Genomic DNA, 139,242 nt, shown 5'->3' with positions numbered 1-139,242 from the left:
GCCAGGCACTGATTACCGATTCATCAGGAGCTGTGCTGTTTGGAATAAAAGTACAGCAAGCAGACCCAAACATCTGGCAAACGCCACTTTTCTCTGCTAATCATATCTAATGCCATTCTGTTCTCAAGCTCATTAAACTAGTCTTCGCCAGCTGTGCATGCAGTCCTGATATGGCATCCCTGGTGAAGTTTACAAAACGCTGTTGGTTATAGTAAATGTAGTTGATCCAATCGACATTTTATTAATTGTTACCCTTTGAGAGAAAACAGATTCTAAATCTGCTGCTATTTGATTTCTAGCTTGAAAGTCGTTAGACACCCCCCTTGGCACCCTTATGACATCTATGTACACTTGGTCATCAAAAGCTCCCTTTGGGCTGTCGGCACCTCTTTTGGTTCTTCATACTTATGCTGCACCTCCTTTGAACATAAGAGTGAGTTACATTTTCATAGGTGAGTGTCTTCAGAGAAGCCTCTCTACGTGGTCGGGGATCGGTTTGATTAGCTACTGAGGCTAAATGTCGAATCTCGATGTAGTCATGCATATGTTCTGGTTCCTGTCTGTGTTTAATTCCCCATACTAAGAGGGAAACTGCTGAAATCAGGAAGAAAATAATTACAGACTTCCATATCCCACTGAAGCTAGAGTCTCCTAATGGACGCCATCGCTTAAACTGTGGGGGAAACGTCATTGTCAGTACTGTCTAACCCCTCTATTGAGGTGTCTTCCGCTTCAAATTTTGCCTGTTTGATGTTCAATCCTGTCTCTGCGAGTGTCTTACTCGTTACCTTCGCTGCTGCACAGTGAGTGAGGTGGTGCATAGTTGCTCCTGGTTTATCTTTTACCTTTACTGCATGTGAGGTTGCCAATACTACCTCCCATGGACCGGTCCACCTTGGTTCACTCCACTTGCGCTTGTGGACTCTTATCCACACCAGACTGCCTGGTGACACGTCAGCCTGCTTCCTTTCGTCAGCTGCTGCTTTTGCGTTTGTCACCTGAGAAAACAAAACTCGGCTCATGTTAGTTAGAGCTCTCGTATATTTCTCATTTTATAGAGTTAGCAAGTCTAGACTAGGACCTATCACTGAGTTAGTAGACTTGGATTGTGCTGTATTTAAATTCAAAAGTTGTGGTTTATCATGACGTTATTAAATCTCAAAAATTGTGAGTAGCACCTTTACTGAAAACTGTTCTAAATGTGGATCTACAAAAAATGTTTTACACCTTACCATATCCCCCCTTCACCACGATATCTCTGCTGTAAGAGATCACGTGGTAATCATATGTATCTTGGCTGTACACTGAACCTCCCCATGGTCGTGACAGCATGTGCATCTGTTGATGTCTCATGGGAGGAGGTCCAGATGGACCTGGTCGTAGGTACTGCTGATGTTGTGGTGCTGCACTGAACGGTCCTCCTGCTCTTTTATGAGGGCAATCTCTCACCCAATGACCTTCTCTCCCACATACGTAGCACACTCCTCTACTTACAAGAACTTCATGCCCCCCTTTATCGTTACCTCTCCCTCTGTTGGATGCACCACCTCTGCATCGTGGTGGAGGCTGATGGTACACCACCGTGGGGGCTGGTACTGCTGGATTTTGTTGCTGCAGGGCTTCTGCTGCTATCATCTGTTTCTTGGCCTGAAATGTTCTACTTATTTCTCTGTCGGCCTCTGCTATTTGAAGTTTCAGCAGCCGCCGCTGCATTCTCTTTATATCCTCGTCTTCTTTACTTTCTGCTCGTCTTTCCTCTATCTGCTGTTGCAAATCTTTTCTGATGCGTTCTACTTCTCTTATTTCACATTTTAGTCTTCCCACCAGTTCTCCTACTTCCCTTCTCTGCCTCTTTAATGTAAACATTATGCAGCCTAGGAGTGTTCAAATGTGTGTATTAAATGTGCACGCTTGTCATCACATGTACCAAAGTCAACTCACCCTCTGTGCTGTATTGTGTGCGGTCGTTGACTCCAAAACTGGGATCCACTGCTCCACTTCCCAGATCTGGATCCACTCAACCACGCACCTTGACTAAAACAAACACAAACCTGCCCAAAGTTCAGCAGTAAATGTTAGCATACATCTGTAGTGTATGAGAGGTCAACGATCTCTCAACTATTTTAGCGCTGTCCGTGTCAAAATTGATTCTTCGGAACTACGTAAAATAGTAAATGTACCAAAATTTGTCAATACTGGATAGGTTAAGAAATCTTGAGCCAAAATTGAAGTTAGAACTCTTAAATCAATTTCTTACAGTTGGGAGTGAGGGATGAGGAGGTAAGGAAACATGAGAACACCAGGGTAGGGAGTAAGGGATGAGGAGGTAAGGAAACATGAGAACACCAGGGTAGGGAGTGAGGGATGAGGAGGTAAGGAAACATGAGAACACCAGGGTAGGGAGTGAGGGATGAGGAGGTAAGGAAACATGAGAACACCAGGGTAGGGAGTGAGGGATGAGGAGGTAAGGAAACATGAGAACACCAGGGTAGGGGGTGAGGGATGAGGAGGTAAGGAAACATGAGAACACCAGGGTAGGGAGTGAGGGATGAGGAGGTAAGGAAACATGAGAACACCAGGGTAGGGAGTAAGGGATGAGGAGGTAAGGAAACATGAGAACACCAGGACACACATGAGAACTCTGTCAAGCTACATATTAGACAAAGTGAACATCTTTTCTTCTACATAGTTGTCCACAGTCTCATCTGCTTAACTTGGTCATGGAGGCATCAACATGTAATAGAGATGTTAAATTAACAGTGAAAACTCATCATAGCTTAATTTAACATCAGTATTCATAATTACACTTCATGTTTACTTCTCCTGATCTTTACCTCCTATAACAAGGTCCATAGGGGCATCTCAATAAATGAACATGTTATATTATATTATATAAGTGTTATTCACTGATTGTTTTCGTGTTGGAATAAATGTTAAATATTTAACTGCAAAGTAGAAATGCGTGTTTGATACTTCAATTTTTTCGCATTAAATCATACTGGGATGTTTGTTGATATTGATAGGATGGCTCTAGAAACTTTTCCACCATCCGCCACTGCAACGTGCCCTTTTCTGTTGCGAGAGCCAACACTCCCCCATGCGTTTGCATTCCTTTGGCCTGACAACCTGACACTGGGATTTCCTACAAGCAAGTGTAGTGTGTGGGCTGCTTTGGTGAGCTGAGATGTGCAGGGTCATGTGTGGATGCGTGGGTGGAGATGTACAGTATCGGGTTCTAAGTATATTCACTGGTACACACTGTGAACGAAAAGAAGTGTTGGCAGCCAAATCAACTTATCAAAGGAAGAAATTATCACTCACCATGATGCACTACTCACTGCAAATGCAAACATGTCTACATGCCTTTAAACTGCATCTCTTATAGTCCTGAAATCAGGGGTTCTCTACCTAACACAGGGAATAGTTCTGCCTCAGACAAACAGCGTGATCTGTCTCTGCCATCTAGTGGATTAATATGTCTGGTTCACAGAAGAAGACCAATTCCTATAAATCTGCCTAATGTTAATTGGGCAATCATACCAAAAGTCAAATAGCGACGTATTGTTATTTACAAGCCTTCTGTTCATCTTGTTTGATGAATTTTTTGAGATATCAATTTTTTCTCGTCACAAAAAAAATCAATCAATCAATCAAATCAATGAAAGGCTTCCCAATGTTTAAAATGTCAATCATTGTTAGAACAAGTATAAAAATGACAACTACAGACATTTAAATGCATAAAAGTTACGAAACTCGGGTGAGTAAGAATCGAGTGACACGAGGAGTGATAACAGGTATTCCTGTCGACGAGGACATTGAAAAACTCAAACGGAGTATTTGTGGGGGGAAAGTGAGCAGAATGAAGAGGTAACAGTTGATGGAGAAAGGGTTTTATAGCCTATCTGTGCTGATTGAGTTTCAGGATTCCGTACTTCCTGAAAGAGTCTAAATCGGGTGTATGAGTTTGAGGCCCTATGTCCCGCACCCGCTTCGCTGCTAATGCCAGAGATATGGACATATAGCAGCAGTTTGCAAAGGGAAACAGAGATGTGCCAGTAATCACCATGTCTTTCATCATCATCATGTCTTATGAAAGTCATGTCTGCAATGCTTTATAAGCACAATCATAACACATTATAATGTACCTATAAAGCCTTATAACAAGGCGTCCGATGGGATAATCTCATTGCTGGTCATCAAGGCATCACATGTATCACCTGCATTAACTTGTCACCTTTTTTTTCTGGCTGGTTTCAGTAAAGATTCTCAATATTTTGCTGGTCTTGTTGTAAGAACAATCAGTCTGTCGAGGAGGAAACTCGTTTGTTTGGAACTTGTTTTTGTGTTTAAGATCCACTGATTGTGTATCAAAGTCTCTTGCAATCATTCACAATCTGTAGTTGTCTTGATGGAAGACTTTCTTTCAGTGGTCTTGGATTAAAACTGCTTGCAGTCATCAGAGTGTTCCTGTCAGTGGGTTTAGTGGGAATACTTGGTAGTTTTTCCACCATTTTATATTAATTTAACATCTAAAAAGTTGATTTGAAATTTGTGTCAAAAGGGAGAGTTGGAGTCAAACTGTTCAAATACATTTTAAATTCTTCCAGCTTTTCTAACTCACGAGACAAGAGGTCCAGCAGCAGCACAAGTTTGATGAGGTTGAGTTGTTTCTTTGTTTGAAATTCAGGAGGCTTCATGAAACTCTTTCAAACACACACACACACACACACACACACACACACACACACACACACACACACACACACACACACACACACACACACTCGCACACAAAGTGTTCCTATGCAGGCAGATTGACCATATTCAGCACGGGGCTGCGAGTGCTGACTTAAGGGTTATAAAAAGGGTACATAAAAATATAGTTTTCTGTAGGACTGATACATTTCAGTTGATAGACTGAGACTAAATCTAAATTTGTTTTTAAAAAAATGACAAACCAGTGAGTGAGCAGCACCGTACTGTCTCTAAAAAGATGCTGCTCAGCCATTCGTCAGAGTGGCGTTCGGTTTACTACACATCCCAGAGATCACCTGGTGTGAGTGACAGGTGATCAGGTAGGTTGGTTTGCAGTGTCGGTGGGAGACGGGAGACACGCTTTAAATGAATATAAAAGATGACCGTTTAGAGTTTGAGTATTTGTTTAGGTGCCGTCTTGTTCTTTGACTGTTCCGTGGTGTCTACGTCTTCTTCTTACAGAAACTGAAATATGAAATCACTTCCTGTTCACGAAGGATTCATTTCCTTCGTGTTGAGAACAGCCGGTGAGTAACACTTCAGTCATGAACTGTTGGGAAGTGGAGTCACTGCTGTTTTTAACACAGGAGCAGCAAAAAGGGACATCGAGTTCCAGATCATCAACTATCCGTCGCCTCTGAACCGGAGTCAGACGGAGGCCCACTGTGGATGACCCACTGCGCACAAGCGGGTTAGGAAGACACCCTTCTATTAATGCTGGTTTATATGTTGCTGGTTCCAGCAAGAACACGTCTGCTTTAGCTTTTAAGATGAGCTTCTGCTGCACGAGCTGTGAGGTGTGAAAACCCTAAAGTTGCTCAGTTATTCTCATCTGACCAGTCAGTTCCTCTTATACGGTGTGTGTGTGTGTGTGTGTCCGCTTCTTCTCTGCATCATTTTGTCATTTCTTTAAAGCAATAAACGGCACACTTTGGCCCACCCAGAGCTAACATCCACTACGGGGACCAACACTTGGAGAGAAATTGAGGAGGATTCCTGGCTTGTTTGTCAGATGATTTTTGTGAATCATACAAATAAATCACGAGTAGATTACTAGTACCAACTTTAATTCAAAAAAGAGATCAGCTGTACAGTGTAAAGAGGCTTTGGTGGATGAACTGAAAACACAGTCAAAGAAACGCAGTGCAATGTGAGCATTAAGGGACAGATATACAGTACCTCCTGTTTCACAGAAGCTCATTGCAGAACATCCACAGCTCTTCAGTAGAGAACGATCCATTTAAACATGTGGTTTGGGTGCTGCCTGTAGTTCTCTGAAGCCATAACCTATTCTAGTTTTAGTTCTGCTGGTGTGAAAATGACCAAATCGACATAAACGATCTACTCCTAGTCATCACAGTGAGTGGATGTGATGCCCCGTACATGGTTCCACATTTTATTCTCTCTCTCTCTGGCTCAGTGGGAAAAGGAATGTTAAGTTACATGACAGAAAGTTAACAGTGATTCAATCAGAGATCATGTGATCACAGGAAAGCATAACATTGCAAAAACACACTCAGATATTAAGAAGAAAAGACTGCTGTGTCCCGTCTGCACACTTCAACAGCAGCAGAACACAGTTCTCAGATCAGTTTCCTCTTCACACACACGTGGCTCATTTCAGTGAGTGTCTTCTCACACACACACACACAAAGAAGTGCAATCAGTGTACTTCCGATTCAGACTAATCGATGTGAAGCACTACGTGATGGGACAAAATAAAGGATATCTTTTTAATATATATATATATATATATATATATATATATTAATATATTAATATTAATGATGTATACGGCTTGGGAGAGCAGCTTTGGAAGTTTACACCAGATTCATCTTGTTCTCATCCAGACTCACTCAATCTCAACTCATCATAACTATGATTGATCATTTAGTTCAGAGTAACTGCTTTGGATTTCACACCAGATTAAAGAAGAAAAAAAAAACACACTTAAAAAGGATTTGTCTCCCGAACACCAAAATGCCAGCAACCAATCAGAAACCAGTGGTGGTACATGAAGTGAGAGATTGTCTCCCGTTATGTTCCACCGATGTTGTATATTCCGCTCTTATTCCCTGTATTTCAGAGCAATAGTCCACATTAAGTTTGATGACTTAGCTTTACCCTAGCGGTTCGGATGTGTGACGTATAACACACATACTCCGATCGACAATAACCAACATACTGATGAATGCAGCTTCTTAAATAAGAGAATTTCTATATCTTCCCATATTTTCCAGGCCGTTGTAGGAACACTGGAAGTACGATGAACATCATCATCAACCAGCTGATGAGAACAACTGGGCGTTTAGGAGCGGCCCGTCTATGAGAAAGGCCGGTGTAGATCAGCTATTTGCTGAAATAATCACAGATAATTCTATTGTAAATATTGTAGGGATGCATAAAGACCTGCTGACCTTAATAATCCATTATACGTAGACGTCTGAGGTGAGGATGTCATGGTACCTGGCAATGATGTCGCTGTGCTGTTGTTTTTGACATGTAAAAAAAAAAAATCTTTTCATAAAATCTAAGTGAAGAAGAAAGAAAGAAAAACTGTAGTTTAAAAACCGGATGTGCCACGACGGACCAATGAAGGGGAGTCATTGTGTGTGTGTGTGCTAATTATGTATCTACGAGCTCGACAGCGGTTTCAGCCGTTTTGAACGTAAATGAATGTCTCATTGGTGCCCTAGTTGTTGGTCTATACAAATATCAGAAAATGCACATTACAGTTACGCAGTTCTTTCGACAGGTCCCACACTGGTGCTGCGGGTGCTTTCTCCTCAGAGAGCATGCACTGACGGCGCTGCTGCTCGACGGCATGCTGGGTACTCGGGCGTAGACCGCTGTCACGCAAACAGCGAGGTCCACTGATTTGTCAAAAATAATTTGGTCTAATATTCATTCCTTTTATATGGAAATCAGTTTCTTTTTTTGACATCATCCAACAACTTAATTAAACTGAAGGGCAGAGCTGAAACTAAGGCGAGAGACTGGAGGCTGAGCCGGATTCTTCTGCAGTTTGCTTGGTGATGCTTGATGATACGGTGTGAGATGCTAACTGATCTCTTTCAGTCACAATGCATGAATGGTCGGCTATTATGGCAAATGAAGGCACTGGAAATAAAAAACAGTATTTGAATAGAATCGCCACACTACATGGTACTGTAGTGTGGCGATTCGCAACCTTTCCCCCGCAGCATCAGTCTCACATAACGGAAGAGCAACTACGTACATTTCCTTTTCATGAGGCAAAGAAAAACAAGCTGGTGAGCTTTGACGTGAAGAGGACACGACGAGCGTCTCCTTTGGTGCTGGACACTATCTGTCCTGGTTGTCCGACCTGAGGCCACAGTCCGGGGCGTCCTCGGAGGGAGTGTCTAGGACCGGGTTGACGAACCCTTCAAACTCCGTGTCCGCATTGTCCTCCGGGTGGGTACCCACGAAATCGTTCTCCCACTCCAGCGCGTTGGAGTCCTCCGAGGCCGAGGTGGGGCCGCTGGTCACCTGCTTGCCGCCGGGCCTCAGGGCCGCTCGCAGGATGTCCTCCTCCGTCCGGGACCTCTCCCAGGCCGGGAGGCCGCGATTGATTCCTACAACGCAGGGACACGAGCTTTCATTGTGACGGCAGAGGTCAGGAACGCACTACGGTTCTTTCATGGAACCGACCTTAGATGCCATATGTGTATACAGGATCTTTTCGTAAGGTCAGAGCGGGAATTGACTGTATATACTTACACATAATACACAAATAACCCTTTATAAATCCCATTAAAATGAAATAGGGGTGCACATTGTGATATAAAGTGCATTTCAATAGACATAATTGACGTGAAAAATAAATACAAGTTGTTTAAAATCTTTTCTCCTTCATATTTTCCGATCTGTCAGTAATTCTTGGTCCCAGTCTGATCAGGAGGAAGTTTGAATAAGACGTCCTCACAGTCTCGTGAGAGGCCAAGATCAGAAGAACTTATCGCCAAACTTCCTGAAAAACAGAATTCTTCCCACACCGACTTGTTTTACACCTGGTGCTCAAACGCGTGGGTGAGACTTATACAGTACGCACTGTGCCCAAACGGCCTCTTCCTCCCCCTCTTTGCCGCAGTGGCACTGATAAAGACCGAATCAATCTTGGCCGAGGAGCAACCGGAGCACCGGTCTGGTCGCTCCGGCTCATTTCGTGATCGAACTCCAATCCCAACATTGAGAGAACGATGAGTGATTTGCGACGGACCCGAAACGAAAGCCGCTCACCTTCCTCGTCCTCCCACTCCAGGTCCAGCGAGGTCCCATCATCGTTGGTGGAGCGGGTCTTGGTGGTGAAGTCCCAGCTGCACTCGGTGTTGGGAGTCACCACGTTGGTGTCGGACGGCAGTCCTGGAAACAGAGAGCGGATCGTTACAGCGGGACTCTTTAAGCGAGGGTGCAGTACGCTCTGAGCCAACATCGGTGAGGGTGGACGGCTCACTTACTGTTGCCCCTGAAAGCGTCCGACTGGGCTTTTACATTCTGGAGGTAGACGTCAAACTCCTCCCCGGGGTTTTGTCTGGAATGGACCAGGACCACAGTCAACAGAACAACAACAGACGTGTAACAAGCAGTCACTCACAGCTTTGACCCGCAAACACAGCGGGCCTGAATAACAAACACCCTCTGCTACGGCTTTCAGTGATGCAGCCTGCACACTGCAGGAAACAAACGGTGTGCTCACGTCATCAAATCAGGATTTCCGTTGAGAGATTCAAAAAAGAAATATGTGAGATTCTGTCTGGCAGATATAAACACGTGTAAATATCACACATCTGAGGTGCTGATAGATATACTACTTATTAAAAAGGACTGATTTGCCAGATGCTGCTTTCCGAATGTCTCTTTGCAGCTGCCACGGAGAAAAGACTTTAAAATAAATACATCCAGCATTACGTCTACTTAGTACAAATACTAAAAGCTAGGTGGAGCCTCATGTCCTCAGCTCTCATGTTGTCTAATGAACTCCAGTGACTCACTTTCTTTGCTGAGTCTCACCGCCGGAGCCATCTGCTTTCCCGCGTGTCCTCTGGGCAGGAGGCTGCCCACAGCAACAAAACACACAGATCAAGTTTTAAAAAAAAGAAAGAAAAAAGGCCGAAAATACAGACTGTATTAACAACCACAAATAATATATTTTGGTGCTATTAAGGAAACGTGTAGGCCAATAACTTTCATAAAGCAACCAGAGAAGCAGTGGAATGAGGCATGAAAAACAAAGAAATCTCAATCCCAGCTGTGAAGTCACATTTTCATTATATCACAGTCATTTCCCTGAAACACTATAGGATATATATATATATATATATATATATATATATATATCCCTGATATTTATCTTGCTGCAATACTAGTATTGTATTCCAATATTCCTCCATTGATGATGAGGAGACAGTAATGGTACTATTTGCAGCGTGGGCCTCGTCTTTTTCCTCATTTCACTGCTTGTTCTTATGAATGAGGGTCATGGCAAGTTTAACGTCTGTTAACACTTTAGTGCACGCTGTATACTCTACATCATCTTCTGAAGTGCCCGACTTCAATAAATGCAATGTATTTTCCCCCTCCGCGATAAAATGGCATTGTATCTCTATCTAACGGGATGATTAAGAATGCAAACAAGTTTGTTTGTCGGGACAATGAAGCGCTGAGACAGACAACAGTTTAGCAGGCTGTAACAGCAAGGACTCGTTAATGAGGACAACAAGAAGACAGAACAGAGGAAATATCCCCGTGTCCCTTTAAGACACAGGAGGCCGAGGAGTTGAAAACGCTGGGAAGCCTCTGCACAGGGCCAGCGGCGGGTTAGAGGAGAAGTTGTTTTAGCCGAGCGGTAAGCCAAAAGTGGCGGAAGGGAGCGCTCTGCGCCGCCTCACCTCCTTCATTTTGTGTTCACGCGCCAGCCTGGCGGCCTCGCGCTGGGCGGCATTTCTAGCTTCCTCTTCTATCCTCAACTTCTCCTCTTGTGCCTCTAACTGAAGCAGAAATAACAAAAAATAAAGAAAAAACAAATGAAACAAAACACAAAAACACAGAAAATTACCAAACAGAAAAAACAATGCAGCAAATTAAAGAAAAATAAGGCAAAAACAGGTTGTAAAACATAAAATGAAACAACGGTGGCTGTTGGTCTATCAAAGACGGGTCTTTACCTCCACTTGGAGCTTCTGGTCGATCAGGATCTGATGATCTGTGAGTGCGGTGTAGCGGTGCTGTTTGAGGTGCTTGATCTCGTCTTCACTGATGGGCCTGGTAAAAGAGCAACAAAAACACACTTGAAGGGAACGGTTTTCGTCAGGGAACACCGATTATCTGCTTTTTAAAATTCACACCGGGCCTCTTACCTCGGGCAGGGCTGCGGACTCTCAGCCTGCAATGCAACAAACACCACATTTCACCACACAGCAGTCAGAGTCAAATGCATCTTCACTGCCGCGCTGTTCGACTCAAGTGCTACTAGTCTGGGACTCTGCAGACAGTAATCGAGTTACTCCCACAGTGACGCTGTTTCTATCCACCATTAAGAGTGAACGGCTAGTCTGACGGGAGTCTGGAAGTCAAATATGCAGGGACCACCAGCATAATGCAGCTTTAATTAGCCTGTACATCTGGTAAAACACCCACTCAGTCTTTTTTAATGTAACCGGGTCCTGAACAGCAGAACAATCATGAGAGAAAGCTCACTAACTTATCAGGACAACATGATCAGACTTACCTCATCACTCTCTACCAGATTTTCAAACTGCAAAATAAAAACAAAGAGACACAATCAGACATATAACATTATACTGAATAACCATCATTGACAGAAAGCAATACTTGTGAACATACGACTCGTACCTCTATTGTATAATGTTCCCCTGTGGTGCTGCTTCGGAAGTACTTTGACCTGTAGGAATAATTAGGAGTATGAACACGCAATAATCGGAAACGTGAAAAAGTAGATGATGGTTTAAACATTTAATCTGAAAAGATGCAATTTCACTTGACAGTTGTATGATTATTACATTATATAAACCATCACGGTCATGAACATCAACAAGGCAGCGGTGTTCCTTCTAGATCAGTAGCTCTGGCACTTTATGCCAACAAAATTATAATGTACTTCTCATTCTTTTGAACTACTTTGCTGGTTTAGATTGACGTGGACAACACCAGACTATGTACAGATACAACTGCACAGTGAATTATTATGTTTCTCATCTGTAACAGTCCCAAGAATCAACCTCTGCGAATGTACACAACATAAATTACACTAAAACTGTAGCATCAAACCCAGATGCCAGTGATGTACGGTAAATGCTATTATGAATTTTCTGTCTATATTCTCAAGACTCAACAGGTAAATCGGTCCAATTCGCCTTTCCATCGAAAACATTAACCATGAAACGCATGAAAGAACCTTAAAAAAAAAAGCAGCACTTTCTTTCATATTGAACGCTTCGGATCAGGGTCCAATACCGAAGTCCTTCCAGTGTACACGGCCATGTTGGAATGACCACATTTGTGATATCTGTGCTGACTAATGGGGGTTTGGTAAGTGGCAGTTACAGTAACACAGCTTGTGTAACACTACAGCACAATATCTATATATAAGCATCAAACACAAAAGCCTACGCTGAAAGTCATCAATATGTTTGAAATCTAAAAATGATTGGACAAATACAATACGATGGTATTTTAATCTGTGAGGAGGAATGTAGGAATGTGTGTTAATGGAGTTGATACATATTGAATCCTATGGGGCAATAACTGCTGCTGACAAAAAGCACAGGTGTAACTTATATTAACGATGGTTCAGTTCCATGTAAGTGTCCCAGTAAGTGATGACAGTATGCACACTAACAGGACCCTTAATTAACGGTGTTGAACACACCTGTGGTCATGTGCTAGGACATGACTAAGTGTCTGCTTTGGCTTACGTCCCTGATTGATTTAAACTCTGAGACGCTCACATCTGGTGTAGGTTAAATAAAAATAAATCAAGTTAACTTAATATTCTTCTTTTTATTTCACTTTATTGAGTGTGGAACACAACCTACGTGTCATTGCTACAGTAAAGATGATGACTCATGTATTCAGGTGTTAGACATGTAAAGTACACGTTTTCAAAATGATATTAGAAGTTCCCAAAAAGCTAATAATACCGTATAACTACCTCACTGCTGTATCTGTCAGCTTCATGCAAACATATGGAGGTGATTAAAGGGTGCGACACAGCCTGGTGCTGGAAGAGGGAAAACCATCTGTAATCTCAACAAAGCACCAAGTAAAGTCAGACTGGGAAACATCAATTATTAACCCCAAATGTAATGACACGAAGGACACGAACACAGACAATACACCGAGACACGTGAAGTAAAAGTCCCAATTATTAGTTTAGAATCATTGTCACACAGCCGTAAATGAGCTCAACCTGTCGTTAATGCTAGTGCTGTAATCTAATTGGAACTAGCTAAACTACACGTCCTGTTGACAATAGGGGTGGGGTCTTGAGTCCTGTTGCCTGCACCCCCCTAGAGACCCTACAATAACGTGACCAGGAGCCCACTGACTGACCTCTACCTCTGGGTTACATCACTATCTAACATGCGGGTCAATACGTCCGGACACGAGCGCCGTGGAGTCAGTTATCGGCTAACCAACTTTGAGCTAACGCTAGCAGTAACCGGATCCGCTGGTTCAGATGATGCTTCCATGCTAGTTAGCTCACCTAGCTTGTGCCATGTTTCACTTACCCGCCTCCTCTCTGGATTCTGTTGGCTTCTCTCCTGAAGAGCCCGAAACAGTAAGCCCAGCAGTTACCCATCGCATTGTCAAGATAGTAAGAGTATCTAGCTGCCCAGCTAGTAATCTACCGACAGCTGCTGGTGCATCAGTGTCGACAGCTAACTACATCTCCAAGTCCAGTCCTGCTGCTGCCACTTCCTCCTTCCTCTCCTGTTGATGACAGAGCAGCTCACACATGTTCAACACCACCACCTGCTGTCGCTTTCGGCTCACTGTGGATACAGTGTATATTCAATATAAGTTGTAAGATCATTGATGTGTGTATTTATTGGACTAAATTAGACCTGTCGACTATTTATAGAATTGGCATCCGTTTTATAGTAAGAAAGCATGTTTGATCAGTGAATGCACATGTGATCATAACAATCCAAACGTTTAAAGTGCTAATATTCAGTAATAACAGTGACACAAACTCGGTTACCACCGCAACCCCACTGCTTTATTGTAATGCATCTCTAACACATGAATATTGTTGCTGCGTTAACATTTCATGGCGATGTATTGATTCTACTCTACGTCCTCGGGGCTGAAGAGCTCGGCATGCATCTGGTCTTCAGCTGGGGTGTTGTCCACAGTCCTGACTCTGACTTTCTGAGCATCAGGCTTGCATCTGGGCATGAGCTTTCTCCCACTCTGAAAAAGAAAATATAAATTTAAGTGTGCAATTGAATCAGGATACGCTGTGAGTCTCTCTTATTGTTCAAATTCATTAAAAGAGAATGGAAAAAATGTTTTTGTCTTTTTGTAATTATGAGCTGTAATGTATCCACATTATAAAGAACCTACTGTTTTCTTGGAGTCAGCCAGAGATCTCTCCAAGTACCTCGTCATCCTGTCCTTCTGTTTCTCTATCTGCTCTCTCAGTTTCTCCTCACGCTGCCTGTAACACAATGTAGTCATCAAAAACACTTTAATTACATTTTTATTATAAAGTTTGGAAACAATATGTTAAAGGGGGAAAAAAAGATGCAATGCAAAGCACTGAGACGCACCTGCTCCTCCTCTCAACGTCCTTGATCTTCTTCATCATCTCCAAGCTCTCCCCGGGGAGGCTCTCGAGGCCCTGCAGCAGTAACCCCATGCGCTCCTCAATTTTGGCCAGCTTCTCCGAGGTGCTGAGGTTGGTAATACTGTCATCCACGCAGCTGCGATAGACCTCCGATACCTTCCCGCCCAGAGAATCCCACATGGCGTCCTGCGAGCGACAGGAGGGACAAATGAGGAATATATCCGCTGCTCACAACTGCTAATGTCGCCGCACACGATTGCTGGGTGTTGTTGCCCATCAGATCTTGGAATAAAATGCAGTCAAAGACATTCTGCTTCCTGACCTGGTCTTCTGTGTCCAAAGACAGATGGAACTCAACCATCTGTTTGAGCTTTTTGCCTTTGGCCTTCTCTACGTCGACCCCCTGGCTCATGCCGTTTAACTGCAGTGCTAGGTCCACGCCGCTGCTTTCGCTTCGGGCGGAAAGGGTTCAGCATTTGATGGACGCGAGGAAAGCGTTGGGGATAAGAGAGAGTAAATAGAAAAGGCAAGGGTTCAAATACTGGCCGAGGTAAAAAGCAACACAACAGGCAAAATGACAATAACCATTCATCCCCAGAGCCTTGACTCCTTGACCCCTCGACTCCCGACGCTTACATATTCGTACTAATTGTCTTCATGTTGTGCTGAAGCTTTTTCGCTTTCTCTTCCACCCTTGATGAGTTCTGAATCAGGGACAAGTTCTTCTCCATCAGGTCTGTCACCAGATCCAGCAGCTGCTGGGGTTCGGTGAAGAACAGCACTGGCTCATCCTGCAGAGGCGACAAACAACGTGGGCCAAAACAAACAAACAAAATACTCAAGATGAGAAATGAATGAATAGATTTTCAGCTTTTTTGGGGGGGGGGGGGGGGGGTGGACTGACCTCATATTCTGTGTTGTCACTATGGAGTTTAGTGGTTGTGCTCCTGGAAAGGACAAAAGGAGGAGTTTGGTGTCCGGAGATGCGTTTAGTGTTGAAATGACTTTACTGCAAGGTGTTCACAATGATACCAGCATGCTGCAGTTTGCCACAACAGAAAGACATTCATTGTGAAAGATGTTTGAATGACCAAATAAACAAACCGTACAGCCAGAAGAGGAAATGACATACTCTCTGCAAAGACGGAGGTCTTTATTATGTAAAAAAAACATTTCTAAAGCTACGGGGTTTTTTTATGTAAATGAGTGGTTATTTCGCCTTATGCTGAACCCTTAATGGAAGTCATTGTCATGAGTTAGCCCCGCCTCAGTGTGTGTGAACGTGAAGGAGAAATACTGGCTGTGCAGCCATCAGTGTTGAGATGTTGGCGGGTGTCTCGGTGTCTCCTCACAGTGTGTCCCTGCGGGCTGAGGACAGCCTGGTCTCTCTAACGGAAGGCAGCTCTCCAGCTGGATCGGAAACCTCGCTCTCCAAATCTGTGGGCATGCTATCATTCAAATCACTCTGCTCGCACGATCCATATTCACTGTACCAATGCGCTGCTTGGAGTTACAGCTAAAAAAACAACAACAATGTCACGACATGGAACAGCATCGGCCTGGTCCTCGTGGCTTATTTCCATGGTGATTCACTGTACTTGCCGTTGTTATGAGCTGAGTCCTCAGGTCCCTTGTCCCGCTTGTCCTCAGCGTCTCCATCAGACGGGACTTTCACAGCCTTGGTCTTCTGGGCCTCCTGCCACTCTGGAGGAGACAACCTGAACAGCAGCTCCTTGTAGCTCTTGTAGGTCGTCAGGATTTCCTGGAACTTGGCAAGTTCGCTGTGAAAAAAAAAAGTTGAAGGCTAGATTTAAAGCCCTCATAAAAAAGCCCTTAAAGCTCATACGGTGTTAATTATACAGCATTGTCAGAGTGCAACCTCGTAACGGCCCCTATTTCAGCAGTCAGTTTCTTGATCTCAGCGTTCTTCTCCTGATTGGACTTGGCCTCGCATTCCAAACTGTGGACAGAGAGAAGACAGAGTGTTCGCAACGTGACTCCTTATAAACGTCCGACGTGCACCTGACCTGTGGCCTCTTGATGCTTCCTCTTACAATGCCCTGGTCTTCACCGACTTCTTCTCGTTCTCCCTGAGGAGCTTCTCGGAAAAGAGGTTGTCTCGCTCAATGCCCTCTTCAAGCTGTCTCAGGTATACCTCCTCTTCCACAATGGCCTTGTCCATCCCCAAAATCTCGGACCTCTTCTCCATCAGATTTAACTATGGGAGGGAGGAAGGGGGCAAATGAAGCAAGAGACTTTCTTTTGTTATTACACGGCCGAATTGGTGTTTTTGACCCCCAAAGAGCAAACGTTTAAAAAGCATCAGTCACAGTGGACTGAGAAACTGAATCCAGATTGTCGACATGGCTTTACCTCTGAGCAACTCTGTTAATCGCTTACCTCCAACACTGCCTTCTGCCGTTCCATGGACCTGAAGTGATGTTTGCTTTCTTTGGTAAAGTTTTCTGCGGACGGAGGACAGACAACAGTTAACATTTACAGTGAGCAAGTTCGCCAACTTCGTCTACTCTCCCACTCCGCTCACCTCGTTTCATCATGGCCCTCTTCAGGTCCTGTCTGATGGCTGTCTGCTCAGGGAGAGCCGCCCTACTCTCGGTTGGTTTCAGATTCTTCATCTCCTTCATCTCCTCCTCCCCCTCCCCCTCCTCCTCCTCCTCTTGTTTCCCCAGCTCCTTCCTCAGCCTGGCCATCATTCGAGCATCGCGGGTCGTCTTCCACTCGATTGGCAAAGCCAGGAATTTGCGCATCTCCTGTGCATGGGGGAGAACGGCAGCGGGACTTAAAGATGGCACTCGATTTTTTTATATTCGTAGACACTGTCACACACGAGGATCATGCAGTGTGTGTGGAAGGACTTGTTTGTATTTACACAGATGTACTAAATAAACAAACACACACCAACCTCTTTTTGGCCCACTCTTTCATCCTCACTCAGCTGGAAAATGCTATTACTGTCTGGCACTTTGAATGGGCTCTGTCGAGTCTCCCTCCTCATGTCTGCAAACAACATGATGAAGTGAATGTGTTTGTTAGAAGGAAAGAAAAATAAGCATTTTCACCGATCTGTCGCTGCCCACTGTACCTGGTTGAGGTGATTTGGCAGCACTGTCTACTGTCTCTGAAACCACATTGCTGCCTGAAGAGATCGCTGGTCCTTCTGTTGGAAACACAATCAATCACTGACTGTATTCGTGTGTGTCCTATGTGTAACTCATGGCATTATAACTAATATTTACTTGGATGTGGCGACAACATCTCTGAGGTTACATCTGGCAACACACTGGCTCAGCGTTTGGTTTGGCTGCAGGTTACAAAAATAAATAATAATCATTAATATCATCTTTTTGTGGTGGACACATCTACAATTTTACTGACAAACTGCAAACCTGGGTACTAGTAGTATTCACGCATATGAGTACTGTTTTTTAGACAAAGTATATTGAAACTGCCAAACCTGATTTGCTGTAAGGTGTGCATGGTAGTTGAAGGCAACATGGTACATACACAATGAACAGAGAGAGAGAGAGAGAGAGAGAGAGAGAGAGAGAGAGAGAGAGAGAGAGAGAGAGAGAGAGAGAGAGAGAGAGAGAGAGAGAGAGAAATGAGGGCCAGGAGCCCAGACAGCTAAATACACTGCATGTTACATTGTCCCTAGCAACCCTGGTGAATTCAAACATCCATCTGAATCTGGCCACGTTAATGAAGTGGGCAACACTGCAGGTTGTTTTTCTGTCATCTTGATGGTTTAGCTCAACATGAGTTGCATTCCGTCCTGCTAACGCTAACTACGTTGACCTACTAATTGTGCTTTGAAAAAACAGTTTCTGTTTTTTGACGAAAGACATCCGGTTTATGATGCAGCATTAGTTTAGAAAAACAGTTTTAATGAATATTTTCGTGAAACTCCTTCAAATGAGCTGTGCATTTTAGAAACGTATCACGTGTGGAGACATGTTTAGAGACATTGCATACTGTAAATAATAAGCGAACTGCAAGTACAGCTAACTGTTTCACACTTTTTAACTTAATCATGAATTCAACCTACCGCCTGATATTGCTGAAACGTGTACGCAGAACAACTAGCCTAGCTTTAGCATCAAGTAGCTCTTCAGCCTGGGGCTTGGTTTTGTGTACTGTTGTCTTGGTAACCGTTCTTCTTTCTTCTTTTTTGAGGTAACGTCATATTGGCGGTTGGAAAACAATGAATTGGTGCATTACCGCCACCAACTGGTATGGAGTGTGGATCAGGGTGTCTAATAGGATACTTATATACAAAATTAAATTCAAAAGGAAAAGAAAAAAGAAACAAAACAACGAGCTCATCTTTTCTAAATAAGATTAATTCATCTTAGATGTTGAAATAATACTTGATAACATTCACTTTTTGAGTTATTTTGCAGAATATCCACTATATCAAACCGTACCTACATCTTGCCGAGATCTCCAATCAGCTGCCCTCTTTCCTGCTCATATTCCTGACATTGTATTATTACATGCTCTATTGATTCCTCTTGCTCACAATAGTCACATTTCCCTGTTTCATGTTTACCTATTTTTTTAAGCATACCGTTTAGGCCTGTATGTCCAAATACTGATACACTGATAGTCCCTCAGTGATCATTTTAACTATTTTAATATTAAATTCTGGGACAATAAATGCCACTCCTACCTTGTTTCCTAGATTCTTTGATGCGTCTGTAAAAACCTGGCTATAACTGTGGTAAGTGTCTATGTGCCTGTATTGTATGCCAATTGAAATGATCCGCTCTACCCTTGTTCTTCTTTTTTAATCACGTAAAGTCTACTGTTGCATTAGGAAGTATCCACGGTGCTGTGGTAATGGGACCGTTGGACTGATGTTTAATTTAGCTATGCCAAGTTCTGTTGCTTTCTGTGCTACTGTCCAGCCAAAGCTTCTTGTCTCCCTCTTCCCCTTTTCCCAGCATGGTTCGAACGTTTCCTGTGTTGGATGTGCTTCACTGTGTCCCTGTTGCCAAATAACTCAGTGCTAACTGTGTCCTTCGTAGTTCTAGCGACATTTCACCCATTTCCACCTGTAATGCAGCCGTTGGGGTTGTTTTAAAGGCACCGGTGCATATTCTTAAAGCCTGATATTGAATAATATCCAGTTTTTTAAGAGTTTCATGAAGCCTCCTGAATTTCAAACAAAGAAACAACTCAACCTCATCAAACTTGTGCTGCTGCTGGAACTCTTGTCTGAATGAAGGAGGAGGACAGCTCACACACACCTGTTCACTTCATCAATCTCTATTTATTTCAACAATATTGTGCTGAATCAAAAGCCCAACATTTCCCCATGCGTCTTCTTCAGGGGCCGAGCAAGAAGTCTAAGTTACAAACAACTTTTTATCCATTTCCAAAAACACGTTGACACATAACAAGGCATCCTATAATAGAATCACATCACTGGTGATCAAACCATAGCGTGTATCACCTGCATTAACTTGTCACCGGTGTGTGCTGTAAATATGATGGCACCGTCTTGTGGTTGAAATGAGAAATACAAAAAGTTGTATCCAAACAAAATAGTAACAGTTGAACTTAACATATGAGGATTCATCTCAAGTCTCAAATCTTTGTGGACTCGCACATGAAGAAGCTGGTGAACGCTTTGCCCTCCTACATACAAGACACACTGACATGCTGCTGAAGAGCAGAGCTCTCATTGTTGATGAGAAGGATTTACTATAACCACACATGTGAATTCATTCTGCTCCTCATGAGGACCATGTGAATGCTTTGAGATACTTTCTGTCCATTGATGTGAACCAAATGTTGTCGGTAGAGTTTGTGGTCAAGAGAGCTGAGATGATTTTCACCGAGAGTTACTTTGATTCTGACGAGTCCTTTTTTCAAATGGATTGTATTTAACACAACGACCACTGTGGTCAGTACATCACAGCTCGGGGCTGATCTGTAATGATATTTGTCTTGAGTTCAGTGGTGAGTTAGAAAAGCTGGAAGAATTTAAAATGTATTTGAACAGTTTGACTCCAACTCTCCCTTTTGACACAAATTTCAAATCAACTTTTTAGATGTTAAATGAATATAAAATGGTGGAAAAACTACCAAGTATTCCCACTAAACCCACTGACAGGAACACTCTGATGACTGCAAGCAGTTTTAATCCAAGACCACTGAAAGAAAGTCTTCCATCAAGACAACTACAGATTGTGAATGATTGCAAGAGACTTTGATACACAATCAGTGGATCTTAAACACAAAAACAAGTTCCAAACAAACGAGTTTCCTCCTCGACAGACTGATTGTTCTTACAACAAGACCAGCAAAAGATTCAGAATCTTTACTGAAACCAGCCAGAAAAAAAAGGTGACAAGTTAATGCAGGTGATACATGTGATGCCTTGATGACCAGCAATGAGATTATCCCATCGGACGCCTTGTTATAAGGCTTTATAGGTACATTATAATGTGTTATGATTGTGCTTATAAAGCATTGCAGACATGACTTTCATAAGACATGATGATGATGAAAGACATGATGATTTATTATTGTACAGTGATAAACATAAGCATTTTTAACCAATAAATAATTTGTATCAACTCATTTATCAGAAAGTAAAAAGTAAGGAAATATATCTGCTGGTAAACTGAAGGAAACCGGGAGGATTGATCTATCCAGCATGCATATACGAGTAGATACTACAGAAAAGCCCCAGTGCGAGACGCTACATGGGTTTTCTCCAGCCTTGAAGACGCAAAGGCCAGCACTCAGGATGAAATAAAGGTTGATCGATCCAGCGTGCAGATATGAGGCCCTCAGGGTTAAAGTGGGTCAATCCAACGGCCCCAGTGCAAGGCGCAACATGGGGTGTCATCAGCCCTGCCAGATGCAAAGGCTACCACGAGGACCACTGGTCCTGCTTCGATGTGGACTCAGTGGTTGCTCCGATGACGTTTCTGGGAGGATTGTCAGCACGTCCCATCGTAGAGTCAATCCGAGTCGCTGTCTTCGGACCACCTCGGCCTCTTCATAGCAGCCTCCTCCTCGTCGTCGCTCTCTTCCCTGAGTCGTCTTGTGGAGGAGCCGAGGCCAGAAGTTGAGGGAACTGCTGCATCCGCGGCTCTTTCTTTGACTTTATTTAACATTGTACTGTTAGAACATCATGGTTTCGGTGATCGACGCTTCCCCCTTTTGAAGTGGGACGAGCACGCGCAATCATCCTGATCCCGATCGTCTGGTTCGAATTAACGAGACAGTTTGAGAGGATCAGCCTTGCAGGAACCGAGATAGCCTGACATCAATCATCTCGTTAATGTAGGCTGGCTAATAGGACATTTGATCGACTTGGCTGAACCACGTACGTGGCACGGGGCCCAGGAGAGGGTTCGTCACGAAACCAGACTCAACTGTGCACATGTGGAACACGAACCCTTTTCTTTTCAACTGTGTGTCGATGGAGACCGAACAGCTGAACCGGATGATTTGTGCTCCGTTTGCAGCTTCTCTATAAATACAAGTCGTCTTTGCATAATTTGCGTTTGAGACAGTATAGTTGAATTTTGCACATAAATGAATAAAATCGTGCAGGGCCGAGATCCTTCTTGTGGCACGCGTCAGTCTGTGTCACGCAGCGTCAGTCTGTGGCACGCAGCGTCACTCAGCATCACTCTCTGTCACTCAGCGTCACTCTCTGTCAGTTCAGCGGAAAGAGTCAGCTGTGGCAGGCGAGCATAGTTCGGCAATCGTCAAGAAGCTGCGGAGCTGAGGGGGCGGAGCCACATTTCCTGAGAACACCCGTTGTTGTTACGACAGATCAGCTTCCATAAATCAGTTTTATGATTTTAGTTGAGTCACCGGAGCCCCCTGTTCTCTGTATGCATCCTTAGAGTAAGTACGTTGTACTTTTTTGTTTCTCTTTCATTTTATTTCAGTATGATTTTTGCTGCTTTTGCAACAAAATGGAACATAATACACTTTCCAAATTATTACTTTTATAGTCACTTACAACAATCGGCTAAAATAATGAAAATAAATCATCCGTTTTATAATCATTTAAAAGTATATATTAAAATTAAAAGACATAAAATGTCCAATCCAAAAATACATGTTTGTCAGTAGTAGGGTTGGGTATCATTTGGGTTTTTTTTCCGATACCGGTGCTAAAACGATACTTTTAAAACGATACCGGTGCCTGAACGGTGCCTGAACCGATACTTTTTTCTTCAAATTGAACAATATATTAACTGTTAAAGTATACTATAAATATAAATAAATACAAAACACTTGGCTTCAAACTACAGCTTCAAACTTTTTAACTATGAACAATATGTTAACTGTTAACAGTTTACAGCATACTTAAATAAATATAAATAAATACAAAACACCCACACACTTTGTACACGCACTGCAGCAATTATTTTGCAGGAATATGAGCATATTTTCCCCCTCTGGCAGTTGGTGGCGGTAATGCGCCAATTCGTTTGCCAACCGCCAGTACACCAAAAGGGAGGAGAAGAAGAAGCTTTCGCGTGCCTGTGTTGTTGTGCTCATGAGCGACAGCGCTACGTACCCCGTTGTAATAATACTATGAGTGAGGAGCGGAGGACCGAGTCCTGCTGCCAGGACGGAGTCATCAGAGTAGTGTAAAAAAAGTATTTCAATCGGCGCAGGGTGACAGAGGGTGATGCAGGGTGACGGAGCGTGACGCAGAGTGACACAAGCTGCCAGAGCGTGACGCAGGGTGACGGAGAGTGACGCAGAGTGACACAAGCTGCCAGAGCGTGACGCAGGGTGACGGAGCGTGACGCAGAGTGACACAAGCTGCCAGAGCGTGACGCAGGGTGACGGAGAGTGACGCAGAGTGACACAAGCTGCCAGAGCGTGACGCAGAGTGACACAAGCTGCCAGAGAGTGACGCAGGGTGACGGAGAGTGACGCAGAGTGACACAAGCTGCCAGAGCGTGACGCAGAGTGACACAAGCTGCCAGAGAGTGACGCAGGGTGACGGAGAGTGACGCTGAGTGACGCTGCGTGACACAGACTGACGCTGCGTGACACAGACTGACGCTGCGTGACACAGACTGACGCTGAGTGACACAGACTGACGCTGCGTGACACAGACTGACGCTGCGTGACACAGACTGACGCTGCGTGACACAGACTGACGCTGCGTGACACAGACTGACGCTGAGTGACGCAGAGGTGCCAGTGCCACAAGAAGGATCTCGCTGTCTCTCGTAAAATACATGATTAATTGGAACTAGGGTTTTTTTTTTTTTTTTTGTATGACAAACTCTTGGAGACGTGAGTACATACGACTGCTGTACCAGAGTACATATCTTCTGTTGTGTTGTCATACAAATAGCATCTCATATTTGAACATATCTTTCAGAGGCTACTGTATTGGGTGGTATGTGCTTGATTGCAGTGACTCTAGCTTTCGAAATAAAGTGGTGCGTGTCATCTCGTGTAGTTGTTCCTGTATATGAATTATGACACGGTCTGAAGTCATCAGACAAACCCACCATTCATTTGTGCAGCCCTCTTTTTTTTATTAAAAATGCAGGTTTGGAAAAGCATGTAAAGGATGTGAGAACACAACTCTTGTACAAGAATCATTTTTGATCTAGTTTGAGAATTTATGAGGAAAAAAAACATAAATCAACAGAAATGTTCACATTTTCACCGTCAACGCAGGAAGCATATTACCTCGCTAACAATGGATTTAATTGAATGAAAGTCTGGTTCAGCCCGTTAATCCTATATATACAGGGATGGGTCAAATGCAGAGAATAATTTCCCCACTGTGGGACTAATAAAGGAATGTTTATTTCTTTCTTTCTTAATCACGAATGTTAACATCTGTGCATGCATGAGGTGAGAGGTTCAACCACTTCAGGCACAGAATCATCAGAATAAAGTTATATTATTGTAACTGTACCAGTAGAATTGGGATGTCTGATGGTGTACCTTTAACAGCTGGGTGTACGTCGCCCACTAGCGGTTGAACACGGACACCGCAATTCATTTTAGACTGACGACTGAATGGAGAGTCCGCACTCCCAACACTCTGCTGCCAGATAAGAGAGAGTAGCGGCCCGTCTGCGGAAATGCGCGTGTGGAATAGTAATTATTAGTATGCGTGGTTAAAGTGAAATAGGTTGATAACGCGGGGGAGTGTTGAAGCGCAGAACAAGTGACTACAAAGGACGACTATACACAACAAACCGCAGTGCTCCAGACTGAGTGGAGCCAGCAACTTGTGAGACGTTCCAGAGCCGCAGCACGACCACCGTATGTAGTACAACTTCACACACGGACACATCACACACGTTTATAAAGACCAGCACTGATGCGTGATTTGTTTCAGGTGCAGCTGCTGATGTTGTGTTTGGCGCCAATGACCGTAATAATCTACATAACTGTCAAAGGTGTTAAGAGGTTTGTTCAGTCGGAATATTCCCTTATCTCTGCGCGAGGAAAGCGAATTGATGTTTGGAAAGGTTAGAAATTGAATGTACTGCTTTTGTATAACATATAATTGAGTTGTGCGGTATGTCGTCGTAGTACTTTTTAGGAAATAAGAAACCGAATTGTCCTCAGCTGTAACGCCAAAGCGAGTACTAGTTTGTCAGGGAGGCGGAGTGATATGCACTGCGCCTCCCCAGCCTACTTGTGTCCAGGATCTGGAGGACATGGCACGGAGAGGCGGAGGAAAGAAACGGTGGAAAACGGGAGAAAATCTGTAAGATTAGGAACTACAGCCTAAGAGCAACAGCAAAACTCACTGGCCATAGCCTGTGGGCATTACTAAGAGGTATGTGACTCGGCGAGCATTTAATAGTTTCATTAAAAGAGTGGACGTGAACTCCGGTGAGCTAACGTAACGTTACATCAGTACGCTGGGCTAACAGCTAGCATAGCTTAGCCGCAGTGGTGAGAAGTTCAAAAAGTTTCTGGAATGGAGGAAGAGGAGGAAGGGTGAAGTAACTTTGCTAAACGTTAAGAGGTAGAATACGATGGCTCATAAAGTCACGTTTTAAGGACGAAACAACGCCCTGAAACGTTAGACTCTTAAACTAATGTGTGATAGTTGTTATGCGTTTGACTAACGTTACGTTTAAAGTGAGTTAAACAAGTTGTGTTATATTCACGTTTGCTAAGCTAGTTAGCACATTCTCGAGGTTACTTGACGTTACATTAGCTTGCTACATACCAGGGCTAATGCCACTGAAATACTGTGTCGTATGTTATGACGGCTCAGTTAAATCACCGTAGAGCGGCTCGTAAAGCTCCGTTACTGCTGTCTGAGGACTCGTGTACCGTTAACGTTATATCGGTCTGTATCTCTCTCTGGGTGGGGGTGCGTAACGTTACTACTCACCGGACCGTTCTTCATATCGTCTGTACGCTGTACTTCATAACGCTACTTGTCAGGCAGGTCGCACACAGTAAATCAGAGTACTGTTGTTGAGTATTCTTTTGTAGACTTTGTTAAGAGGTTAGAATAGCGGCCTTGCGTCTTAGTTTACTTCAGACTAGGCTGTGATAAACTAACGCTATGCAGGCCCGATATATGTTTACCTCTTCCAGTTGGCTTCTTTTCCAATGTGTATCCAGTGGTCTGGGCTTTAGATGTGTATTGATTCCCAGTATGAATTATACCCCATGGCATATATATATACCATATTATCTTCAGTTGAACATATTCTGTGCCTTGAACTTTTAAAATGATTCATCAAACAGTGCATAGAAAAAGATGTTAGTAATACTCTTTGTTGTACATTTTGATCACACGTATACTTGGGGATCCACTGATTTTTGTAAGACAAACCATCTTTAATAACAGTTAATTTAGGTGCTGATCAGTAAATCAGGGACTTAAGTTCTCTTCCCACAACCCCCTTTTTTGTTACATGTGGTTTTGTGAAAGTATGTTCGGTCGAGATTGATTTGGATTTTCAGCCTATTTGTGAAAACACAAAGAGCCATCAGTGTTGGAGATGATCAGCTTTTATCTCAACAGTTAATTCATTCAGATGCAGATCGGCTGTTAACAGCTGTTCATCCAGGCAAGTTCTGTCTACGACATGTTCGTCAAACATAAGTTTCTGCTCGTTTCAGGATGACCGGGCACGTCCTTGTGTTGAAATCTATCATTTGGCTTGGCTCGCTCTCTGACAATGAGCTGGTGAATCACTGCTGATCCGGTTTAAACGAGGCTGCATCCAGATCTCTGACTGATCAGGCTCTGTGGAAACAGCTGCTGGAACACAAAAAAAAAAGAGTTGCAGGCTGGTCATTTTTCTGTATGCCTACATGTTCCACTTCAGGAGGTTTCCCTCCGCTTTCATGTGCATGCAGAACAATGAGTAGTGGAAGTGGGCGCAGTGCTGTCGGACAGCTGTGTGCTGAAAGGGAGGGATCGGGGCAGAGATGGGATGAGGGAGGAAGCAGCTCTTTGTGGTCACATCCTCTCTGACTGAGGCCGGTCTCGCAAGCCCCCAAACAGCTGCTGCAGGCTACATGTGTTCGCCTGTCTGCTCGCAGGGGCTGCATGATAATATGGGCAGAAGTGTCGGATATCACAGCGTGTCGGTAGTTGTGCATCGTGTTTGAGACGGTCCGTATCTCTGCATTAGTGGGTGGAAACAGTAGTTTGTTGAGTGAGTCATTGGATGCCCTGAAGCAATAATGCATTCATTTTAGAGGTGGTGATTCAGCATTCTATGTGACTCATGGTTGGACAATGAAAAATGATAAAGTATGTTGACTAAAAGGAGCTATTTATTTATTTGTCACTAATTTGAGTTCAATTTTATTTAAGTAAGTCATTTTATTTTCCTGTCTGGTGCCCTTTTCTTCACAACAGCATTGTGAAAAACAGCTGCATTAATTAATAGAGCTAGACTTAGATTTTTGCTGCTCACATTCTCTGCTGGCATCCTCGCTCTTGCTGATGAAAATAAAATGTTGTTTTTCAGCCCACACTTTAATCATGATCTTACTAACTCAACTAGATATGCACTAAATTAGCTGACCAAAAATATGGATTTGGGTCGTGATGGACAATAGTCACAGGAAACGGTTTATGAATTAACCCTTATCATCCCAAGCCTCTTGAGAGCCAATGTTTTTTAAATTAAACTAAATGTGTGTTGCAGTGTCAATGCAGTTTAACTAAATGTATGTTTGAGTATTGATAGTAATTGAAATGTGTCCGACGGGTTTATTTGATCATCCTGTTTGTCACACGGTGTGCTGAGACTCACATTTCATTCATATCTTTTAAATTGTTATTTACAAATGTTAGCAACGTTTGCTTGTTTATCGATTATACGTAATGCCAGAGAAGCGAGCGTGTGTTGCTGATGTGTATCTGCTCTGCTCTCTGTCTTGCAGGAGGCTGGTGGAGTAGAACTCTGACTGGTTGGAGAGGAGCTGGGAGTTGTCGTTGAGCAGCCGTCATCTTGCACCGGTGAGACCTGCTGCGTGTCACTTCGACAGAGGTCCTGATCTCTGCTCCAGCAGGCTGCACCCCCCCCCCCCCCCCCCTCCATCAGTGTTGGTGACCCAGCTCTGGACCGCTTGCTGCAGGGCCCTTCCTGAGCAGCAGCAGCAGCTGCGTCCTGCTTGCTGACTCCCCTCCCTCCCCTGCTTCCTGTCCTTGGTCAGACAAGGCTAAAGCCTCCTCTCCCCTACCCCAGCCCTCATCTCATACTTCCACACTCAAGTGTTTTCTAGTTGACCACACGTTCCAACATCGCTTTAGACTACTAACGCTGATCGGCGATTGTCAGCAGGGGTCTTCTACTCTCCCCACCCCCCCCCCCCCCCCGGCCTGTTCCCCTGGAGTGAGCAGCAACTACAGAGGTCCTCCCTTTCACCTACACCACAGCATCCAGCATGACCACCATGTCCAGTCTCTTCTCCTTCACCAGCCCAGCGGTGAAACGCCTGCTCGGCTGGAAGCAGGGAGACGAGGAGGAGAAATGGGCCGAGAAGGCGGTGGACGCGCTCGTGAAGAAGCTGAAGAAGAAGAAGGGCGCCATGGAGGATCTGGAGAAGGCTCTGAGCTGCCCCGGGCAGACCAGCAAGTGCGTAACCATTCCGCGATCTCTGGACGGCCGGCTACAGGTCTCCCACAGGAAAGGTCTGCCTCACGTCATCTACTGCAGAGTGTGGCGCTGGCCGGACCTCCAGTCCCACCACGAGCTCAAGCCTCTGGAGGTGTGCGAGTACCCGTTTGGCTCCAAGCAGAAGGAGGTCTGCATCAACCCGTATCACTACAAGCGAGTAGAGAGTCCTGGTAGGTACTCGCACTTCATACTTCTCATACTCCCAACTATGTTTTTTGCCCGATTGAAACACATATTTAAATGATCAACCTCCAGATATGTTATTTGAATGGCCCATTTAAGAATGTGTTCCATAAGGCCCAGTCATGACCAGATGTGTTCATTTGTATTGTAAAAAAGGAGAGCGATAAGAGCAGCATGGAGCTCTGAGTAAACTGTAGTGCTGGTAAACAAATCCACAGAGGTCAGGAGGCTGTCATAACACGGGCCCGTCTCACCCCCTCCATCCATTTCACAGAAAATCAATATCGCTCGCTCTTTTGGAGTCTTATTAGATTATATGCTTCTAGGCACTCCAGATGGGGTGTGGCACCAGAGAGTGGCGCACTAAATGCATGAACCACTCAGAATAAACTCCCAGCACTTTCTCATCGCTGCCCCCTTCTCTCTCGCTCTTGCTCTCTCTGTCACTAACACACCACATCGTATACACTGAGACGACCCCGGGGGGACGGCCTCTCTGACACTGGGCTGGTTTGGGATAGCCAGCTCTGCATTGACCAGTTCAAGGAGATGGATCACATGTCGGTCAGGAGAGACCGCACGTCGGATCATTTTAAAGCGAGGCTTACTGGGTACTTTAGAGGGACAGCCTTAGAGACGTGACGCTTTAAGTCACTTAGGAGATGATAATAAAGGCCCTATATCCTCTTGACGAAGTTGAAAAATGAAAATAAATGTGGATGACCTCTGGTTATATCTTAGCCAAGGCCTAAAGCGGCTTTTGAGGAATGCCGAATTGTTGATTAAACTGTTTCAAGACATAGGTTTGGTGTGTTTTTTGTTTAACAAAACAAAGAACAGCTACTGATATCGGCTGTGTGTAGAAATGGCTTCAAAATTTCAATGAAAGCCTTTTTAGGGAATTCTGAGGGGCCTTTTTTGTTGTTTTCTGACATTTTCTAGGTCAAATGGTGACACAATAAAATAATAGATAGTAGAAGACCTCGTGTTACACACGAGTGTGCGCCACGGCTGCTTTCCGACAGCTTACGAAGGCTTTTCTCTCTGGCTGCATTTCTCTGCATTCCTCTGGCTGCATTTCCCTGTAAGTAATGGAAAGGATACATTATTAACAAGGAAACGCATTAAAGTTAAATAAAACCTTACTGCCGTCATAAAATGATCCACTCATTTTCTAAATAATACAATACCTTGATTCCCCTGTGTGTGCTAATTTTCAACTCCCCTTCCTTCTCCGTCCCACCCCCCCAGTGCTCCCTCCTGTCCTGGTACCGCGCCACAGCGAGTTCAACCCACAGCACAGCTTGCTGGTACAGTTCCGCAACCTCACCCACAACGAGCCGCACATGCCCCTGAACGCCACCTTTCCAGAGTCCTTCCAGCAGCCGCACAGCGGGGGCGGCAGCAGCGGAGGGGGAGGCGGTTCTTTCCCCATCTCTCCCAACTCTCCGTATCCCTCTTCTCCAGCCAGCAGCGGTACTTATCCCAACTCTCCCGCCAGCTCGGGGCCCTCCAGTCCATTCCAGCTCCCAGGTAAGCCCAATGCACTCGTGTCCCCGAGCAAGGGGCCACACCGCTGTGTTGGTCTGGAGCTTTGCTGTAGAGTAGCCAACGACCAGCCCTGGTGTTTTAAAATTGTTTTAAGTTGTGTATTGTAAAGTATTTTTGAGAATAGACTTCTATCAGAGATCCAGGTAGAGCCATGTTTCCCCCCCCCCCCCCTTCAGTATGAGAATGACCAATAGTTCAAACCTAAGCACGATGCACTTCATCTCTATGCCATGGAAAAGACTCCAACCAGGTCAAGTTATTATATTCATCCGAATCAAGCTACACCCCTCCATGAGAACAAAGGAAATGCCAGCTAAGCAGTGTCCACCAGAGCCAGGGCTGCTTTCTGCTGTCAAGGCTCTAACTCAGTGGAGCAGGCGGCCGTTCTGTCTCACTGTCACTGACTGGAGACAGAACAGATGCATGAAGACCTACCACTTAACCGAGACATTCCTCTCTGCCATGTTCAATAGTCTTGATATATCGGAGAAATACCTTTTTGGATTGTTTCCGATCGTACATATGTTTCAGTGTGTGTCTGGTGACTAGTGCTCTGTCCTGCTCTGGTCCAGATCTGCTGACAGATCCGGTGGCTGCAGGCAGTCGGGCCGAGACAGTTTTTAATGGCAATTTAAGATTTGTATTTGTGCTGAAAGGCCCTGGTGGTTATTTGAGCATCATAATCATGAACATTTTCTGTGGGGGTTTTTGTTTGTTTTTCTGTGGGCTCAGAAAGCTCAAATTGCATCTCTGTCGGGAATGGGTTAGCATGTGGCTTAGCAAGTGAGGGATCTGTGAAATGTGACACCGTCTCCGGGGCACAGATCCAGGGCTGATTGTCCCGAGTCTCGGGAGATGTGTGAAAGTCTATTTGCCGGCAGCAACAACTGGTCTCATCCTCTCTAACTGCTCTCTCAATGTCTCAGCTGACACCCCACCCCCGGCCTACATGCCCCCCGACGAGCAGCTGGGCCAGGAGAACCAGTCCATGGAAACCAGCAGCAGCCTGGTGGCGCCCAACGTGGCCAGGGGAGGTGAGGAGAACACGCGTTAGTATCGGCTGCACTTCACCAATAAACATACAGAGGAGCCAACCAGGAAGTACAGCTTGACAGCTTTTGGAAGTCCAAGACGCTGCACAGCGGTTCACAGTATACTTGAGGCAGGATTTGGCTTTTCTGCTTAATTGATGTGAAAATGCTCCTCTCTTTCGACATATTTGCGTGTGCAGCTGAAAGCCGGGCATTTCCAGCTGCAAAAGTAAAGCGTGTGTTTCTGCCCTTTCCCCTGCACTGGCATTCACACTGCACCACTGCAGTGGGCTCATTGAAATGAATGAGGGAGTTACGTGTGCTGTCACGATGAACATTTGGTAATTTTCCGTGTCAAAGAATTTCCTCATCACTTTATTTGCCCCCAATCAGAGACCTCTAACTTTTAGGGATGATTTTTTTCTCCCTACATTAGAATTTATAAAACCAGTTAAGATGTCAGACAGCTCATACTGGCCTACACTGAATTATATAATGTAGCATTCCTTTCTTTGAATGTTTCTATATTAGTTTGTACTTGAGGAGAGAACTAAATGATGAACTACAGAAGTCAAAGTGGAAAAAAATACAAATTGCAAATCTTGTACACTATCGTTTAGGGATATAATTATCTTTATACTGTATTCAATTCTTTCCATTCTGAGCTCCTTCCCTCTTGTTAACCACACCTAATGAATCCTGTCCCACGGGTTTTAACGAGGTTTATATGACTTAATATCCCAGTAAACTGTATGATGATGACTTTGTGATCACTTTTGTTTGACATCTTAATCAACTTCTTGTGCCTTCTAGAAGATTAGTGTGTGTGTGTGTGTGTCTCATGATGTCATCGGCTACGTTTATGACTCGCCTGTTTTTAAAAAGAGGAAAAAATAAGATTAAACCTGTTGTGCTTTTTCCAGATGTGCAGCCGGTGGAGTACGAGGAGCCGAGCCACTGGTGCTCCATTGTCTACTATGAACTGAACAACCGCGTGGGCGAGGCTTACCACGCCTCGTCGACTAGCGTGCTGGTGGACGGCTTCACCGACCCTTCCAACAACAAGAACCGCTTCTGCCTCGGGCTGCTGTCCAACGTCAACCGCAACTCCACCATCGAGAACACGCGCAGGCACATCGGCAAAGGTACGACTCAACAGACGCGACCGTTTATTGTTCTCGCGCGGCTGCAGTTTTTACCCCCCCCCCAAATGTCCTGACCGTCGGTTGTCCGTCTCTGTTCCCCAGGAGTGCACCTGTACTACGTGGGAGGGGAGGTGTACGCAGAGTGCCTCAGTGACACCAGCATTTTCGTCCAGAGCCGCAACTGCAACTACCACCACGGCTTCCACCCGACCACTGTGTGCAAGATCCCCAGCGGATGCAGCCTCAAGATTTTCAACAACCAGGAGTTCGCTCAGCTTCTGGCCCAGTCGGTCAACCACGGCTTTGAGGCCGTGTACGAGCTCACCAAGATGTGCACCATCAGGATGAGCTTCGTCAAGGTAAGGCCTCGCCACGCACGTCTCGTCCTTTTCTTTTAACAAGAGGCCGACATCATCCTAATCTGTGTCGTGGTTAAATTGGTTCTGCCTCCTCACAGGGCTGGGGAGCAGAGTACCACCGACAGGATGTCACAAGCACCCCCTGCTGGATCGAGGTACACCTGCACGGGCCCCTCCAGTGGCTGGACAAGGTGCTCACACAGATGGGTTCGCCCCTCAACCCGATCTCCTCGGTGTCCTAATGATGGACTCTTGGAAGATCCCTCCTACTATATATATTTTTTTTCGTTCTTTTTTTTTTTTTTTTTTTTTTTTTTCCTTTTCTTCGCCCACCCCCCTCAGCGATTGATAATTTAAGGTGGTCTTAATGGCTGAACTGTTTACACTTAACTTTGGGAAGGGCAATTGAACTCAGCAGCAGCCCGAATGAGTTGTTGGAACAGAGAAGCGTTTCATGCGGATGCCCGGAGAAAGAAGAGCGGTGACGGCACGGACACACTGCTGCTCGACAATGCTACGACGCCCGCAAGAATTTAGGGCTCCGCTGTCACATTTGACTCGTCAAATGTTTCAATTTTTTTGCATCATGTTTTTATTGTTTTTATCTCTCTGTATGTGTAGTTTTTTAATGTAGCAGAACAGTCTCACTACTCCGCCTTATGTCCGACAGACTAATTTGAATTTTACACTTTTATCACATCGTTGTCTCAACATCCGATATTTCCGATGCGTATGTTTACCGTCAGGCTCAGATATAACAGACGCTTTCTTTCTTTTAAATAGTCTCCACTGCTAAAAATGAACACTGAGCTGCTGCCTTTTTCACAAGGTGATGTATGCCGACCTGACAGTTTTTGATATGGGAGATGAATCACTGAACACGTTTAACATGCCATAAGCTAACAACATTGTGAATGTTTCATCTATTGCAGCAGAAGTAGTCGTCTATGATATAATCACACAGTGGACGTCATCGCTATCGATTCTAGTTTGTACTCTCGAGTGCGAGTAAGAGTGACTCGTCTCCATACTCGCTGTATTAACAATATTGTGCGCTCGTGGATTTTGTGCAGGCATATTAAATTTTGACGTGGGTACCAAGGCATTATGTGGATAGATAATTGACTTCATTAGGGCGATGAAATAAACAGGTTATTTGTTAACATTGACTGTTTATTTTCTTTCTGTTTGTCTGTTCTTGTACATTTTAGTAATGCATTTGGCAAGATGAATACAGGAACTGGGTCTTAACATGCGTGAACAGTGTGTAAATGTTTTATTTGTACTGATGATAGATTAATATTGTTCTACCAATGGTTATGCTTGTTTGAATAGTTTAAAATGTCTTGTCGCCATGGAAAAAGCACCAGAGCAAACAAGCACAGTGAATTTAATTAGTGAATGAATGAAGCCTACAGCTAATTTCTGTTTGCTGTAAAGCTTTCAGAGTATTAATACATCTGCCGTGGCTCAGAATGATAGTCCTTTATGATATCCAATTACATTACACCAGTTTCATTTAAAAACATTTATTGGCTGAAATGGAAACTTCAACCAAAATAGTTGATATTGTCCTTTTGTGTAATCTTTACATCAGCTTTGGGTTTATTGCCCATGCTTTATGTTTCATATAGCAGGGGGTGAATGTGTCATTGATTTTTACTTCTCTTAAGGAGGAATCCTTATCCCAATAGAAAATGCATTCCAGTGAACACACCAAACCTTAAACTAGCAGAGATTAGAAATGTGAGGAGTGAGCATCGGAGACAGATCTACTTACTTCAAAACTTCCATTTCTGAAACTCAAAAGCATTTTTATAAGAGGGTTACCACTTAATTTGCGCTTATATTTGCTGATTGCATATTCCATAATCTCTTAATATTTCTACTTGTAGTATTGTCTACCTGTGCACAATCACCCCCCACAGTACAGTGATGTGTAATCTAACCATGGAACGCAGGACCGGCCTGACGACTTCCGATTGGTCCACGTTGGTATTTACCGTAAATCTCCGTAAAGGTGGGTCGGAGGCCACCTAACATTTACTTTTACAAATACAACTTGAAACGCGCTCCCAAATAAAAGCATTGATTACTCAACTGTGTACGATCATTTCTCTTTATATCTGCTCTTTACACAGAGTAACTGATGGAAGACGGGGAGTGTTTCGGTGATACTTGAAAATGCTTTTGCGTCAAATTACCGTAGCAGCCGGATGTGATGTGGCTCCAAAGGAGCAAGCCAAAGATAAACACGTAGCCAGACGGATAGGGGCGAGGATACTACATGTTGTAAAGAGGCTACCTTGAAACGGTCGAAATGGAGTAGCCGCGGAGAATATAGAGATTTTAGTAGGCCAGGAGTCATCCGTCAAGTTAACGAAGGAGCAAGTCTTCCGCAGACATCGAGTCGGTGAGTCCGGCAGAGCACTGACAGCTGTTACCTGCTAGCTAGCTAAAATAGCTAACACTAGCTAACTAACCTAATTAGTTACCTGCCTTTGACATGTAACGTTAGCTAGGTAGTCTCTGGAGTAAAGTATCGTCACTAATACAAACTAATATATAGTCAGCGTTCTGAGAAGTGTGTAGCTAGCTTGTTAGCTTAAGTACGTTTCTCGCTTTCTTGGTAAGCTATCACAAGTTTGTTCGTGTTTTTGAGACTTCATTCTTACCACGTTAGCTTTAATGTCAGCGAGCTAAGTTGGCTAAGAGAGCTGCCTCTTCTCTAGGAAAGTACACGTTGTTGGTAAGCTACTTTAATAAAAGCAGGAAATAAGAGATAAGCTAGTTTACTACGTTGCATTCAATGAGAGAAATGCAGCTCAGGAGGGAGTGATTCGATTCAGTACCTGCGATTAGTGGGAGTGTACACAATGCTAACAAGTGCACTGCTTAGCATCCATGCAGGAGGAAACGAAGCAGAGCGAGCAACAGTTTCATTTAGAACATTGTACGTGCATTGACATATGATCCATTGTGTTCTGTTGTCTGGCCTAACAAAACAACACTAACAATATTCACCTAATACTCCAGCTCTGACTTTGAGATTTATTGTCATGTAATGCTTTATTGATTGTAGCCTTTCATTCATAGTGAACGCTATTTCCAGAAAAGTGGTAAGAGAATAAATAAATATTTTTTTAGGTAAAGCTCATTAAAATGTACTGATCATATCGCTGAATTCAAAAGATTATTTGTAGTAAAGATTGACACTTCGGTTCTCAAACTCAACACTTTAGTTCACCTGGCAGGTTGACGGCTCGCTATTTTCTCCTCTCTCAAACAACCCTAAAGCACTTCTTTTATGTAGTTAACAGGAGAACAATTTGGCTAATGAAATCCTTACACTGTGCACACAAACAGTGCAAATATGGTCGATAGTCTCTCTCTTCCCCCCCCCCAATCAGTATCAAACACATCACTGCATTGCTTTCACTGGAGCCAATCATTGTGGTTTTTGGAAATCATTTTTATTTGCATGCTGCTCCGCTACAACAATCAGCTTTCACTTGCAACAGCCTTCCTCTTCTCTTCCCCCCCCCCCCCCTTCATCCGGTTTCCCCCAGTGCAGTACATCTGTAGCTGAGTCTGAGATGGTGCGAGCATTCTTGGTGACTGCCACCAGTCTGGCTCTGACTGGGGCCGTGGTGGCACACGCCTACCTCCTCAAACACCAGTTCTACCCGACCGTGGTCTACCTCACCAAGAGCAGCCCCAGCATGGCGGTAAGGGGGCGATTTTTGGAATGAGTTGTATAGAAATGTTACCCATCGTTCAAATACCAACGACAGTGTGACAAATCCCGCTTCTTCAGGTGTTGTACATTCAGGCCTTTGTGTTGGTGTTCCTGCTGGGAAAGTTCATGAGGAAGGTCTTTTTTGGACAGCTACGGGCTGCAGAAATGGAGGTAGAGTTGTTGTTTTAAAAAATATTCATCACTCCCTTGACTCATAACACACATTCAGTTTAATATGCAATGCATGGTCTCCGTTGCATCTATATTGGCCCCTTTTGTGTTTGCGTGCATTCACGCGCTCTGTCCTCTGGGCCCTCAGCATCTCATCGAGCGCTCCTGGTACGCTGTGACCGAGACGTGCCTGGCCTTCACTGTGTTCAGGGACGACTTCTCCCCTCGCTTTGTGGCCCTCTTCACACTCCTGCTCTTCCTCAAGTGCTTCCACTGGCTGGCTGAGGACCGGGTGGACTTTGTGAGTGATGAGAGCCGGAAAAAACCCAACGTCCTTATCTTACGCAGTTTACTCAATCTACTGTAATCGGGTATAGCACATTGTTTAAAGGTAGAAATGAAATCATGTTTGTCTTTTGTCTTGCAGATGGAACGTAGTCCAAACATATCTTGGATCTTTCACTTCAGAGTGTTGTGTGAGTACAAGTCATCAGCCACGTCAGAAATCATTCTGCCCTCCCCTTCTGTGTTGGCCTTATCTTTTTCTCTGGCTCTTTCTGTCGTATCGACTCTACAGATGAAACAAGTCTTGTCTCAGTGAAACTGTATGCAAATCAGTGCTGTTTGCACAGGAGGCCAGCTGCACCACAGTTTACCGGAGCCCCAGAACAACAGACCACCAGAATGATATTAACAGACCACAATAACACAATCCAAACACTCCTACGAAATCCATTCAGTCATCTTGTCAGATGTAATTTAGCAGCCAACTATGTTTGATTTGAGGACATATATCCAGTTAAGAATAAGGCCCGTTAGCTATTAACATTTTATAAAACCTGTCCATCAGACATGTTTCATAAACACTTGTTCATTCTGGGCCTAAACCAAGGTGTTGTTTTCTACGTTTCTGTGGAGCTTCTGCGTGGAGGTACCTCGACCCCTCACAGGAGTGTTAGTCAGTCTTCTTTATTTCCTGCAGCTCTCATGGGACTGCTGGCTATCCTGGACTTCCTGTTTGTCAACCACGCCTGTCACAGCATCATCACCCGAGGAGCCTCAGTGCAGCTTGTTTTTGGATTTGAGGTTTGTCATTCTTTAGTTTCAGCTCATTTTGAGCTCTTGTGTTTTCCAGCTGTGAAAGGCTTCAGGACTCCAGACTGGCACCACTGGTGCTAAAAAGCTTCTCTGCTACAGCATGGTGTTGGTGACGGAAACAACTCGGTATATTTACTTGAGTACCGTACGTGAGCACAATTCTGATGCTACTTCCTACTCTACTATGTTTCAGAGGGAAATACTGTACTTTTTACTTCACTACAATTATTCATGATGAGTAAATGAAATACAATGCGTTGTTACGCAGTCAATTAAACCAACCACTGGTATAAAGAAATGAAGGGAGCAGTAACATGCATCATACATGTTACTGCATCAATAATAATAATTTAATATTATAATATATCAAAATCTTAACAACTAAATGAGCCCATTTGGCTGCATAGTGAGTACTTTTACTCCATATCGAGGTATTTCATCAAAAATATCAATGGATTCTCTCCATATAGCCCCATCATAACCCATCAATAATATGGGATTAGGAAATAAACCGTTAAGACATGTTGGAGATAAAAACAACCTCTTACTTTAACCCTTCTCCTGCTATGTTCTTGTGTCTGCACACGGTGGTGACAGATCACACATATATGCTCATATACACACAACAAAGGAGACTTTGGCTCACCTCCTCTCTGTGCCCCTCAGTATGCCATCCTGATGACCATGGTGCTGATGACCTTCATCAAGTACCTTCTGCACACCGTCGACCTGCAGAGTGAGAATCCCTGGGACAACAAGGCCGTCTACATGCTCTACACCGAGCTCTTCACAGGTGTGTGTGTGTGTGTGTGTGTGTGTGTGTGTGTGTGACGATGGCGGACATACTCAAACATCGGTTGATGTTTTTATCCCAGGTTTCATCAAAGTGATCCTGTACATCGCCTTCATGACCATCATGATAAAGGTCCACACCTTCCCCCTGTTTGCCATCCGGCCCATGTATCTGGCTATGAGGTGAGCAGCTGTGTGCCTCTGTGTTTGTGGGGGTCAGAGGGTATGTTGAGTATGTTGTTGTTAATTCCACTACTGTGATATATAATCTTAATGATGATATTTCATATTTAATTCCAAACTGTAAGTTTAGCACAAATGTCTATGGATCAGTTTTGAACTCTTATTTGAGATGTTCTGAGTTTGCTGCTGTTTTCCTTCTTCTCCTCTCAGGCAGTTCAAGAAAGCCGTAACGGATGCTATAATGTCTCGGAGAGCCATCCGCAACATGAACACACTGTGAGTTACACGGGTATTTGTTGTTGTTGTTTGTTGTCACTGTGCAAGGAAACGCAGTTTGAAGGCCCGTTTTGCTGCCGAACAAAAACGTAGAAAACAAAACGTTATTATATGTGGAGAGTGAGGGATGAATACAGAAAGAAGCTGACCTATTGGGGAACAGGCTGTGGCTGGAGTGGGTTTTGACTTTTTAATATCCTATCAGCTCTGCACAGGCACCTCTTGTCACCGATAAACGGGTACCAATGATGTTCTGGGCGGCTTTAATCACCCGCTGTAGAGCTGTCCTGGGCCGTGCACATCCCATGATAGTTTGTAATGTTTGCAGTCAGGATGCTTTTTTATTGCTCCCGTCTGAACGATAACAAGAACTTAGCGGGGGAATTTTGCATTTGTGATGGAGGGGGGGTCTTCGCCTCATTTTCTTTCTAAAATCAACAATCATCACAATTGTGTTCAGACTTTCCTGGTTGCACTGTTGTAATAGTAAAAATTATTTCCCAGCGCGTCTTTCTTATTAATTTATACAAGTTGGGTTTTAATTATCATTTGATGACATGGACTACAGCCCACATGCAAATGAGAGTAATATCTTTAAAAGGATTGCAGGAGAACATGCACACTGTTACACAGCAACTCTGACCAGCTCTGACTTAAGTTTTAACAAACCCGACAGTACGTTTAGATATATAGTGTGAATAAAACTTCAGCTCATACGTTTTCTGCTCTTCCGATCTTTGCCTGCGTTCAGATACCCCGATGCTACTCCTGAAGATCTGCTGGCCTCTGACAACGTCTGCATCATCTGTCGAGAGGAAATGGTCACGGGAGCCAAGAAACTGCCTTGTAATCACATTTTCCACTCCAGGTAAGTCCTGTGATCAGCAGGAAAGATGCTTGACCGCAAACAAAACAAAAACGACGTAGATGTCGGGACGTGGTCAGCATCTACAGTAACCGATGGCGCACGCACTTCCCGTACTTAAACAGTAAACCAGTCAGTGAAGCGAGCCCTTTGTGTTTACACGTTGCCGTTTGTTCTTGCGGTACTTTGAATAATGTCGCTGGCCTCCTTTGCTCCCCACAGCTGCCTACGCTCCTGGTTCCAGAGGCAGCAGACCTGCCCGACCTGCCGCATGGACGTCCTCCGCGCGTCCAACAACAATCAGACTCCGGCCCCGGCCCAGGCCCCGCCCCCTGCTCCCGCGGCCCCTGCCAACGCCCCCGCGGCCCCGCCCGCCAACGGTGAGAGTAAAAAAAACATCCTGTTCTGTGGATCTTTTTTTAAGCTACATTTTAAGGAATTCTGTAGACAAATTAGACAATCCTGCTCTTTTCATAACTAACGAGTCAGATTACGCTGACCACTTTGCAGAGCACACTAATCATATTTTTATTTTTCCTCTGCATATTTTGGACTCTTGTGTTCCGTTTCCTCTCCAGTGGCCCCAGGCATGTTACCCGGCTTCCCCCCCGGCGTCTTCCCCTTCTGGGGTCCCTTCCCTGCGGTGCCCCCCCCTGCCGCAGCGGCTGCAGCTCCGGGTGCCAGCGATGCGCCGCAGAGCAGCACGGAGGCCACACAGGCCGCCGGTAAGGACGACGCTCACAGTTCACCACGGCACAAAGAGGGGACAAGAAAATCCCGACCCGAAGTGTCTGAAGCTGTTCGCTCATGTGTGTTGTTGTAATTTATTCATTTATTTTCTACATGACATCTCGCCAAAATGCTGTTTGTTCCACCAGGCTCCAGCCAGGGCGCCTCGTCGACCGCAGACGCCGCTGCAGCTCCAGGATCAGCAATGCCGGGCTTCCCCTTCTCCTTCCCGCCTCCTCCCTTCCCCACTGCGCCATGGCTCATGCCTCCCCCTCCGGCCTTCGGTAAGACTCTCTGTACCTGCAGACTACAACAGATGTACGCTTGGTGACTTGACACTCTTATTGTCAATAGATGCCGAGAGAGACGGGGAAGTGCGTTTCTCAAATAGAAATAATTAGACATTTTGAAATGCCTGTGGGTGAGTCATGGAGGTGATGACGTTGTCTTACTTCTTTGTTTCGCACCTCTGTTTAAGGAAGTGTTTTAGCATTACCATAGCAACGTTCTGTGTGAAAGTCCCACTGCATGTGCAACACGTTAGTTTGTCCATCAAACAGTCCTTAACAAGCCGTAACCCTTGAGGTCACATCACCTGATGGGATTTTTGTTAATACTGAACTTAAATATTTGTGTTAATGCCCCTCCTCCTCTCCTCCAGTGTCGTCCATGCCTCCTCCTCCCCCCTCTCTGTCCCGGCTGTCCGAGGAGGAGCTGAGGGACCTGGAGGCGGAGGGTCGACGGGGCCTCGAGGCCCGGCTCCAGTGTCTCCAGAACATCCACACCCTGCTGGACGCCGCCATGCTCAACATCCACCACTACCTCAGCACCGTCACCACGCTCGCGTAACTGAGCCTCCTCTAGTTGAACCGAATCATTAAACGCAGCCAGCCTTATTCATGCTTTTCACAGTAACGCGTCATTGACCCTCTGCCGCTGTGTTCTCCACAGTCCACAGAGGGCCGAGGGCGGCGCCGGAGCAGCGGCCGGCGGGACGAACGACGCCGCCGCTTCCCCTCCTGCAGCTGACGGCAGCGCGGACAGCCCCAGCCAGGAGAAGGACTCTACCAGCTCTTCCAGCAGTGAGTGAACTCACAGTTCACATCAACTACAAATGCTGTTTCAATTAATAACAAACAAAAAACGTATCATTTTGATTTAAATGAGTTTTTTTCCGTTTCCAGCTGAGCAGCTGGACGGAGCCGCAGCCTCCCCTCAGCCAGCTGACTCTGCCTCCACCGCCTCGGACACGGAGCCGAAAGAAGAGCTGGACGACGGAGTGGCGGGCGCCGCGGGGGGGGTGGACGGGGACGGAGAGCCCAACGCCGCCGAGCTGAGGCGCCGCCGCCTCCGTAAGCTGGAGACCTCGTCGTCGCCGCCGCCGTCCTCACCCCCTCCTGACAACTGATGCTGGTGCTCTGACTCGGGACACGTTGCTCTGGACCGGCAGGAACTCTGAGCTGATAGATGGTCGACTTTGGTTCTTCATCGCCTCTCTTCCTCGTGGCTCTCGCCTTCCACAGGCTCAGGTTCCCGACCGTCGTCGAGTAGGACTCCGGCTACCGGGAGACGCGATGATGGGTACCGCTCACCTGGACCGCTTCTGTGTCAGAAAGCAATAGCACGACTCCTGTTGGTTTTTTTATTTCACCCCTTCCCCCCCCTTCAGAATGACTACTGCAATAAGAGTACAGCAGGTGTTTGTAGGTTTAATCAGGCGGAGGAGGAATTTCAAACCCATTTATCTGGTCGGTGTAATGGAGACGATGTTCGGATGTGTGTTTGGTAGTTTTACTGTCGGTGAGGTCTTTGCCCACAATTTTGATTTCAGTTTAATTCAGTTTCCTTTTCGGCATAAAAGGTGGTCAACGTGTTACACAGCGCCTGGATCGGTGTCTCATCCAGAGAATTCAAATGGTGGGAAGTTTATCAGCTGCTTTGGCTCTTTTATTTAATTTAATTTTTTTCTTTAACCTTCACTCTTCTGTCGCCACTGCAGTCGCTGTATCCTACCGATTGATTTGAATGTGTACATACTGTATAAAGAGTTTTAATAGGATGATCTGTACATAATGCAGAATAAACTTTGACTGAAATGGCAGTGGCACAACATGTACCCTGGTGTGTGTGTGTGTGTTCAGACTGATTCCAGAGAACACTTCTCTTCAGGCGTCCGAGCTTTTAATGTTGCCTTTGAATGAGAGATTGGGCTGTAAAATTAAAACTAATCACTCATGTGCATATGTATTGATCTTTAGACATATTTTCAAAAAATATTTTGGAAAGAAGTCATTTTTTCTTGCCAAGAAGGCTAAACCCAAATCCCATCCAGATTATCATATCTGCTTTTATTATTGTAAATGCAATGTTGTTGTTAGACTTGTGTTTCTTGCTAGTTAAAGGAAAGAAATGCTTTCTTCCAACCCAAGTACATTCATTTATTGGAAACATTATTTTGAATTTATGTTCAGAGTACCAAGCTAATTATTTTCCACATAATTAATACCAAATTACATCATTCTTTAAGGAAACGTCCTTAGAAATGATTTAGGAAGTTATGCAGAAATCAGACTTGTAAAATAAAGTGCAGCCAATATAAAAGACCAAAACAAATACGAGACCCGACCTTCACGGATGAATAAACATTTAAAATTCTAAAACATTCTGTCGTGCCTTGGAAAGGAGCACGAAGTAGTTTGTAGTAAATAAAGTGGTCTGACGCGGTGCTTTCTGCTTAGAAACGGGCCAAACAAGATCCTTTAGATTGTTTTATTGGTTTGCTGTTTACATAGTAAATATCAATCATGTGGTACAAATATAAGTGACTTGCTGTGAGGAAGCCTCGTTCCAGCAAAGACGGAAAGGAAACTCATTTGATTTTTCATAGAAAATAAGTTAAACGTACATCAAAATACAATTGCACAGGAAGGGAATAAATCAAAAGCAACTTCTAAAAATTAAAAATGATTAAACTTCGCAAAAGTGACATAGAAACCAAAATGGCAGACAGCGGGCCTGAAGGAAACAACTGGACGAGGTGAATACCTGCAGTGATGAGACTAGAAGAGACACAACCTGCTGATGTGGAACTATTTATCATAAGTGCCAAAAGACATGACTGGTCTTAAAGAAACAGAACACCAGATGCCAAAAGTGACCCGTTGATACTAATATATATATATATATATATATATATATATATATATATATATATATATATATATATATATATATATATATAATTAGTGACTTCACACAGAATCAGAGGGATGTGACCTTCACAAAACTGCATCTTGGTACTGTCAGTGGTTGTTTCCAAGGCTCATCACATGCTGCAAGCTTATCGTCTACGTTATGTGCATTAATTACCTCCGCCAGGAGGATCGTGCGCGTCTGTGCGTGAGCGTGCACCTCTGTGTCTGTCCACGGCTAGCCTCGCATTCTGCTGCAGGACAATGCGTAATATTTTGGGTGGCCGGTTATGGCCGCAAGCTCAAGGGCCTCTCGTGGTTGCGGCGACTCACACTTTCTCAAAACACCTTTTGTTTTCCCGTCTCATGCCGACTCCTCACTCGCTGCTCTTAACAGTAGGGGCCACTGGTGATGACACAGTTGAGCGTCATCAACTGTCACTACTCTGCGCCCACAATCTGAAGTGAGGGGATTATAGTTTGCACACTTTTATTGTTTGAGAAGGTGTTTTATGGCTCACAGCGAACTGAACTCGACAGCGGTCGGTTCAGACCCACCTGGCGGAGATCTGCACTCTCCTGACAAGGAATGCATACGAAGCTAAATGTGCAATTGTTAGGGAATAGTAATAGCTAGTTCATCTTATTAATCAACAATAGCACAATGAAGGATTTTAAATATGCTAACACATTGGAACTTAATCTCGCACTATTGCTTAGAAGATCACTGATCACAATGTTCTGTCTGTCGGGGCTTCTCCAGCCAAGAAAAGAAAAGAAAGAAATTCTATATATTCTCTGTTCCAAAACTACAAGGTGCATATTCAGTGTTTGTTGATGAATTCCTGAGGTCTTCAGTGCAAAAACTGTCCACAGAGGGAGGTACTACTGGGCGGCAGCTGTGTGCGGTCTGCCCTTGAGATGAATGTCTGGTGGTGGGAAGTGGAGGTCAGTTCTGGGGGGTGGAGTAGAACGAGTGGTGCTGGTGGCTCTGGTCTGGGGGGTTGCTGGCAAACAGGAGAGGAGCGGTCTCCGCTCCGTACCAGCTGAAACGGTGAGAAGAAGCCCACATGAGAACACTTTATTAGTCTGTTCTAGATGTATTAAGTGCGAAAGTGATCTGCAGGTCAATCAACGACTGAACTGATTGTGTATCTGCAGCCCGACATGAAATAAACAGCAACGGATCACATTGGAGAAGCTGGGGCTGAACGGGAACGTTTGCATTTGATTTTCCTTGATAACAAACTTCAATCATCAATCAAATATGAAAAGTGGACGAGCAGCTGTCTGTTGACTGGCTCATGGTTCCAGCTCCACCTGTGTGATGACAGTACCTCGAGTGCGGATGTGACCCGCGTGCCCATGGAACACTTGCATCTTCGTCGCTGCCTTGAGGGTCATCAAAGAAATAGGGACGAGGTAGGACCCTGTTGTTGATGGCCATGCTGGTGGTCTGTGGAAAAAAACAAAAAAAACACAGCTTTAAAAGACTTTCACTGCTTCGTGTGTCATTTCTACGGGGTTTTTTAAATCCGATTGTGCCGACTACCTCTTGAGCCGGCCGGCGAACTCTGAAGATGAGGATGAGCAGACTGGTCGGGAGCAGCTCCCATATGAAGAGGATGGCGCCAAAGGCCAGGTAGCCCCGGTCGCCCAGTTCACTTCGCAAGTCAGCCTGCACACGCACACGCACACGCGCGCACACACACACACACACACACACACACACACACACACACACACACACACACACACACACACACACACACACACACACACACACACACACACACACACACACACACACACACACACACACACACACACACACACACACAGGTATCTCGTGGTGTGTTGGCATTTTTTACTGGCCGTGGCTTGTCGTGAAGTTTTTTGAGATATGAAAATATCGACAACCGTTACTGCCGACTGGAACAACGCGCTGCGCTTTCGGACTGAAGCGCTCACCTGGTCGGAGACGTTGTACCAGTCAAAGTTGAACGACTCCACGCGCTGGCTCTGGGACAGAATGAGCACCGTCAGGTTGTAGCAGGCTCGGCTGGCAAACAACAAGATCACTGCAGCTCCCAGTGTCGCTGTGCGGCACACTGTGGTCCCCTGGTCAGGGAGAAGAAGAAGACGCCGTCAGTCTGGAGTACAACCAGAACTACAGAGAAGTGGCTTGTGTTTTAGGGGGCGCTGCAGTGACTTGTATTGCACTTCCCTAAAGTATGCCCCTAGAATTCCCATAATGCAACTCAATATTCCCTTTTAGTAGACCCTCCCAGATTGGTAAACAGCCCCAATTCCAGTTTGTACGGTTATAAATGTGTAGTCTCCGAGCCCAAGCCGAGACAACCCTGATGACGTCATAGTGATGTCACCAGGGTCACTTTCTCAGACTTGACAAAACTCCTCCAGAGCCACAGACGACATGAGGCTGAGAGTAGGACTAATCATGAGGGGTCAACTAATCTTGACCCCTTTGATACATATGTTAATTTCCACTTTGTATTTAAAATAAAGTCAACGCTGCATCACTTCAAAGCCCGATGGCGAGCACACCTTGCTGATCAGGTAGGGGCTGGTGGAGCGCGAGTGTCTGCTCAGCAGCAGCAGCAAGGCGGCCAGCAACACCGCGTCCAGGATGAAGAGCAAGTCGTTGACCAGGACTCGGACCAGGACCAGCTTCCAGGTCCACTCCCCCGACCCGCCGTCTCTGTCCCCGAGGGCCACGCAGACCGCGTTGACACAGAGGAAGACGGCGCTCAGGGTGCCGTACATGCACCGCGCCAGCCACCTGAGGACAGGGATGGATCAGTGCTCATCCAGATCAGGGTTCAAGAAACAAGGGCTCGATACTGTATTATTCTGACAGTAGAGTGATACTTACACTCCTCTGTCAACGTCTGAGCTATACGTCTCTCTCACTCTGAGTAGCACCTGTGGTACAAGAGAGAAATACGCAACAGAGTAAACACAAACGTGACAATAAGAAGGAAACTGAAAGGAACCACTTCTTTCTTTTCAGTCTCTCTAAAGCTCCACAAGGTTTCACTGAAAAGCTGTTATGCAGACGGCTTGTGAAATGAATTCCCCCTCCTCAAAGACCGTGAAACTTGTTTTTACTTTCACTTATCTATGGCATAACATCTTTTTTCATCAGTACTCCCCTCTACATTGCAGCAGGTGTGTCCTAGTTTCAAGAAAACAGCCGCTGTCCTGCTCTCCCCGGTCTTACCTGAGTGAAATACAGGCTGATGAGGCTGAGAGTGAAGAACTGCAGACAGACGGGGAAGCAGTAGAGCAGCCAGTAGACTGTGACGGGCAGGTGGTTGGCCTGCAGAGCGTTGCAGAAGTAGAAGGAGAACAGGGTGGTGCGGATGGCAGCCCAGAGCAGGCAGAGGAACAGGAAGACGCTCTGGTAGCTCCATCGCTTGTGCCTGTAGAGGTAGAGGTGCCAGAGCTGCGCGTACACCACCAGGAACAGAGCGGCGTACATGGTGATGTAGAGGATGGTGAAGCCCAGCTGGACCGACGGGGCGACGGCCGGATGCAGGGGGACAGGGAGGGAGGAGGAGTTGGGAGGAGGGGCGGCTGTGACCGGAGTGTCCATTGGAGTGCTGACGGGACGGACTAACTGTCCGTCATCACACAAAATACAAACTGCTAAACCTTGCCCCGCTCAGCCCGAACAGTTCACATGGGAGGCCTGAAACAAAATGACCAGGGGTCAGCACTGAGCAAGAGACGGGCAGTATGGAGGACCAATAGCACTAATATTTCATATACACCATGAGACCTTATGAGCCAATACTTTTGTCTTCTAATATTCTGCAATGACCAATAGTGAGTGAACAAATATTGCCAGATCATAAGAGATTGTCCTACTGCTCTTCTTCACACAGGAACTTTCATTTTCAGGTGCTTTTCTTCAGTATTTCAGAACAAATTGAAGCAGAAATCTGACAGACATGTGATGCTCGTGGGACATCACATTGTACACGTTGTTCACGTGCCCTGGGTATTGTTCAGTGACCTTTGACACTCAGTAACCCAGCTAGCTAGCTACATGTATCTACTTTGCTCTTTGGAAGATAAACAACCAGGTCGGTTCAAGTTCCGCTCAGGCAGCTCAACAACAGCTCAGCTAACTGAAACTAACTCTGTCCACCAGAGTGAATGTCAACTCTCCCGTCGCTCTGTCACGCTCTTGCTTTCTCGCAATAGAACACCAAAATGTAAGAGCTGTCAGTCATCACGTAACAACAATAACAGACCTGATTTGAAGTGAACACCGAGCTCCTGGACAAACAGCAGACGACGGCGATCCCTTGTTTCCGTGTTGTGTGCTCTACGTGAGTCTGGTGGGCGGAGCCACTGCTTTGAATCCAACCGCCAATCAGCGGTGACGGGAAATCGCGGTTTCTTCAAGTTGTTGTTTACTTGTCTCGAGAAGCACGGCGCGTTCATATCGGGTTAAACGTTACGGGTGTTGTTTTAATGTCACTGGGAAAGGTGTTTTAATAACCCTGGCTGCTGTTCAATGCGGCCCTTTCTATACTCGACTTTAGCCAGAGTGGAGTCTCATCAGCAAGTCAAACGTGCCTGCTGTTAATCTCGTGCATCACGAAGGGGCTGCTGCATTGTTTACGTGGTCCAACATGTCGATGGTGCTGCGATCCAGAAGGTCCATCCACCCCAGTCAGGCGATTGAGGTGGAGTTGCTGCCGCCGGAAACTCTGAGGAGGTCGACCCGCCCGCGCGGGACGGCTACGTACGCGGTGGGTATTTTTATAACTCAGCTCCTCCGCCTCCTCTTCCTCCCTCCGCTGCGGAAAACTTCACAGTCGGCCACGTAGCTTGCTCGCTAACATCAACGACGTTAGCTCTCCAACCCGAGAGAAACGCTCCAGAAGGGCTTATATAGAAACCCGCCTGCCTTAAACTGTCGTGTATATATCCTGCTTTTACTACTTTACGTATGTCATAGTTGTTTATCCGGTTAGCATAACCGTTAATAGCTAATAACTGCATCGCGAGCGTCAAACCCCTCCGCCCAGCCAGAACTTACCTAGCAAGTTACTGCATCATGGTAAGTGGGTTTTTTCCCACGCTGACGGTGTTTACTATGTGAAGAAGACAACACGACGTCTTTACTTTTGGCCTTTTTTGTAGGTTAAAATACACGTCCTTGAATCGCAGACTGTGGAATATAACCGGTGCTTTGTTGCGGCGTCTCGTTAACTGAACGTTACCGATCTTGTCCCGTCAGGATTTGGATGATTCTGAGTTTGTCCGGGGCGAAGTGATGGAGACGCTTCCTAGTGTCCCTGCTGACCTGGAGGAGGAAACTGCTGAGGAGGCTGGTGTAACGGTAGTCTATAATTCACCACACACACACACACACACACACACGCCTCATGCCGTTAGGTGCTTCGTGCAGGCCGGAGAATCGTATCCACCGAGACCGACTGGATAACTGTTATTTCTGCAGCCACGTGGTGAGAGAAATGAAGCTCTGTGTCTGTGCTGCAGCTTGTTATCACCATCAGGAAATATTCGCAGACTAGTGCGGAAGAGTCCTAATCTCATTCAGCCGAAACAGTCTACGGTTGTAGAGCAGTGAAGCTCTATATTTAGCATCAGGACAACACGACTTACATACAATGTTGGACTGTCAGTGTAAGTCAGTCAGGCTTTAAGTTAACGTATTTATATTACTATAAATTGTAGTGTAAATCCCCAAATATGTTTCAAGTAACTTAAAAAACATGTTTGTAGTCTAACTGCAAAATGTCCTGTTCGGTGTATATCATGGGTGTAATTCTTAAAAAAAAAAAAAAATCTTATTTGAAGCATCATCATAAAAAAAATAAAAAAAATGATGTGCTTTTTTCAAACAAGAGACCATTGGCTGACATTGATATTTGTCCCAAAAAATGCTGTATCAGCTGGACGGGATAGTTTTTTTTTCACAGCAGACATTGTGTCTTGTCATTGTGGGACAAGCACAGGTGTTGCTGATAACATTAACGAGGGCCCTGCTGGCTGATTCATGTGTCCCCGGTTAGCGTGACAGTGAGCCACTATGCTCTATGGCAGGGCCCTGAAACCGAAGCAGCTCAATGGAGTCCACCATGAATTATTTACACCAGGGGTTGTCCTACTGTGACAAGTAAAAACTGTCACTGCACAATAAGACGAGTACAAATTAAAAACATTGGAGGAAAATAATCACTTATTAGTAGCAGTTCAGCAGCATCAATGTAAAGAAAATGAAACACTGTTTGGAAAGTTACATGTCATTGTTAACGGGAGGACTACAATACATCTTGTAAAACCAATGCAGCAGCCGCAGAAATATGACCAGCAGAGCGGCCACGCCTTCATGCTACGGAAGCATCTCCAGACTATATGCAGTGTTACTGTATCGTTGTTACACAGTGTCAAGACACGGGACAAAAGATTACAATGTCTTTTTAACTGCTGGCTTTAAAAAAAAAAGAATTTCAGGTGTTATGTGCAGCTAAGGATGTCGCCATAGAGCCACTGGGTTAAAACTTAGATAGATTTTCATATATAAGCTACACACAAGATGCATGTTTGTTTGTTTTCGTCTCATAAAGTGCTGTCTTCCTCAGGAGCTGAAGTATTGCAGAGTTGTGCTGGACCGCCTGCGGGTTGACGACAAGGCTGCAAGAAGAGAGCTCGAGGAGAAAGAAGACATGAACCGCAAAGGCGGGAAACCCGTCTCCCGGATCCCCACTTTCCACAAACGACCGGCCATTGCAAGCCAGGCCCCGGAGCCGCCCGCTCCCAAGAAAGATGCCCCAAGTGGGAGTGCGGAGGCCTCGACATCCAAGCCGTGCGACATCAGAGAAACGGCACTCCCCCTCCCAACGGTCCGCTTCCCCAATGTGGGCCTGGAAGCCCCCTCTCTGTTCGGCAGCACAGAACTAGCAGCAGCAGCCCGTAGTCCCCTGGTTACTGCACCCAACAGCTGGAGTTTGTCCGAGTTTGCGCAGTACTCGTCAATGACTGCGAGCCCCAGGCCTGCCCTCAGACCAGAGCAAGGGTCAGAGCAGCACGTACGAGAGCGAGACCAGCGCCACGCCTTTGAAACAGAAGCTGGCGCCGCACAGGATGACCCAGAAAATGAGTATGGTGTTGTGGTCAGAAGCAGGATCACCCTCACCGCCTCTGGAGACATGGCAAAGTCGGTGCCTCCGGACATCCTTCACTCGATTGAGGTTAGCAAAAAGAAGGCTATTATGGACGAACGGCCGCCGTGGGAGACGGAGCCGATGCACACGTTCGAATTTAGGGAGTGCAGATCCTCGTCAGACGTTGAATGCGAGGACGAGTCTGCGGGTGAGGAGTCTGCGGGTGAGGAGTCTGCGGGTGAGGAGTCTGAGGAGTCTGAGGGCCACGATTCAGTGGAGGAGTATCGCGAACCGCTCACAATAAACCAGCCCGAGGTTTCAGATCTTGCCGAAGAAAGAGCCGACGTCAGCGACTCCACCTCTCCTGTAGCGCCAGAGAAGCCCGCCAGAGCTCAGTCAGCCAGGTCAACTAAGGTGAGCCGTGTAGATCTTACTGCCTCATACTGTTGTCTCGGTGGTCTCAGCAGAGTCAGCCACACACAAAGGAATGTCACCTCGCCCTGCAGTGACAGCTTTGGCATGCAAACACGGTCCTCATCTGTTTCCCAGTCTCCTGTCAACGCGGTCATCGTAGCTTCACTCATTCGCTCACGAGTTAAACTGGTGCTGGTCTTGTTCCGCAGAGCTCGGGATGCTCCAGTTTCGCCCTCTTCTGCTTCCTGCCCACCACCTTGCTGCTTCTAGGGGGGTTCGGCCAGCACGTTTGGCACTACGGCCTTCCCCTGTCCGTGGCTCAGCTCGCAGCTCAGCTGGAGCTGCACTGGCTGGAGGGCTTTGTACCGGAGCCTTGCAGCACCGATTGTCGGTAAGACGCTTTGTTCTCGTGAGCCATTAGCTGCGAGATTTTGTAGCGGCCCGGGTTCAAATCCGGCTCATGGCGCTGGACTGCATGTCGTCCCTTCTCTCGCCCCCTTTTCCACTCTCAGTCTGTCCTATCTGGTAAAGACAAAGAGGCAAAAAAGAATCTTCTCCAGTTTAAGATGATGGCGGTTTTGTTTGTAAGTGGTTGTAGCTTTAGTGTCTCTGCCCCCTTTGCTCAGAGTGCAGCTGGTGGAGAGCATCCCTGAGGGTCTCTACCCATCTGCTCCCTCATCCAGACGGAGCATCGCAGACAGCTGGCTACGTCTGCTGGACAGGGCCAACAGCTCGGTGCATATCGCCGCTTTCTACTTCACTCTGCGGGGCGACGAGTTCGCGGGCTCCTCTGACTCTCAGGTGAGCTCAGTGGCATGCTCTAATCTCATGCTGCAGTAATCGTTTGAACCTCCAATGTGTGTGAAATCACGTCTACACACTTTTGTAGGGAAGACTGGTCTTTGAGCAACTTAAACGGCTCAAATCCAAAGGTGTGAAGCTCCAGATCGCCGTCAACGCCCCGCAGACCTCAAGTGAAGACACGGAGGAACTGGCTGCAGCAGGTGCGTTGTCACCCACAGTATGGATTCCGTTGGCTCTGTGTCGTGTGTAAAATATCACTGAACTAGGCCGCATCATTTGTATGTTAAAACACACACACTAAGATTCATTTAATCTAAGATTAGTTCTAATCAGAGTTTAGCAAAACTAGGTTTAAACTGAGCAAATGTATAAGTAAGCAGAGCTCTGTTGCACAAAAAAACTAGTCTTGATTTTAGAAAATTCAAGTTTAAACCCAAATCAAAGTTTAATCTGCTCTTTAGTCCTTAAAACATGATATTGTTTGTTCGTTAGCCCAATGGAACACACGATGGCTCAACAGAAAAGTTGTTGGCTGAATTAATGCAGAAATATGCCAAAATAATATTTAAAAAAAAACGGACAACAGCAAAATAACACAAACCAAATATAAACACTGTAAGAAAAAATCCATTTGAAAGTTAAACTCAAGTGTAATTTAACTTAATTCTGGACCACACTTTTAATTGGTGTTTAAAGTTCTAGTGAAACACAATAAAATTTGATCTGGAGAAAAAACCTACACGGACGTTTTCCGAATTTAAGCTGGTTATAAAGTCTGGTAAAAGTTATAAATGTGATTTAAAAGTCAAACCACCATGATTTAATCAGGTTTAAAATGAACTACTATGTTCCAACACGTTGGGGTGATGACTGCAGTCATTTCTGACCGTCTGTGTGTTTTTATTTTTATTTCCAGGAGCAGAAGTCAGAGAGGTAGACCTGAAGGCCGTCACTGGAGGCATCGTCCACACCAAGCTGTGGGTGGTGGATCAGAAGCACTTCTACCTGGGTAGTGCCAACATGGACTGGCGCTCTCTGAGTCAGGTAGCACGGTGTCCGCGTTAGCGGTCGTATATTTGACCTCAGTTGAGCTGATGTGGCAGCAAGTCCACAGCATTTCTACAGACTCGAGATGTCAGACAGGAAGTAACCCCTCCGTGTTCTTTGTTGAAACGAGGTGAAGGAGGTGGGCCTGTCGGTGGAGGACTGCAGCTGCCTGGCTCAGGACGCCTCTCGGATCTTTGGGGTGTACTGGAGCGTCGGCGGTGCGAGCAACGGCTCCCTGCCGCCGTACTGGCCGGCTCGTCTCTCCGCCCTGTCCGGCTCCCAGAATCCCCTGCGCCTGAAGTTCAACGGAGTGCCTGCTCAAGTCTACCTGTCTGTAAGTACAGATCGACTCTGCCAGCTTCCTCCAACAGGAAGACACATTGTGCAGATTTCAGTGGACTAGGAGAATAGCATTTACGTCATCATGTGACAAATTAGTTTGAACCATTTTCACATTAAAATAGATTATCCTAAGATAGCATGTGCTCTCTGGTTGCTCCCGTTGTTTCTCACCTCCTGCGTTGCATCCGTCTCCTGCAGAGCTCCCCTCCGCAGATCTCCGCCCGCGGCCGCTCCGACGATCTCTCCACCCTCCTGTCCGTCATTGACGACGCCCGGAGATTCGTTCACGTCTCCGTCATGGACTACCTCCCTCTGTCTCAGTACACGGAGCCGCTCAGGTGACCCCAGTGACTACCGCTGCACTGTTACAATGGTAGACTCAGACACACTGGTGTGAATACATGACAGGAAAATGCATTCTCCTGTGAAATCATTTTTGAAGTAGCGCACACATCATCCCTTCCTCCAGCACCAAAGACATCCTGGTATCGGCCCGTCTTCTCGAAAGCTAAAGGGTTGGTTGGTCCTTCTCTCTCAGGTTCTGGCCGCCCATCGACTCGGCCCTGCGTGCTGCGGCCTGCACCAGAGGCGTGCAGGTCCGCCTCCTGGTCAGCTGCTGGGAGCACTCTCCCGCCCCCATGTTCCCCTTCCTGCAGTCCCTGCTGGCGCTCAACAGGCCTCATTTGAAGTGTGACATTGACGTGGTGCGTTGGGGTTTTTCTATTTCCTGCATGATGACGCAGTGACTTAAACAGAATGCTGTTGTATCCTAAACTCCTGATATTTTGTCTCCGTGTAGAAAATATTTCGAGTGCCTTCAACAGCGAAGCAGATGAAGATTCCCTTTGCTCGAGTCAATCATGCCAAGTACATGGTCACAGACAGAGTGGTCTACATAGGTATGCTATCAGCAATTACTGACGTCATTGAAATCATCCAAAGATTGAAAATCTTCTCGGTAACAATGAGCGTAGCTTTTTTTGTACTCCAACACAACAAACCCTGACTACTCCGGCACTGCGCTGTCCAACTCTCACTCACGTTTCCACCGTTGTCTTCTGGCAACAAGTCACATGACGCATTAACAAACAGAGAAGTAAAGAATACGGTTTTATTCCTCGGTTGGGTCCATCAATAGAGTTGTCGGACACGTATGATAACAATCTGAGACTGTCGGTGGCAAAAACAAGTCAGAGGCTGCAGCGTCCAAGCAAACAAAGACCAAAGGTACCTCTGAAGTACAGTTATGAGATACATTTCAGAGGGAAATATCGTACTTATTGCTCCCCTACATTTGCCTGACAAGTACCGGTACTACTCATTTTGCATATTTTGCAGATATTTCATGCAAAACATTTAATTTGCTTCTGAAACACGATGCTTTTGTTCAGAGAAGAAAACCTCGTAGTCCCATCAGCTCCTGTGACGGTCGTGCGTTCTAACTGACGTGTCCGTGTTCACAGGGACGTCCAACTGGTCGGAGAACTACTTCACCCAGACAGCCGGAGCGGGCTTGGTGGTGAACCAGACCGGCTCTGTGGTAGAACAAGGCCAAGAGACCCTGCAGAGCCAAGCGGAGGAGCTGTTCCTCAGAGACTGGACGTCCAACTACACCAGCAGCCTGTCTCTGGACGACGTGGACGTCTGCCCCCGCGGCCCACACTGAGGGGTCCTTGTTCAATAAAGCACATTGCATTGTAGATGAGCATCCTGTCTGCTGCTGCTGCCACTTGAACTTTATTGGGCTTCTGCACAATCCGCTTGCTGGACCGTGTGAATACACACACTTTATTTTATTGCCGTTTCCCAGCCAGCTGCCTGGTTTTTGTATATCATTTTTGGGTTGTTTTTTTATATTTTGTTGCAAAACGTGTTATTTTTATACTCGCTGTGCTCTCTTTGTATAATTTAATTTTATGCCTGGAGCATTCTGTATATTTTCCCTTTAAACATGTCGGTGCCAAGCTTCACCAATCTCACGCAGGAGATAAAACATTTCCAAAGAGGTTCATACACCAGCGGCCATGTTTGCACTGCTGAAGCAATCTGTGTGTAGTGAAACCATGAGATAGGTCAGTCCATAATGCTTGTAAATACTATACATTTTCCATTCATAACTGACCTGTCTGGCTCACGAAGAAACCCAATTTAACAGTAAATAGTGAGCATGCTTTCTTTTTTTCTTTTGGATTAAAGTGTTCGGGAAGAAAACGGACTTCTCTATAAACTCTGTTTGACTATTGATGTTTGTTATTAATGGACCTGTCCCTTCAGTAACTGAGCAGTTTACTGGATGTTTCGGTAGAAATAAAACCTTCATGGCTACAATGAAAGGAGTGTTGTCGACTCATCCTAACGACCAAACCGGTTTCTTACTTACCTCTCCTGTGTTCTAGACATGCAGGTAGCTTTGGTTGAATTGTGCCGCTTTCAAAGGTGCAATACGTGGAATTCAGAGCATTAATATCGCAGTAAACTATTTACTGTGTAGAGATATAGTGGAATAATGTCTACCTGAGCAGAGAAGTCACACCCCGTCTGTTATCAGACCTTTTGAGAGGCAACAGAAATTCTCCCAATCCCATATATTACACCTTCAATGTATTTATCTCTGTCAATGGGATTTAATTTGTGCTAAAACTACCTGCATGGACAGACGCCTCTTGTTTTTGTGCCACAAAAGCCCAGACCATTCATTGTGCTGATCTGACTGTCTCAGGACTGATGATCAAGACATTGGCTGATGGTTAATGTATCTTTATTTTCACATGTGAGAACCTTGATTTCACGATACAAACGACAAAAAACATTTAACAAACCAGCTGGAACCTACGTTAAATCTGGAGGATCGTGTTATATGTGCAAACATTTTTTTTCATGATTAACTTTTTTCTTTCTTTTAATCTCAGTGACATCTGCTGCAGTTGCAGCTTCATCACTTCTCAATCCATGTTAGAGTCTCTGCTCCATGCCAGAAGCTCCCTGTGCTGCTTCTCCATCCGTCCGGCTGTATTTACTCCACGAGTGATAGACGACAAAGAGACAACAAGAAGGTGAACGAAGACGCCTCTCAGCGCAGCGTCTTCTGCTCCATCTCTGATCGAGACAGCCATTTAAAATCCCTCCATTTCCACACACAGAGTGTTTCCTCTGATGACGAGGTGGAGGAGTTTCCGTCTGCTCTCATTCCATGGAGAGCTGCACACTGTCTGTCTGGCCCTGCTGCTGGTCAAACTTCCTGGCTAAAAGGACAGGAGAACATTTTAATGTACCCAGAATGAAACATGAAACACGTTCGAGGTCATCAAACTAAAACATTGGTCTGTTATTAGAGGTTTACATGAGAGCACTTCCTGGTGTTTAACCAGAAAATAATGGGTTGAAACATTATTTAATAATCATATCTCTTTTCTGTAGAATGGGACAGGGTGAGATACATTTTGAATTATAATCCCAGATCCTGCGAGCTAGACCGACGCTCACCCAGAGAGTACATCTCCAGCTGCTGCCGGAGGCGGACCTTCTGCAGGCTGTCGTAGAAGTTGGGCTCCGGGCTGCTGCCAACGGTGGGGGGCAGAGTGAAGATACGCATGATCTTCCTCTTGTTTCTAGGTTAGAGGTGAACACAGAGACAGATTTCAGGAAGAGAGAGAGAGCAGCCATATTGCTGATACGGAATATCACCGTTCATTTCTGACCATTCACAACAATAATTTAAATGGACACACGATTAAAATACATTGAGTTTGGAGGGCTACATGAATGCAGAATTAGCCAGACGACCCGACAAATGATTCTTTGTTTTGACATAAAAAGTATCTGTTGTTGTCGGTATCAATTACATTTTCAAAGTGAGCTTGTGGGACATAATGTCCTATTGTGGGACACATAAAATAACCTACAATGATCTCGAAATATGTAAAAGAAAACAGCTGACTATTGCATTATGGCAGTGGCGGCCGTCAGGGCCTGCAAGGCCTTCTCTGCTGGCCTAAACAGAATCACAAAGCTATTTATATTAAAAAATTTAAATTAAAAAATTATAATTTATTTTATAATTTTTCTTAAATGCACTTACATGTATTATAATTTATAAAAATATTTTTCCCATTATCTTATTTTCTCATTGCACAGCTACTGTCGTCCTCAGTTGCTCTCAGATCTCACCTCTGTGTGTCTATGCCAGATGCCTGCAGACTCGGCTCTGCGGCCAGTGCAGAGTAAAGTACATGGGGACGATATTGTTGATTGTCAGTGTTCAACCAATCAGATCTTTAGTTTGACATGTCAGCGGCCGCTAGCTTATAATGACGTCAGCATGACGTGCAGCTCAGTTCATCTGTAGCTTTCCCGCGAGGTGCAGTGATTGGTCAGTGGGCGAGCACGTGACTAACACGACATTTAACAGCCCAGTTTAGGCTGATGGGTAGTGAATCACATCACGTGATTTAGGTCAACCAATCAAAATGCATTCTGACTGAGTTGAGCTGCAGCATGACACTAGGTGCTGAGAGGAGGAAAGACACTGCAGAGAGGCGCATTCAGTGTTCATGTTGTGAAAGTAAAATGTCACTCTCTTTGGGTTGCGGCTTGTCATTAAGGCAGGGATTCCCAAAGTGGGGTGCGCGAGCTGCCTCTAGGGGGTGCGCGAGAGGAAAAGTGTAATGGCGGTCTGATGGTGTAACAATATTAAATATTTAAAAAAAATGTAATTTTAATTTAAAAACTGTCAGGTGGGACATCTGAAGCTATCAGTCGTAAAAGAGGAGAGGGACAGAGAGAGAGAGAGGAATCGGAGGCGAGGGGAACGGAGAGGTGCAGCACAGACAAATCGGGAGCACATCGGCCCATCGCGGAGTCAAGGTGAAAAAGAGGAAACGAGAGAGAGCATCAGACTGGGAAAAAAAGAGGAAATATGATGAAAAGTATCTGTGTCTGGGCTTCACTTGGATTGGCAACGCAGATTCCCCAAAGCCACAGTGCGTGGTGTGCAGTGAGGTTCTGGCTAACAGTCTGAAGCTCTTATTTACGTCGCCACCTGAACACCAAGCATGCCAGTGCAAGTCAAAAGCCCCTTACATTGTTTATATCGAAATTGGAGGAGTTACAAAACAGCCCAAAACAACTGGAGTCTCATTCATGTGCTGGGTCTATAAATGACGCACTACGGGCTTCATATCTGGTTACAGAATAGCGAGAAAGGGGCTACCGCACACAATCACTGAAGACGTGAGCTTGCCAGCTGCCAGAGAGATGGTGGAATGTATGATTGGGGAGAAAGAAGCAAAAAAGTTGGACATGATCCCGGTGTCCAACAACACTGTGTCGCGCCGCATCGATGCTTTGTCCGAAGACATCCTGGCTACATTAGTCGCTCATTAATTGTAAATTAAATGTGATAATCTGCCTCTGAGCCTGTGCGTGTGTGCTCGCATCCGTATTGCTCTTTAAAAGTGACGCCTTGTGTCACTGAAAGTTATTGAAACTTTGTTGCAGTGTTTCAGGGCGTTTTCACACCTTCAGTTCGTTTGCTTTGTTCCGATTCAGGGATTAATATGATACAATGTTGCAGTTGCTCCTTTGTTCGGTTTGTGTAACACTGCAACATTTAACAGCGGACTAAATCTTGTAAACAAATGCCACGCGCGAGCAAACTGTTCTCTCATTGGTCCGATTCTTATGCGGCTATGAAGGCTTAAAAGGCTCTGTTGCTTCTTTTTTTTTTTTTTTATTAAGGGGGGGGGGGGTGCGCGAACCCAGTCGGGATGTAGAAGGGGGTGCGCGGCCTAAAAAGTTTGGGAACCGCTGCATTAAGGAATGACGGTGAATCCCACAGCCAGACCAGCTGAGAACATTATATTTTCCTGAATTTGGGCTTTTGCATTCTCTAAATGCCACAATGGAAACAAGTGTTTTTCGCTTTTTTGTGTCACCCTGTATTTTTTAATGTATTTATTTGTATTTTTATATTTATACATGTATTTACATTGTTTTATACAAATAAATCAAATCAAAAAAAAAAAAAAAAAATGCTCGAGCGTTATTCAAACGACTACGAAGACGTATACAGTTACAGCCTTAAAAATTAGCTGTGGCGCCACAATGTGTATACGGTGGTATTTCAGCTGCAGGTATAAAATGCACGGCCCGCCACTGCATTATGGTAAATATAACCATCACTTATCTTAAATTGGTTACATCTCTAACAGTTTGGAAGGATGGCAGAAAATGTCTCCCAATCCATGGAGGGAAGGCAGTATTCATAATGTCAAATAAATATATTTATGAATAAATAACACTGTATGAAAATAGGTGTCGCTGTGAACATGTTTCTATCATGCTATTTTTTATATTATGTAATATTTCTTAAATGTTTTATGCCACACTATAGGACACATGTACGGTGCAGGTCAGTGAGATGTTCAACAAACAGTGAAAGAACTCAAATATCGGATTTTACACAACATAATTATGTATTTATTTCTTTAAAAATGGTGTTAAACTATATATTTTACTGCATATCTATCAACTACCCGTTGCACCTCTCTCTATAAGTAAATAACACAACAATCCAATGATTGAGTGGAGAGCTGACTGCGTCCTTACTTTCTGGCGTACATCAGCAGGCCGAAGCTGACCAGGATCACCAGCAGGTACACGTTGGTCGCCTCATTCCAGGCCTCGTGCACAGAGTAGTCGATCGACTCGGGCTCGCTCCCGTGACCCCCCATTAAAATACAACAACGCGGGGAAATGTGTCAAATGGAGATTCTACTGTCGGCACTTTCTCAGCTCGCGTTCAGCTCGCGACGGGACACAACAGAGTGCTGTAAACACAGACGTCATCTCCGCCTGTTTCGTCTTTTCCGTTTCCGGGTAGCGCGCGAGCTCCGGGGCGCGTTGTTGCCTCCTACAGTCCTCAAGTGAGAACCCGAACATGCACGTGATATGTTTCTAAACGCGGGTTTGGAGAGTCGAAAAAACAGACTTCCGGTTAGGTTCAGTACGCTCACACCCTGAGTAGCTGTCCAATGACATGCTGTTTCCGAACCGAATAGTCGAGATACCCGACCAAAAGTAGAATGAATGAGTATTGTTTTTAATGACTAAAATAAATATACGTCATATCATCAGCTTCACTTCATCACACTTGCTATATGACCCTTGTTGCCTCATTGTATTAAGTACAAGTATTTACATTTTCTGGTCCTTCACACTTTAAATTCAAGATATTCGAAGTATTTTTTTACTCCACTGCATTTATCTGACAGCTGTAGTTACTAGTACATTGGGATATTATAGAATATTATGCATTGTTGCACATTAAAATACACTTAATTTTACTCATTTGCATATTGTAGTATTGCTACTTTTACTTAGGTAAAGGACCTGAATACCTCATCCACCACAGAAATATATACATACATATATATTTGGATTATGTATTTGGAATATGGAATCTACTGAATGTAAAGCGGTTGCAGACAATTCACACGTTGGCATTTACAGGTTTTGGAGGGCTGTGATGTTGAGTCTGGGTAACGAGCAACACTTGGGCTGGGTGAATAAAGAGTGCACTACTTGAGGGTAATGGAAACACGCTGTGAACACCACACTGATGAGGTTAGGACACAACCTTTAAAGGTTTGCATCCAGCAGAAATCGAGCCACATTAGAATTTATTTAGAATCATGTTTCTGTCCCCCGAATCCAATGTTCACTTTGAGCTGTTTTTGGTCTGCACCAACTCCTGAGGAAAACATGGAGCGTGGAGCTAAATGCTTATTTTAGCTGCGTTCTAAGTCGCATACTTTTTTACATTTAGTACGTACTGCAGCTGCCCTCACAAAGCAAGTACTGTTGCAGTCAATTGGGACAAACTACTTCCTCACAACATGGCACCTTGAACTTTGCATTTGTTCCAATTAGCCCTTTCACACGGGTCGGTCGGCACAATGGTACGGCACCACAGACGAGAACAATAGGATGCAACAATGTAAGTTTATTTGTCAAGTTTACAGTTGATCGGAGCCATCGAGTGGTCTGCACTCAGTCCTGCCCGAAGCACAAATATGGCATCTCTGTGTATTCCATATGTGACAACACAGGGGACCACTGCAGGCAGCACTGCTCCACAGTGGTCTGTGAGGAACCAATACATGTAGGAACACTGGGATTATTGTAGCTGATGAAGAAAATAGATCGGACTCTGTTCAATCACTGAGGGAAAAAACGTAAAGTTCAGTTTAAACTCAAACCGTTTTTCTAAACCACATTTAAATCAGTTAAATTATCAGCAAGTACATACTTTATATACACAAACACCTTTGTTGCATCACGCTGGCTTATTTTTACGCATTTTTTTTTCCAAAAGTATCTTATTTTTCAAAATAGAGTTTTACTAATTCATAACTACAGAATACATGAAGCTGCATTTACCATAATTGATGCGATGAATAACTACATACATGAGACAGAGACACACACAAAGTAAAGGACTGTAGTGGTTCATGGTGGATGTAACAGCCGAGGAGCTGCGGGGAAGTGTTTCTTACACGGCAGACAAATATAGTAAAGAAATATAATAATAATACAAAACAAACAATCTCTCTGGTTGCTACTCCTAGCGAATATGACCACGGCATGGGAGCTACAACTCCACAGAGAGCTGTCTCCATGAACACGCTTCTGAAAGGTAACTGCTCAATGTCAGGATGCACACGTGCTTAAGAAACCAGCTCCAAGTTCAGCGCCAGGAACCAAACCGGCCATATATATATACACACTATATATATATATATATATATATATATATACACACACACACGTATGTCTAAACGCATGCGCGCGGGCGCACGCACGCACACACTTGTATATATACATATACATATATACAGATGTGTATATATACACACACACACACATATATATATATACATACATATATATTTATATGTATATATACATACATATATTTGAAAAACGTCAAATCAAACCTTTATCAGCAAGGAAAACCAGAAAGCGAGCGGTAAATATGCTGTTATTTATCATATATTTACAACCCATAAGCTATTTTTTAAACATGTGTAAGCGAATAGCGAAGCCAGTTATTAGTTATTGGACCACACGGGGACTCGGTGTGGGCGACGACCTAAACATGCAGGTTCAGTGCTCCCTCTAGGCCTTCGGGGTGAAAAGGGGACCACGACACTCGGCGGGTAGAAAGACAGAGCGGCTCGAGTCAGCATCCGCACCAGGAAGCTCTCGCTCTTAGATGGATATTTGCCAGCTTTGGAGGATGACTTCAAGCACCCCCCCCGCCATGACGACACTCCTGTTTTACAGTCAATCTGCTGTCACGTTAAAAATGGCTTCTGATACTTTGACTTCGGGTGTAGAGTCGCGCTGCAACACCACCTGCAGCAGTTTAAACCGGAGCCGCAGGTGAACAGAGTGTGGATGTAAAATTCTGCCACCGGGCATATAGCTCCACCCCCTCGCACGTCAAAGAAGAAATAAACACCTGGTTTTCTGCGTGACGTGGTCTGAACTCTGCTTCTCGTGCTCGATCTGTCCTTCTGCCAGCGGGGGCTGTATTAGTAGCTGTGGTGTGTGCCGTTCCAGCATCGACAAGCTTGTTAACTGTATTACGCTGAAACAACTGTACCGTGTGTGTGGCTTTAAGCAGGCTGGACTGTGGTCAGCATTCCATCAAAGCATTAGCAGTATTTTAGCATTATTGCTGGAGCTAGGCTTAGTCGTGATCGCGGCGGCTAGCAGCGCTACACTAGTATTAGCCAGCGGGGTGTGAAGCTGTGTTAGAGGCTACTGCGAGCTATTCCTGCCCGTCAGACATTACTCGGTAGGTTAGCCTTCTCGAAGCGGATGCGTGTGGCGGTTCGGGGAGCGGCGTGGTCCGTGAGCTCTGGTGCTCTTGAGGGGGAACAGGCGTAGAGGGAGCACTGATTGATTCACTGGTGTCACATGAGTATGTCCAGGTCGTCGCCGCCGCGGTCGTCCTCCGTCACCCGCAGCTCCAGCACCTCCTCGTTCAGGAACAGTCCGCTCAGGTGCTCCTTGCGGGCCTGCCGCTGCTCTTTCAGCTGCCGCTTGCGCAGAGCCTTCTGCTGGAGCTTGCGCTGCTTGGAACGTTTCTGAGGTGGAGAGGGAGAGAGAGAGAGCGAGAGGGAGAGAGAGAGAGCGAGAGAGAGCGAGAGGTTAGAGAGGATACCGAGATGAGGATCAAGGTGTTGAAAATGAGGCGACAACAAATTAACCAGTGTAGGATTGGAAATAGTGAGGTCCAGGACCCCTTCACACACTTCTTACTTTAGAGTCGCGTATACGTTCCGCGGCGCTGGACAGGTTGCCATCGCTGTGAGCTCTGCTAATGTTAGCAACACTGCCTCCGCTACAGGCCGATGCCGTACCACCTGGAACACAACGTGACACAAACTGTTTAACAGCCAGGAAGAGACTTTGAAAATTGTTGAAACTGAGCTTAAAAATCGAGCTCAGTGTTACAATTTCTCAGTCTTCCTTTCCGCCCCTCCGGTGGCGGCGCCGTTGTTGTTGCTGCGTCTCACCTGCCACGGAGTTGGAGGCCGTGGAGCCGGCGGAGGAGCTGGCGGAGCTGCTGCTGCTGCTGGCTGCGCTGACGCCGCCGGTGCTGGCGCTGCTGTGGCTGCTCCTCTTCCAGCTCTCTCTGGTGCTGCTGGCCCGCTGCCGGGGGCTGTGCTCCCTGATGTAGTTGCGCACCTGGTGACATAACACGGAGCGATAACAAAAAACATGAATAAATGAGCTTTTCACATGCTGCGTTATCTACGGGTCACCGTCTTGACGAAGATCAAGCCAAAATGAATTTATATTTATGCTTCTGTGCATTTAATATATAATCAGACATTCAGGAACAAATCTTAACGCTTTTCACAAAATGAAATTACTTTGCAGACGGTTAGTGAATCCCTGAAGGTGTGCCAAGAATGCAGCCAATGAAAATAGAGTATTTTTGTATGAATCCGTTTCGTCGACGGGTTCATTAGACGTGCGTTTCAGAGTTTCTGCCCACCTGCTTGAGTTTCTCGTCCGTGAGACAGTTGAGCTCTATGATGAACTCGCTGTCGGTGGGAGAGATCTGGGCACAGGGGTCGATGATCTTGATGATGTCCAGCTGCTCTCTCAGGCCCATCTCCGTGCTGACCTTCCGGCTCAGATACTCGATGTACTCCACCTGGGAAACACAAGACACGTGGGTGAGATTTTTTTCTTCCTTTCGCCTGGGTATCTCCGCCTACACTGAAGACTAAAAGGTGAATACGGAGCTTTGAAAATAACTTTGACTGCTGGGGTAACACGGCTTTGTTCACCTGCTCGTCGTTAGTCATGGCGCTCCATGGTAACTCATCCAGGTTGCGATGAGGGTGGGGTTTGGGCTTCCTCTTGGAAAACAGACAGGGCGAGCTCGGCACGCTCGGGATGATGTCAGAGAGGACTTCGCTGCCGCTGGCGATGTCACTTCCTGGCAACTGGGAGGACAGAAGTGAGAGCGATTATCTCCTCCGTCCACAAAGCACTTGAATTAAAACCAGCAGTATGTTTTTTTAAGAAATCACTTCTAGGTTAGATAAGCACAGCTAACAACCAACCTGCCACTCAAACTCGCTGTCGGACCAATCCCAGTAGGTGCTGATAGAGGAGGAGACGTCGCTGCAAACGCTGCCCTCTGGAAACAGGTCCAGAGAGGTCAGTTCCTGGTCATCCAGAAGGGAGTAGCAGTCGTCCTGGTCCCCCACAGACACAGAGGAGAAGAGCTCCTCGCTGCACTCCGAGCTGGCAATGCTGGTCCCACAGGAAGTAAGGTTCCACCTGTGGAGAACAGTGGGTGAACGTCAAAGCGCTTCTGGAAATGGTTCAGATCGTTTTCCTGAGACAAAGTGCTGGACACAAAAGATTCTTCAAAATAAGAGATTAAAACGCTGCTCTGTCACATGATGCACGTTAACTTTTGTCTGCCACTACTTCAACTACTCTGCCATGAAGGTGGATATCTTAAATTACATTTTGGAAAAGGTTTACCTCACAGACAAGTGACACACACGTTTGAACACAAAGACACACACACACTCCCTCCCTCTCGCCACTTGCCTGTTGCTGTTGAAGCGGTGCAGGGGATCTGTTCTGTGACAAGATGAGAGCTGACAGCCAAAGTCACTGACATCCAGGGTTCCCACATCGCTGAGGTTGGCTCTTTGGGAGAGGAGAGGGAACGGATCCTCCGGGGCCAAGAACTTCTCATACAGAGACTCAGACATGGCTAGATGTTCCTGACACAGAAACTAAAAAAGGTAAGACAAATGTAACCGGGCACTTTTTCAACAGAGCCACGGTCTCAATAATCACCACCAAATTGAATAAACACATCTGGCACACACTCAAAAGAAAAGCAGTATGTGCTGGTTGCAGGGAGTATTTGACAGCACTGGGTTGTACAGGCGTCCATGACTGTGTCTACATGATATTCATCCTTCATTTCATTCAGCAAAAATCATTGATGTCGAGTCTCCACCACAGACACACTGCTGATGTTCCTCCAACACAGCTTTATGCATTAAGGATGAAACATCATCAACACCGTGTCCGTAACAAAGCTGAAGTATACTACTGGATTTAATGTATCCATTTCCCCAGCTATGCAGAGATTCATTAATAGGAAAATTGGTACATGTGCTGCAGATTAAAGTATTTTATGATAGTGTACCTTCTGTTGTGTGGGCGTGGAAGTGAAATAAACTTCACGCTGAGTAATCCAAACGTACTGCTTTTAACGTGTTGTTATCTTTCTCCAGCTGTATGGGCCGTGCAGTGTGGCGCCTTTAATTACAGACACAACGAGCTAAAAATAAATAAATCACGAATACACTTCAATAGTCTCTCTAATACGTAGTGTACACTAAAACAAACATGCAGTACTACAGCAATGTCGCTCAACAAAGCTGAACTTTCTTTCATTCAAGTATTAGCAAGCAGCAACATTAGCTACTCGAGCTAATTTGCTGGTAACATTTGCGACGTTAGCCGACAAGGCTAGTCATTGTTGGGGGTGTAACTTAGGACGCTAAAGAGACAGCTAACGCTAGTATTCATTGTTGACAATAGGTGTCCACGTTATGCATCTAACGTTAACTCCCGGAGCTAATTGTTGTTTTTCTCAACAGACTCAAATGATTTACTGTCTTTAAACGTGGTGTCATATGACAATATAAAAATAACAGTGCAGCGCTGAAGTATAGTTACATTAGTGTGGATACACCTTAACGTTACATAACCCGTTATCGTGTTTGGTAAAGGCGAACAGCCTGTGATTTGAGCACAACACAAGCTAGCATCGTTAGCTGACGTTAGTTGCTAATCCTCTAACGTTACATGTCCACGTAGCGATCACCGAGCCTCAACACGACTCTTCACTGACGCTGACGTCGATCTTTCCCCCACAAAACAAATACAATCGGTTCACGCACCTGGCAGCGTTGTGATCGAGGAGCTAACTACATCAAAACACCAACATTTTTGTCGTTCAAAGAATGATCATTTTGCCACCTCCATTTGCAAATCCTTTCTTTTCTAGCGATGACCTAAATTGTCACCGCGAGACTCCCGGGAGCGAGCGCAGCGTCACGTGACGTGAAGGCGGAAGCTATCACGTAAACACAGAAACTAGCTTAAAGAGCACAAACGACCGTATTTGCGTACATTTTAAATGTTTGCTATTTGGTAACGCCACATAAGGCATATTAGTGCATGGTGAGTCATGTCTGCAAGCCATACAAAGGACTCCAGCTTTTTGGGAGGCAGGATACCGGCGGAAATCGACTCATTGTCGAAAAACCTAAAGGATGTGGACCAGGAGACGTTCAGAAGAATACTGAAAGGTAAATAACGTTACTAACGTTATCTGTTTACGAGGTCGTTAAATGTTATCGTCTTTTTAAAACACAACGTTTTATGTTTAAATGTCTGTAACTAAGACGTGTATTAGTTGCTCAATGAGTAATATATTGGGGCACCAGCAACCTCAAGTGCCCTGATAGAAGAGTAACGTCTGCCTGAAAACGCCTCACATTACGGTGCCTTCATGAGACGCCGTCCCTGCTGCTTGTGTCACTGACGTTAGCAGTTGAAAGCCATTTAAGTTAAATAAGTGAGCCAAAGTGCGTGTTGGATTCCTGTTCTGTCCAGCTGTGGTGAGCGCCCTGGAGGGGAAGGACTGCAGGGAGCTGATGAAGTCCGTAGCGGAGAGCAGCCTCGTGCCCCAGGAGAGGCTCAGTCACGTCGTCGCCGGGATGTACCGAGTGCTGTCTGAGGCCATCCGCGTGCCCACCTCATCACTGAAGCAGGAGGTGAGCTGCGGTTACGCGCTGGAGAGATCAGATGTTGGAGGTACATACAGGCACAACACAGCACAGGCCTTACTATAGCATTGATAAGGACTGCTTTGGATTGAGCTGTTTCACTTTTATGAACCAATACGCAGAAATGGATAAAAAAAAGCATTACCGGTAATGTAATTCGTTTCACATGTCCACATGCTCCATACTCATTGTTATTGAGTATGTGTGTGTGCTAACACTGGAAACCATAGGCCTGTCTCACTGGAGACATGTTACACGTTACAGGAAAAAGGGAAAAAAGCACAGGTAATATAAATAATACAGTTAGTGATGAATTCCACACAACCCGCCTGTGTGGGTATCTAGGGCAACACATGCTGATGTCATCACTAGCATGGAATTACACATTTTAAAGATGTAAACATTTCACATCTTGCATGACATAATAGTGAACGTTGTGTTTGTGTCCACGTTTAGGCCTTCAGAGAAGATCTTAGAGAACTGAGGTGAGCTTTATCACACACTTAATGCTTCGATGCTCGTGCTCACGCACAGCGCAGTTTCAATCCCAAATGCTGAATTTTCGGTTGTCTCTTTTGTCTATTAGGATACCTGAAGACTTCATCACAGATTTCTCCAGTGTGGTTTTTGGCAACAGGTTCGTTGAATTTACAGCCTTTAAATTCAGACTTTTAACACATTTAGTCTCTGTTTTTGTGTCTTCTCGTGAAGCCCGCAGAGCTCTTTTGGTCAGAGTTGTGTCTGGTTTTCATCACCACAGGACTGGGGTCAAAATATTTGAATGCCATCCACGGATAAATCATTGCTGTGTGACTCCCTCTCTTCGTACTTGCAGGCGTGCCGCTCTAGACGCAGCGACCTCCCGGAACGACCCACACCTCTCCACGTTAGAAGACTTTAAATGGAGGGTGGATGTCGCCATTTCCACGAGGTAATGAAAGAAGTTTCAACCTGCGGTAGGTCTTCCAGGGTGTGAGGTGTTTTTTTATGTCTCTACTTATTTCGTAATGAATACAGGACGAGGCGGGTAGTTGGACTGAGCGGTAATGGTCACCGTGGTTGAACAGACGAAGCCGACGCCTTCTAATGGAAAAGATGTGTACGTTTTTGAAACATTTCTAACATAAATATCATTTTGTCTCCACAGCTCTTTAGCCAGGGCCCTGCAGCCTTCTGTTCTGATGCAGATGAAACTGTCAGATGGGAGCGTTCACCGCTTTGAGGTACTCAACACAGTTGACTTGTTCCTGATGGTACAGGCAGGTGTACATTCTCTTTGAAAGGACCAGTTTCCAGATCATGAATACAGACCCTACTCAGTCTAATCCTTGCTTTTTGACAGCAGTGCTGAAGACGTATAGACCAATATGCCGAGATTCATTCAGGAAACATTGACTCTAGTGGTTGTTGAAAGAGAGAGCTCCCCCAGAAACAGGTGTTGGGCAATATTTAATCATGGTACAATGTCATTTTGTCCACATGGTTAGTGTTCCTTCTGCGGAACCTCTGACTGTGTCTCTCCTCTGTTCTTACAAACCTATCAGTTCAAACGACGGTAGAACACATCCAATCCGACTACGTATTGTAGTTTCACTGAGCCAACACTAGCACCCTTTCTGCCTTCACTACCCAGAAACAACCATTATAACATCAGAATGACGTTTATAACTTGTGTTATAAACATACAAATGTGCTCCTTTATAAATAAATAGTTATAAAAGAGAAACTCAACAGCAAAATGGATCAAACCTTCAACAAGTTAGTGAGATGCATTGCTCAACAGGGGGCGCCACACTCCATACATACCTGCCTGATGGTTTCAGGATAGATGCAGCTTTCAGAGTAGGCTGCTAATGTGGACGCTGTACAGTTACGTGATCAGATTACACCTGAATTAGAAGATTAGCAGCAGCATCCGGTGTGCAGATTCTATTGATGGATGCACCTTATCTCCCCCTGATATGTGTTTCTCAGGATCTGATCCAGAGTCTGCTGCTGTGATCTCTCTTCTTGATCAGCAGATGTATCTGTTTTAGTACAGTGACAAAGGGACTGTGTTGGTTTAGAATACATTGTTTTGGGAGTGGCCCACTTTCACCCTGTAGGGAGGTCAGAGGTCAAACTCAGGCAAGGCTAGTTCAATGTGAAGTTCAAGACCTGTTCGACTATTATTTTCACATATTTTTGCTAGATATTTACGGTAGGCTACTTTGAAAACATCTCACAAATGGTGAAAAATCATACAGATATATTTTTTTCCAAATATATATATAATGGAATAAAATTAAATGAATTATATTAAAAACGGTGAATGTTCATAAGTTGTTTGTTTTAGTTCCGAAAAAATGTAAATTTATTATTTTTGCATCACTACCTTTTTTTTTCCCCCCCCTTTTTTCTTGTGCTGAATTTGACACAACGCACATGAACATTAACTCAACAACAAATCACAGCAGTGCATCATTTCCAGACAGTTTCAAATCATTCAAAATTCAAAGTCATGAGTTTCCACGTAGGCGCTCCACAAGCGAGCAAAGCTCTCGTCTTTCCTTCTTACAAAACAAGTTGGTCTCTCCAACGCCAGGCAGACGGCCACGTCCTTCATCCACATTCCATTAGAAAGTACATCCATGTTCTTCCACAATTGCACAATTACCCTGCTGGCTTGTAATAGTCCAACGTCAATGAGCCGTGACATTCGGCAGAGTTGCAAAAAAGTCTTGAGTATTTTCCACAGAACACCAATTTTTGGCTCATAAAGAGATTTCCTTTCCAACTATAAGGCGTATTCATTCCAGCACACTCTTCCTTCATCATGAAGGACAATCAGCCGTCTGCTACAGCATGTTTTTAGAAAATGATTCGACCCTAATTAGACTTTTTTGTTGTTGTGTCGTAAGACCTCTGAAACTATAATATGTTGAAATATGCTTACCTTTTAAAAAATGAGACCAAACAGAGTCCTCATCATGCCCAGTGGGACTTTTTGTTGCCAACTTCCTGTAAGGCAGCGAACTGAACAGGCCTACTATTTAAAGACGGCAATATCCAGTGGGGTTTTTTTCAGCCTACCATACCTAGACCAAGTAGAAGAGATGGCTGAATCAGGTCGAGTTAAGTTCAACTCATATTTCAATAAGATGTAGTGATTTTAAAACAGTTGCTCTACCAAGCAGTCGGGCAGAACATTGATGGGTTTTAAGAGATCAAAGCAGACAGGTGTGGAGAAGAAATGGTCATCGGTAGCATTGTGCTGTATCTAACTGGACACCTCGTCTGTGTGTCCTTGTCAGTGAACTGTTGTTTTCTCGTCCAGGTGCCTGTGTCTAAATTCCAGGAGCTCCGGTACAACGTGGCTCTGATTCTCAAAGAGATGAACGATCTGGAGAAGAGGAACATCCTCAAAATCCAAGACTGATTTACCACGCTGGCCTGTTATTTAACCGGCCTCTCGTGGTGTTCTGATTTCATGGTGCTGGCATCCATCTTAACTGCTGACAAAGTGCAAAATGGTAAGAATAGTTATCTAGCTGGCTGCACCACGGGAGAACCTACCAATGACCAAAGTGAAGAGAACAAGACGAGGACTCGCAGCCTTTATTTCAACAGAAATCTATACGTTCACTCTTTCCCTTGCCTTGTTGTAAACTGTGCATATTACGGTAGATTATTTGATTTAATAATTGATTAATACTTTTTACCTCTTAAAACCACATTTTTCTAATAAAATCTCTCCATTACTGCACAAGCAAAGACTGAAGTGTTCACATTTCATTCAACACTTTTCACCTACACAACGCCATCACAAACACGGTGGCAATCAGTCGACACAAACACCTGAGCGCCTCAACGGAAGCGATAAATAGCTGAAAAGTCATAAAACAATGCTGTTATAAAAGCTCTTATTCAACAGTCTTCAATCACACAGTGAGTCAAGGCTTATGCACCTTATTGTGTGAGCAAATGAACCAGAAAGGGAGTGTCTCTAAAGCATCTGAGAGTTCATTTAGCACTGCCTTATAGAAATGATTCTCAACACGAAGACTTGCTCTCCACAGTGACTCATTTCAAATTTGCTTCAATCCCCATTACTCTCCTCTGAACATATCTTTTGTCAGCTTCTGGGATTGTCTGAAAACATAGTTTGAAACAGTTTGAGTCTCTACGTGATGTCTGTCGGTCCACCACTTTGGTCCAGACTTAAATATCTCCACAGCTATACCAGGGATTCATGGTCCCCAGAGGATGAATCCTGTTGAATTTGATGACCTCCTGACTTTTCATCTAGCGTCACACTGAGGTTGACATTTTTGGTTTTCGGTGAAATGTCTAAAAATACTGGAAGGTTGGTGATAAAAGCTGGTACACACATTCATGTTCCCCTCAGGATGAAGAATCGTAATAACGTTGATCACTTGACTTTTCCCATTTTAGTCCGTCCAATAGTTAAGTTGATGATCAAATAGCTGCAAAACTAATGACATTCCCGTCAGCTTCAACTGTGCTTTGTGTTTACCACCAATTATCAAATATTAGCATACAGGTATCCTGAAATAGAACACGCAGAAGTCCACCTAATGAGACCACACACCAAGAATGATGGGACTTCAGTTTCCCCAGTCGAGCCTCCCAGTAGCTCCCTGAAGTCTGTGTCAGCAGAGTCGTAAGTACTGTAATATATTCATATTTAATATGAAAAGTAGTATAAAACCCATTATTATTCACAAAGCACGAAATAGGCTTTTAAAACAGGAAGTACAGAAAGAGAAAATGTAAGGCTCAATAACGATTCATTATTTGGATTAAACATTTCAAAGAAAACAAGAATTGTCTGTGTAGGATTTGGATGTGAAAGTTACACTTCGATCTTTAGCGAGGCCATCATTCATCACTGTTAGAAGTCTCCATCCTTCCGCTCCGACCATACAGATAAAAACATATATATATCTTACACGACAGATCTGTTCTTTCGTTTAATAATAAGGGACAACCCTGTTCCCGTCTTGCTCGACCGAACAGACGCCAACGTAAACTTGAGCTCGACCAGTACCTCAACTCCAAATCTGATTTCAGACCCTGGTCACATGCAAACTCGGTTCTTTCGTGCCTCTCACTCCTGTGTGTTTACGCGTTACTTCCATAAGGAACAAAACATGACGTACTATCTCTGGTGTTTGAGACAAGCGCAAGTGTATGCTTGTTATCCATCACATCTCTCTTTTCTTGTATAATAGTGTGTGAAGAGAACTGCTGGTCTCTCTCAGCCCAGTACACACTGTCCAGACAGCCTGTGCTATGAATACCTGGCTGGACTGCATTGTTGGCCTATTTAGATACACACATAAGGACATTTCAAGATGTGGAGGGACACAAGGACACAGACCGGCCGATCTATATTTCCAGCACCGCTACTACTGACATGGACACTGATGGACTGAGCAGCCTCTAATCTCCACTCACACACACACACACACACACATATTTTATTTTGAGGCTACAGGATACACTAATTCAGGTTGTGCTAATAATACCATGTGGTATCGTATCAGAGCAATTCAGAGGACAATCCCGTATCCAGAGTGATGTAACTCTGACCTTAACCCACTTCTGGTCTTATCGGGAGTCAATGTCACTGTGCCACTGTGGACAACATTCACTGTTACAGGATAATGGGGAATGCAAACAATATACAGTACCACATGTAATGTCAGTTACACAGCAATATCTGTTCAAATGTTATGGGTGCATGCTCACGGATCTTGGTTGCGGTGAGTGACACTTTCTCAAAACAGCTTTAATTTCCTGTTTTATACCGCCATTGACTGCCTGCGGACTCCTCACTCACTACTCTTAACCGGCACCTGGCCACCACCGCTTGTTTTTGAGTTTGAATGAAGTATGATTCAGGACACTGTACAGAACATATCGTGTCTAGACGAGTTTTAAACTTTTTTATATGCTTACAGTATAACATTATATCGCAGCCTGTGACGGGTTTTCAAATTCTAATTCCTGGGATGTTTTTTATTAGTAGCAGTGGAACTAACAAACATTACTTCACCAACATTCTCAATGTGTTAAGTAAGATGTCACTTTTTGTCATTGTTATGAAACGTTTATGCAACGATGACCAGAGCGTGTGCTGGTGAGAGACTGCTGCCTGTCACAGTGATCCAACACAGTGTGATTATTGAATATCTGGCGTAAGGATTGGTTGCTTTACGTTGTCTGTCGATCGGGACATTGATCTGAGGGGCTGTGACAAGGGATGACATGCTCTTCTGTTAGTATATGCAATGAAACGATCCCTCTTCAGATGTACAGTTTGTGTAAGAGCTGATCACGTTCACATCTCTCCATTATACTCAAACTGCTGCCTGTGTGCCATAACATTTAGAATAGCTTTTCTCAAGATATGTAAATGGTAATTATATTTGATCCATAACAGAATTTAAAACATTTTTTTTATGTAAAGCGGTTTTGACTGTCACATAACTGCCTGTTATGTAACGGGTGCAGCTGTCACATAACAGGTAACGCCAGGAACTTGAAGCAGGTCACATATTTTACATTTTTCCTGTATAATTACATAAACATTACGCAGACATGGAATACCTCTGAAAGCCAACTCCCATGGGTTGATTATTGTGCAACAGATCCGTTTTATAACTAAACCAACTACTTTTATTTCTGACAATCAAAAGGACTGATACATCAGTATGTCCACTTAATGACACCACACCACATCCCAAGACACCATGTTTGGGAAGATCTCTGAGGAAAGTTGGAATAACTTCCAGGGATGTGATACCAATAGAGCTCATTATTTGGTGTCCCCCTACTAAACTCCTACATGCAGGTCAGACAGGCCCCGGCCCACGACGCTGACTCTGTTATGGCAGATTGTTTTGTAACCCTTTTCCTAAACTCGTCCAATGAGAACAGCTGGCCAGCATCACATGACACAACTTTTATGTAAGGTTTTTTTTTTTTCCTCCATTGAGAATAATATGGCTGCTTCCTGGACTTGGTCATGACAGCGTCAGTAGACTTCCCAGCAGCACACGCAAACATGATGTACTGCAGCGGGTGTTTTGACGAGACACGCTCCACATAGGCGAGAGGACAGACTTCTAACAACTTGCCGGGTATGGGGACAGAGAGCGAGAGCATGCTGCAGCTCGCAGCGGACGCTTTCCACTCGAAAAACTTCGACCTGGCCGCGGACCTCTACGAGTGCCAACTAGCGGGTCTCGGAGACCCAGGGAGCCGGCGCCTGGAGCTGATGGTCAAGCGGGCTGATGCGCTCGCCTTCGGGGGCAAATTCACAGAAGCGTTCGACATGTACCGACAAGCCTCGGAGACCGAGAGACTGACCCCCGTCCACCTGAGCAACCTCATAGAGTACCTGTCGGGTAGTATCGGGAGGCAAGACGGGGGTAACGGTCGAAACGGGACCCCGAGGAAAGGAGGAGCGGCGGTGGCCGCTGTGTGTCCGGGAGTTGGTTCCGCGGGCTTCGGGTACGAAGAGTTCTCCTGTCGGATATGTCTGAGCTTTCTGTTCGAGCCCGTGACTCTGCCGTGCGGACACTGCTTCTGTAAAAAGTGCCTGGAGAGGGAGAGGAAGGAGAAGGAGCGGCCGGTGATGTGTAAGGAGTGCCTGGACAGCTCCAGAGTGGCCGACGTCCAGAGTCACAGGGTCAATGTGGTCCTCGGCAACCTGCTGGCCAAGTGGTTCCCGACCTTGCACCAGGCCGGCCGGCTGAGGCGGGAGGGCAACGGGCTGTACGCCGAGAAGAAGATGGAAGCAGCGCTGGAGAAATATAACCGAGCCATATTGATAGGTAGGACACCGAACTCCTCACTCTTATGTGTATGAGAAACGTAACACAGTGGCTTTACAGAACGGGCTTCTGCTGCCTATGTGACCCGGGCTAACTCGGGTTTTTTTGCTACTTTTTGTTTGGCTACTTTTCCAGCACAACGAGGCTGCTGCTAGATAATATCATGTGGGCGACTTGTCGATACAAGGAACAACACGAAGCTGTTATGTGACTTTGTTTCGTAAGTGTGTCGTCCGTGACACACTTGGAGGCGGCTAGCAGCCTCTGCTGGCATCCGAGAGACACAGCGCCATGTGTTGGATAACACGGTTATGTAGGCAGAGCTCGCGGACCAAACATTGCGTAAGTGCGTAGCACCCCCCCCCCCCCCCCCCCTCATTGTATAACGACAAACAATGATTCAGGCTAATGTGGGTCAAGGGTACTATTTCATGTCACCACCAGGGACTCTGATGCTCGGAGCCACAGCGGAGGGTTTTATGTGGGCAGAGGTGGTGGTGACACAGGTGAGCTGTGGCCTGCAGAGAGGGATTAGTAGTGCAATAAGCTGTTATATACACAGAGGTGTTAATCAGGTTACATAGTGTGGTTTGAAGTTTACTTCTTAAGAGGCCTATGTCACATTACACACGCAGTGTGTGCTGCTTTATTATATTGATGTAATAATATTCGTCATTCCCAAATTCTGAGAGCTCGTTAACTCCAGCTAATTGCATTTATTTGCTCTCATTTATTAGTATATGTTGTGTCAATAACACGTGCGTATAGCAAAGTTGTGATTTGTCGAACACATATAGCTCTAACAAATGACTGGTTTAGCTATTCAAGATAATATGAGGTGATGCCCCAGAAACACTGTGATGTATTATGCAAAGCTGGATGAAGTAAACCCAATTGAGTTTAGTGACGTGGCACAGTTTGACAGACCCTGTGGCACTTTGTCGACGACAAAGACGGATTCTCCTCTGGCTCAGAAGTCTGCTTGACCCGATCTCAGTTGACCTTACTGTGTGGTGCTGCTGCAGCAGCCGAGTCACTGTACACACTGGTTGCGTAAGTTTCAAGTGACTCGTTTCTCAGTTTGAATGCTCTAGAGAAGCACCACCACTAGATGATGGACGCACCAGTTTGAATTCTGCCATCATCCCTGTCCGCTGGGTCCCCCGGGCAAGTGGAGCATGAACCCTCCCAGCTGATGCGGTGCAGCTGCTCAGACACCAAAGACTGACTGTTGTTGAGCTGTGAAGCTCCCACAGTGATGGAGTGGGGTTGTCCCGGGCTGTTCACAGGATGTCGAACTAATTCAGCGTGTTTAGCAAAGGTGATTGGTTAAATAACAACGAACAAAGAATCTAATCTCTGTCTTATTGTGGGAGGACCACCTTCAAGCCGTAGTGACTTTGTTTTGCAAGAGAACGGTTTCCCCATCACTCATTTTTCGTTATTAAGTAAAGGCACGTAATTCCTAATGGAACACTTGCTTAACTACGGAATTTATGCAAATGAGTTTGTCAGCTGAATCTCAGCAGGAAAAAGAAAGGCGGTAGTAGCACTTGTTGTCCTTGCAGAATCTGTTTGTACGTTACTCTATTTATCAATATATCTGCATCGTGTTAGTACTGGGCTGCTTGTGTGCATGTGCAATGCATTCATCACGTATTGTAGGGTTCACACGCAGTTTTATAGAGTTGGATCTGGATGAAGTTCAGGTCGAGCTAATTGTTCTCCTGTCATGCTTTAACAACTATTGTGTGTTAAACTGCATTTTCATCTATTCCGTCAGCTCAAATCTATGAAATGAATAATCTCCTTTGTGTTTCTGTGAGCTGAAATATTCCCCCCTGGTTCCCATGGAGCTAACCGCTACATTAGCATATATTATTGTCGTTATGAAACCTGGAATGTGGGTGACCTTGATAGTGCAGCACTGTTTTGTAAGGCGGCACATTTGTTCTTTATTTGTTTGCGTAACGCGTTTTGTAATGTGGAGGAAAGTGTTCCATTTAAGCATTTCGTCTTTTGTGTAACTTGAAACCATTATATAACCAGCATAGTCAGCTGTTTAAGAAATAAGAACATAGATATTTGGTGGCTGTGCTTTTTTATTAATTTATTTTTATTCTGCAGTATGTTGTGAATCAGTTTCCTCAGCATGATAAGCAAAGAGTCACTGCTTCCAGCTGCTCATATGTGACACTCTGCAGACCTTTCTCTGCCTTACATCACTGTCAATTGAATATCTTTGGCTTTTAGACCGTTGATCAGACAAAAACAAACAAGTTGAACACATCACCGTGGGCTCTTGGACACTCGTACCACCAACAATCCATCTATCAACCTGACTAACTGACTGCCCCTCCTCTCCCCCCTCAGCACCCATAGACCACATACTGTTTAGTAACCGCTCCCAGATCCACTCCAGCCTGAGACGCTACGAAAGGGCCCTGAGAGACGCTGAGATGGCCTGCAGACTCATGCCTCACTGGTCCAAGGTGTGGCAGACAAACGGCTCCCAAATACATATAAATATGTAATGATCAGTTGTTATTAAAATGTACGGATGCGAGATAAATGATGCGTCTTCCTCCTTCCTGCAGGGTCATGTTCGTAAGGCCCAGGCCCTGGTGTCACTGGGCAGGACCGAGGAGGCTCTGAGGGAGTACCTGGTCTGTCTGTCCATAGAGCCGGACTGTAGACCGGCCAAGAACGAGGCTCACAGGGTAAGTCAACAGCAGTGTTGTAGTGGACACCCACAGATGAATATCTTTTATTGCACAATTTAAATATGTTTTTTTTTGTCACAGAGGAGCAAAGAAACAGAAAAGAATCACTTTTATCAATTCATAATTTAATTGAGCCTTTTCCCCCCTAAAAATGACTCCTATCAATTATCAAAGTAGTTGATTGATTTAATAGTTGAGAATAAATCGATCAGTCGTTTGCAGAATAATCTCATCCTCGTGTGTCATCTTCTCTCAGCTCCTCTGTGATCTCCTGGCTCCGGTCACCGATCAGGTCCCTGAACACATCTCGGACTACTCCAACGCGCACATGTCTTTCAGAGCGCACGTCAAGAACAGCATCGGCATTAACGCCCCGCACCAGGTAAGAGGCCGCAGTCAGCACTTCATGAAGAAAAGCGCGACGTCGAGTGGACATGAGGTTTCATTATCCTTCTCCCTCCCTCAGATCTTCAGTCCCAGCCTGTTGTCATCAGCGTCCAGTCTTGCCCTCGCCCCTCCTGCACCCGAGAGGCCAGAGGGCGGTGAGGTCAAAGGTCAGGGGAAGCCGGACCAGTGCTTCCTCCTCAAAAGGAAACGCAAGATCGCAGAGGAGGAGGATGAGGAGGATGAGGAGGATGAGGAGGAGGAGGAGTACGGAGGACAGGAGAGGAGAGATGATCACAAGAGAGCCAAGTCCGGTGAGCTTTTGGAATTTGGGCGCAAACACACGCACGTAGCCGAGCAACGCGCTCTACTCTCTCTCTCCACTAGCGGCGTATGTGTCTCATGTAGTATCTGTTGATCTCTCCATTCAGAGCCAGCAGAGGGGACGGATCAACCGAGCTCTGCGGCCGGTGACGTCTTGGACCCGACAGATCTGGATTGTGCCCTGTGTATGAGGTGAGGTTTGCTTCACAGCGTCGGATCTAAATATTTACTGACAGTCAACACACCGCCATTCAGGAGTTGCGTAACGTGTTCTGAATCGTCTCGGACGATGTAATCATGTGATATGCAGCAGCTTTTATGCAGAAATACAGCAACAGAATGGGTCATTGTCCTGGCTAGCATTTTAAAAAAAACATAGTCATCAGTTTCAGCCGCACACTCTAAGGCGTCCGCGGTTTTGAGGTGTCGTGTTTTTCTGTGTCCAGACTTTTCTACGAGCCAGTGACGACGCCGTGCGGTCACACCTTCTGTGTGCGGTGTCTGGAGAGATGTCTGGACCACAACCCCAAGTGTCCGCTCTGCAAAGAGGAGCTGTCTGAGGTACGACACGGTGCCGTTAAGCGTGATCTGAACTGAATCCAGTAGGGAACCAACCCTTTCTCTTCTGGTACCACAAGTCGGAGTGTCTATTCCCCCCCCCCCCCCCCCAAATTTAAAACCTAGCTCACTGGAACTCATTGGGGTCATCTTTCTGTAAGGTAACGGGACACCAGGGATTGCTATGGAACTAAAAGCAGAGTTGGTGGCCTGCCATGACCAAATACAAACTGTGTTTTAATTTGGATCGGTCATATCATGGCCAATACCCGATGACTCAATAAGGTCACTATCGGGGCAGCCAATCCAGATCAGGCACATCTAATTGGTGTGTCCCTATAGTTCCGAATCACAACCAGAATAAGAGGATGCTATGGGGGTAAAACGTAAAGCAGGCGTCTACATTGAAACTCTCTCTATGTTTCTGCCACTATAAACGTATCTTCAACACAGTCTGTATCTCTCCCCAGTACCTGGTCCAGAGGCAGTACTCTAAGACGGTACTAACGGAGAACCTGATAGCGAAGTATCTTCCCTCGGAGCTCATCGAGAGACAGAAGATCCACCAGGACGAGATGGCCGATCTCTCGAAGTAAGTTTGTGTTCTTTGTGCTGAGCCGACACAACCTGTGCTGTTGTTTGACCCACTCACCTACTGTAGACAGCCCACGTCTGACACACTGACCTCTCAGCGTGCAACACCTCAGGCATCAAGTATCACTTTCCTGAAGGCCGAAACAATCTCCAACACATAACTGGAGCAAAACTCACCTCTCACAGTAGACAGTGGTGTGTTTGTTTTTGTTTTTTCGGGGCATTTGGCCTAATAGTTAGTTGTGAGTTATGGTGCAGATGTTTTTGGAATTGTAGACCGTTCTAAACATTTAAAGGACTTTGTACAGAAAATCATTATTCCGTATTTCCACGTTAAACTCGTGCCCCTTCATCGTTTTCTCTCCTCAGTCTTAACAAGAATGTGCCTATATTCGTGTGCACCATGGCCTTCCCCACTATCCCGTGCCCTCTCCACATCTTCGAGCCGTGCTACAGACTGATGATTCGCCGATGCATGGAGACGGGAACCAACCGCTTCGGCATGTGTCTGGCAGACAGCCGCAAAGGGTCAGTGCTGGGACAGCGCATTTAAGTGTGTCGGGGGGGGTTATAACACAGCGGTGTCCGAGTATGGATCCAGGAACGTGTAATAACGCGCCCTCTCCCTCCTCCCGTCTCTAGGGTCGCAGACTACGGGTGCCTGCTGGAGATCCGCGATGTGAAGTTCTTCTCCGACGGCCGCTCGGTGGTGAACACCATCGGCATACGGAGGTTCAAAGTCCTTCAGCACAGCGAGAGGGACGGATACAACACAGCCGACATCGAGTACCTGGAGGACGTTACGGTATGAGTGGGGAGGAGGGAGAGAGGAGGGAGGACTGGATGGAGGAGTGATGGATTGATAGTGAATTTCCTTCAGATGTTACAACTCAAAGGATTGTGTGTGTGTGTGTGTGTGTTTATAGGTGGAGGGTCTGGCTGAGCGTGAGCTGCATACTCTGCACGACGCAGTGTACGACCAGGCCCTGGTGTGGGTCAACTCCTTGAAGGCCGAGCAGAAGGAACGCATCGAGGGACACTTTGGACCCATGCCTCAGAAAGACTCTGAACTTCAGGTACACACAGTTTACAAAGTCACGCTTTTCAAAAATCTAATTACGGTACTCCTCCTTTCAAATGTGTCGTATGTGTCTTTGAAAATAGAACATGAATCCTGAGGCAGCATCCGCTGAAAACGTGTTTGACGAGGCAATAGGATGATGATGAGAACAACTTTATTTATATGGCAGATTTTACGAATATGAAAACAGATTTTACAAAGTGCTTTGACAGACAAAAAAAAGACAATATAGCGTGAAAGAGATTGAGCCCCTAAATGCAGACACTGAGGCAGACCAGGTTGAATAAAAGGTACTTTACTGAACAAATGAATATGATTACACTCAGAACATCAGCTGGACCCAGAGCCACAATTATCATGATAAGACCCGAGTAGAATTTAGTCTATTTCTACATTCTAGTGTCTTTAAAGCCCTCTCCCTTTGTGCCTTCCTCCTTCAGGACAGTCCTAACGGCCCCTCGTGGTGTTGGTGGTTACTCGCCGTTCTTCCGCTAGAGGCCCGAGCCCAGCTTCCCTTCCTGGCCCTCACCTCTCTGAAAGATCGCCTCAGCGGCATCCGCAAGGTGCTGCTCTTCATGGCCCACAGCAGGCACCGGTGACAATAACGCTCCACACCTGGAAAATGCAGTAACCCCCCCCCCCCCCCCCCTCCAGCGTACACACACACACACACCCTCCTCCAAAGCAGCAGTTGACCTGCTATTCTTCCTTTTTGATGCACAAAGGAACTGAAGTCGATCCCGTTGCACCTTCCCCGTTGTAGCCACATCCCGTTCAGAGAGCAGCGCTGGACTCACCTACGGGTCAACTGCAAACTTTAACAAAGAAGAGATGAAGAAGAAAAACAGAAAAGCAGCAACAGGGATGGTGGATGTGACTGCATTGATATCTTCCATTCATAGCATTCTCTAGAAGACCAACCGTGCAGACTTCCGCTCTGTTCAGACAGGAAGGAAATGTGATTTTATACAAAGCGTAAACAGCCTCATCTTCCGTTATGAAAGGATATGTTTTTGTCTTCACATTTCCATGTGTTCAACAACAAACTGCTGATGTGACTCCACTTATCCAGGTTCCACTGCTGCCTTCATGGCCCTTCCTCCATTTTTGTAGTTTGTGCTCTTCCTCTGGAACTCAAAGCGTCTGCAGTCTGACGTGAGGGACTGAGCCGCCTGTCTGAACGTAGCTTCAGCTGACTCAACCCATCAATGTCCCCTCTGCCCGTGTCTTTACATCTACATATAAGCTCTGCAACAGACCAAACCATGGATTTGTCACACTAATGATGAAAATACTGATTCATTGGTATGCCCATTACTAAGTGTAGACATCTACAGAAGACGTGTTTACTCTTCTGCCCACCTTTAATATGACTTTAACTTCATTTCTATTGGCTGCTGTTCAGCCTTCCTTCCCTCCCTCCTTGCTTCCTTTCCTTCTGTCCCTGTAACACAATGACTGAACCTTTACATCAGCATGCTTTAAGGTGTTCCATTCAGACATTTGTTGTTCGATTTTTAAATTGGTTTTTTTATTCTTTATTTTGGCATTATTTATGCATGCAGTGACATTGTTTACATTTCACAGAAAGAGATGTTGAGCCGCTTCCTTTCCAAAGGCTTTTTTGTTTTTACTTAACATTTGACCCCAAACATCAGCAATGATACCCTGGTAACTGCAGGGTGTTACTGCTGTAAAATAACCACTATGTACATGCTGTCCAGGACAAACTCTGGAAACTGGAGCTGAGGGCAGAGGGTAGTATTTTTATTGGCCCAGCTATTTTGACTGAAAACATATTTGGGTTCCCTCGCCGTCAGCAGCCTCTCTGTGGCTGAGGTGCTTCCCGGCTATAAGAAGAAGCAACATCTGGATTTATGATGCCATTTTGTCCTACGTGTATTTATTCACTATTTATTCTGACTTTATTTTGCACTTTCACTTGAAGTAAGGGAAAGAATCGGTGCAGGCAGGCCTCAGGGTGCGTACTTCCACTCGAGTCAAAATACTCACGTATTCCGACTCCCACAGAACAAAGTTACATCTTCTGCTGGTTTAACCGGTAAACGGTCCCCAAGTGGTGTATGCGATGGGTAAAGGCCAGTGCCTTCTGTAACACGGTGTGGGACGGTTTTACATAGCAGGCTCATTTTCAGGTTCACTTCCCCCCCCCCCCCCCCCCACTTTCCATTCAAAACAGGATTTTAACGGAAAAGCAATGCTTGTAAAACAAGATAAAAACCCATTTTGAGAATTTCCCACAAACGTATTTCTGAGAAAACGATGCCGTTTGAAGACATATTGAGGCCTTGCTGGTGTCTGTGACATGACTGTTTGTACATGGCACGGGCAGCTCTCTGGAAAATGCAAGAGATTATCGAGCTTTGCCTTCAAACTCTTTTATTTTAGACACGCGTGTTTGATTTTTACATGTTTCTATGTCAATCGAGTTCTTTGTATTTCATCATTTTCTTCACTTGTTAGTACAAGGAGCGTCACGTCGAGTCATTTATTATTTTGTATTATAAGGGCCAAAGCCGTCTAATGCTATAAAACGGAGAAACTGCTTTAGATATAATCCCACAATCTTAATATCTTCCCTACAGAAATGTGTTGATATTGTACTGTCAGATGGTGGCTCTATGAAACAATCCAAATTAATATTGTATTATATCGACAGTATAATGACCCTTGTGTCACATTCAATTGGAAGGTGCTTCTCTGAAGAGTATCTACCACTTCCATCATCTCTCCACCATGTCTGAAACCATTGCCCTGATGTTTGCTAATATCCTGACTGGCAACCACTAAGAAGCTATGACGCTCAGACTGGGCAGGAAAGGGAAAAGCCATTAGCCAGATATAATCACCCCTCCAGTGTAAAAGCATATCGCATTCAGAGACAAATCCAGACAGATGTGAAGATAGATTAAAGGGAAAATCCACCTAACATGACAGGACATGCTTCTTCTATTTTTTTTTTTTTTTTACAGTTTACAAGTTTTTAAAAAATACATCGTCACATGAGGAGTCAGTGTTTTTTCTTTTCTTTTGTTTCCCCATCTCATACATTATGTTTCAGTTTAAAACTGATATCTGTGAATTATTGTGCATCTGTGACGGCGGTTCTAGTGCCTTAAGTTCTTCCATTTACGCTTTGATGTATAAACTGCAACGGCGACGACTGGGTGCTGATGTCTTGTGCGACAACCTGCGGTTCCCTAAATAACATTGGCACACGGCACAGTGCCACTTATGCCACTTGTCAACTGAAACTGCAAAGCTGTGAATTCCAAGCTTTCTGTGGAATGTGTTTTTTGAGGGGAGCGCTTGATTCATCTCACCTGGCAAAGTGAGCATCTTCTTTGAAACAAAGTGTATGACCTCTGCTGTTTAAGTGATTTGACTAAATTCCGGTATAATATTCATGCTTTGTGAACTCTAAACATCTCAAGGTCTTAAACAAAAGCTCTCCTCATATTTTCAGATATTTGTGTCACTACATTGCCCGCTTCTTTCAACCTTCCCGTAGAGCTCCACGGCCGCTAAATGTGTCCGGGTGAATTCGCACAAGATGAATGTATGTATGTCTCGGCATCGCTCTGATGTTCTCTGTACAGGTCTGTTTTTATTACAGTAAAACTTTAGAATGCATTACTTTTGCGGAAGTACAGTTCTGAAGCTACAACTTGTGAATAAACCAAAAGGTTTGTGTTCTCGGTCCTGCATGGGATCGTGAACACGCTGGACTGGATTTGAGTCTCGTGTCTCTTTTGTTTGTGCTCTTGAGTTTCCTAGAAAGTAACGGATCAGATTACTGGTTAATAATTCAGAAGATGAATCAAAACCTTCAGTGTAACTGAATTCTTCTCAACAGTCCGTAAGGTGAGTGATGCGGGAGGCAGTCAGCGGTTTGTTGCTTTCATGCCAGCAAATTTATTTTCAGAAACAATAGCACTTTAAAAATCAAGTGTAGATTTGGAGGGCTTTACAAAGCCAGACAAAAACATAAAGAACTACTTTGTACTTATTTAACGTTATTACACTTAAGACAAAAATACTGCAACACTCATTTGGGACAATAACTATGAAGCTGCAGCCAACAGACTATTAGCTTAGCTTAGCATAAAGACTGGAAACCGCTAGCCTAGCTCTGGTCGAAGATAACAAAATCCACCGACCAGCACCCTTAAATTCACTTAACACTTAAAAAGAAACACTTTATATCCTGTTTGTTGAATCTGTACTAAAACTAGCCATCATGCTAAGCTAACCATACTTCTATTTTTCGTTCTTCTGAACAAACTCTTCCCAAGAATGCAAAGAAGCGTGAATTCCAAAATGTAGAACTCTTTATTATCTCCGTGAGGAGAATCACGTGATCGGTCGCGTGTGTCGCGTGCTTGCTTCCGTGTGTCCACGGCGTTCTGCGGCAGGAAGCTGCATGATATTTTAGGTGGCCAGTAATTGCTGCAGGCTCAAGACCTGCTCATGGTTGCGGTGACCCACATTACAGTTTTTCATTTCTTGAAACGGTCACCCATTCTCTCAAGACTGTAAACACAAAACCTCATCTTCAAGCAGGATTTACAAAACCTCTGAATCATCTTGCAAAATGAAACTTTCGCCTCAAAACAGTTTTACCTGTGCTCAAAATCAAACACTGCTCTCAAATCAGAAAGTGATCAAAATAATATTCACTATCAAGCAGTCAGTAAACAATACACCAATAAATAGAAAGCACATTGTTCAAAACATATAGTTCTCAGGGAGAAGTCGATTTTTAATCTCAAAACAAATTTCATATGAACGAAAACATGTTCTATTACAGTCGCTCAAAATTGATCAGAAATGACTACTGTGCTTTGCTCTTTGCAATTTCTTTTGTTCTTCCTCCTCCTTGTACCCCTATTTGTACAGTACTGTACCCTGCAGCTCACAAACGTGTCCTTTGTCTCTGTGATACTGTAATTCTTGTTCTTTGTTGATATGAACCTGCAACCAGTCAACATCTATTGAGCAGTCAGTGCTGTTACTGTAACAAATAGAAAGCACCATGTTCAAGGCCATACAATGTGTTTATTGTACACTGTCGATGCCCTGGAAGTGTGTGTTGTCTTGTATCACTCGTTCCTGGATTTCTCTGAGTCGTATTAAATGATCTTGAAGGAGCATGCCCACTGTAACGGTCTTGCTCCTGAGTGAATATAGCTCTCCTTCCACCTGCATGTGGCAGCCTTGCAGTTCTTCAAAAAGTAGATGTGCAGTTACAAAAAATATTCATGCAGTACAATACATACAGTGATGAACTTTACAAATGTCTATTGAAACAGCTGCATACAGTGTTGTACAGTCAATTTGCAATTACAAAAATACAGTAGCATACTGTACCTGTTCTCTCTGAATGTCCTTACTGTGGTGGACACAGAAAATCGGCTGAAATCGGGGTGCAGTCTAAGTCCTGCTTCCCTCATTGTCAGTCCGTGGACTATAACATGGTCTATGACTGTTGCTCGAATTTCATCAGATATTTCCACTCTGTCTTCCTCTTCCTATTCGTCCTCCTCTTCCTCTTTCTTGCCCTCCTCCTCTTCCTCCTCGTCGCCCATCTCGCATACGCACTTGTCCTCGTCCTCTCACGTTGTTTCTTCTGTCCATTCCCAGACTTTCTCCTTCCCACCTTCAACCACCTGTTTGTTTACCAGTATGGCTGACATGTGCATGAGAGTGCAGAATGTGTTTTGAGACTGAGAATGTGTTTAGAGTTTTGCTGAAAAGTCTAAGTGAGATCTGCAAATTGTGTTTTACCATGTGACACAGTTTAAGGTATTAAACAGACTGCACAATTAGCTAAATGAGTTCAGGCAACTGAGAACCTTGTTCAGCCAATGGGTTTTAGTGTTTTAGCAATTGAGAAAAACTGTATCTCCAAACACCTAATACTGCCTTTTTATGCTGCTGACTGGGATTAAAGAGGTTAGAAAGTGAACGGAGAGCAGTACTGAAGTTGGGTATGAAGTTGAGCGAGGTTCGAGTATTAGAATGCAACATCAGCTCATATGTACACATGCTGGCAATGTGACCAGAGTCGTTGCACTCCACAGCCCTGTTATATACCAGTTCGGTAACAGCTCCCATCACGTGTTTCAGAGTTACTCTTCAGCTACATTTAGTATTCGATGAGGTCGGAAGAAGGTGGGTCGAGTAAAACACTGTAGGTTAGGAGGTTATTGCCAAAGCAAACAGTAAATCTGCGGTGTGTGGTGGGTTGAACAAGAGTGAGAAGCCAAGAAACGACTGCTGAAGAAAACAAAACGTACTCTCAGAGAGAGAGAAGACACGTTTGTGTGAGTGAGCATGTGTGAAAGGATTCTTACATGTAGAGAGAGAGAGAGAGAGAGAGAGAGAGAGAGAGAGAGAGTGGGAAAGCTGGACAGACAGGAGAACTGTTTATGCAAGCAATGCAAATGTAGGTCACTCAGTCAGAGTTAGAGACTTACAAGGAGGCAGAAAAAGTATTCGCGAAAGAGAGATGCAGGGAAAGAGCAGTGTCTCCTTCCCTTCCTGGCTCACACTTGTTTGTTGCTCTTCAGTGTAATGTCCCACGAGGACTCTTAAGGATTTTGAAGGCCTATACTTGTGCCAAACCCGGGCGCCTCTAAATATAGAGGCACAGAAGCTTTGATGAGACCATACAGTACATTTCTACCATAAGAACCTCTACTCAATGTCCAGGATGTATCCTGTTAATGCAAGTGCTCAACATGGACTCATTCAACCACACGCAACATCTCACTGGAAACAGAGCGGTCACCGACAGAAAGGCAGGCTTTTCCTGCAGCCTCAAACCGGCCAGTGTTGTCGTTGTTGTGTCAATTGAACTTCTCTGTCGCAGTGGGCTATCAAATGGTCAGCTATAATGTCACTGGAAACAATGAATCCGACCTCACCCGGCCCAGGGTCACTCCAGTTCGTACGCAGAGGTCTGACCAAACCACAAAGCATGCAGGCTGTGGGTCTAACTTGCTGCTGTGTTTCCTGTGGAAGTCCAGCTCGTTCTCTGCTGCCAGAGAAATGACGTGTCCCAAAAGAAACCTCACAGTGGAGCTTCAGTGTAGCTTTCATCTGACAATCTGACAGCAAATGCGACCGCTTTGTAGCTTTTAACGTCCTCTGCAGAGCGTTTCAGCGTCCTCCGGTTTTGTTTTTACGGCCAGTGTGTCACTGTTTTCACTCAGTCTGCAGAGCAGGTCAGGAACATGACTCCAGATGTTTGCTCAAACAGTTTGCCAACACGTCAAACAGCTTCAAAGGTGATGACATGCCAGTGTTATGTCGACAGTTTTTCGCTGCCCACAAAGTGTCCAGGAATGCGGGTGAATGCATGTTTAGCAAGTACAGTGGATGATTCATATTACCTGTTTAAAGTGAGCAAGTTGCACTACAGCTGTTCTATAAGCCTATGTGCTGGTTGCTCCTCTGGGCGGATGAGTGTCACATGACGTCCGACACAAATGCTACCAGACATGGGAGTGCTTCAGCATGAAATTGAATTGTGGGAGCTGTAATTATACTTTCATCATGAAGAGGATTTTTTTCTTTCACAGCTAGATAAGCCGTGTTTTCGGTCTCCAATAGTTTCTGTGATCTCTACTGATCGTAATGGCCTAAATCAACTTTAATTCCCCCCCCCCCTTATCTCCTCACCTCTGTGATTCCTGCCAAGTTGGTTCGTTATATAACCTGTAAATGAGAAGGTCAGCACCCAGCAGTCATCGCTATGGATACCTGGCACGGGCACACACACACACACACATCGTACATCTTGGCTGGTCCAGTTTGGAGCTGCGTGTGTGCGTGTGTGCGTGTGTGTTTGTGTGTGTGTGTTTGTGTGTGCATATACCAGAAGTAGGGCAGCGGCGTTACCTAACTCACCCCGAAAACACATCTGGGGAGTTGCAGCGGCCCTCTCACTGATTACAGCTTCCTGTACGCACACACACATTCACATGGACCATCAATCATACACACGCAAACATCGGCTCACGTTTGGCCCCAATTCTGACCACAAACACGCACACACACACACACACACACGGAGGAATTCACAAACACAGATGTGCGTGCGTGTACATGCCAAGACTACAAGACTGTACAGTGAGTGTTCAAGACGGAGATGGCTGTAAGTCATCAGCTTTTAACAAGTCAGTGTCATTTATTGTGTAATGAATCCAAAATAGAGTCAACAGAAACAGCAGATCTGAAATCTTGTGTAAAATTGTGAGAAGTGGGCTAATAAGTCTCATTAGAATGTTTTGGGTTGATCTGATTTATCGTCTCAAAGCTTGAGATGCTTCAATGGAAGTGACTAAGTGAGCGCGTAAGGGTTCGGGGTGTTGCTTAAAGGGGCATTACACAGGCCTTCACACCAAGGGCAGCTTGCTCGTCACAGGAAGTACGACTGGGCCTGTGAAAACAGTTGTGTAATGTTTGCTGTGACTCAGGAGGAGCTCTCTAAAGTCTCCACTGATGACGTCAATGGAGAGTAATTGAGAGCCTGCGTTACAGAGTTTGACAGACAGAGCATCCACCAGCCTGTACCATTTGTTTTTCAATGTGTTTCTCTGTGAGTGCCACATTTTTGAGAAGTGTAACGCTAAAATGCTGGAGTACTCCTTTAAGAGGCACTTTAATAGAACATTATATTCTTTCAAATGTCTCATTACACTCCTGGGGATGCAGTTCTGGTCGGGAAATAATGAATGAATGAATGAATCCTTTTATTTATTTGACTAACAGAGAATCGCTAACTTTTCATCGTAAAATGTTAACTCTATGGAGGTTGCTACACATTCCCAGACAAACTACGGAGGAGTTGACCTCAGTGACTTCAGTTTAAAACAAACAAACACATTCTTGTGGCATAGAAAGAAGTCGAGATATGTGGGTGGAACAATTCCAAATGCCTAACTTAGAGACAAGACATGCATGCTGATGCTTTCATCAGTGTTCCACACGGTGATTTATTGTGCCTTGGAGGCATTTTAACTTTCAAACCCAAATGGCTGAACTCGTCTGTGTTGCTGTGAGAAAAATACAGTCGACATACACACAGATAACAAAAGAACCCAGAAAAAAAGGTTGAATTTGTTCTTTACTGTGCATTTTATGTACAAGACAAATTCTCAAAAGGCAACACAAAATAAAACAAAATGCATAAAAATAATATGTAGTTACTGTGAGATAGATGGATTTAATTGATGCAAAGGAAACTGTTCAGCCGTGAACACTTTCCTTTTTGTGATGTGAAGCAAATCAATCGAGTGACATATTAATGTTGCTGTTTCAACTACATGGTTGGTTTAGGGCCAAAATACATCTCTGATCTGTTGCTACCTTATGAACCATCCCGACCCCTCAGGTCGTCTGGGACCGGTCTACTTTCTGTTCCCAGAGTCAGAACTAAACATGGAGAAGCAGCGTTCAGTTTTTCTGCTCCACATATCTGGAACAAAGTCCCAGAAAGCTGCAGGTCTGCTGAGACCCTCAGCTCATTTAAATCAAGATTGAAGACTTTTCTGTTTGCTGCTGCCTTTAATTGAACCACGTTCAATTCATATATTAATCAATTTCCTGCATTTCTGCATTTTACTACTGCATTTTATTTCTTACACCGTTTCTTTAATTGTTTTTAAATCTCCTTTTCTTTTGTCTTGTGTTTTGATGCTTTTAATGGTTTTATGTGAAGCACTTTGAATTACCTTGTTGTTGAAATGTGCTGTACAAATAATCGGAAAATGTTTCCAAACCCGCGGCCAACATGACGCGCTGAAAAGTATTAAAAACACATAAAAAGTGGATGTGATGATCGTTTTGCTGGATTCCTGAACAGATGACAGATTTCTGTCGGGCGCCAACAGACACTGTGCAGTTTCCTATGCAAAGTATCAAAAGAGAAGAATTTAAAAAATACAATTTATGATGACACGTTGGACACACTCGAGCACGACAAACATTGGCTTAGTGTCAGTGGAACGTGTTACAAGAACCCGATGCCCAGACGGCAGACTGAGGAGACAAGTTTCTACCGAAGCTCATGAGCGGCAGCAGTTGCTCCAGTCATTTATTACTGCAGCTTAACTTTGAAGTTATCCCATTTCACTCTGGTCATGGTCTTTTCCACATTCCTCAAAATGTGAGCCTGTACCACTGCCTTACAACACACACACACACACACACACACACACACACACACACACACACACACACACACACACACACACACACACACACACACACACACACACACACACACACACACACACACACACACACACACACACACACACAGATTTTTGTCTCCTTCTCTTCATCGTCACTTTTAACCAACTTTCTGTGAATAAATCTTTTATTTTTAATAAAATAATCCTGTATTCCCTAAAATATGTTCTGATGTCAGTTGGAATCATCTGAGTTACTTTGGATACATTTTTTTTTTGAATATATTTTCCCCTCATTCAGGCACATTTTGAAAAAATATGTATCCACTTCAAGTAAGACGCATTCACGTTTTGGGGGTCCCACGCTGCCGTTTAGAAAACATCAATGTACAGACTGAGTTAGACTGAGCCGGTCTTTAGCTGTGATTGGCTGGTTTGCACCAATCTGAAGACTTAAGCCAGGATAGAAAACAGGAAGTAAGAAAAACAACAGAAAACAGCAACTCTTTGTGTGCAAATGCATTCAGGTCCATCTAGACTCTCGGGCCCGCTTCAACCCCCCGTCAGAGCCGACCCGCTTAGGCCTATGTACAAGATCTCACTGAAACCAGTACCCGTCACTGGACGATCTGGGGCATCTCCTTCCAGGCTTTGGCCTTCTTCTTGGCCAGCGCCATCCAGGGAGGCTCATCCTGGGGCAATGTCGGGGGAGGCAGGCCTCGCTGAGAGGCCGGGGTCTGGCTGGAAAGCCCCGGAGCTCTCGAGCCAAACTTTTCCGGGGCGGTTCTGGAGGAATAGGGAGGGGAGGTGGGTGTCGTGCTCTGGGGCTGTGGCGTCTTGCATGAGGTGGCCATTTTGGAGGGCGCCGGCGGGCTTGTGCAAGAGGGAGATTTTGGGGGCACAGGAATCGGAGGGGACCTTTGGGGAGGGATAGGTTGCGGTGTGTGTTTGGCGGCGGCCGGGGGAAGCTGGGGTTTTGGAGGGACAGGGTAAGGCAGCGACTGGGATTTAAAAGGTTGAGGTGGCACCGGAGTCGGAGGAGAGAGAGACCTCCTGGCATCTTTGTCTACAGACGCCGAATGCTTACTGATCTCCAACGGACTCACTGGAAGAAAACAAAAAATAGAAACATACACACGTCACAATGTGATGTATCAGTCCTCTTAGTATTTAACCTGTCAGCATATCAATAATGAGGAAACATGTTGACATACATATTTCCTTGATTGTGTTGTATTTTGTTAAATTTAATCATTTGTTTTATTTTATTTTGAAATTTCTTCATTTGTCTTTGAAATTAGCTTTTTTTTAAAAACACTTTACCAATCTCAAACTATATTTTGTATCATCTGTTAAATGTACATTCATATTATCGTATTTTTTCATATAAATGGAAATGAGCATTGACGAAACAATATACGTTATGTATAATCTTGATTGGCTTGATACAAATATTTGAAATAAAAAGTTAAAAAAAAAATTCTAAAAAAAAACCTTTTTTCCAGTAATAGCCAATAGATATGCAGACTTATGCGAATGTTACTAAATATCCAGGAAACTGCATTAAATGATTCATGTAACATTAAACAAACAGAACTGGTATTCTGGACCAGAACTACATTAACTTCACTGAGATATGTCATTTATCTTAACCACCTTCCTCAGCAGGTAAGAACAAAAATAATATATATTTCTGTTAAAAGACAGTCTTGATGTCTTTGTGAACACAGAGGGTGAACGTTAAAACGTGAACTGAAGTGACTGTTGTTGGGTTGGCTGCAGTAGCACAGTTTGTCCACATGAGGTCAGACCTGCATCAGCTTCACATCCAACCAACGTGCAGAGCAGGTAGCAGGACATGCGTTTTTGGCAGTGCAACGTGTTTTGCACTTTCAAATGACTGTGTGTGTGTGTGTGTGTTCTGACCTTTGCCGGTTGACTCTGCTGTTCTGTTGCTGTGCTCCCTGCTTGCAGCTGAGCTGACATACAGTGGCAGTGGACTCTTCCTCTCTTGCTCCTCCTGATGACAGAGCAGCACAGATGTGCACAGTAGGTCATGTGGCTGGAAACGAGGTTTACAATACAATCATCTCACCCGAGCGCTCCTCCATCTGAACCATGTATTTTTGGACTGTTGTAGAACCAAAACCTAAACATCGTGCCAGCTACAATGCATTTTTACACACACACACACACACACACACACACACACACACACACACACACACACACACACACACACACACACACACACACACACACACACACACACACACACACACACACACACACACACACACACAACCTTCTTGACAGTAATCTCATCGAGCGAGTTTTCTTTGTAGATCTTCTGTTTCTGTTTGGCCACAGAGATCCAGCTGGGAGCATTAGATCCAGAAAGACCACGAACTGGAGCCGGGTCTGGATCAATAAGACAGGAGCAGACAAACTGTTACGCCATGTGCTGAATCAGGAGCTGCTGACTCTTCAAATCTGATTCAGCCCAAGTTTTGGGCAATTACCCGTACATATGCATAAGAAAGTTGTGAGCATTGTGCACGAACATGAAAATGATGTGTGTGTGTGTGTGTACACACACCTGACATGCGCTTGTTTTTCCCTCCGCTGTCTCCGTGTACGTCTGGTTTCTTAGGGAGGGCGGGCTTGATGCTGACTGGCTGATTTATGGAAGGCTTCATGCTGATTGGCTGCTGTGAGTCAACTCTACAGCTGGTTGGCTGAGCCGGCGGCTCGATGGGAGTCTGGAGAAGAACGATGAATACAAAATTCAATACAAAAGCTTACTTTACACCTGCGTTCATTCATTTGTTTTTGGCCACGGGGGCGGCAGAAACAAGCTACAAACACATACGCAACATATTAACATCTTATTGTTGTTGTTCATTGCTTATTTAAGGATCACCATTAGTTCAAAGTTCAAAGTTCAAAGTTCAAAGTTCACTTTATTGTCAAAGTTTCCACATGTGTTATGCATACAGAAAATTCGAAATGCCGTTTCTCGCAGTCCCACAGTGTAATATAGACATGAACATATAACATATAATAGAATAAAATAGAATAAAGTTAAGAACATAAGGGCCTAGATAAAGGATTAAACAAGTAGCAGCAGAGAATAAAAAGTGACTGGTGCTGATAAAAAGTGACTGGTGCTGGATGAGGGAAGGGTGTGTGAGGGGGGTTTATGTTCGTAGCAGCAGAGAATAAAAAATTAAAATAAATAAATAGAAAAAGTGACTGGTGCTGGATGAGGGAAGGGGTGTGAGGGGGAGTAGATGTCCTGGTATGTTCCATTTGAGGCAGTGGGGAAAGGTGGGTGAGGGGGAGGGTAGAGAGGTCAGGGGAGAGATGGCAGGGGGGGAGAGAGGGGGAGCGAGAGGAGAGAGGGAGGGAGAGAGTTCAGCATCCTGACCGCCTGGTGGAAGAAGCTGTTCCTCAGCCGGGTAGAGCTCGAACGGAACAGCTTCTTCCACCAGGCGGTGGAAGAAGCACAAGGGGAAGATGATCACCTCTGTGTTTTCCTCCTCCGAGCTGAAGAGGTGGAGAGCTGACGTCTTCCTCAGCCGAACTCCAAAACGACTGTCGGGGTTTCCCTCCGCTGCCACGGAGCTCTCTGCAGGGGCACAAGTCCGGTCTGTGGTTTAACTTTATTTAAACTCCAACCGCAAGTTCACCTCATGTGACTTAGGGCGGACCACCAAGACAAAGACCCAAGAAGTGCCCAAATGAAAAGAAATCTTCATGTTCTACCTTTGTCCCTACCTTCTGTGCCCGCCGTGGTCGGGGGTTGAACGGATGATGGAGGCGGTGCAGCGGCGGCCCCTGCACTCCTCACTCTACCGGCGCTCAACACCAGTTCCGCCGTGGCCGAACTGGCTGGCTCTGCCTCCACTTCGGGGTCCTTGCTATTCGCAGCCTCCGCCTCCACACCTCCGGGCCCTGTGACGGCGGGCGGGGAGGAGGGAGGAGTCAAACCCTCCCCTGCCTCCCCCGCAGAGAGTGACCTCTGCCAGGCGGGGGCGATGGTGAAGCGGGCTTTGCTCTGATCTGAACCACTGGGCGGCCGGTTAACCTCTTCGCCCGCAGAGGCAGGAGGTGCAGCCTCTCCCTCCAGGGCCGACTGTTGTTCTTCTTCTTCTGTGGCTGCTGCGGCATGACCGGGTGTCCCACTTTCGTTGGGGTGTGTGGCAGTTGGGGACTGTTGGAAGAAAGGCGTGGCTTTGTCTGAGCTTGGAGAGAGTAGATTTATGTGGATGGTGGTAGTGCCCGTCTTACTGGGACTGATGGCTCCACTCTCTTGTGACCAAGTCTCGTCATGTGACCCTGAAAGCGACAAAGACGGAGGCTTGGCAGAAACATTAGCTTGTTCCGTGGACGCTACCGCGCCTTCCTGCTGCAGATCTCGTTCGCTCTCGTCCTCCTCTTGCTCAGATTTTTGTTCCGCGCCACCGAGCTCCACGCCTTCCTCCACCTTCTCTTCTCCATCTTCCCTCTCCTCACCGAAGCTTCGATCGGAAGCTGCACGACTCTGATGCGCTGCCGCATCGCCCAGCTCTGTCTCCTCGTCATTTACGCTCACAGTGTCATCTCCAACCACAACATCTACACCCTCATCCTCCTCCTGCGGCAACATGGCAACTTCTTCAGCTGCTGCCTCATGAAACGTCTCCGTCATCTCCTCTGCGGCCTCCCTCTCTTCTTCTATCGCCTCCTCCACTCTCACCTCTGCCTCCTCCACCTCGTCCTCTTCCCTCTTCTCTCGTCCCTCCTCCTCCGGCTCCTTCTCCAGCTCTATCGCCTCCTCCTCTCCCTCACTCTCCTCCTCCTCTTCTTCTCTTCTCTCTTCCTCTGCCTGGTTGACAGCGTTTCTTGTTTGTACATCATCTTGTTCCTCGGGGGTGACTTCCTCTGCCTCTTCCTTCTCTCCGTCCTCTTCTCGCTGGAAGATGAAAGAGAGTGTTAGCGATTTAGCCGAAGTGGCCGGAAACCCGACTTAAAATGACTGCTAATGTTGCCAGCATGGCTGCTGGTTATGTAAACAGGCAACGGTTTGCAGTGAACTTTATGTATTTGGAGATTAAATATTACACCGACATCAAATGTTGCTAACTGCATCAGAGTAATTGTCAAGAGGTCCAACGACTCGATTGTTTTTAGATTTTGGCACGATGAAAACATTTCAAACAGTCAGTTCTCCCAATCTAACAGCCGCCTCACGATCAGAATGAAACAGATCATTCTCCATCACACCTGGCAGCGTAACACCACCTGTAATGAGTCTTTCAGTCATGGACAGCTTCGCTTGTGTGTCTTGTTTTTGTCTGCTGATTCCCATCAGCACAAAGGGGCTGCGGTAGGAAAATACCCTTTTTAATCTTGGGTGACATTTTTGTGAGTGAAAACTTGCCCACAAATGGAACAGAACAAAGAACCTTACTTATATATGTAAATATAGAAGTATATAGAAATATAGAAAGAGAGAGTTTGGTGATTCTCTCTTGGTCAGACAAGTTGAAGAGGTTTCGGATGAGGAAGTCAAGCTCCCTGCATTGAGTTTTACAACTACTTCACTCACAACATAAAAAATGAATCAAAGATACATACATCATGTTGACAGACGTGTTCCACCACTAGTTCCTCTTCCTCTGCTGCTTCTTCTTCTTCCTCGTCTTCTTCAACATCTCGACAAGAAGGAGTGCTCAAAGTGGCGACCTCTTCCTCTTCCTCTTCGGTGTGATCTGACAGGAGGGAGCCAGCGGCAGCAGCCTGATAACCGACAGGCTCCTCCACCGCTGCCTCCTCTTCTTTCACCTCCTCACCTTCCTCTACCTCGACGTCTTCTCTTTCCTTTTCAGTCACCTTCACCTCCTCCTCCTCCTCCTCCTTCACCTCCTCCTCCTCCTCCTCTATCTCCAGGACGACACCCTCCGGCTCCATGCCCAGCGAGCAAGACGAGAGGGGAGTCTTCAAGGAGCTCAGCACTTCCTGTAAGAAGGAGCTCTCCTCCTCCCCGTTGTCCTGGACTCCATCTTCTTCTCCACTCAGCGCCAAGTCACTTTCAACCCCCCTCTCCGCTGCTCCGTAGGCAATGCCTGGAGGGTCCAGCAAGTACTCTCTCGGACCAGCAGGGGGCTCTGGCGTTGCTCTAGAAGCAGATATCAAGGGGTCAGATTGATAGGAGGAAACAAACAAGAGAGCCTGAGAGGAGGAGAGAACAAGGAGGAAATGATATTTAATCACCTGGGACTGTCCAGAGAGGAGTCCCTGGGGCTATGCTTGGAGGAGGGCCGGGGCTGGGCGTCTGGGGCTTCCTCCTCAGAGAGACGCAGCTCAGGAGGAGAGGAAGAGTCCGGGCCGTGAGAAACATCCTGCTCTGCTGGGGACCGGTCCTCTCCCTCCTCCCTCTCCTCCTCCTCCACATCTCTCAACAGGGAGTGTCTGGAATGCTGTGGCTGCTCCTCCTCCTCCTCGTCTTCTTCTTCCTCCCTATTCCCCATTGGTTTCAGCTCCTCACCACTTACAACTGGACCACAGACAGAAGCAAAGGTCTCAGAGGTCAACCTGATACGACACCATGGCACCGAGGATATGGAAGTCTATGGCTGCCAATGTTGAAATGAAGTTATTTAACCAAATCAAAGTCACGGATTTTTCAAATTGGTGGACAATGTACGACATAAACTTGAAAACTAAATTGAAAACTTTTGCATTTTAAAATCAAATCATATGCTGAATTTAACTAATTTCTAATGTTTTATTATAATGGTAGAAATCTCATCAACATCATAAGAGCCATATTTATTGATATATTTACTATACATCATTTAATTACAGCAATTAAAGTCAAGCTTGCAAATTGTCTGCAAATTTGAAAATAAAAAACACATTACAATTCTTTGTCACTAAGGCAATGTTGTGCTCAGGAGTAAACTGAAGATTTATTGTCAATTGAGCTTTTATTTTAATTATAAATTTGGGAGTAATGATGTATTGCAACACGCAATTTCACTTTGATAATATTATTTCAATTTTAATATCAGACAGCAAAAGACTTCCATTCAGAGTCACTGATTTGAAAAAATATAGAATGAATAAGATGGAGCGCTGACCTTCTGGTGTGTTCGGTCGCTCCTCTGCAGCTTCTGTTATGGAGGAGTTCAGCATCTCCTCCACCACAGAGTCTCCCTCCGCCTTCATCTCCAGCCTCTGCATGGACAGGAGACCCGTCATTCATTCTCATCTGACATTTCGGTCTTTACCGCATCATTTCTAGCTAGCGCGCCATGACTGGCTGAACTGGTGTATAGATGCTCGTGCCAGCGTGTTTGTGTGCGTCTGCGTGTCTTACAGCGACAGGTTTCCTCCTGTTGCCGGCTTTGTGTCTCAGGCCCAGCTTGTGTTTGGCAGCAGAGTTATCCAGACAGCCGAAGGGACTGGCCGGCTGACTGAAGTCCCCCGGGACCACCAGGGGGCTCACCGCTCCGCTGGAGGCAGCGCAGGACAGCTGGGACGAGAAGGAGACAGCGTTTCACAAATAACTAACTGACGAGGGGGAAATGCTCCAGAGGCATTTGGAAACACAGGTGAAGTTGATTGTGATAAAAGGTGTTTTTTTTTCCCCGTAAAGGGAGTATAGAGCGAGACCAGCAAAGAGAGGGAGAGAGAGAGAGAGTCCAGCTGGATAAATATTAGCTGTCTTTATCTGCAGGACCAAAACCTACTCCCATCACTGGAGAAGTACCCCTCTCTGTCCTTTTACACTTGTTTCAACATGACGTCTTACAGATTGGCTGTTAGAGGAATATGATCCAGCTTCTTCTTTGTTGACATCTAGATTTCTGTTTCTGGAGCTTTCAGGTCTCTGTGTGTGAGTGTGAGTGTGAGTGTGAGTGTGTGTGTGTGTGTGTGAGTAAGAGAGAGAGAGAGAGAGAGAGAGACGAGTTGAGGCAGAATTCAAACTCTATAACTACAAGCAGACGCCGACTGCCAGAGAAACCATCGGAATGCAGTCTGAACAAACACACACACACACACACACACACACACACACACACACCCTGAGGTCCATCTTTAAGCATCACACACAAAGCACATGACGGCTATTTACTTTGCCTCAGATACAGTCTGCATTTGTGTTTGTGAATTTACTTTGTGAACCAGAGCTGCATCAGATCGTTACATTCTCAGGTGGAAATGGTCCATCATGTACTAAATGAACATCATGCTGTATTGAAGACTTAAACGAGAGGTCGAGACAATAAACCCATGTTTACAATGTTTACTGAGGGAATAAATCAAGAGAGGAGTAGAGTCATTTTCTCATAGACTTCTATACAATTAGACTTCTTTTTACAACCAGAGCAGTCGCCCCCTGGTGGCCATTAGAGAGAATGCAGGTGTAAGGCACTTCAGCAATGGCTGCAATTGTCAGAGCCAGAGATTGCCTGGTCTGCTGTCTTACTGTCAACCAAAACAGTTGAGCTTTCTCGTTACACACGGTCATTTCATCCATTGTTAATATTAAAACACCCAGCGTTGGAAGTTATTCCTTTTCATCTTGAATATTTCAAGCTCAAAGCCCAAAACTACATGTCAACAAACGACAAAAGCCTGCGCTGTTTCGATTTACGGTGAACTTGAAGACAGACAGACCCGGACCCAAGCACCCGGAGGGATTATAGGCCGACATGGACTCGCTGTCTGGCTCAAAACGGTCAGCCCTGCAAGGAAATCCAAGAATCTCAAAAAACCATAGCGTGTCTCCATGAAGTCTTTCGTGAGTACTCAGTGAGTGGAAAAGCTCCAGAAAGTGCGGCTGCAACTCATAAGTCACTGCCGTCCTCCTTGACCGCATTCCTGTGCGTGGAATGCTCTTTAAAGTGGACATTTTCAGGTTTCTGTGTGCACGTCTCTGTAGCGGGCCATCTGTGGTTCTTTTCAGTGGGGAGATGACCGGCCAAAAAAACATTCTGAAATTGCTAAAACGGCACCATCATTAAATGCTCATTTATCATACTTAGCTGACTGTGCTTTTTGCCCACATTATAGCCCAGCGAGACTAAATGAATAGTTTAGGCTTTTTTTTTTAAAGGGACATTTCCCTTATCATGAATTGGCACTGTCCATCTAAAAAGTACTCATTGCAGGGAACTGTTGTAACGGACAGTCCCGTTTGGGAGCTTATGGTGACATTCCGAGCGACTCAGGCTGAAACCACAAACAGTCATACGGCAGGTCAGCGGCAGACAATTAGAGGATACAGAGGCAGAAAGAGGAAGACGGTAAGAAAGGATGAGGATTAAGGGAGCGGGAAAAAATACATTGGACGAAAGGGGACTATTATTTAGTCACGTTTTGGTGATTCGATTTGATCATGAGATGGTTTTTATCGTCATGGTCACATGAGGAGAAAAGTCACCCTCACACAGCCGGAAGGTTCCTCTGTATGAGGTTCCTTTATAAAGCACACAGTGTGGCTGTGGACAGGGGAATTCCCTCGCCATGTTACTCCAACGCTGTTTGATTAACAATCGCACCACCAACTGGAGTCAAGAAGTTGTGGATTCAGTCGTGTTCCTGAAGGCGGTGATGTAGCGCTGCAATGTTATACATTGAGTTATTTTGCAAGAGGTCTTACTGTGTATATGGAGTACTCTACCTGGTCGCTGTCACTTCCCTCCAGACTGATGGAGCTGTTCCTCTGAGCCTGTTTCAGAGAGAGAGAGAGAGAGAGAGAGAGAGAGCGAGAGAGAGAGAGAGAGAGAATATAGCAGTGCCGTCTGCACATTGCATTCAGGTGGACCACAGGGCGGGACGTTACTCAATCTAACTTTGTTACCATGACTGTGTGAAGCGTCGTGTATTCGAGCGGACTACGGGGCAGGCCGTCGTCCTCAGACATGGCTCCGGCGTCGTCCGTTTTCTTCACACACATGAGGGACGGAGGGGAGCCCAGCCTGATGGCCTGCCTCAGCTGGAGCTGCAGGGGGGGAAAAAGAATTTGTCTTTGTATGCGTGTATTATCTATTGGGATCAAAAAAAATGATTGATTGGCCACACTTGTAGATATTACAGCAGGAAGCGAAAGAGTTCTCCAGGTTTTGTGGGTGGCCAAATCTGTCGGCCTGTTTAATAAACTACAGCTTTGCAAAAAGGTAACAAAAGGTGTGTTTGAGTACATGTTTTTGTGTGTTTACAAAGTTTCCCTGCTTTTACAGTCCCAAAATCCCCACTGGTGTGAGTATGATTAACAGAGAATGACGTGTGGGGACAGTCGGCTGGCACTCAAGAGGGAAAGTGTTTATTTTCGGCGGTTTCTTTGGCAGGTATCACAGAAACTCAAACTAACAGACCTGTTATCTGTTACGTGTTGCCCTGTAACAGTTACTCAAGGACTCAGACTCGGGCGCAGAGCAAACATTGGACAATACAGCTTTTCTTTAGCCGGGCTGGACGCTGGCACACTCCAAGACCTTGACAGGAAAACACCGGCCGCTGCAGCTTTACGATGTTAATGATAATATTGTTACAGTAACTCGAACACATCGAGAAACAGAGAGGAGCTCCAACTACAATAAGGACATGGGAGTAGCTTCCCTCTCCATTAGCAGTTGTGTTGGGAAGCTCAACTTGCTAGCACATGAAATTGCTAATTCTGAGCTTAAATGAGTTTAACATTTTGTGTTAAAGACATTTATATTTATTTTTTGAGGTACCTGCACATCAATGAGACTTGATTCAAGATAAAACCAAGAGCTAATCATGTCGGTACGAGTGTGTGTGACTGCCACAAAATAGCAAACAAGCTAACATTAGCATTTTGAAAAGAGAGAGGGAGCATTTCCTGTTTTCACTTATTTTTGAACTGTGTGTTTGCCTCTTTAATGTTAAAGGATTTTCTTTAGGGAACATCTCAATATGTCAGCTGTTACAGGACATGCTAGCAAAGCCGTTAGCGTGCCAAATTCAGTGAGCGACCATTGTACGATTGTTTTTAATGGAAGAAATAAAAGGGATTTAGCATTTCTCCATCAGAGTGGTAATGTCATGTAACAGTTCAGTGAACATAGCAAATGTTAAGAAAAAAACAATACAGATGTTTGGTGGAAAGTCAAACAACTATTACAGGTGTGGATTTGGACCAATGACCTCAGTGTATGAATGAATCAATCAGTGCCTTCACTTTATACTCAAAGTCACATTTCTATCTAATCTACATACTTGCGCAGTTTGACTTGTGAAATAGTTTTATAAATCATTATTATCACCTGTGTGTTTGCCCTTTTCTTTGTGTTTTAGCTACAGGAGAAAGTTTCCCTTTTTAGCAAATCCTTATAATATGTTTTAATTGTTTTAATTCTCACTCCCCTGGAGGACGCTTAGTGGAGCAGTTTAACTGGAGGTCAGTCCGTCTGGGTGTCACGTCTTCCCCTTTTAGCCCGTTGCTGTGACAGACATTGGTTCTGTCTGTCTGCTTTTCTTTTCATCAGCCGCTCCTTCATTTTGCTTTGACAGACGCTTCAGTTTTAACCTCCCTCAGTGATACTCATCAGCTCTGCCCGTCTGAATGGATACACTCCGGATCAGCTGCTCCGTCTCTCTTTATCACCTCCTTTGTTGAGAACACGGTTCAGCACAAGGTCATAGACACTCGCACGGCCAGACATACAGCTTGTGATTGTGTATTTGTCTACTATTCCTCATTATTCTCCCATCAAATCCTCTTCTCTGCTGCTTGTCTCCACAAGTCTTTCTCCAGGAAGAGACTAAGATACTTGTTGACACAGGAGCTCAAACGTGGCTCAAACAGAAAGGGCACGCCGAATACTTATCTGCGTTTACCTGTAGTGATTTCACTTTCCCATGAATGCTGTCGTGAGATGCTCCCAGAGCCTCGTTGGCCTCCGACGAGTCCGAAACAAAGATGGAGTCGTGTGACAAGGCCTTGCTGCCCAGGCTGATCTTTGACCTTTGGGAAACAGGAAGATATAAACAAAGCAGAAAGTGATGTTTCGCAGACAACTATAAATAAAGACGACTGGATGTTGAGAGGCCCCGGTGTGTCAGTGGTTTAATAACAAACACCATTGACCCGCAATCTTCTACCCCACTAGAGTGGTTTCTCTTCTTTTATCAAAGAAAATAATTTAAAAACAAAATCGATACTCTCTTTTCCAGCTTTTGTTTGTCGATTGTGCCAACTCCCCTAACGACTCGGAGGAGGAACACAGAACAACTTCGATAAAATTGGAACAGAGATATCCTGCGACACCGAGGAAAAGTCAAGAGTAGCCGAGGCAGGAAGTGGCACAGCTTATGGAAACAAAGGAAATTAGGACTGTCCACAGGAAGACACATTCCGCTTCTTGTTACGAAAACAGGAAGCCGAGGCTCAGCTGAGGAAGGACAGGAAATGGATGTTAAAACATGATCTTCCTTTCTGAAATTATCTTTTTCACACAAGAGGAGGCATTTATCTAAATGGAGAGAGGAAGCAACCGACTGTGGGGGAACATAATAGGGCTGCAGGGAAATCAAATTGGCATCTACTAGCGGCGGCTATGTTTTGTTGGTGAAGCTCTTAAAAACACTTACAATAAGTGGTGGCTGAATAAAATACAGGAAGGTTTAGGGATATCTTTGAAAAAAATAAGGTGATATTGCCAGAACTGAATTGATATCCATTTGGGTGGATCAACTGGGTTTTTTTTAAATGCAAAATGTAGCCTAAAACAAACCATTAACCTTTCCCGTATAAACCACAAAGAAGTATTTAAATCCGTTTTCAGTCCCGTTGACTGGCACTGAGCATGTGTATGTAACTAGGTCAATGTTTGAATAAGAGTTATCGTGTGCTCTTTGTGTAAGTATGCATGTGTCGGATCTCACCCAGAGCCCTTATCCTTCTCTGATCGAGTGAGCGTGTTATTTTGGGATGTTTTGCTGACATTGTCGCTCGATCGGCTGGCTTTAAGCCCCGCGTCTGCTCCAGCGGCCGGCGGCTCCTTTCTCTTCTTCCTGGCGAAGAATTTTTTAAACGTCTGGAACTTGGACTTCTTCTTTCCTGTGAAGGCAAAAATGACAACAAATAAACCAAATGAAAGAAACTGGTTAAAGTTACCCTCCTCTGACAGCACTCTATATAACTACCTGCCCAGTGATACGTTAATGAGACAATTACACACACAGCATCTTTACACACTGCCCTCCTATGAACTCTAGTTTGAGCAATTAGTTGGCTGTAAAGTCCCAGGTAGGCATCCCTGGAGAAACTACACACCAACACTGATGTGTGTTTACACAGAGACGCACGTAAAGACAGACACACACACACTCCTCTGCTTGTAACCCCCCCCAGTGAGTCCACCTCCATTAGCACCGCAGTGGAACAACTCAACAACTCTTTTATAACTCCTTAAACAGCTACAAAGTGCTTTCACTGCTTTCAGTCAGCAAGGCGTTCATCCAGAACTTGAAGTGCCCTCTGGTCCTCTCTCTGGCCCACATTCAGCAGGGCCGTAGGCCGTCTCAACACATAGACCTTCAAACTCCTGGACCAGTGACTCAAACTGGACTTTCTGGATCTATTTAATGTCTCTAGCTGGTACCTGAAGCAACGCAGCCCCTTTCTGTTCAGGCTGTGTTCGGCCCACTAAGAGTGTACGGCCATTTAGCACGATCATACTTTGAGTTTACGCGAACATCAGCATGCTAAAATGCACACAGTGACAATGCCAACATACTGATGCTTAGAGCGACAACATACCAGCATCGTAGCTTATCAGTTTAGCACATTAACATTTGCTCACTAGAACTAAACACATGGTACAGCTGAGGCTGATGTCATTCGTTTAGCAGGTATTGAAGCAGTCCCAGTCCAAAAAACTTCAACCTCTGGAGACAATGAATGTCTGAACAAAATGTCATGAAAATCCATCCAATTGTTACGGATAGTCTAGACCAACGTGGACCAACTGGCCTTGTGGAGGGATTGTAAATAAACATTGAAATACAGACAAAATCCAGAGATACTCATCCCAGATGGAAACTTCCTTATTGTTGCAAGAACTAATTTGGAGTATCTCCGGTGGAGAAATGATCGTGTATGTATATATATATATATATATATATATATATATATATATATATATATATATATATATATATATATATATATATATATATATATATATATATATATATATATATATATATATATATACATACACACTATCCTAGCGCACGGATAAATGATGAGTTGTGACACAAAACAGAAGGAAACTAATTCATATCCCTGGGTCATAAAAATGCTTTTGAGAGACACATTCTTTCTACACAAGCTTTGTAATTTCTGTCTTTCTCCCTGCGGGGGAATCCTTCAGCATTCCTTCCTTTCTCTAAATATACACTTTCTGCTTGGAAATAAATCACAGTGAAACAACATCTGGAATCTCAGCCTGGTACAAGACACCAAGACCCTTAAGATTTCTGGGTCATTTGCTAAAGACCACGTCACGCTTATTTTTTACGCTCCAGATTTGACATTTTGTATCATACGTACATATCCAAGCCGCTTGCTTTCTTTTCTTTCGAGATGTCATGCGTGTTATTTGATACATATCATACAAAGCATCACAAAAATGAAGTGCAAAATCAAACTGCAGTCACAAACCGTCTGCATGGAGGGCTAAATAGAGCACCTGCCACAGTATTTTGATGAGTCGCCACAAATCAGCGATAGAAGAGGGGAGAATTTGCAGCAAACATTTCTTCATAGAACTCGTCTGTCTGTTCTGTTCTGCTTCCAACCAGCTTTTCGTGATGCCTCAGAGGCCTTTCTGCACTGCCAAGATGAAAAATCAGGGGAAAACACCAGCTGACGGTGCTATTTATTGTGCTATTTTAGGCACAATACACTATTAAGTTAAAGGTCTGCACTCAGAGAGACGAAAGAGGCCACTGTCTCAATGGAAGGTCAGTGGAGCTCCATGGTCACTGTAGCTCTGAGATACTTTCATATAAACTCTCTCAGTAAAACAAACATGACTACATTCACATATTAAAAATAACATCGTGGCGATTTCAAGGCAGTTCTATCAGAGGGTATGAGCTCGGATCACAATGAGAAGATGGTGACCTTTGACAGGGAAACAGTGTCATGGGCAGAGCGAGAAAGAGGAGGGAGAACCTAAAACATCTCGACATTGTTTTGGGGTCAGGTCATGGTGGTTGTCAGGGGAGCTGGATGGATTCTAAAAGCAACATTTGTTATTTTGTCCCAGAAATGACACGAGGAAGAGGAAGATGAGGAGGTGGGGAGAGGCTGGAGGGGTCTGCGGTGTACTCTTGTGCTCTAAATGTATAACTAAAGAGAACAGGTCGATATATTGTCTCAATTATTGTCAGCATGTGTACGTTGTGTGTGTTATGTGTGAGTTGAATACATTTGTTATTGCAATTCAACACCAGTTTTATACCGATTTCTTTCCGAAGTAAGTTTAATGAGGGACACATGAACATAAACTTTGACTCTGATTTATGCTTGTTTGCAGAATCCTGCCATGACAGGAGCAGGGCTAAACGTGTATCACTTCTATTTACATACTCCAAACCTCTCAAACTGCAGATCCAACTCAAACACGGCCCATTAAACTGGGCACCGACCAGCGATAAGCTGCTGGTCTGGCACAGACACCGGCTCAACCCCAACAGATTGTTATGGACACGACTGGCAGACATCATGATCTGTGGAGTCACGCCTGACGTTCAGCTCTCCCAAATAGAAGTGACTCACCAAACCTCGTGGTAATGGTCTGTTTCCTGCACTAATACAGCTACACTGAAATATCAGAATGAAGAGACGAGCTCGTTTAGAAATGTTTCCACATTGTTGGAGCGCCCAATAACCTTAACGGCACTAAAATCCCTGCTGTGCCTTCACATCACTCTGACCTGCCAATGCACTTCTTCTTTGTTTCCATAATATCAGCAGCATGTGTGCTATCCGCCTGTATCGACAGCCTGCATCTGGGCTTTGTGTGCGTTTGTGTGTGAGAGAGATGACGATAGCTTTCGCTGTTCCTTCATTTCCTGCCAACAGCAGCGAGGATCTAGATCTAGATTGTTGAAGCCGCCCTGATCTTCTCTGCTGTGTCTGTGTACATATTCTCATTGCTGATATGATGTAGACTTCCCCGTAATGCTACGCACTCATTCTGACAATAATACAGTCAGTGCTTTTGGTCCAAGCAGTTCCTGAGAAACCATTTCGACTTCATAGCACATACATAGTTTCAGTTGGTTATGTTCAAATCTAGCACTTGTGGGTATTCCTACTAAAATGTACACCAATTAGGTGTAGGTGAAAGAATATAAAGGGAGTGACCCATCAAAACCTCAGAAAAAGTTAAATATTTAGTCTTGGGTGTCCCAGATTTTGAAATCACTACAAATATTCATTTTGGTTGAGAAACTCAGTGACACGAATAAACTATTAACCTTTTGGGAAAATGTACCTCTCTCACCGAAATCACGTCACATTTCTTTTAACTGAACATTGAATCAAATCGTTACCTGAGCACTCTTCCACGACCTCAGCAGGCTCCTGATTGGCCATCACATCTGGAGGTCCTGATGCCATGGCAGCGCTGTCACTGCTGCAAGACAGGGAGAGATCGATGAGCTCAACTGATCCTCAACAAAACATTCGTCCAATAATGTGATGATAACACGACTAAGTGGATTGATATACTGTTTGTACAATACAATATATTATACAAACAATCTTCTTTAGGTAGCCAAAAAGCACAAATTAAGTTATTCTTGCGCATAAATTATTCACTCAAGAGCACAATTTATTTAAATTAATTTTTTTATCCATGACACCTTCCCGCCTCTGGTATTCTGTTACTGTATTTATCTTAATCTGCTTCCATCTCCTTATTGCTCACATTCCAACTCTTGCAGTGTGATCAGGCTCGCTGGATTACAATGTGATTAAAGTCCGGTTTGGGAGTGACGTGTCTGCCAGTAAAAGTGTCTTGGCATGAGCAGGTGGCAAAATCTGAACTCACACAGGACTGAACGGACAGAGCAAGTTCATTTGAAGGATCACACAGTCGTCTGTAACAAGCCGCTACCTCGTAAAACCATTTTCAAAGCCTGTTGGAAAAACTCCTACATGCATTACCACTGCTCTACCTCTTCACTCCTTAAAAGTTGAGCTGTTATGTGCAATGTCCAGTCCAAACAGTCTCTACAGAGTTATCTCGGCTATGTTTCCAGTGCTCTGCTCTGCCATCCACCTCCGTCAGCCGAAACGTTCACGTCCTGGCACCGGCGGATGCCCAGTATCCCCTGACACAAATTCAAACAGACGCGAATTCCCATCACCAACTGATATCTTGTTATTGCTCGGAGAGTGCAGCAGCATCAGGCTGCTAAGTGGACATAACAGCACGAGACGACAGAGGTTAGTATCGGACACATTTAAAAATAAATCATAATCGCAAACTCCCCCGTTTGTTTTTGAGTTTTTAATCAGTTTAGCGCCAGCTTGCTGAACCAGTTAGCTTCTCTCTCATAGAGGGATCATTAAGTCACCAAGTTTTACATGACTACCGGTATATCCTAGGCTCACATCTAATTAATGTGCTTTACAGAAAACATTTCCTGTGCAGTTTGGCAGGAAGCTGAGTCATATGCTGATATGGTTTTCAGTAAAATAATATCTCAACAACAAAAACACACCTGCCTGCAATATTTTTCACAGACTGGGTGACAGAATTTCATTTAATTTCTCATGTGGTCGGCGCTTTGAAACGCTTTGAAAATACCTCAACTATTGGATGGATTGCTACGGAATTTTATACAGACATTCACTGGCCCCAGAACGAATCCTCTAGCACCATCACCATCAATCTGTCCAATACTTTGGTTTATGACTAAACAATGCTAATGGCATTCCCATCGTTGGTTTCAACGTTAAAGCACTAAAATATTTTGCCTAATTGTAAACTAATAGCGACGAGAAGCTCTTAAGGTACTACGGATAAAATTACGAAAATGTGTTTCAACATGCGGAGACATTTTTGTTATTTCTTCAGTTCTTTTTTTTTTTTTAAGTTTACAAGACCGCCATGTTGTCCACGTTTGCTGTTAGTGTGTACTCGCTCTTCCTCTCCATTAGGAAGCGGCTGGAGAGCTTCTTGTCAACCGTGTTTACAGTGAGTTTGTGTTCAAGAAACAGATGGAACATTCCAGAGGGTTTGTTGACGTGCTGAAGGGCTTTCGTCAGTGTTACCGTTACGCAACCATCAGCTATGACCATCATCATCTTCACCCCTGTTAAAGTCATGAGAACCACCTTCACCTTCCTCATCGTCTACAGCAGAGAGAGAGAGAGAGAGAGAGAGAGAGAGAGAGGCCTGATGTGAACTGCAACAGTCTGTGACATCACTTCTTCAATAAACAGTATTTTGACGTTCACATTATCGCAACACATGGCCATAAACAAAGACGCACGCTGCTGATGCTGCTGTTATGAGCCGATAGTGCTGGACTGATCCATTTCCTGTCTGATGCCACAGGAAGACGCTACAGCCAGAAGAGCCTTAATAACATCTCTAGGAAACAGATACTGACACACAGAAACACACACCAACAGATCATGTAGTACGTTGTCGAGATGAACTCAAGAAACAATGAAGTGCCGATGAGAGAAGTGAAACCAGTCCAAACACCCAATAACACCAGCACAGGACTTTATGTGTCAACAGGTGAGCAGACTGAACAGACCAAATGCTGTTGGCATTTTAAAATGCACTCTTATATTTGGGGAACGAAATAACTATATCATTATACGAGTCTGACATTTTACAACTGCCTGTGAAAGAAAAGTATCCCAAGAATGGAATCACTGGAAATATTACCGATGACGCTACAACTACTGGAAAGGAATATTTCAATTGTGGAAAATAGTCTTCTTGTTCTTGATGAGAAGATCAATACCACTCTTAATGTTTGTGCGTTAGGTATGGAGCTGAAGCTAGAGGCAGTTAGTTTAAGCTAGCATAAAGACTGGGGGGGGGGGGGGACAGCTAGCATGGCTCCATCCAAAGTTCACAAATATGCCAACGTACACCTCGAAAGCTCATTAATTAACACAGGGTGTCCCATTTGTTTATTCCATTCATAAAAAGAAATGTAAAAACGACAAGTTGTTGTTTTCAGAGCAGTTATGTAGGAAACTATAACCATCCGACGCTAGCTAAGCTAGGCTACAGCAAGCTAGTCGACTCCCGGCTCGCGCTCCACATTCCATGTGAATGTGGTACAGAATCAATCTTCTCATCTTATTCTCAGCACGAAAGCAGATGAGCGTATTTCCCAAAATGAATCGTCCTAAATAACAGTCGAAGGAGAGTTTCACGGCTAAGTATCAAGTTCATGGTCAGAGGGTCAGGGGTCAAAAGGACTGACCTGCGCCCACTTCCAAAGCTGGTTCCCCATGGTGACATCCTTCGCTTCATCTACGAAGGATGGAGGGATGATTGGGAAAAGAGAAGAGTGAATCGACAAGACAAGGTGAGAGAATTATAGATGAGAGGGCGAGTATGGGACACATAAATACGGAGCAAAGGGGGAGGGAAAGAAGGCAAGATCTGAGGAAGACAGTGAGAAAACACAAGCGACAGGGACAAACATGGGGGGAGGGAAGGGGGTCAAAGAGAGGGGTTGTGGGAAAGAGCAGCATGAGAGGAAAGAAGAGTCAGTTAGATAAACAGACGAATATTAGGAGGACGAGAGAGAAAACAGACTTACAGTAAACACGGAGGCCTTCCTGTGTGAAGCAGTGGTGTGGTTGCCAACTAAAGTCTTTGCATGTAAAACATAACATGGCGAAACGCAAGTGTATCGGTATTTTTTTTACAACACTAACGTAAAGTATATCCCACAGTTTACATCCATTGATTCAGATGAATGTTACATATCTGATCTCATATGTCTGAATAGAGCTTTAGAAACAGGCTCACAGTCGATATTACACAAGCTACAGCGGTAACTAAGCAGTAAAACATAATATTACAGTGAAACATGTTGGAGAGGGTGTGGAGACCTTGTAAACATGCAGAGACTCTTTTCTCATAACATTGAAACAATATTTCACAGTCCAGCAAAGACATTTAACGAGCTGGAGCTCCCTCTTCACTTTACATTCTCACGTACGCAAGTTACATTGATTTGTAGATCTGAACTTGTTATTTGACATAAAGCTAAACCACAACAGCAATCTCTGGTCCTTGATTACTTATTGTTCTGGCTATTTCAACTCGTGTTTTCTTTCAGGCCACTTATACATGATATACTTTTTTTCCACTTTGCATTGTTCCGTGACATCTTGCTAGCAGCTGTTTAATGACTTAGTTTCATTTCGTAAACTTCTGCTATGTTGCACTACACTTTGAGGCACAAAGTTACCAAGGTTGCATCTGTGCATGAGAGTCTGTGTGTGTGTGTCCCGCTCATTATGCAACATGTAGCACGTAGAGGTAGTCTGAGCAGTAGGGGTTCAGCCTTTATTAGGCACATGAAATAACCTCATTAACACACACACACACACACACCTGCATTTGATCTTTTTTGTACCCAGATCTAGAAAAAAATTATTGTTCTTCTCGCAGCCAATCACCACAAGCGCTCTTCGATGTAATGCAAGGTTTGATCGGCCCACTCCAGCAGCAGCTACAACCCATACAGTCTTTGATTCGGTGAAGTCCAGCGCTGTGCATTTGACGGATTGGCAGTTCAGCGTGTCGAGATGCCACCAAAACATTTGAAAATATTGCTATTCTACACAAAAATGAATGCTGTGGCGTCGGCATTTTACACGACTGAACGCCATTCACATGGGTATCGATTGAAGTACTATATTGGCATCACTTTAAGGGTCCTGGTACTGGTATTCTTAATCTCATGATACCCAGCCCTACTGGACAGAACCACGTCCGGGTCTACCGTTATCTAGCAACACTACTGACGAGCAGGGGGAAAAGTAGATATTCATAAAAACCTGAACGTTGGGTAGAAATGAACGCTGAGCTCTTTTGTCACAGATGACTATAACTTGACTTTGTCCACTGGGCTCCTCTCCTTCTGACGTAGAACAAATCTAATCTAGTCCAGCCTTAATCCCTCAATGGAACCAGTCACCACAGGCTTACGGTGCAGACTAATTGGCTCTTGTCAGCTCAGACATGCAGATGTCTGACATGATGGCTGACTGCAGCGACAATGAAGATCCCCCCCCCCCCCCCCCCCCCAATGGTATACAGTCAAAAAAACAAGCTTCTAATATTGTTAACAAACCCATTCATGATGATCTGAAATGATTTCTCTGCCTACAGGCATGTATCTTCGGATGCTGAAAGGGTTAATCAAATCTGGTAACATGGAGGCTTCTATAGTAAATCCTATTTTGGACTTTGAGCTTTTACAACACAAATCCACTCCACTCCAGTGCTCATCCTTCTGTTCCACTTGCACTGAATTAGGCTTATATGGACCGCACTACATTACTCCAGCAATTAGGAGCGCAGAGTATTTACACTGAATCAGCAGCAGAGGCAGAGCTGAGAAAGGTAGCCTAGTGTGTACGGCAGCTTTTAACACAGACATTTGGACGCTGCCGAGTAAAACCCCGTAAGCGCCGACGTCCATCGCTGCAGAGTTTCAGTGGTCGTAACTGGGACCAGTTCAAGAAATGTATAAAGCGTTCTCCCTGAGATAACGTGATTATGTTACAGTAATGATTTCCCACTGGACTTCCTACACAGTAAAAACAGAGCTAAACCTCAGTCACGGGAGAGCTGTTAGAGCCGAAGTACAGCGAACACTGCTTATGAATGAAATTCTGTTCTCTGTCACACAATCCATCCCTTGAAGCAGGGCTACTCATTCACATGCCATCAGCGTGGGTTTTCCGAATCTGTAGTATTATCAAGAACATCTATTTTTAATTCACGATGCCCTGAGAACAACACACACGTGTAAAAACTCTGAAAAGATCTGGATGTTCGAGGTGAAGATCCCTGTGATGGGTCTAATGTGGACAGTTTAAACTCTGGCTACAATATTCAGTCTGTTATTTCAATAGCAATGAGCACCACCAATACATCACGGCGAGGAGTCCGTAGGGAAACCCCACAAAGACCAGTCAAAGACCTATTTTTAGGTGCTTGGCCAGAGAGCTTAAGAATATGTTCCCCATGCAAAAGAAACGAGCCCTGGACTCGAGTCCCGGCAGAGTGAGCGGAGATGAGAGGCCGAGCCGAGGCGGTGCAGATGAATTGGCCGCGGTAATAAGATGTTAGTGGGTCTGTGACGGGCCGCAAGCCTTCAATTTCCACGGAGAGAACGAAAGAGGAGAAGGATTTCTCCTGTCAGCTGAAACAATGAACTTGGCTGACTGAGCTTTGCCACTGGGTACAGACATAGCTGTAGAGACAAGACATATACAGCAGCATGCATGTCAACTTAGAGAGTATATACCATGCAGTATGCAATTTAAAGACGTGTCCATTTTAAACATGTTGCCATTTTCACATGTGTAAAACAACCTGAGATTGTGTTGACATGCTGGAATAACACGGACACTTTACAGAGAATTATTTTAGACATAATAGATACGGATGAGGCTGATCTCATCTCAACATGCTAAGAATCATGCTAGGATCAGAACGCCTTCATTAGACAGTCCCTTTGCTTCAGATGAAGGACTGGACCAAAGCTTTCCTGAGAACAGATGGAATGAATTTCAGCAAATACATTGTTTTTTTAAAGTAACTGGATACCCAAAATGCAATTGCAATAACCTAATGAATAACAGCCTGAGCATTTTCTACAGTAAAATAAGACTTGTTTTGATCATGAGCAAAATCAGATGTCGAATGACAATTCAAATCATCCTAAACTGATCAGGTAACCTGAGCTGATTCATGTTCAAACCTCAGATGCCAATTTGGCTACAAGACAATGGGCAATGGACATTAAACTGAACTGTTCTTGACTATTTTCGGTGCTCCAATGAGGCGGTGAAGAGTCAACCAACATGTTTTCCTTTCACCCTGTTCGTTCCGTCTAAAAGAATGCCTAAGCCAGTTTCTAGTGCGAGGCCTATATACCGACAAAACTACGTCAACGAGCACTTCAGCAACACTTCAACGGCCAATCGGCAACAATGTAGCTGGCCATGATTGGCAGTCTTCTTACTTTTTTTCGCTCAAAGTGTGAACATAGGCTCACTTATTATCATGTTGTATCTTGTTTTGTGTAATCTGTCCAAAAAACGAAATGTAAACTCAATGGTGTTATTAGGGCTGGGCGATATGGCCTAAAAAAAAAATCTCCGATTTTTTTACAAAAAATCCGATTCACGATTTAAATCGATTTTTTCCCCCACAAATTTTTGCAGATGACAGAAGCTGTTGAAAACATTTTTTTATTTTATTTTGTGATGATTTTCCCTCGTAGGTTGATAAAAATAAAGTGCAAACAAAACCTGAACATTGTAGAAAGGTGCCTGTAGTATACAAAAAGTATTTGGTCACTCTTTTGTTTCCCTGAATCATTTAAATATAAAATTAAATTAAACATAACATTAAATGGCATTAAATAGTAGCCTTCCATTGTAAACAACTGTGCAAATGTAACTTTTTACACTAAGCTTTTCTAACTGAATACACTGATACAAACACAGCATGAAATAAAATGTATGTGACCCTTTAACATTCACATTTTCAAAAGTGCAACATCTGATCTAACATCAACATAACATATTTTGCACAGTAAATAAGTGCATGTAAACAAAATCAAGTGCATTCACAACATAACCAACAGTATTAAACAGTAGTGCATGTTTTTTCTAAATATTTTTTGCCAGGAAGACGGCATCGCTTGTGCTCCCGCGGTCCTGCTCCCTGCTCAGGGCGCAACGCTTCTCCCACTCGGCGGCATGCCTCTGTTTGAGGTGCTGCATTAAATTTGTTGTGCTGCTTGATTTTGTAGCAATAGCTTTTAGACAGACCTTACATCGTGGTGCTGTTTGTTCGGTGTCAGATGACATGAACCCGAACCATTTCCAGACCACCGAAGACACATTCTTCCCTCTCTTAAGAACGAGAGCTTCACTGCTGGCCGCCATTGTTTTCGTTTGTAAACAATGCGCGCGCACTCAACTACGGGAACCCAACGGGGGGGAGGAGTGGGGGCGATTTTCTCGATTTTCAATAAAACACATCGCCTTAAAGCACACATTCGAATTAATCGATTAAATCGATTTATCGCCCAGCCCTAGGTGTTATGGAGAGTTACGTGCTGGCACTATTTCTTGACTGGGCCAATGACTGCCGAGAGTTTTGCTGTCAGTCCAGTCTTTGTGCTACGCTAAGCTGCTGGCTCTAGCTACATATTCAGCGTAGAGACATGACAGATGTCATCAATAATCTCATTTAACTCTTGGCAAGAAAGCAAATATGTCAAACGGTCATCAAATTACGACGTAAAGTAGCCTTTCCTGGCTCTGGTTCAATCTGGAATGGTTTATTGAACGCTGTGCAAGGTCCAGACTGGCCGTTTCCTCCTGCCATCTTGTCACATGTCCCTCTGCATGTTATCTAATGAAACATTAATTGGGAACAGCACGTGAAAAGGGCAGCAGCCACATCCTTCACTCTCTTATTACTCTCTCCCCAGATGTTAAAAAGCTTTTACACAAGTTTTGTTATTGTCTAACCCATCTCCATTACTTGAGCCAGAGGACCATAAAAGGATATGAGAAATATATAAAGAATGGGGCCAGATAACAGCTCCACACCAACACGTTTTTGTTCCCCCCTCCCCTCTCTGTCTCTTCATTCTGTTTCCTCCGGTGTCATTATCTCACCATCCCTCCTCTCTCTTTCTCTGTCTGTTCCTCTGTCTCTCGTCCAACCGCACATGCCTCGTTGGGAACATGGCCTTTAAAGCCGCGGTATTTCCCCTTGACCCATTCAACGTCTGCATAGTCAGCAGGAGACGGTGACTAGGGAGGAAATTATTCATACAATTTCAGTCTCGTGCTCCGAAGAATGTCACCGTTACTTTGACCTTGGATTTAAATGCAAAAAAAGATTTGAGAAAGTAGCGGCAGTCAGTAGTATTTGTAGCAAGAGTTAGTGCTCAAGACTTCCCAAGTATGTTGTTATAACTGCCCGGGTCAGAACGGATAATACTGCTGACATCATTCCACAAACATCTAAATAAAAGACATGTTCATTCCTGTTTTGGGATAATCCACACTTTGAATGAAAAAGGTTTATCTGACCTAAAGAAAAAAACAATTCTTCTACAGAAAATGTGTCCGTTTCTTCTCCTCTAAACTGGACAGGACCGAAATGAACTTTGGAACTGCGTCACGTCAAAGTCAGCTTCAGATTTCATTGGAAATACCATTATCGTCCTTTTACCCCCTTGTGGTCTTACAATACATGAACTATTCTTTGGGGTTTCTCTGGTCTTCCAGCTCTCCTCTACTCTGCCACATTCTCTCCTCCATCTCCTCCTGTCTGTGCTCTTAGCAACACGCCTTAAATGGACTGGACACAGAAACTGACCAAACACTCTCATCAGTCACTCTGCTCAGTCTACATTCATTTACAGCTGCATCACCGTTGCTGCTGAACAAACGCAACCTACTGCGATTGCATAATGACTGTTGGACCAGGGAAAGACTGGGAAAGATGGGGCCTGGTGAGAAAGTGAGAACACACACTTGTCCTCAGCTTCCAGCTGACGGGTTTTGAAAGTCGGCCTTAGATTTATGCCTCATTGTTCATATTTTGAATCAGTTTGTTTCACATGTAATGAAACAACACGAGAACTTTCAGAGTGAGGCGTCACCAATGCGTTTGGAAAACAACAATGCTATCTCACAGAGTAAGTTGGACTGGGATTGCTGCTGAGATTACCGCACTCAAGCAAAAGAGGAGATCTTCACCACTTCCAAAATGGACATTTTCTGATGTCAGTAGTACATTGTTTGGTTGGCTTTTATTTGTTTGCAATTTTTCAAAACAATGTAGAAATCATTAACATTTCTTTAAAACGTAAAGTGATTAAGTTTCAACAGTGTTCTTAGGATTTAAAGGCGTAATTCATCCAAAAACAATATAGATTGTATATAGTAGGCTACTTACCTCCATAAGCTCTTTGTCGTCACAGTAAACGTTTTCTATCAAATGGCATTAAGGTGAGCGGAGCACCTCAAAAGAATGAAAGCATATCAGTGCAAACAAACTTTGAAGGCGCTACTCTTCCACTAACCGAAGCAGGAATTTATTGTGCGCATGCATTTATCGGATATTCTGAAAATGCTTTGTTTAGGAATAGTTTAGCGAAAACGGTTGTGTTTCCATGAACCCACGAATGCATACAAGACACTTTGATAGTGCTGCACATGAATATTCTGAATTATCTTTTGTACAATTTATAACCTTTGTTATCTTTCTTTCAGCCTCTTTCGAGTACTTCAGAGGGATCCTAGAAGCCGAGTACTACATACAAGTTATATTGATTTTGGTTGAACTGTTCTTTTTAACCACGCTGTCAAACATATGAATGGTCGACTTGCTGAAAATACGACTTCATTAGTTCAGTTTGAAGGCATACTGACAGTTCATAGTAAGAAGTAATCTGAGTTCATCTTTGTTTCAGTATTGAGTGAATTCCAGGAGAACACAATTGTGGTTCTTGAGTTGGATCTGTGTGTAAGCTGTCTTGCAGCTCATCCTAATTCACTTTCTCCCCGTGTCACACACACACACAAACAAAATGTTTGTCTAAGTCAACTCGGCTGAGTGGGCCATAAAAGCTTCTATTGTTGTCATGTCATGAGACTGAGAGGCCCAAGACAAAGAAAGTGGAAAGGGGGTATCAGTGCGCCCAACACCACAGCTCTGCTACAAATCAAGTTACTTTACTACAGTCAAAACGCTAAAGGCCCTCATTATCCTAGCCCTCTGTGGTCCAATCACACTGCCAAGCCCAGGCCTATATATACCAAGTCCAAGCATACACATCACTGAGGACTCCTTAAAGGAAACATGCACTCAAAATGGAATAAGGAAGAAGTCTAACGTACCCACAGCTATCAAGTATCAAGTATCAAGCCATCAGTTGAGCAACAATATGACTGATCACGCATCAGAGACAACTTACGGGAGATAATGTTCATCGACCGGATTCTCTTGCGTAAAAACAAAAGCATGTTGAGTCCTGTGATGATTTTCTGACTAGTCATTTACTTCCAGTGTAAAATCCCTCTCTGAGCTCTGAGTCACAGCTGGCTGTCAGCGCCGACTACACGCCATCGATTCTTTACATAAACAAAGAGAAACAAAAGTTCGATGAGACAGCTGCAACAAAAGACAGTGTCAACTCTGGGGGGGGGGGGGGGGGGTAAACATGCTCTAAGAAAAGATTTGTAATTTCTGTCAGCAGTTGGATTTGTGCTGTGGTCAGCACATTTGGCTCTTCAGTACAAGATATGTCCACTTGTGCAATAACACCTGTTGTGCTGTTAAGTATTACAAGTAGTCCATGGCCTCTATTACGAGAGTTGAAAAATGGCAAATCCCTTTCAAGAGCCACCTGACGCTCACATCCTGTGACACAGAGCTTTAATTACGTGGTACATGAAGAGTCATGTTGTGTTGTCAGGTGTGTCAAAACAAGAGTTTGAAATATTGAGGAGATACATTTTGACTGAGCTATTGTCTGTTGGTGCAACAGAACTGAGCATCACAATATTGCTTCATCATAATCATTTACCAGCAGTACATGCAGTTGAAAGTCCAATGACATTACAAAAAGAAACTTACTCTCTGCTCTTGAAGCATCCATACATCCCAGCCATGTTGTAAAAATGTAAGAGACTTCCCAAAACAAAATACTTCTTTCTCCCTCTTTGCACAAATAAAAGATTTTCTTTCCTCCCTGGTTTGTCCTCAACTCCAACACCTTGCGCTGTTGTCTCGCATCAGACCCCCTTTTCTTTCTGAGGACCAACGACTTCCCTCTCTTTGCAACAGAGAAGATGCAACTCCCCGAGAGAAGACAGCTCACTCTTCCAAGTCAAACCATCTTCTGAGGTTCCTCCCCCTTTTGAGCTCCGCTACAGTCCGATCTCGCACAGAGCTCCCTTCTCAAACTTCAGAGGCACAACAGCAAGTCAATCCTAACCACTCATACAACCGCAGCCAAAGTGGGAATATACCGGGATCAGAATATCACACAAGAAGCACAGCATTATGAGAGGGAAGTTTGCAAAACTGGAATCTCCTTTTCAAATGAATCAGGAATGTCTTGAAAAGCAAGAAAAAAGGCTTTTCCTGGAGAATCACGTCTCACAGAAGTGCAGAACAAATCCTTGCAGTGGTTCAACACAGCAGTGATCTATAGAAGGAGAACTATTGACTATGAGTGACTGAGTTGCTGCTGCATGCCTCACTCCTCTCCTCCCGGTCGCCACGGCTGGAAATGCAGCAGAGGGAAGGCTGGAAGAGGGAGGAGGATAGAGAGGGTGGAATGAGGGAGGAGGCAAAGTGGGAGCAAGAGACTGCCCCCCATGACCTTATCCTCCTCCTTTGTCCCTTGACTGCTCAGTGATGTACAAAATCATTTACTCCGTAAACGGACCAATGCCATGATTTTATTTAGTGATGAATAACTGGGTTTAAACATATGCATCAGTTGTTGTAAACTGTGCTAGTAGTGCATGCATGCCTGCGTGGATCTGTGCAGGCTGCGCCGTGAGTGAGTGTGCATCTCCGTGTCTGTCCACGGCTAACCGCCCATTCTTCTCAACGAAAACGGCGTAATATTTTTGGGTGGCCAGTTATGGCTGCATGCTAAAGGACCTCTCGTGGTTGCCGTAACTCAGACTTTCTCAAAACACCTTTTATTTCATGTTTCATACTGCCATTGACTGCCTGCTGACTCCTCACTCACTAGGCTACTATGAATAAGCCCGCCCAGCAGGGGCCGCGAGTGATAAAACTGCTGAGTGCATCGTCGACCCCCAGCCACTGCCCTGCAGCCAGAGACACGGTTGGGGCAAACCATAGTATGACTACGAGGAAATCAATTTACCCACTTTTATTTATTTGGACGGTCTATCGGAGTTATCTCATGCCTTTTTATTGGCCATCAACCTACCCTTTACACGCGTATTGTGGAAGAAATTGGTCGCTACTGAGATAGCCAATGAGCTAGCTAGCTAGCTCTTGTGAGCTGATAACCACTGTCTTGATAAGCAGCTAGCATCATGTGGACTGAGCGTTCTGGCATCTTTTAGCTCATTTTTTCGGTTTCATGGCCCTCAACTTTTAACGCGATTGTTTTGAATCAATCTCTCGGCTCTCATTTGCATTGTTTCCAGCGGCAGCACAGCAGCTGCTTTCAATGAGAAAAACTGTGACAAACCCACTGTAAGCTACTCGCTGAGCAGCAGACAGACAGCGTTAGCGGTGTTAGCTGGTGAACATAGTGGAACATTTAGCTGCTATTGAGCCAGATATTCCCTCTGGGCTTAGTGAAGAGCAAAAACAGAGCTAAAAGGAGCGTGAATATTGGACTTATATTTGTCAGGGACAAATTGGATTGAATTGATCTACATTCGGTCTAGACTTTACTGGTACACTGTGTTGTTCTACTTTCACATAATGGATTTGCATTGCCAAAATCAATCAATGTACAGCACTTAGTGATGACAGCATGGACTTTTATCAATTGACAGATGCTTGTGACAGGACCTTTATAATGGAGGTTGTAGTTTGTGCCAAAAAATGAAGTCTGAAAAGAAGTAGAATGAAAAGTTCCTCTCAGATCTGATCGCCCCTTACTGTATGTTAAGCTATACAAAGTGTTCAGCTTGTCTGAGGTCACTTCACACTGAATCGGCCAACGCTTTTATGTCACTGCCCATCAAATGCTCACCAAAAACAGAGCCTCGTGTTGATCGTTCTATCTGTCTCTAGCGGTCACGCATTAGCCTGGCGTAGTTAATCACGATAAGTGGGGAGCTGATATACGACAACCACTACAGCTCCCAGTGCTTATGCGTGTGTGGCTGCCAGGTGACATGAGGGTTGATCCAGACAGACTCCCTGCTGCTAAAACCTCTCAGACACACACACACAATCGAGAGGAGGAGTCAATTTTAGCTATCTGGCCGTTTTTTTGTTTTTAAATCATCACCCATGACAAGGCGCGGCTTTACACGGTTCAATAGTCTGTGGATTACTGAGGTATCAAGGCAAAGTTTAAAGATTTACTTCTTCCAAAAATGCGTTGCCATCCAAAAGCACGTCTGAACTGAATCTTAAACTTGAGAGTAGCATCTTCGTGCTGAGGCGGCTGCATGAAAACTGGCCTGAAAAAGTGACAAAAACATCCAAATCCCATGAATCATCAGACCACTCACAGAGGAGTGGTGATACTGGGGTGAATTTCACAATCCCAACGTGCCCAGACCGACCCCTGTGTGTGTGATTCATTCCAAACACGTTGAAATTGATATCAGCTGTCCAAGTCACCAGAGCGTATGTGTGTGTGTGTGTTTGTCAGTGTAAACAAAGACGGAGTCGGTCTGTATCAGTTCCAGAGCTCTGCAGCTCCATTTCAACAGCATAATACACAAACACCCGGTCTCTAAGATCAGTTTTGGCACGCTGCAACTGAGAAATTCCTTTACACACACACACACACACACACACACACACGCGCACACACACACGCGCACACACACACACACACACACACACACCATCAGGAAGGACCCTCTCAGGGTGAAGTAGTGTTGACAGAGGATTTACACCATTTTAATGTATGGGTTAATCAGAGTTTCCACCAATTCATTCAGCGTTGCCTCGGCTTTGCTCGAGATTAATTCCAGGAATCAGGATCCTGGGATTCCCCATCCGGAATCTCTCTGCCTCTGCTGCAGTGGGGATGTCAAGACACTCAGGAAACGTAATTTATCAAAGAATTCAAAGAAATTGACTCGGTCAATTCAATCAGACGGGGTAAGTTGTCGCTTACGAGAGCGGCGAGAGTGAACCAAAACAATGAGCTGAAAGATGCTAAAGAGCTGCGCCACCCCTTTCACATCACAAACCATTTGACCTGTTGCTGTAATTGTCCAGGTACTAGTCACAGCACACCCAATAGGAATGCTACTTTTCCTTTTTTTTGTATATATAATATATACATATATATATATATATATATATATACACATATATATATATATATATATATACACATATATATATATATATATATATATATATATATATATATATATATATATATATATATATATATATATATATATATACACATATATACATATATATATATATATATATATATATATATATATATATATATATATATATATATATATATATATATATATATATATATATATATGTGTATATGCATGAATCAATCATGCAGCTTTCTGTTTATAGAGCCAAGAGGAATGTCGGTCAGTTTTCCTTCGAAGGAAAAAAAAGTGGATGTTGGTATTTCCTGAAACGAGAGCGAGAGAGCGAGAGAGCGAGAGAGCGAGAGAGCGAGAGAGCGAGAGAGCGAGAGAGCGAGAGAGCGAGAGAGAGACAGAGAGAAACTACAAGACAAGCTGAAGGACTGTCCTTTCAATAATAGTCATAAAGCTTATCCATGAGTAGTGGATTTTTATCTTGAGTTTTTGACTTTGAGAACACACAAACAGCAGTAGGAGGGACGTGGTTAAAATACAGTTAGAAATAATGAAATGAATGATGGCTGAGTTCCATTTAGCTGCTTTAGTTTAATGTCTTGGGGCCTAGACAGTCTCACACAAGCAAAGACTGGCTTAGAGCCTGAAAAGATAGCCACCCTACCCCCAGGCTAACTCTGACAGCCATGTTCCAATGGTAACAGTCGGTGACGACTGCTGACCAGTGGCATCCAAACAAAGAAAAGAAACCATGCCTCTTGGTTTGCGGTTTGTGAACAATATTGTGGAGCACAGAATGAGAAGGGAAAGAGCTTTTCAAGAGAACGGTAACATATAGCAGTGCGGACAGAACCAGGGGTTTTCATTGTCCTGCCCAACCTGATGGCAACCTCTGGTTCTGTAAAGGGAAGCAAATGCTGTAATGCCTTAAACTTGCACTCTTTTTAATGGCCACCAGGGGGCGACTCCTCTGGTTGTAAAAATAAGTCAAGATTGTATGGAAGCCTATGACTCTCTACTTGTCTCTTGATTTATTACCTCAGTAAACATTGTAAACATGAGTTTATGGTCTGGATATAGTTTCAGTTCTTCTTCAATACAGCATGATGATTATTGAGCAAATTATGTTCCATTTAGTGTCAAATAGACCATAAAGCAGAGTATGCTTTAGGGCGGGGCTACCTTGTGATTGACAGGTCTCTACCACAGCGTCTTCCGGGCTGGGAGTTTGTTGTCTTACGACTTTAACCCTTTTACTGTGTTTTCACTTCATGAAAGTTAATTGTAGCAATTAGTTTGCCTAAAAAGGTCTTATTCAGCGGTCGGTTGGACTTAGCTCCACCCTCTTGTGTCACCTCTGGTTGCAAAAAGCCAAGATGGCGTCGGCCAAAAACCATTGTGGCTACGGCTCAAAAACCGTGTTCCACAAACCAGTGAAGGACATCACGGCGACTACGTCCACTTTGTATACAGTCTGTGTGTGCAACGGGCCTCACTGAAATAAATGAGGGGCTATGCTTTTTCCCCCTCAGTCCTTATGTCTTACATGACCTACAACTGAAATGCTATAAAGACACCAGATACAAGCTCAGAGAAGACCCAGAGAAAAGCATGACAGCTGCAAGCATTTGGGGAATAACGCTTTGTGTTTTGGTAAAGAGTTCTGAGAAATGTTGCTGGATTTTTATTGCTCACCAATACGAAAACAACCTCCACCAACTGAAACCCCCCCTGTTAGATTTCTGGACTTGTGGTCGACCAAGAGGCCCTGCTTTTCTTCCCTCTCCTCATTCTGCTTTATTCTTTCCATCCCCTTCCTCCATCGCCATCACTTCTTTTCCCTCTGCTGGCTCCAGTTCCTCTCACCCACCCCTGCAGTGCAACGCCTTGTCCCTCTCCTCTGTTTTGTGGTTTCTCTCTGTCTCCTATTCTCTCCATTCCAAAGTGCACATGCTGATCCAGATCTCTCTCTGCTCAGAGGAGGAGGAGGGGGGGAGTCGCCCCGTAGCTCTCTGAATTCCACCTCACATCTGGAAACCATCTTCTTTCTCTCTCTTTCTCTCTCTGTTTGCCAATCTCTCACCCCCTTCTCTCTGTCGCTCTATGTTGTAATGTAAATAGCCCTGTAATCATACTCCTGCACTGAGCCAGCCGCACTGGATGGTGTGTGTGTGTGTGTGAGTGTGTGAGAGAGATTACACAGAAAACACTCACACACACACACACACACACAACAAGCTGAGATTTCTTCTTCCTTTTCTCCATCTCAGGTCCCAGCTGAGGTTAATGGGGTGATAAAAACAAAACAGCCTTTAAATGTACTTGCTCGCTCACTCACTCACACACGTATTCTGTGTGTGTGTGTGTGTGTGTGTGTGTGTGTGTGTGTGTGTGTGTGTGTGTGTGTGTGTGTGTGTGTGTGTGTGTGTGTGTGTGTGTTGAAGCAGCAACAGGAGGCCCACAAGCAGTTGATTCAAAGAGTTTAACTGAATGACGACGGCCTAATAACCTGAAAGCTGAAGCTTTTATAGAGCGTCAACACACGAATGATGCATCTCATTGCTCCGACTGTGGTGGATGGTCAGTGAACTAGTCGTCAGGTTTGGGCATGGGTGAATCCTCTCTGCCTTTAACAGCATCAGTAGAGTCGCGTATGTACTGTAGAGGGTCTCCTCCACCATGATCTAACCAATGACATCCACTCTGGATGACATCACATCCCTTTTTTTGGGACAAGTGCAGGGCAAATTTTTTGTTGGAACCGAATGCTACCGTGAACGAACCTTTAGACCGACACGTCTACTTTTCCTGACCGGCGTGTGCAAACACCTACATTTAAAGCTTTGTCCGCTCTGGGCTACCGTAGAAACATGGCGGCCGGCTCCGTGAAGAGGACCTGCTCCACATGTAGATTTATGTCACATTCTGAGGGAACGAAAACACAACGATTCTTATTTTCAGGCGATGTCAACATGTCATCCCCATCCTTAAAAGGGGCACTCAGGGGATTTAGTGACACACTTCCATAAAGTTGGGAGACAGATTTTAAAGACAAGAATCAAAAATCTGCGCAGCGGAGGCAGAGTTATCCTACTTTTTATCTTTAGGTTATTCAAAGAACCAGAAATGGTGCTTCAAAGAACCATTTTTTGAAGGTTATTCGAGGCACCTTTGTGGGTTCTTTCAGGAACCGTTTAAGGAAATGGTTCTTTCAAGAACCCTGTTCGGAAAGGTTCTTTGTGGAACCAAAAATGGTTCTTCTATGGCATCACTCCGAAGAACCATTTTCGGTTCCAGATGGCACCTTTATTTTTCTGTGTGGTAGTCCTCAAGTTCCAAAAAGCCGAGATCCTACATTTCCCACAATACATCCAACCAACTAAATAATTAGGTTGGACGCTCTCTGCCTGGTGAAAACCCTCCATAGCCATGTAAAACATGACTTGACAAGCATATTAACCTTCATTTGTAAAGTTGATGGAGTTCCCCTTTAACGATGGAGGAAGTAATACCGGCCTCACGAATCAACTTTCACTCGAGTCACAGAAAGGAAGAAACAACCCACAGACAGCTACAGTACAGCAGAGGCCCATTCAGTTCCACACTGAGCAGGACACAACAGCTACATGTGTACGTGTGTCTCAGTGAGTCATCATGATACCGTTTCCTCACAGAGAGGAGCAGTCAACAGGACACCCCTGTAAAACCTCCGAGGGTTTGTTCAATGACCCAGTGACAGGTGACCTGATCAGGAAGGCTGTGACAGTTGACAGACCACACACACACACACACACACACACACACACACATATCTATCAAGCTCCTCAGTCAGATTACCAGCGCTGATGCCCCTTAAGCTTGTGTATCCTCGTCCAGTGTGATAACGCAAACTCGATGTTCTGCAAACGGGAGGTCTAACATCACCGTTTATCAGGGCTGTGGAGGCTGTGCGTTCGCTTTGTTGTCACAGAGAAACACTCAGCGATCGGAGAGTGTATCCTCATGAGGATCAGATCAGCAGACCTCAGATCAATAGAGCCTTTCATCCTCTCACGCTGACAGACAGCACGACTCTATTCTGAGTCGGTCTGTGTTCAGGATTACAGTGGTTCCCACACAGTGAAATAGAACTGTTTAATCTGGACCGTCCTTGACCTGCCGCTGCCAAACACTGAGCTCACTCACACACACACACACACACACACACACACACACACACACACACACACACACACACACACACACACACACACACACACACACACACACACACACACACACACACACACACACACACGCACACTGTCACACTGTGGGTGGGTGTGTGTGTTATCTCACAGTAATATATATATAAATAAATATAAATAAGAAGGAGGAGAACGACTTAAAATGTAAGTCTATAATAAAAAAAGAAGAAAACACAGCTGGACCTTTAAGTATACACTTATTAGGACGTGCATATGCAAACAGCTGTTCTGAAATAACACACTTAAGAGCAGAGTATAACCAGGGTCCTATTGACAGATTAGTAAGACAGTTCACCCCAAACAGAGGTTGAAATGCACATTAATGCCTAAAATCCAAACAAGTAGTGATCTCTAAGTCCAAGTATGTTTGGGGTGAATAATGTAATGAGAAACAGTCCTCTCTGTGAGTAGACTTCATTATTTCACTGGCAAAGATTTATCTGATCACCACCAACACACAAACTTACAGTTTAACGAACATTTAAAAAATCAAATAAACATACAGTGTAGCAAAATCAGTTCTCAGTTAGAATATCACAGATGTGTCCCAAATAAAACCCTTAAAAACTCCCCATTGGACTTCAAGAACTCTTGAGGATGATCAGAGCCAGAACAGCCCACCTACAGCGCCCCATTAGACCGGGATCCGAACACAAAGCAACACTCCTCTCTCAACAACTTCAGCCGATGCACAAACAAAAGCAAAGCGTAGCCGGACACCACATCGACCGCATGTATCGATCAGCGTCATAATTCCCCGCAGCCCAATAATAACTCTCATAAATAGCATCTCCGCCCAAAAAGTTTCTCTCTCGCGGACCTGAAGTGCATCTAGAGATCACCGTGAGCGCGGCGGGCAGACTCACCGTGTGTGCTCCACCTCAAACGGTGTCGGGGTGAACTCATCCCTCACAGACTGGATCCAAGACATCAGCTCTGGTAGTGGACTAATGATTGGATTACTTGCCTCGGTCCTGCCCTGCGTCCGCTGCTCCACGGCGCTGCGTTCAGAGGCGGCTCGGAAAGCTCTGAATCCTACCGCGACGAGCTGATGATAAGGAGTATTTACAAAAAAAAGAGTGCAAATAAAAATAATATGAAGTAAAGTGTAACTAGATTTTAAAACATGGCTCAGCTTTAAAATACTTTCTGGGACAAAAATATTTTAATGTAGCGTTTGTGACACGAAAGTAATATGTGAGAGATTCACTGAAATTCAGATTTGTTTTACTTATAAACCAGGAATTTACACAACCTCCCATGCCATTGTAAATTAACTCGAACCCTTAAAAAGTTGTAGCTTCTTAGGCTTTAACACACCACTAAAGCGTCCCTGACATGGTGCCTGAATATATATTTAATGAGGCTCTTATTGTATTTCTTACAGGTTTGGGTGCTGTTAATTAGTTTACATTTTTACGAGGAACCCATGAATGCAACTTACGCACATAGAGCATCGGGCCAACTGACCTCTGAGGAGATACGAAAATCATGTCCGCTGCTCGAAATCGCTTTAATAACAAACAATATAACCATGTGTCAGCTGTAAACCTCTCTGTGCCCGAACAGTTAAACCACCAAACGACTGAAAACTCAAACGCAGCTCTCACTGTTGATTCGTTTCCAGACTGCATCGTCTTTACTTGAGGCGCATGCAGCTGAACCTAGTAGAACCTCTGACAGTGTGTTTGATCAATCCAACTAAACATAGTACTTCGGCTCCAGATGTTTGCAAAGTGACTCAGGTTAAATATAGTGTGGTGGAGAAATGATAGCCTTTTGTTGACATGACCTGCAGAACTATAATGTACTGTTTGTTCTATTTTAGTAAAGAAAAGGGAAACTAAGGGAACCCCCGGTTAATTAGTTACCGAGGCTGGAGTTTGTTTTTGTGTTCAGTTTCAGTGAAAAAGTTGGAATCTTTTGGGATTATTGCTGCCATCTAGTGTTGCGGTTGTCACATTATTTTCACATCAAATCTGGTAGTTTGAATTGCCTCGGTGTTTGAAAGGTGACGTATAAAAGTCCTCGGCCACTTTACTTCACCACCATGACATGTGATGAAATACAAGTGTCCACTTCAGAAAACTCAACGATGGTGATTTTAAATGTCGTCTCAGGCAGTTGAACCCGTCTCAAATATTACCAAACAAGTGACAACATCAAGAGTATAAAAAAATGACTCTTTAATTCAGTCAGCAACATTCAGTTAACATGTAGAAAACATATGAAAGACATTTAAAACAGAGACTTTGTCTTTAAATCCTTTAGCCAACGGGTTGACTCATGTCACGTCAGGAATAATATGAAAAAACACCTTGCTGAGGAATCACTCAAACATGCACAAACGATGTGTCAAATACAAAAAAAGGATTCTCCACACAGTCTGGATGGGTGGAACGAGTGCCTGACGGTAAATCACAGCCTCTCCGCCTCCTTGAACTTGCCGAGCAGTCCGTCGTCTGCCCTCAGGGGGAAGTACAGGGTCCGGGTTTTGTAGTACCGAGGGTCGGACTGGAGGTTTTGGATGACATCCGCGAGGAGGTGGGCCCGCTCCACGCTGCAGCCCGGCGCCTCGTAGCCCAGCTTGGTGAAGTGGACGTGGAGGTGGTAGTAGGACGGCTGGTAGTGCAGGTAGACTCTCAGCTTACTGGCTGGAAGCTTGTAGCGCTGCAGGACGGCCTCCTAGATCACAAGGAAAGGGGCGTGTTTGACATTAGGAATATGCACACTGCTGTCTGTTTTCTCTCTGATCATTAACAGCTATGTCTGGTCCTAGCGCTCTAAAATATAAAGTGTAATGGCAGCGGCTGGCAGAAGAGGACGTTTCCCGCTTCCTTTTCTCCCTCACCTTTCCTTTCTGGAAGATGTTCTGCAGCAGCGGTAGATGCTCTGACGTCAGGTCTCTGAGACTCCTGATGTCTCTCTGCTGTGCGATGGCGATCAGATATAAATCATCCATCTGACAGAAGAAGACAGATATTGTTGAGCTGCATCGTGCATTAGGACTTAGTCGACGTTAAGTTATTTCTCACGTCAGGAGAAAAAGTCCCGAGAATATAAATGTCATGGCTGACATTTATTCCACCTCATGTCCTCCCTGGTACCTAACTTCCTGTTAGCTCACCTGTTTCTGGTCCCATTTGAAATCTGGGAGGAGGACAAAGCCACGTTTTGGGTCCGGATCTTCATAGACTATCCTCTCAACCTCGGCCTTCTTCTCCAGGATGTTGTGGACCCACTAGAGGGGGGGGCAGTCGACATGTTGACGTTGTACATTCACACGTGTGCATTATGATGCCATTGTAAGCCCGCTACTGATGCGCTACAGGAGGAGGTTTCAGGATGCTGACCTGCACGCTGAAACTCTGCTTCTGAATGTAGGGCAAAGTGATGTAATGATAGTCCTCCCCCGTCTCCTCCACCAGGAAACTCTCCTGCCGCTGGTATTTCTTTACGTGCTTCTCCGTGGCCGGACACACGACTGTAGTCTTGATCTCTGCAAAACAGAAACACACAGGCTATCACCCTCGGGTCTAGCTGATATCTCGAGTTTATTTCCTTTCCTCATTCTAACCGTACCATTGAGTTGAGGGGGAGCCTGCAACCGATATGTGGTGTAGATGTCGTTCCTCATCTCCAGCTTCAGCTTGGAGCCGCTGAAGAGCTCAGCCAGGGAGTCCTCTCTGATGGGAGTCTTCTCCAGGATGACCACAGCCTCCTGGCCGGCAAGCTGGAGAAGACACGTTCAACGGTTTCATTTCTGCCTGCGCTGGCCATGAGACTCGTTATCCCCTCCTAATAGAATAAAGGCAAAACAGCCCCTCATGTCGTTCTCATAGCCATTTCTGTAAAAATCCATTTTTACAATAAATCACTATCACACAGACTATTATTTTGAAATATCGAACCGGAAGTCAATGTTCCACCTTTCCTTCACGAAACTACTCAGACCTTTGAATTAATACAACAATAAAAACATTTTCCTCTTAAGTTACCAACAATTTCTCTCAACATTATAACCACAGTTAGAGGTAGTTAGTTAGCTCAGCTGCTTCTTACCGCTAACAGCAGCCTGAAGTTACCTTTCCCTGGATGAAGATGTTTTTCTCCCGCGCTGAATCACTCAACACGGCGGACGTTTTAAACTCAGACAGAATATTTTCACATTCAGGATCTTTTCCAGCTCCTCCGCCTCCATTCTCATTGTCAGCTTTCGCCCTCTTGACTCTCTGAGATAATTCATCGGTTCCGACACTGTCCGCTTCACGTTTAGCCGCGCTGTCAGCCATGTTTTGTGTTGCTGCCTTTGTATCCAAAGATCGTCTATGTGTAGGAAGATAACTTACTCATCACCTCAAATTTACTCAGCAAGCCAAGACCAAGCCTTGTGCATGCGCTCTCCTCTTCGCTCGTGGCAGAGTGTTTGAAGATCAGAAAGTTGTTTCCCTATTATAATAATATTTCTTGGAATTATTGGAATTATCGTTCTTCAACATAGAGTCATAGGCGTTGATAATTTCCCGATACCGTCACTTTACCTTTATATTTAATGACTGTTTTACAATACGGTTTTAAGTGTATACACCTCTTTATAATTATTCATTTTCATTCTGCACATACATTCACCACATCCCTGTTTATGTTCCATTTATTTATTTGTAATACTGTCCACCACCAATTTAGGTCTACTTTATTTTATATTTTATGTTTAAGATTTCAGCCCTATTTATTGTCTTAGATTCTCATTTTGCGTATGTGATTTCCTTTTTAAAAATACATATTTAAACAACAATGTTGCATGTGAAAATAAACAACTTGAATTTGATAGCATACATCTGTCAACTGTTTATTTTTGTTTACTGTTTGTTTAGTTCTTAAACTTAGAATTACTTAAATAACGTTTCACCCGTAATTTTGGGGATCTTGTTACAATTGCAACTCCAATTGCTGCAGAGTGGGACCTCTCTTTATTTAACATCTCTTAGCTACAGCAACGTCAAGTTAGACAACAAATACACACACAAGACACCTGTGTGGCATTAAAAATGATTGACACATCTTTTAACTAATATGATTAGCGCTGTGGGGCGGGGCCACTGCTGAGTGGACCAATGAAAACATTTCACTCAGGGGCGACGCGATAATCAGGAACTTATTTAAAGACGACAACGACACACTCAATTGACAGTGTGGCGGACGGAAGCAGCAGCAGAGGGGATGCGAGGTTAACGTCGCAGAAGTAAACTGTATCTGAAGTTTATTGAGTCGTTCGTCTTCTCTGCCAAATCAGAATGTTCACTTGCCTCCAAATATGTCTCCTCCTCCTGGTCCTCCACACACTGGCTGTTGTTGCAAGTAGAGGTAACGTGAGAGTTTGTACTAATACACTGTTGGATAGCAAAACTTGTACAAATACCACACAGGCATGAAGATGACTGAAGACTGGCTGTCTTATCATTTATTTTAGTGACATGTTCGGCTGTCGGCTCCTCTGAACAGTAAATCTCAGTAACCAGCTCCCATTAGCGGTTAATGAGCGTTTATTGTGTTTACTTATTACTTATAGTGGCTGCAGCCAAGCTGACGTTGATGACGTTTACTCATTGAATGGTGCTTTGTTCGTGAGGTTACGTGTACCGTCAGGCTTATTGAGTTTGGAACTTGAAAGTTTCTGTTCGGCTTTTATCAGTTTATGTATCGGTAGCTTTAACTCATTAAGTACTCCATGTAACGTTAGCTGCTGTTTTCACGTGTTTAACAGCCCAGTTTTAGCTTTTTCATCGTTACTTGCTATTGAGCTTTCCAGTTGCAGCAATCTGCCTGAACCCTTTACTTAATGGGTTCATTTAAAAGTTAAAAAAACATTCATTAACTGTGTGTGTGTATCTTTCAGAGAGGAAGAATGTCCTCTTCATCATGGCGGATGATTTGCGGACATCCTTGGGCTGCTACGGAGACTCTGTGGCAAAATCCCCAAACATTGACCAGCTGGCATCCAAAAGCCAAGTGTTTCTCAATGCATATGCTCAGGTCAGTGGGTGTCGTACACATTGATAATAATAATAACCTCATGGGGAAACTTTAAAGGTGTCATTTCCTCTCCCAGCAAGCCGTGTGCGCTCCCAGCCGTACGTCCATGTTAACCAGCCGCAGACCGGACACCACCAGGCTGTACGACTTCAACTCCTACTGGAGAACCCATTCTGGGAACTACACCACCCTGCCACAGTACTTCAAATCCAGAGGGTACTTCACCACGTCTGTGGGCAAGGTATTTCATCCAGGTGAGACTAATTGCATACGGTTTTAAGTAGAAACTCAAGTGTATGCTGGCACAGCAGCACATTTAGGAAGTGATACAGAGATCCTTGCTGAGTGGTTACCGATGACACTGCAGTGAGAAGCACAGACTCACCGCAAGAGGAACTCCATCTGCATGACTTTGTCGTTTACTTGTTACATCTTTGAGTCTCTATAATTGTATAGAAGTAACGGTTTGTATTTTCTGTAGGTATTTCCTCTAACCACTCCGATGACTACCCCTACAGCTGGTCCACCCCGGCCTACCACCCAGCTTCATTTAGATACGAGAAAGAAAAGGTGTGTGACGCAAAAGTCAAATTATATCTCTCACTTACAGGAAAATGTATTTAATGTTTTCCTTTTAATGGTCACACTCAGCTATCACTTTCCTATGGAGAGCAAGTATCCGCTTTGTTAAAGTATCCTTGTTTCTCTATGTTCTGTTGGTGAAAGACGCTGAACAATAAAATCTTTCTTTTTCTCCAGATGTGTAAAGGAGAGGATGGTAAACTCCACGCCAACTTGCTGTGTGCGGTGACCGTGTCGGAGCAGCCCGGGGGAACCCTGCCCGACCTGGAGAGCACCGAGGAGGCAGTGAGGTTACTGAAGAGTCGGGCCGCCGACGCCGTTCCTTTCTTCTTGGCTGTGGGCTTTCACAAACCACACATTCCCTTCAGGATACCTCAGGTACCTGACCTTTCTTTTTTATGTAACGATTTTTTAAATTGACAAAACGGATGGGCATGTACAGAGGAGAAATAGTGACAATCAGTGAAAATCATATATTAAAGAAAAAACAGCAAAAACAAAACTCGTGCATTTTATTTTGCACATGCAGAGTGAAAGTGAACACATCAGTGATGAACCACAGTAACAGCATCAAATCCCCCCCCCCCCCCATCAACAGGTTCTTAATATGAACACCTGTTAGACCCTCTGTACACTGCTGAAGACGTGAAGCATTTTATTTGTCGTGATACATCTGCATTATCTCTGATCAGTCTAGCTATATGTAAAGCCCACATGGACTGAATGTGAAATATTCTTTCTGTAACGCTCATGCACTCGCTGGCGTGCGTTCCATTGTTCCCTGGAGCCTGAGTGGGAGAGTGTAAGTCATTGTCCTGCTGCGAGAGGCGGTGTTGTTGTGGCCAAAGACTCGTCTCTTGCAGGACTCTGATTTTCCGGAGACCAAGGTCTGAGCGTATAAAGCCAGAACACGAGGCTGAATGATGGCGTTCACATAGAGGGGCGAGAGACGAGTGCCATAAAGAACGCTGAGCCTCGGTGATAAAGAGAGCGCTCCTCACGTTCCCACAGAACTCAATACTCTGAGTCAGACTGCAGCGTTGGAGCTCATGCGGGATCATTTAAATCCAAACTTCCTCTTCAGATCAGATTCAGTAAACGCTCCTAACTCCAGATAACTGTGTCGATGACATCATACCCATGCTGGACGCACATTCATGAGAATTGTAAAAAGCCTAATTATTGCTACGCCTCCTGCGCCATATGTCCTTTATGCAAGTCCTGCTTCTGGAGGTTCATAAAGGAAAGTCGATCACTTTTAAAAGCAGCTGCGGCTGAATTAAGGGACCTGTTGAAGACGAGGAAACGTAACGCATGCCGTTACTGCCGTGACCCCTGAGAGTCACACTGTCACTGAAATAAAGACCAAACTACTCTCCACAGCAAGGCGACTGACTGCAACAGGGTTTCAAATGTATGAAGCCGTATAACAGTTTGAGGTGTTCCACAACAGCCCGTTTAACTTCATGCTATTAGACTGTTGTAAAGTTATGGTTGTCTTAGCCTATCATACAGAGTCAAAATGTATTTAGGATTTTCAAACTCCAAATGGCTTTAAAGTAACAACATATACAATCCATTAGTGATAACCGCTATGGTGGGTATGACCGCTGCTGAATAGCATTCATACCAAGAGAAAATACAGGAACGTTGGTCTGTCGTACGAGCCCGTTCAGCACGGATCTGTTGGTACTGGTGCAGCTTGCATGAGGCCCAATGAGCCCAAATATACACCATCAAGAATACAGAAAAGGAACCTCTGAGAGCTAGACTTGAGAGATTCCTACTGTATGTGACTTTAATGAGGACTGATCTCGATAAATGGGACCATTTGGCATGACGGAGACGAGAGTATGATGAAGGGGAATGAGAGACGCGACTGAACGGAGACCAAGAAGCTTCCTACAGACGGCAAGTTGAGGGATGACGAGAGAAAAGGTCAAGCCAGCTGTCGCCATGTGATGTATGAGATTAACCCCATAATGTCTGGACAGTGACCTCTGACCGGTTAAAAACTGATCTTACTATGAAGTTGTCATATTATTGGGGGGTACATTGCACATGAACACATTTAGTGACCTGACACATGAATGTTACTGGTTATATTGCAGATTAAAGAGTGAAGGAGTTCAGATATTCGTTACTTTGTGTCTGAAGTGTGCTGTCATATTGTTACAGGAGTACCTGAGTCTATATCCCATTGATGAAATGACTCTGGCCCCGGACCCCGATGTCCCGACACGGCTTCCACCTGTGGCCTACAACCCCTGGATGGACGTGAGGCAGAGAGACGATGTCCAGAAGCTCAACATCAGCTTCCCCTACGGGCCGATTCCCAAAGACTTTCAGGTACTGAAGACATGTGCGACTTGTCTGTGTTGCTGCTGCTCCCTTAAACAACAACCCCACACGTGTTCTTCATGTCTTCCAGCTGCGTGTCCGTCAGCACTACTACGCTGCCGTGTCCTACATGGACGCTCAAGTTGGGCAGCTGCTCGGCGCTCTGGATGCTCTGGGGCTGTCTCACAGCACTGTGGTGGTGTTCGCCTCCGATCACGGTCAGTGGACAAAGATCGATCGCTCTCCAAATATCTAGTGAGATGATTGACTCATCAGATATCAGCCTCTCGGTGCACATTATTTAAGAAGTAGTGCTGAATCTTCCAGACGTGTAATAAATATTGCAGACATGTGGCAGCTTTGCTCGTCGGTCGCCACCGGAGGGCAGTGTGGTAACGGCGTATTGTTCCGTTACCGCCTATGAATCTAGATGTACTCTAAAAGACCAGCTCTTTCTTGCGCTGCCTCCTGTTTTCTTGAACTTTCTGACTTGGAAACTCTTTTTCTTGTAATGTCCTTCCGTAGAGGACACCGGAGTGAATCCTTTCCTGTGTTGATCTATAACCAGTAAAGCTCAATCAAAAGCTGTTTTCAAGTGCTAGATGACTGAGTCTGTCTCTAAAGTGTTTTAATGCCGTAGATTCACAGCTGTCGTTGGGTTCATTCGGCCCGTCTGCCTCGGGTCTCTTGAACTAATGTCTTCTCTGATCTTGTGTCCTTGTTGCAGGGTGGTCATTGGGAGAACATGGCGAGTGGGCTAAATATTCAAATTTTGATGTTTCAACGCGCGTCCCCCTCATCTTCTACGTTCCTGGGCTCACCAGCCAGCGCGTTGCACGGCGAGAGTCTACCTTTCCCTTTATTGATGTCTTCATGCAGCCACAGCGCAGCTTCAAGAGTAAGGCCCGGCACTGACAACTTACTATTGATTAACATGGACATGCCCTTTATCATTTAAAAGCACCATGTGCATCAAGTCACCAAAGGGAACTCAACTTTGACTTCACATTTCTGGTCCTCATTCCTCATCTGAAACCTGTGTGATTCTGCCGACCTGACTTAAATGAAGTGTGATTTCCACGCAGAGCTCCCGAAAGTATTTAGACGAGGATACACTTTGATATCTTTACTGCAAGTGCAACGATGATGAAATTGAAGAGCCGGGCGTCTGGTACATTGTGGAGGATGTCTTGGCTAATTTGCTGTCAGTGGGTATGCAAGACTCTCTCTAATTGGCTGACCTCTCTCTCTCGTCCAGATGACCGAGTTATCAGGAACGTGGTGGAGCTGGTGGATGTTTTTCCCACAGTCTCCTACCTGGCTGGCCTCAAAGCACCTCCACCGTGTCCTGTCATCTCTTTCAAGGTATGAATGGATGAAAATGAATGCGCTCAATGAATCTGGTAGTTTTCTCTTATTAAAGCGATGCACTGAAAGCTGTGAAGGTTAATCTCCTCCAAAACATCTTTTAGCAGCAGTGAGAAGGTAATGTTGGTCCAGACTGAAATATTAATTGGATGTTGATACATGAGAGTTGAATGCTACAATATCTTCCACTGAATGAAACATGGCATGTTAACGCTGTGATTTCAGTGCTGCCTCACAGAGCATCTCTTGTGGCTGCAGACCCTCGGCCTTTACTTATTTAAATCTCAGACTAAAGTGGGATTCCAAATCTGGCTCAGAACGTCCTTCAGTCTGTAACTCTGACGCCGCTTGTTGAACTTCTGTGATCCTTCTGGTCTTCAGTTGAAACCACGGGTTCCTGGCGTGTCGCGCTCCTCCTTCACATTTTCCACAAGTTGCAGCACAAGAACCGAACAGAACCCCTTCAGGCTCCTTCTGTGCAGTCGGGTCAACTGGAGCTCGCATCAACATTGCCAAACAGAGTCAATGGAAGTAAACATGCCCGGTGTGACGCAGCGGACTCTGACGTTTCCGGCCTCTTACCCTTCGCTCTGTCCGCTTGCTTTCAGGAGGAGTTGTGTTCAGAAGGAGTCGACCGGGCCCACACCTTCCATCGCCGAGAACGACGAAGGAACGGAGAAGCCATATCGTTCAGCCAGTACCCTCGACCTGCTGCTGCTCCTCAGGTAGCAGACGGGAGTGTTCAGAAAAGCAAATGAAAGCAGCTTCCACGGGCTGTCTAAAGATCAAATCTTTCAGAGAGCAGGCACTCCTAAGATGCCTTTGTAGTTCAATGCTCTTGTTGTTTCTTTAGGTGAACTCTGACCTCCCCGACCTTAAAGACATAAAGATCATGGGTTACTCTCTGCGCTGCTGGGACTATAGATACACTCTGTGGCTGGGGTTCAACCCTCAAACATTTCAGGTGTGTATGTGTCACATAGCCGTCTATTACTCTCCTCCGTGTGATTGATCCGGCCATCTTTGTCTGGCTCAATATGTTGGAGACATTCTCCGTGACGGCGGTAGATTATATTGGTCGATCATCCATCTGCCTCTCCGTCTAGGTGAACGTGTCGGATGTCCACGCTGGGGAGCTGTACATGTTGGAAGGCGACCCTGGTCAGGACCAGAACATCTACAGCGACTTTGACCACAGTGTGGTGACGGCAAAGATGGCAGGCCTGCCTCGGGTTAGTTTCAATTCATTTGTATTTAGAAATACTCTGCACTTCATTCCTTCATTGTGCTGACTTGTTTTGTGACTTGTGCTGTCGGTCCAGACTGTGGGTGTGCAGATGAGAATGAGGCTGCAGCTCCTCTACCTCTCAGCAGGGA

The 139,242-nt window shown here is 44.8% G+C and overlaps 13 protein-coding genes across 25 annotated transcripts in view; 6 read left to right on the top strand and 7 right to left on the bottom strand.

Moving 5' to 3' along the window:
- Positions 1-5,820: 5,820 nt before the first annotated feature.
- ap1ar (adaptor related protein complex 1 associated regulatory protein) lies at positions 5,821-13,682 on the bottom strand. 2 transcript variants are annotated; one of them, XM_079269366.1, is made up of 10 exons: positions 13,527-13,682; positions 11,629-11,677; positions 11,504-11,530; positions 11,133-11,158; positions 10,941-11,037; positions 10,665-10,763; positions 9,768-9,829; positions 9,234-9,307; positions 9,016-9,138; positions 5,821-8,351 (listed from the first exon to the last, which is right to left on the bottom strand). In XM_079269366.1, the coding sequence occupies exons 1-10, from the start codon at positions 13,595-13,597 to the stop codon at positions 8,080-8,082; spliced, it is 900 nt and encodes a 299-aa protein (XP_079125492.1). In that variant the 5' UTR covers positions 13,598-13,682; the 3' UTR covers positions 5,821-8,079. The 2 variants fall into 2 exon arrangements, with proteins under 2 accessions (XP_079125492.1, XP_079125493.1); XM_079269367.1 differs by lacking the exon at positions 10,665-10,763.
- Positions 13,683-14,085: 403 nt separating this feature from the next.
- On the bottom strand, positions 14,086-17,849 carry cfap100 (cilia and flagella associated protein 100; the record flags this gene model as incomplete). The annotated part of the gene is made up of 16 exons (XM_079268750.1): positions 17,845-17,849; positions 17,691-17,765; positions 17,511-17,605; positions 17,250-17,358; positions 16,988-17,052; positions 16,642-16,805; positions 16,467-16,547; positions 16,186-16,368; positions 16,081-16,103; positions 15,940-16,024; positions 15,492-15,534; positions 15,224-15,378; positions 14,910-15,039; positions 14,571-14,773; positions 14,365-14,458; positions 14,086-14,211 (listed from the first exon to the last, which is right to left on the bottom strand). Exons 3-16 carry the CDS (start codon positions 17,601-17,603, stop codon positions 14,086-14,088), a joined length of 1,554 nt encoding a protein of 517 aa, XP_079124876.1. The 5' UTR covers positions 17,604-17,605; positions 17,691-17,765; positions 17,845-17,849.
- Positions 17,850-24,771: 6,922 nt separating this feature from the next.
- Positions 24,772-34,163, top strand: smad5 (SMAD family member 5). Of its 3 annotated transcripts, none has more exons than XM_079268781.1 (7): positions 24,772-24,886; positions 27,995-28,901; positions 30,166-30,447; positions 31,392-31,499; positions 32,420-32,641; positions 32,744-33,000; positions 33,099-34,163. In XM_079268781.1, the coding sequence occupies exons 2-7, from the start codon at positions 28,499-28,501 to the stop codon at positions 33,240-33,242; spliced, it is 1,416 nt and encodes a 471-aa protein (XP_079124907.1). In that variant the 5' UTR covers positions 24,772-24,886; positions 27,995-28,498; the 3' UTR covers positions 33,243-34,163. The 3 variants fall into 3 exon arrangements, with proteins under 3 accessions (XP_079124907.1, XP_079124908.1, XP_079124906.1); XM_079268782.1 differs by lacking the exon at positions 24,772-24,886 and adding an exon at positions 25,270-25,409 and having other exon boundaries at positions 30,166-30,390; XM_079268780.1 differs by lacking the exon at positions 24,772-24,886 and adding an exon at positions 25,270-25,409.
- A 1,098-nt stretch (positions 34,164-35,261) lies between these two features.
- Positions 35,262-42,965, top strand: syvn1 (synovial apoptosis inhibitor 1, synoviolin). 3 transcript variants are annotated; one of them, XM_079269110.1, is made up of 17 exons: positions 35,262-35,413; positions 36,097-36,119; positions 36,575-36,728; positions 36,818-36,910; positions 37,059-37,211; positions 37,338-37,386; positions 37,893-37,996; positions 38,675-38,801; positions 38,884-38,983; positions 39,194-39,259; positions 40,011-40,127; positions 40,347-40,504; positions 40,703-40,849; positions 41,003-41,137; positions 41,515-41,698; positions 41,805-41,935; positions 42,038-42,965. In XM_079269110.1, exons 3-17 carry the CDS (start codon positions 36,597-36,599, stop codon positions 42,259-42,261), a joined length of 1,920 nt encoding a protein of 639 aa, XP_079125236.1. In that variant the 5' UTR covers positions 35,262-35,413; positions 36,097-36,119; positions 36,575-36,596; the 3' UTR covers positions 42,262-42,965. The 3 variants fall into 3 exon arrangements, with proteins under 3 accessions (XP_079125236.1, XP_079125234.1, XP_079125235.1); XM_079269108.1 differs by lacking the exon at positions 36,097-36,119; XM_079269109.1 differs by lacking the exon at positions 36,097-36,119 and having other exon boundaries at positions 36,570-36,728.
- Positions 42,966-44,108: 1,143 nt separating this feature from the next.
- Positions 44,109-48,523, bottom strand: gpr137 (G protein-coupled receptor 137). Its single transcript, XM_079268254.1, has 8 exons — positions 48,328-48,523; positions 47,289-47,759; positions 46,941-46,990; positions 46,613-46,847; positions 46,016-46,165; positions 45,597-45,722; positions 45,382-45,500; positions 44,109-45,090 (listed from the first exon to the last, which is right to left on the bottom strand). Exons 2-8 carry the CDS (start codon positions 47,661-47,663, stop codon positions 44,994-44,996), a joined length of 1,152 nt encoding a protein of 383 aa, XP_079124380.1. The 5' UTR covers positions 47,664-47,759; positions 48,328-48,523; the 3' UTR covers positions 44,109-44,993.
- Positions 48,517-56,116, top strand: pld7 (phospholipase D family, member 7). 2 transcript variants are annotated; one of them, XM_079268252.1, is made up of 12 exons: positions 48,517-48,831; positions 49,323-49,424; positions 50,692-51,627; positions 51,837-52,018; positions 52,254-52,428; positions 52,517-52,631; positions 53,348-53,475; positions 53,609-53,812; positions 54,019-54,158; positions 54,359-54,524; positions 54,620-54,719; positions 55,284-56,116. In XM_079268252.1, the coding sequence occupies exons 1-12, from the start codon at positions 48,712-48,714 to the stop codon at positions 55,484-55,486; spliced, it is 2,571 nt and encodes an 856-aa protein (XP_079124378.1). In that variant the 5' UTR covers positions 48,517-48,711; the 3' UTR covers positions 55,487-56,116. The 2 variants fall into 2 exon arrangements, with proteins under 2 accessions (XP_079124378.1, XP_079124379.1); XM_079268253.1 differs by lacking the exon at positions 48,517-48,831 and adding an exon at positions 48,866-49,142 and having other exon boundaries at positions 55,284-56,115.
- Positions 56,117-56,567: 451 nt separating this feature from the next.
- Positions 56,568-60,660, bottom strand: smim19 (small integral membrane protein 19). The gene is made up of 3 exons (XM_079269135.1): positions 60,427-60,660; positions 57,304-57,428; positions 56,568-57,062 (listed from the first exon to the last, which is right to left on the bottom strand). The coding sequence occupies exons 1-3, from the start codon at positions 60,549-60,551 to the stop codon at positions 57,004-57,006; spliced, it is 309 nt and encodes a 102-aa protein (XP_079125261.1). The 5' UTR covers positions 60,552-60,660; the 3' UTR covers positions 56,568-57,003.
- A 1,505-nt stretch (positions 60,661-62,165) lies between these two features.
- On the bottom strand, positions 62,166-67,480 carry fam199x (family with sequence similarity 199, X-linked). 4 transcript variants are annotated; one of them, XM_079268898.1, is made up of 9 exons: positions 67,341-67,414; positions 66,581-66,693; positions 65,968-66,158; positions 65,469-65,688; positions 65,190-65,348; positions 64,892-65,053; positions 64,407-64,578; positions 64,150-64,253; positions 62,166-63,974 (listed from the first exon to the last, which is right to left on the bottom strand). In XM_079268898.1, exons 3-9 carry the CDS (start codon positions 66,132-66,134, stop codon positions 63,801-63,803), a joined length of 1,158 nt encoding a protein of 385 aa, XP_079125024.1. In that variant the 5' UTR covers positions 66,135-66,158; positions 66,581-66,693; positions 67,341-67,414; the 3' UTR covers positions 62,166-63,800. The 4 variants fall into 4 exon arrangements, with proteins under 4 accessions (XP_079125024.1, XP_079125023.1, XP_079125022.1 ...); XM_079268897.1 differs by having other exon boundaries at positions 65,968-66,146; XM_079268896.1 differs by lacking the exon at positions 66,581-66,693 and having other exon boundaries at positions 67,341-67,480.
- A 43-nt stretch (positions 67,481-67,523) lies between these two features.
- Positions 67,524-71,959, top strand: commd5 (COMM domain containing 5). Its single transcript, XM_079268383.1, has 7 exons — positions 67,524-67,751; positions 68,059-68,219; positions 68,688-68,716; positions 68,818-68,868; positions 69,067-69,162; positions 69,379-69,454; positions 71,548-71,959. The coding sequence occupies exons 1-7, from the start codon at positions 67,631-67,633 to the stop codon at positions 71,647-71,649; spliced, it is 636 nt and encodes a 211-aa protein (XP_079124509.1). The 5' UTR covers positions 67,524-67,630; the 3' UTR covers positions 71,650-71,959.
- A 3,422-nt stretch (positions 71,960-75,381) lies between these two features.
- On the top strand, positions 75,382-85,493 carry LOC306777113 (LON peptidase N-terminal domain and RING finger protein 3-like; the record flags this gene model as incomplete). Its single annotated transcript, XM_079268091.1, has 12 exons — positions 75,382-76,075; positions 78,449-78,567; positions 78,673-78,795; positions 79,055-79,180; positions 79,265-79,496; positions 79,614-79,698; positions 79,953-80,067; positions 80,535-80,656; positions 81,028-81,186; positions 81,301-81,463; positions 81,585-81,734; positions 82,180-85,493. The coding sequence occupies 12 exons, from the start codon at positions 75,382-75,384 to the stop codon at positions 82,336-82,338; spliced, it is 2,247 nt and encodes a 748-aa protein (XP_079124217.1). The 3' UTR covers positions 82,339-85,493.
- Positions 85,494-90,875: 5,382 nt separating this feature from the next.
- Positions 90,876-128,501, bottom strand: LOC306777800 (uncharacterized protein). Of its 3 annotated transcripts, none has more exons than XM_079269086.1 (16): positions 128,409-128,501; positions 108,550-108,632; positions 104,866-105,040; positions 103,819-103,945; positions 101,816-101,956; positions 101,636-101,683; positions 99,326-99,481; positions 99,087-99,183; positions 98,218-98,500; positions 97,582-98,122; positions 95,728-96,916; positions 95,487-95,590; positions 94,559-94,721; positions 94,265-94,380; positions 93,886-93,979; positions 90,876-93,064 (listed from the first exon to the last, which is right to left on the bottom strand). In XM_079269086.1, the coding sequence occupies exons 1-16, from the start codon at positions 128,471-128,473 to the stop codon at positions 92,577-92,579; spliced, it is 3,870 nt and encodes a 1,289-aa protein (XP_079125212.1). In that variant the 5' UTR covers positions 128,474-128,501; the 3' UTR covers positions 90,876-92,576. The 3 variants fall into 3 exon arrangements, with proteins under 3 accessions (XP_079125212.1, XP_079125213.1, XP_079125214.1); XM_079269087.1 differs by having other exon boundaries at positions 95,740-96,916; XM_079269088.1 differs by lacking the exon at positions 128,409-128,501 and adding an exon at positions 119,892-120,517.
- A 1,205-nt stretch (positions 128,502-129,706) lies between these two features.
- Positions 129,707-131,834, bottom strand: dcps (decapping enzyme, scavenger; the record flags this gene model as incomplete). Its single annotated transcript, XM_079269059.1, has 6 exons — positions 129,707-130,227; positions 130,394-130,504; positions 130,670-130,783; positions 130,896-131,041; positions 131,125-131,275; positions 131,628-131,834. 6 exons carry the CDS (start codon positions 131,832-131,834, stop codon positions 129,961-129,963), a joined length of 996 nt encoding a protein of 331 aa, XP_079125185.1. The 3' UTR covers positions 129,707-129,960.
- Positions 131,835-132,746: 912 nt separating this feature from the next.
- The window catches only part of ids (iduronate 2-sulfatase), a 7,637-nt gene continuing 1,141 nt past the window's right edge, over positions 132,747-139,242 (top strand). The window contains exons 1-13 of one of the 2 annotated variants that reach the window (XM_079269370.1): positions 132,747-132,906; positions 133,439-133,575; positions 133,652-133,829; positions 134,057-134,145; positions 134,335-134,535; positions 136,336-136,506; positions 136,589-136,715; positions 137,225-137,395; positions 137,756-137,862; positions 138,474-138,590; positions 138,719-138,829; positions 138,972-139,097; positions 139,188-139,242. The exon at positions 139,188-139,242 is cut by the window's right edge and continues 1,141 nt beyond it. In XM_079269370.1, coding sequence (XP_079125496.1) covers positions 132,837-132,906; positions 133,439-133,575; positions 133,652-133,829; positions 134,057-134,145; positions 134,335-134,535; positions 136,336-136,506; positions 136,589-136,715; positions 137,225-137,395; positions 137,756-137,862; positions 138,474-138,590; positions 138,719-138,829; positions 138,972-139,097; positions 139,188-139,242 — 1,660 coding nt within the window. In that variant the 5' untranslated portion in view covers positions 132,747-132,836. The remainder of the gene's footprint in view (positions 132,907-133,438; positions 133,576-133,651; positions 133,830-134,056; positions 134,146-134,334; positions 134,536-136,335; positions 136,507-136,588; positions 136,716-137,224; positions 137,396-137,755; positions 137,863-138,473; positions 138,591-138,718; positions 138,830-138,971; positions 139,098-139,187) is intronic. The other variant, XM_079269371.1, reaches the window with a different exon arrangement.

The sequence above is a fragment of the Melanostigma gelatinosum genome, assembly GCF_949748355.1.
Source record: "Melanostigma gelatinosum genome assembly, chromosome: 5".
In the NCBI taxonomy this organism is placed as follows: Eukaryota; Metazoa; Chordata; class Actinopteri; order Perciformes; family Zoarcidae; genus Melanostigma; species Melanostigma gelatinosum.
Note: the sequence above shows the minus strand (reverse complement) of the source record. Positions and strands in the feature narration are given on the sequence as shown.

Coding starts and splice junctions, on each gene's coding strand:
- smim19 (XM_079269135.1), bottom strand. CDS start 60,551: ATGGGGGGTCACGGGAGCGAGCCCGAGTCGATCGACTACTCTGTGCAC. Junction 57,429..60,426: donor CTGCTGATGTACGCCAGAAA/GTAAGGACGCAG, acceptor CCTCTAACCTAG/AAACAAGAGGAAGATCATGC. Junction 57,063..57,303: donor GCTGGAGATGTACTCTCTGG/GTGAGCGTCGGT, acceptor CTGTCCTTTTAG/CCAGGAAGTTTGACCAGCAG.
- fam199x (XM_079268896.1), bottom strand. CDS start 66,134: ATGTCTGAGTCTCTGTATGAGAAGTTCTTGGCCCCGGAGGATCCGTTC. Junction 65,349..65,468: donor ACAGCGAGTTTGAGTGGCAG/GTTGGTTGTTAG, acceptor CTGTCCTCCCAG/TTGCCAGGAAGTGACATCGC. Junction 65,054..65,189: donor CCATGACTAACGACGAGCAG/GTGAACAAAGCC, acceptor TGTGTTTCCCAG/GTGGAGTACATCGAGTATCT.
- syvn1 (XM_079269108.1), top strand. CDS start 36,597: ATGGTGCGAGCATTCTTGGTGACTGCCACCAGTCTGGCTCTGACTGGG. Junction 40,505..40,702: donor CGCGGCCCCGCCCGCCAACG/GTGAGAGTAAAA, acceptor TTTCCTCTCCAG/TGGCCCCAGGCATGTTACCC. Junction 41,936..42,037: donor CTCTACCAGCTCTTCCAGCA/GTGAGTGAACTC, acceptor TTCCGTTTCCAG/CTGAGCAGCTGGACGGAGCC.
- LOC306777800 (XM_079269086.1), bottom strand. CDS start 128,473: ATGTCTTGGATCCAGTCTGTGAGGGATGAGTTCACCCCGACACCGTTT. Junction 101,957..103,818: donor GGAAAGTGAAATCACTACAG/GTAAACGCAGAT, acceptor CCCCCCCTGCAG/CTCCAGCTGAGGCAGGCCAT. Junction 93,980..94,264: donor ATGAGATTACTGTCAAGAAG/GTTGTGTGTGTG, acceptor CTCTGTCATCAG/GAGGAGCAAGAGAGGAAGAG.
- commd5 (XM_079268383.1), top strand. CDS start 67,631: ATGTCTGCAAGCCATACAAAGGACTCCAGCTTTTTGGGAGGCAGGATA. Junction 68,717..68,817: donor GAAGATCTTAGAGAACTGAG/GTGAGCTTTATC, acceptor TTTGTCTATTAG/GATACCTGAAGACTTCATCA. Junction 68,869..69,066: donor AGTGTGGTTTTTGGCAACAG/GTTCGTTGAATT, acceptor TCGTACTTGCAG/GCGTGCCGCTCTAGACGCAG.
- pld7 (XM_079268252.1), top strand. CDS start 48,712: ATGTCGATGGTGCTGCGATCCAGAAGGTCCATCCACCCCAGTCAGGCG. Junction 53,813..54,018: donor CTGCTCAAGTCTACCTGTCT/GTAAGTACAGAT, acceptor CGTCTCCTGCAG/AGCTCCCCTCCGCAGATCTC. Junction 54,525..54,619: donor TGAAGTGTGACATTGACGTG/GTGCGTTGGGGT, acceptor GTCTCCGTGTAG/AAAATATTTCGAGTGCCTTC.
- gpr137 (XM_079268254.1), bottom strand. CDS start 47,663: ATGGACACTCCGGTCACAGCCGCCCCTCCTCCCAACTCCTCCTCCCTC. Junction 45,723..46,015: donor GGTACAACGTCTCCGACCAG/GTGAGCGCTTCA, acceptor GTGCGTGTGCAG/GCTGACTTGCGAAGTGAACT. Junction 45,091..45,381: donor GGGTCACATCCGCACTCGAG/GTACTGTCATCA, acceptor TCACCGTTTCAG/CTGGTACGGAGCGGAGACCG.
- ap1ar (XM_079269366.1), bottom strand. CDS start 13,597: ATGGGTAACTGCTGGGCTTACTGTTTCGGGCTCTTCAGGAGAGAAGCC. Junction 10,764..10,940: donor ACCAGAAGCTCCAAGTGGAG/GTAAAGACCCGT, acceptor TTTCTGCTTCAG/TTAGAGGCACAAGAGGAGAA. Junction 8,352..9,015: donor GGAGTGGGAGGACGAGGAAG/GTGAGCGGCTTT, acceptor CCTGCGTTGTAG/GAATCAATCGCGGCCTCCCG.
- smad5 (XM_079268781.1), top strand. CDS start 28,499: ATGACCACCATGTCCAGTCTCTTCTCCTTCACCAGCCCAGCGGTGAAA. Junction 30,448..31,391: donor CAGTCCATTCCAGCTCCCAG/GTAAGCCCAATG, acceptor TCAATGTCTCAG/CTGACACCCCACCCCCGGCC. Junction 32,642..32,743: donor GCGCAGGCACATCGGCAAAG/GTACGACTCAAC, acceptor TCTGTTCCCCAG/GAGTGCACCTGTACTACGTG.